The 139,493-nt window shown below is 32.9% G+C and overlaps 17 protein-coding genes, 1 long non-coding RNA gene, 1 other non-coding gene and 1 pseudogene across 37 annotated transcripts; 11 read left to right on the top strand and 9 right to left on the bottom strand.

Annotated features, from left to right (window-relative positions):
* Positions 1–3,524: 3,524 nt before the first annotated feature.
* On the bottom strand, positions 3,525–7,255 carry LOC118059316 (IQ domain-containing protein IQM2). The gene is made up of 8 exons (XM_035072162.2): positions 7,011–7,255; positions 5,829–6,350; positions 5,547–5,727; positions 5,360–5,448; positions 5,171–5,258; positions 4,856–5,086; positions 4,646–4,747; positions 3,525–4,537 (listed from the first exon to the last, which is right to left on the bottom strand). The coding sequence occupies exons 2-8, from the start codon at positions 6,305–6,307 to the stop codon at positions 3,746–3,748; spliced, it is 1,962 nt and encodes a 653-aa protein (XP_034928053.1). The 5' UTR covers positions 6,308–6,350; positions 7,011–7,255; the 3' UTR covers positions 3,525–3,745.
* Positions 7,256–21,819: 14,564 nt separating this feature from the next.
* LOC118059315 (transcription initiation factor TFIID subunit 7) lies at positions 21,820–25,009 on the bottom strand. The gene is made up of 6 exons (XM_035072161.2): positions 24,848–25,009; positions 24,186–24,305; positions 23,183–23,316; positions 22,973–23,092; positions 22,739–22,808; positions 21,820–22,159 (listed from the first exon to the last, which is right to left on the bottom strand). Exons 2-6 carry the CDS (start codon positions 24,298–24,300, stop codon positions 21,996–21,998), a joined length of 603 nt encoding a protein of 200 aa, XP_034928052.1. The 5' UTR covers positions 24,301–24,305; positions 24,848–25,009; the 3' UTR covers positions 21,820–21,995.
* A 1,609-nt stretch (positions 25,010–26,618) lies between these two features.
* LOC118059314 (serine/arginine-rich SC35-like splicing factor SCL30A) lies at positions 26,619–30,727 on the top strand. Of its 3 annotated transcripts, none has more exons than XM_035072158.2 (6): positions 26,619–26,764; positions 27,552–27,734; positions 28,268–28,345; positions 29,166–29,336; positions 29,835–29,978; positions 30,363–30,727. In XM_035072158.2, the coding sequence occupies exons 2-6, from the start codon at positions 27,592–27,594 to the stop codon at positions 30,562–30,564; spliced, it is 738 nt and encodes a 245-aa protein (XP_034928049.1). In that variant the 5' UTR covers positions 26,619–26,764; positions 27,552–27,591; the 3' UTR covers positions 30,565–30,727. The 3 variants fall into 3 exon arrangements, with proteins under 3 accessions (XP_034928049.1, XP_034928050.1, XP_034928051.1); XM_035072159.2 differs by having other exon boundaries at positions 26,642–26,764; positions 27,571–27,734; XM_035072160.2 differs by lacking the exon at positions 26,619–26,764 and adding an exon at positions 27,851–28,167 and having other exon boundaries at positions 27,599–27,734.
* Positions 30,728–32,276: 1,549 nt separating this feature from the next.
* LOC118059313 (glucan endo-1,3-beta-glucosidase 4) lies at positions 32,277–37,055 on the top strand. 4 transcript variants are annotated; one of them, XM_035072154.2, is made up of 6 exons: positions 32,277–32,448; positions 32,765–32,808; positions 34,190–34,302; positions 34,761–36,005; positions 36,600–36,627; positions 36,733–37,055. In XM_035072154.2, the coding sequence occupies exons 3-6, from the start codon at positions 34,248–34,250 to the stop codon at positions 36,884–36,886; spliced, it is 1,482 nt and encodes a 493-aa protein (XP_034928045.1). In that variant the 5' UTR covers positions 32,277–32,448; positions 32,765–32,808; positions 34,190–34,247; the 3' UTR covers positions 36,887–37,055. The 4 variants fall into 4 exon arrangements, with proteins under 4 accessions (XP_034928045.1, XP_034928046.1, XP_034928042.1 ...); XM_035072155.2 differs by having other exon boundaries at positions 32,734–32,808; XM_035072151.2 differs by lacking the exon at positions 32,765–32,808.
* A 10,370-nt stretch (positions 37,056–47,425) lies between these two features.
* Positions 47,426–48,997, top strand: LOC118059312 (F-box/kelch-repeat protein At2g44130). The gene has a single exon (XM_035072150.2). The coding sequence runs from the start codon at positions 47,513–47,515 to the stop codon at positions 48,548–48,550; it is 1,038 nt and encodes a 345-aa protein (XP_034928041.1). The 5' UTR covers positions 47,426–47,512; the 3' UTR covers positions 48,551–48,997.
* An 832-nt stretch (positions 48,998–49,829) lies between these two features.
* LOC140954526 (EG45-like domain containing protein) lies at positions 49,830–50,355 on the top strand. The gene is made up of 2 exons (XM_073404411.1): positions 49,830–49,959; positions 50,069–50,355. Exons 1-2 carry the CDS (start codon positions 49,830–49,832, stop codon positions 50,353–50,355), a joined length of 417 nt encoding a protein of 138 aa, XP_073260512.1.
* Positions 50,356–51,502: 1,147 nt separating this feature from the next.
* LOC118059347 (probable pectate lyase 4) lies at positions 51,503–52,972 on the bottom strand. The gene is made up of 4 exons (XM_035072198.2): positions 52,544–52,972; positions 52,094–52,449; positions 51,834–51,969; positions 51,503–51,727 (listed from the first exon to the last, which is right to left on the bottom strand). Exons 1-4 carry the CDS (start codon positions 52,970–52,972, stop codon positions 51,503–51,505), a joined length of 1,146 nt encoding a protein of 381 aa, XP_034928089.1.
* Positions 52,973–54,239: 1,267 nt separating this feature from the next.
* Positions 54,240–57,106, top strand: LOC118059311 (uncharacterized). The gene is made up of 3 exons (XM_035072149.2): positions 54,240–54,460; positions 55,560–55,934; positions 56,233–57,106. Exons 1-3 carry the CDS (start codon positions 54,262–54,264, stop codon positions 56,934–56,936), a joined length of 1,278 nt encoding a protein of 425 aa, XP_034928040.1. The 5' UTR covers positions 54,240–54,261; the 3' UTR covers positions 56,937–57,106.
* Positions 57,107–60,577: 3,471 nt separating this feature from the next.
* LOC118059309 (phytoene synthase 2, chloroplastic) lies at positions 60,578–63,093 on the top strand. Its single transcript, XM_035072148.2, has 6 exons — positions 60,578–61,092; positions 61,223–61,273; positions 61,563–61,735; positions 61,907–62,142; positions 62,226–62,418; positions 62,507–63,093. The coding sequence occupies exons 1-6, from the start codon at positions 60,756–60,758 to the stop codon at positions 62,669–62,671; spliced, it is 1,155 nt and encodes a 384-aa protein (XP_034928039.1). The 5' UTR covers positions 60,578–60,755; the 3' UTR covers positions 62,672–63,093.
* A 2,274-nt stretch (positions 63,094–65,367) lies between these two features.
* Positions 65,368–66,941, top strand: LOC118059308 (phytoene synthase 2, chloroplastic-like; annotated as a pseudogene).
* A 3,570-nt stretch (positions 66,942–70,511) lies between these two features.
* On the bottom strand, positions 70,512–75,487 carry LOC118059307 (serine/threonine-protein phosphatase PP2A-3 catalytic subunit). Its single transcript, XM_035072147.2, has 11 exons — positions 75,197–75,487; positions 73,750–73,806; positions 73,476–73,559; positions 73,060–73,131; positions 72,722–72,793; positions 72,560–72,600; positions 71,812–71,878; positions 71,458–71,649; positions 71,272–71,361; positions 71,058–71,165; positions 70,512–70,960 (listed from the first exon to the last, which is right to left on the bottom strand). Exons 1-11 carry the CDS (start codon positions 75,287–75,289, stop codon positions 70,895–70,897), a joined length of 942 nt encoding a protein of 313 aa, XP_034928038.1. The 5' UTR covers positions 75,290–75,487; the 3' UTR covers positions 70,512–70,894.
* A 7,150-nt stretch (positions 75,488–82,637) lies between these two features.
* Positions 82,638–89,934, top strand: LOC118059306 (DEAD-box ATP-dependent RNA helicase 37). 3 transcript variants are annotated; one of them, XM_035072144.2, is made up of 7 exons: positions 82,638–82,898; positions 83,600–84,486; positions 84,580–84,663; positions 86,074–86,316; positions 86,907–87,074; positions 87,295–87,408; positions 88,824–89,934. In XM_035072144.2, exons 2-7 carry the CDS (start codon positions 83,728–83,730, stop codon positions 89,340–89,342), a joined length of 1,887 nt encoding a protein of 628 aa, XP_034928035.1. In that variant the 5' UTR covers positions 82,638–82,898; positions 83,600–83,727; the 3' UTR covers positions 89,343–89,934. The 3 variants fall into 3 exon arrangements, with proteins under 3 accessions (XP_034928035.1, XP_034928037.1, XP_034928036.1); XM_035072146.2 differs by having other exon boundaries at positions 82,638–82,993; XM_035072145.2 differs by having other exon boundaries at positions 82,638–83,007.
* A 4,318-nt stretch (positions 89,935–94,252) lies between these two features.
* LOC118059305 (F-box/kelch-repeat protein At1g55270) lies at positions 94,253–98,209 on the top strand. The gene is made up of 2 exons (XM_035072143.2): positions 94,253–94,708; positions 96,324–98,209. The coding sequence occupies exons 1-2, from the start codon at positions 94,643–94,645 to the stop codon at positions 97,572–97,574; spliced, it is 1,317 nt and encodes a 438-aa protein (XP_034928034.1). The 5' UTR covers positions 94,253–94,642; the 3' UTR covers positions 97,575–98,209.
* Positions 98,210–102,703: 4,494 nt separating this feature from the next.
* LOC118059304 (uncharacterized) lies at positions 102,704–105,139 on the bottom strand. Its single transcript, XR_004689292.2, has 3 exons — positions 104,528–105,139; positions 103,441–103,644; positions 102,704–103,057 (listed from the first exon to the last, which is right to left on the bottom strand). It is a non-coding gene; the product is annotated as an uncharacterized lncRNA (long non-coding RNA).
* A 2,122-nt stretch (positions 105,140–107,261) lies between these two features.
* Positions 107,262–108,942, bottom strand: LOC118059303 (uncharacterized). The gene is made up of 2 exons (XM_035072141.2): positions 108,309–108,942; positions 107,262–107,646 (listed from the first exon to the last, which is right to left on the bottom strand). The coding sequence occupies exons 1-2, from the start codon at positions 108,792–108,794 to the stop codon at positions 107,602–107,604; spliced, it is 531 nt and encodes a 176-aa protein (XP_034928032.1). The 5' UTR covers positions 108,795–108,942; the 3' UTR covers positions 107,262–107,601.
* Positions 108,943–114,270: 5,328 nt separating this feature from the next.
* LOC118059302 (non-specific lipid transfer protein GPI-anchored 6) lies at positions 114,271–115,321 on the bottom strand. The gene is made up of 3 exons (XM_035072140.2): positions 114,903–115,321; positions 114,707–114,805; positions 114,271–114,571 (listed from the first exon to the last, which is right to left on the bottom strand). Exons 1-3 carry the CDS (start codon positions 115,243–115,245, stop codon positions 114,441–114,443), a joined length of 573 nt encoding a protein of 190 aa, XP_034928031.1. The 5' UTR covers positions 115,246–115,321; the 3' UTR covers positions 114,271–114,440.
* A 4,458-nt stretch (positions 115,322–119,779) lies between these two features.
* Positions 119,780–123,719, top strand: LOC118059300 (uncharacterized). Of its 3 annotated transcripts, none has more exons than XR_004689291.2 (8): positions 119,780–120,131; positions 120,521–120,626; positions 121,096–121,188; positions 121,279–121,474; positions 121,786–121,964; positions 122,194–122,441; positions 122,820–122,973; positions 123,086–123,224. XR_004689291.2 is itself a non-coding variant. In XM_035072139.2 (8 exons), the coding sequence occupies exons 1-8, from the start codon at positions 119,789–119,791 to the stop codon at positions 123,251–123,253; spliced, it is 1,503 nt and encodes a 500-aa protein (XP_034928030.1). In that variant the 5' UTR covers positions 119,780–119,788; the 3' UTR covers positions 123,254–123,719. The 3 variants fall into 3 exon arrangements, 2 of the variants coding, with proteins under 2 accessions (XP_034928030.1, XP_073260676.1); XM_035072139.2 differs by having other exon boundaries at positions 122,804–122,973; positions 123,086–123,719; XM_073404575.1 differs by lacking the exon at positions 121,096–121,188 and having other exon boundaries at positions 122,804–122,973; positions 123,086–123,719.
* A 1,072-nt stretch (positions 123,720–124,791) lies between these two features.
* On the top strand, positions 124,792–130,010 carry LOC118059298 (uncharacterized). 3 transcript variants are annotated; one of them, XM_073404574.1, is made up of 9 exons: positions 124,792–124,921; positions 125,673–126,039; positions 126,374–126,499; positions 126,614–126,653; positions 126,739–126,770; positions 127,401–127,478; positions 127,631–127,684; positions 127,910–128,044; positions 128,246–130,010. In XM_073404574.1, exons 2-9 carry the CDS (start codon positions 125,779–125,781, stop codon positions 129,806–129,808), a joined length of 2,289 nt encoding a protein of 762 aa, XP_073260675.1. In that variant the 5' UTR covers positions 124,792–124,921; positions 125,673–125,778; the 3' UTR covers positions 129,809–130,010. The 3 variants fall into 3 exon arrangements, with proteins under 3 accessions (XP_073260675.1, XP_034928027.1, XP_034928028.1); XM_035072136.2 differs by having other exon boundaries at positions 126,739–126,821; XM_035072137.2 differs by having other exon boundaries at positions 124,812–124,921; positions 125,684–126,039; positions 126,739–126,821.
* Positions 130,011–130,581: 571 nt separating this feature from the next.
* LOC118059299 (uncharacterized) lies at positions 130,582–132,828 on the bottom strand. The gene is made up of 4 exons (XM_035072138.2): positions 132,444–132,828; positions 132,277–132,354; positions 131,001–131,173; positions 130,582–130,877 (listed from the first exon to the last, which is right to left on the bottom strand). The coding sequence occupies exons 1-4, from the start codon at positions 132,757–132,759 to the stop codon at positions 130,683–130,685; spliced, it is 762 nt and encodes a 253-aa protein (XP_034928029.1). The 5' UTR covers positions 132,760–132,828; the 3' UTR covers positions 130,582–130,682.
* A 1,150-nt stretch (positions 132,829–133,978) lies between these two features.
* On the bottom strand, positions 133,979–138,114 carry LOC118059346 (uncharacterized). Of its 8 annotated transcripts, XR_012167771.1 has the most exons (11): positions 137,826–138,114; positions 137,159–137,269; positions 137,000–137,068; positions 136,782–136,903; positions 136,413–136,607; positions 136,216–136,266; positions 135,953–136,041; positions 135,437–135,570; positions 135,156–135,358; positions 134,475–134,694; positions 133,979–134,365 (listed from the first exon to the last, which is right to left on the bottom strand). It is a non-coding gene; the product is annotated as an uncharacterized protein (transcript). The 8 variants fall into 8 exon arrangements; XR_012167769.1 differs by having other exon boundaries at positions 136,216–136,607; XR_012167767.1 differs by having other exon boundaries at positions 135,953–136,266.
* Positions 138,115–139,493: the final 1,379 nt, after the last annotated feature.

Genomic DNA, 139,493 nt, shown 5'->3' with positions numbered 1-139,493 from the left:
ATCTCAAAAATAATTTTTTAAAAATAAAAAAAAAATATTATTGACATGTTTTTCTAAATAAAAAACACTTTAAAAAATAACAACAATCAGATTCTCAAACTCCCTCTTAGAATTTCTCTTCTTTCTAATTTTTTTATTGTGTAGTAGGTTTTCTATAGTAAGTGTTTAGTTTTCTACCTTAGGCTTTATATTTCAAAGGAGGTCACCTATCAATGTTGTCTCCTGTATATTCACGACTTTTTCTCTCTCTCTCTTTTCTGTACTAGTACAATGGAGATAAAATATTTTTTAAATTAATATAGTTTAACAAATTATTTTGAAAGTAGCACAGTAATTAATTAATATGTGCATACAGATGTGTTGCATGTAATATATGCGCAGCTCAAATTTCTCTTCTTCACCAAATTAATTCATCCTCTCAAAAGTCAATATTCATATTTTATATATATAAAAAATCAATGGCTATTAAATAAATAAAAATAATTCAATAGCCATAAAAAAAGATAACAAGGCAAGGAAGGAAAAAAAAAAATAATAATAATAAAAAATGAGGCACGGAGAGACACTAGAGCTTCAATAATGATGCTTTCAGTACCATTAGAAAAATATTAACGAGAATAATCCATGTACATCATAGAAAGTCAACTTCAAAGTTAATAATGAGATGTCACTAAGTGATTATATTGTTGGTTTTAGATGGAATGTATGACTGACCATTAACTTTAAAATTAATTTTTTTTGTTATTTATGAATTTATCTTATTGATAATTTTTTTTATGATACTAATATCGTAATTGTCAGAACTTTGGTGAATCTCCGATGCTTTTTTTTTCCCTCTTTTCTCTCTCTTTTTTTTTTTTTTGTGTCATGTCATTTCTTTTTATGGCCTTTGAATTATTTTTGTTCATTTTATAACCATTGATTCTTTATAAAATATACATAGTGAATTTTTAGAGGATGAATTAATTTGGAGGAGAAGAGAGATTTGAGTTGTGCAGATGCTATATGCACAACATACCTATTAACTCGTGTTAATTTAAGAATTATTTCTTTTTAACTATATTAGTTTGTAAAATATTTTATCTCACAATAAAAAAAAATAATTATTATTTTAACGGCAATCAGCTGCTCCAATTATATTATTAAAAAACACATGGAAACAATAAGATGATGATGATAATGATGATGATAATAATAAATCATATGTTGGAAGATCTGCAAGCACTCACCAACATGTAGTCAACAAACCACAGCAAAAAAAAGCATGATTAATTATGGACTTGTACAACCTAATTTTTTTTTTAACAGTGCTCTGTAAAGCCATTAAAACACGAGATTGAATTAGAAAAACAAGCAATATATATATATATATATATATATATATATATATATATATATATATATAAAAGACATAATATATACTTTGTCATCTATACCAGACAACCTTCAAATTATAAATCTTTCTGGAAAACACTCGGACTCTTGAATACACAGAAAGTCATGAAACTCGTCTTGATAGCGGCTGTATGAAGTGCAAGTCTCAGGCACTGAAGGAAGACGAGAAGCGTAGCTTGCAGCTGATGTAGAGAGTGCCTTACCAGAACTTGATGATGCACTAACCCCAATATCAAGAAAACTCCACACTATGTACTAGAGTATTTGGAAGTGTGCTAGCGGTTACTTTTTAAATAGTTTTCCGTACTGAAAAGCATGTCAATAATATTTTTTTATTTTTTAAAAATTATTTTTGATATCAGCACATCAAAACGATCTAAAAAATACAAACCGCACTAAATTTTAACAAAAATTAAATTAAAATTTTTGAAAAAACAGATTAAAACTCAATACCAAACAGGCACAAGCTAAAGTTTGTTGAGCTGTCAAATTATTACAACTATAGCTTTGAAAAAGGCTTCAGCTTTTACCGTGGATATTCGCACGGCTTCAAAAAAAAGACATTAACTTTTATTGTGATTGGACTCTTCAATCTACAGTAAAAGTTGATATTTCTAGTTTTTTTTTATTGTTTTATTTTATTTAATTTTATTTATTAATATTAATTTTTTTTATCTAATTATCACACTTTCATTATATAAATTCAAGATTTAATAAATTAACCTGGTTTAGCAGGTTAACCTACTTAATTTAGATTTTTTTATTAGTTTTTTCTTTTTAATTTTTTATTTTAATATTGATTTGGTTGAAAATTAAATTTCATAATTTATTTTATTTACTTTTTATTAGATTATCGTAATGAGAAGATTTTATTGCACCTCTTCTCGCAAAGCACTATTCATTGAAATAGTGATTTGATTTATTGTTGTTTTCTTTGTTTTTTTCTTTTCAATTATTTTTTTTGTTTAATTTTATTCTATAATATTAAATTTTTTTCTATTTAGATATCACACTTTCATAACACGGTCTTACAGTCAAATTTACATCTAAGACTCTTGAGTTTAGTGTTATAGTCAAACCCAAAATTTTTAAGCTTGTTGTTGGATCATATAAATTTAATATTATAATTAATAATATAAATATTACACTTAAATCATCCATTGCAGCAGCATGATTAAAACTCTTGGATTTAACTTTATGAATGATCTTAAATATTAATATTTTTTATGTTAAAAAACAGCACGTGCCACCTAACTACTTTATTATAAAGCAGCACATGTGAGAGCAATAGATATGCCCAGGCTTGGAAAATCATGCATTCGTCAGTACAATCAAAGCAATATTTTCAACACACCTCAGCGAAAAGCATGAATATATACAATATAGTCATGGTAGTGGAAGTATATGCTCCCCGAGCAATGTTGTTTACTAAATTAAAAACTGAAAGAAACTAAAGACTATATGTTTAATAAAATAATTAAAAAATAATCCTGAAGAGTTGTATTAAAAAAAAATCTTGCTAATATTATAAAAGGATTTTACAATTTTATCTGAAAATAAATTTAAAATTGACATTCTAAATATAGTTTTAATTGAAATTTAAGAGAGAGAGAAAAATGGGCTCATATTCATATCCTCTTCGGACCAAATTGAGGTCAATTTTGGGCCCTCTTTTATTTTAGTGGGTATTGAAAATAGTGATGTGGTTGTATTAAAATAATTATTTTTTTTTAAGAATCGAATTTACGCATTCAAGGAGAGGCAGCTTGAAGGGGGTTTTTCTTCTTATCAAAGGCTCCAGAGATAGCACTTAAAATCACACAAATGAATGGCTTGCTTTTTCGCTTTATCATTATGAGCCAGAGAAGGTCGTTTTTATAATTTGATTTCTTATGGCGCTGGAAGGAAATTTCTGAGGTTTGACAATTCATTGAGCTGGATTTGAACGAGTCCAATGGAGCTGGATTTGAGAGAGTCCAGTACAGGAGTTTTGAGTGCCAGCACGGTTCCAAAACCAAAAGCATCAAAAATTATAGTTTTGGGAACGTGACCCATTCTTAAATGGAGCCTTGTACTGTGAACAAAATGAAGTTAGGAATGTATGAACAGTAAGAGTTATTGTTGGTGAGTTTGGTAAGAATGAATGGAGATATCATTTTGTATAAAAAGGGTTTCAAACCCCAAAAAGATTTTACAATTTTTGTTCCAACTTGTACAGGATGAATGAACAGGGAAAAAGGAAAAAAGAAATGAGTATAAATGACTTCAAAAAAGGAAGAAAAGAGAAAGAATTTCTGTATCATCTTTTCTATACACAGAAAAGAATAAATCAACTAGGAGTTAGCTACTTCTACTGAAACCCATGAGGCAATGATTGTGCTTTAGAAATGGGATGTGTTCTTTGCAAAACTTCCTCCCCCGCCACCACTGGTAAGCCTGTAATCGGTCTTAATTCTCCGCTAAAATTAGTAGTCGGTGTGGACACCTTACGATTCATTAAACCAGTACTTCTTGAATGGAGAAAGCTTCTTGGAGACAAGTTCACTTGCTCCAAAGCCCGGTACTGAAGTTCTGAAGGGTAGTCCCTTACACAGCCAATCCGCGGTCCAGCTCCCGTTGTCCATTTGCAAGACAACTGCTTCCCCAGTTGATATGACGCGATTCCTTTCTTAGAATTAATCCTTTCAATGATCGCTTCATCGGGAACAGTTTGTTCGTCTTCCCCTTGTTCTTCATCAAACAAGTTGTCATTCGGCTCCAAGGAATGCTGTTCTGTACCTAATCCTTCTTCTGCCGATTCATAACCATCTTCCACCGGAGAAGATGTATTACTGCCACGTGATCCAACCATATGATTTTCACTTTCCATTTTCTCAACCAATTCACTCTTTTCTGGCACTTCAAGATTGGACAATATTCTACTAAAGTTGCTGAGTCGCCTTGACTTTTGTTTTTCTACAACAGAAGAAGTCTCTTCCTCAACAGGATCGGTATTTTCAGGAGTCGCTTCTTGAACATTGATTTCCTCAGTTTCTAAATCATTCACTGCTTGACTCAAATCCTCATCTGATGAGTTGTTTCTAAGGTGTTTGCTGCTTCTTTGTTGGTGAAGAGCATTGCCTTCCTCATCCGTAGGACTTGTCTGCAATATCAGGGAAATAAAAGGCTCAGCAAATGACCTGCTAGTTCTTATCACTACAATAAAAATTTATAACATATGAAAAGAATAGAAGTGCTTTAAATTATTTACCTTCACATCTGTGAGATCAACATTGTTTTCTCTGAGGAATGAAAGGAAGTCCTGAAAGTTTTCTTCTGTAGGCCGATAATGACCACTGTGAGGCCAAACTGCCTGCCAAAAATAGAAAGTAGCCACTGTTAACAGATATGTTGTATATCAGAAGACCATATAGGAACTTTGGCGTAAATGCAATGAATTATTGTGTTATGGTAGTTATACCTTAAGAACTCCACCGTCAACCACTAATATACCAGCAGCAGTTGCGACTCCACCAGCCAAGAAGCTAGAATGCTGAAACTTGCCTTTCAGCTTCTTGCCAATATACAAGTTCATAGAGGTGCTGAGAACAAAAATCCACTTAGCATCTTTTGTGGTGTGGAGAGGCTCCCTTGACTCCTTATAGAGAAGCTTCCCATCCTCTATAACAACTTCATAGGCCTTTCTTTCCATCTGCAATGGTAAATGTTTATCAGTAAAAGCACTTACGTTATAAAATAAAGGGCTGAGTACGAAAGTGTTATTGAGAAAGCTCACCGGACCAAGATACTTGATGCACTGTTTTTGAAGTTTTGATCGAGGGCATTTTTCAAGATTCACTTCCTTGCCTTCTCCTATATCTAACCTGCAGTTGCAAAGCCAGTATACACAAAGTTCAACTTTGAATCCAAGGTGTCTAGAATCAAAATTTTAATTACTAAAGTAGCATGGATAAGAAAATCTTACCAGTAAAAAAAGGGTTCTCTGCTTTTGGAATGAAGCCATTTAAGGTAATAGAAATGAAGATTGTGCCCATATCGATGTCGTGGGTCAATCTGTTTTAAACAAGATGCAATAAAGATTCAGAATCAGAGTGATCGGAGAGCAATAATTAACCATTATAGTTTCCATGGAAATCCTGCATTTGACTTACCGCTTCAAGCCAGTGTTGTAAAGCAAGTTTTTGTGCTTTATCGTTCTTTGATAAGCCTTTTCCAACCTTTGCAGCTCTTGTTCTTGCTCTTGACCATCGAGAAATGGCAGACTCGTGTTTCTCAACGTCAAAGAATGAAATAGAACTCCGCTTGAGTTCAGCAAAATCTAAGAGTTTCCACCTGAGATTATAAAATATAATTTTGTTAGAACACGGTTATGCATCCTTAATTTTTTTTTGTAAAAAGAGGACCAGGATTAGCACTCATCAATAGATACATACCAGCTCTGCTCAACAAGAACTGCACAATCTGCGAGCTTTCTCCTGGTTCGGAAACTCTTGTACACTTTCTGCAATTTTACAGCAGCCTGGTGTTTGGGGCTGGCGGGATCAAAAATTGCCAACTTTCGTATCGTCTCCAAACTATCATCTGAGATTAGGGACTGGTTATCCATCTCTTTGCTGTTTATGCTAGCCAACTTTGTGGAGGAATCTTTTTCTTTGTCTAGTGGAGAAGCTCTAATAGGCACCATTCTTTCCAATTCTCTTCCTTTAAAACTAACAGATCTTTCTACTACCATCTTCCCAGAACCTAAAAACTTCAATATTGTAGGCTCAAAATCTTGACTGCCAAAACTAACTGATCGTACCGGAGTTTTGGCTTCATTGTCTCCAAAGCTGATGGATTTTACAATAACAGATTCTAAGCCAGTATCCACATCGCCGTACTCAGAAAATGGGCAGGACAAGGATATTCCCATTCAAGAAGGGAAGGGTTTCCAGCAATCTACACTTTCTGGATTCCTGTTCAAACAAAACCAATTCACAGAAGTTAATTTTAAATGATAAAATGTAATTTGTCAATATTTCCAAAATCTGACAGTATTGATTTGCATGTTCTTATAGCCAAATGCAGAAATCTCAGAACACTCATGTTTTCTCTTGGTAGTATTGCCTAATAAGGTTTTTGGTTTAAATACCAATACCATATCACAAGAAACAGGAGATCATTTAACTATGAAGATGAATTTATAATAGCAGAGAAGAACTCCATGGATCTGCAAAACCCATTTTGCAAACTAAAAATATTTCTTTAATCAAACCCAAAACTCCAAATAAACAAAGTCACATACTTTTATTCAACCAAGTAGAACATAATGAAGAAACCCCAGAACAACAAATGTCCATAAAAATAACGTCTTCTGCATCAACTTGAAAAAAAAAAAAAGATCAACAAAACCATTTCAAAAAATAAAAAATCTCAAAAATGACATTACCAATTTACCATGATAATAACTGTAACCAAGAATGGCCAAGAACACAACTTTTTGCAGAAAAACAAAGTCATCAAACATGCAAAAGGACCAAACATTTACCATTATAGCACACAGGGTTACAGAAACAGAAATGAAACTAAAAGCAGAAAAAAAACCAAACCCCAAGAATATATGAAGGAAGCATTACCTTGAATTGTGGATTAATAACCCAATTATAGGTACGAAAATCCGGGTTAAAAGGGGTCAGCTTATTTGATCTTTGATGATTTTTCGAGCTTGTATTTGAGAGAGGGAGAGAGAGGGAGAGGGAGAGGGCGAGATTTGAGGTTATCAAAGAATAACACAAGAAATACAGAGAGAATAATTGGATGCTTCACTAAAGGAAGGTTATATATAGCGGCAGACATGGGAAGTGGAGTTTTTAAGGGGGAAGGGAGGGAGGGAGGGTGGCAATCAGTAAGTCAGTCTTTTGTTCCAGCCACGTGGAGTGGACTCTGCATTTGTTAGAATCCAGGAGGTTTCGTTTAATCCCCCAAAAAAAAAAAAAAAACAATTATTAAGGTTTTTTTTTTTTCTCCAAACAAAACAAAAATAAAAAAGTTTAATCCCACAAAAAAAAAAATATTGATTACCATCAAAATTAATTTAATCTCATATTAATTTTTTTTTCTTACTTAGAGCCCATTAATTTATAGCGTTTTAAACTGTGAGTGACCACGTAAAAAATATTAAAATATTAAATTTAAAACAAGGTTAACTGTGTAAACAAACAAATAATTAAATAAAAAAATAATGAATTTTTTTCAGAAGGGGTGTGAACGGGTTTTTCTTGTGTTGCAAGGTTTAAGTAATTTGGAAATTACCTATTTTAATTATTATTTACGTTGTTGACCATGAGAGTTTTAGAGAGGGATGTGGTTTGATTTTTTGTGTTTGCGGTGAACTTTATGGATACATTACGAGAACTTAGAAAGTCACTTCTTATTTCTATATCTAAAATATTTTAAATTTGATGTGTTTTTTATTCAATGAATATATAAATAATATATACTTGGTTGACATAAGATGTCACTCGTAAATGATATATATATATATATATATATATATATATATATATATATATATAAGTTAACTTTACTCAATTTCTAGGAGATTATAACTAATTAACTTTTTATTTAATTACAAAATTTTAAAAGGGTTTGTTTGCGTGGTTTGTTGTGTTACAAACTACATTTCAAGATCAAAAAATATTAAATTAATATTTTTTAGTCTTGAAACACAGTTTGCTCTATAAACAACACATAGTCTTAACATGAAAAAACTAAATTAGTTTTAGACTTTCATTATGTAGATAATTGAAATATATAGTCTATCCTTAGCAATAAAAACAAAAGAAAATATATTATTTCAATATTATATTACTATAATTAAAAATGCTAAGTGTATTGCTGAAATTTAGTAATTATGAAGCTCTCAAGATTGGCACATAAAGTTTAACGAGAATATATATATATATATATATATATATATATATATATATATATATGCTACCGAAAAATACCAAAATAAAAATGAAATAAAAAGCATGAAAAGGATTTAAAGCATCCCATCATTTACTTCCTTGCACATTTTCTTGGAAATGTAGGTGACGTAAAGTTTGATGTCTTGATGCTAAAATGTGTTGAGCAAAAATGTCCAGGTAATTTCCATTTTCATCTTTTTTCTCAAGCAATATTAAAAAATTGAAAAAAAAAAACTGATAGATAATTAAAAAAAATTTGCATATATATATATATAAGAAAAAACATGGATAGTAGTTTCATTTATATTTTTACCCACTTCTCAATCTTTTGAGATTTTATTAGAGTTAATTCGAATCGAGAAAGTTAATTTAAGTTGATCTAAATCAATGTAAATTTTTTTATAAAAAAAATACATTTAAATAACATTATTTTAACACAAAATATCATTAAGTTTTTTTATCGGTTTCACTGAATTAAATGAATCACAAGTCAATTGAGATTCTTAACCGAGTCAAATCACGACGATTTTTTCTCTATATTTTGTTTAATTCATATCATCTCAGGTTATGGATCGATCGGACAATTTCTATGTCAACCCGCTACTTAGATTTAGGTTTTATAATTAAGGGGTCTTGGAAGTCATTCCCACACGAATCATGTATAGTTTCTTTGCAAGACAAAAAAGTGAGAGATTGGACTTGTTCTTGATATACACATCCCCAGCTCGCACGTCAATGAACAATGTTGAAGTCAGCACTCACGTTATTTGCTTAACTTGCAAGCTTCCCTCTTTAACCCTGACGACCTTTAACCATTGTTCATCGAGCTGGAACCCTAGCGAAACTACTAATCAATCCCTCTTGAAGGTATTTAATTAAATAAGATTGAATGTTAATTAGGGTGGATTTGGTAGATTGACGTGTTTGCACACGTGGATTTTTTTGGATGGATATGAACTATAGAGTTTTTTTTATTCAAATTGCTAATATTCTTTTTTTCTTTCTATTTTGTAGAAAGTGGAAGCTTAAAAATCATGACCGAAACTTCCATGCATTCTTCTTCAATGACCCACTAGTTGACTGTTGAATATCCCACAAAGAGGGATTTTTTATTGGCTAATAACAACAAAAAGTCCTTGTGAAGTCTGAACCTTGTCTTTAGTTTATTAATAATCTTTAAATTAAGAAATAATTAAAAGTATTAGAGCTTTTTGGTGGTGGGCGCTTAAAATACAAAAATAGATTATCCCACAAAGAGTGATGTGTTCGATTTTAGGAGGATTGTGCATGTATTTTGAATCCCATCAAATCATGGATACTCCAAGACTTTTCGCTTCAATTCAATTTCCAAATTATTTGCATTTTGGAATTTTGGGTCTTGGAGGATATTTCTAATTTCTAACTTGAAAGTTTTGGTTTCAAAGCAATGATAATTTAATGGTAGTGTTTTGTTACCGGTATAAGATAAAAAAAAAATAGTGAAAATAAAAACATGTTTAACTGGAAAAAAAAAAGAAGAGATAAAGACATAATATAATAATTTTAGAATAAATTTTATATTTTCAATACAGAAAGAATAATGAGATGTATTTCTTCTATTATTCGTGTCTCTGTTTTTTTTTTTTTTTTTTGAGAAAATAATCAAGCCTCCAAATTTCTACCACCAAATTTCTCTTCTTTTTTTTATTTATTTTTAGTTCAAGATGACACATTTAGCACTAACTAATGACCTTTTCTTTTCTAATTCTGGTTATAGTAGCAGAACCTTTTTTATAATCAGAAAGAGAGTCTTGCGCCCCATAAAAACTGGAGTTGTCTCTTAAGAAGTGGTACAATTAAATGGTACTTAATTATGCCTAATTACGTGATCAATGATCCCACATGGATTAACTAATATATGTACACAAAGTTGTGGCAATGATGCTTCCGCGTTGATTTTTCTGCAATAATGAAATGTACATTAAACAAAATTAATTTGATATAACTTGCTTAACTCGGAGGTTAACTTGCGATGTTATTAACCTGTTGAAACCAATTTGATTTATAAAAAATAACATTATTTTAACTTAAAAAAAATAATCTTGAAACCAAGCCATTTTAATTCACGGCCAACCATTTACAATTCAATCTCTTACACATAATTCTAAGCTTAGATTTGGATTAGCATTTATTTAACAACGCAAATAATCACATCACGCGTAGCTAAAAAAGAAAAAAAAAATCAATCATTGCAAGGAGAGTATAAACTATATTTTTGTGTCGGAAAGTAACGTACAGCAAGAACATGAGATTAAATATTAATTAAACATGTTTACAACAATATCAAGGAAAATTGTTGGATTTGGGTGTGGACAGCTGTTTTCATACATCAAAGATTCTTCATGCAATTGTGATAGCTCAACCATGCATGTAGAAGAGAAGGAAGGAGGGATTTCTTGATTTTCCATGGATGCATTTAATTGTTTCCATGAGTGATGAAGCATTGTATATATAATTTAGGGCACAGAGCATATTCATCCCCCAATTATCATCTGATTATGAACTAGCTTTTCCAATAAAATATTTTAATTATTCATCTATATTTAAATAATATAAATTAAAAAATCATAAATATAAACAAAACATCAACTCACATTTAACACTCTACCACGTACTACGTAAAATTAACTAATGTCTCTTGATCAGCTTGATTCGGGAAGAAAGGGAGGGAGCGAATTAAAAAGGAAATTAATTTAGAATATTCTATACACTGATCCATTAATTAATAACTTTATGCTTTAATTAATTAACTCCAAGTATACTATCAAATTCACATGCGTCCACCAATATAAAAGTCTGACCACACCCGTTATGCCATGTTGTCAAACTTAATTTAATATCAGGTAATTAAAGATCCTGGATTCAAGATTTAATTCAATAAATGACCTGTAAAATAAGCACATCGTTGGTAGTGAAGATCTATGTAAATTACTTGCGGTGTTGCGTTTTGTCAGTGTTTTTTATGATAAAAAATAAATATAAAGGGGAAATAAATGTATTTGATTAAAAGAAAAAAAATAAAAACATAAAATAAAAATAAATCGAAAAAATTCTTGGAGAGTGAATTTTTTTTTTTTTTTACCTTTCGAAACATGATTTAAAAAATAACTAAACTATACCTAATTAAAGCAATTCTCTTACTTTATTTTATAGAAAATTAATTAGTTAGGAACACATTTAGTGGATGTCTAAGAAATGTTTTTCAAAAATATTTTTTAATTAAAATAATATTTTTAAAATTTTTTAATATTCAAGCATCAAAATTATATATAAAAAAACACTTTAAAAGTATTAATTTTATTTTTTTAGATAATAAATAATTTGAAAACTACCCTAATCAATCATGCAATCATAATGATGATAAAAAAACAAAAGGGACAAAGCATTGTCACTTACAACTGGCACTTCAGATCTCTGTACCTATAAATTCAACAATATTGAGATGGGTACTTTGTACCGTACAAGCTGGTTGGGGCTCTTCGAAACTCCATGTGTCAAGTGGGTATTTAACCACGTGGTGCTGCTTGGTATGAGCGATGCATGCCTAGCACTTAGACAGCCATATCCCATGACAGTAGCCGACTAGCCGGTGTAGAAAATTAAGTGGAAGAATTAGTTTAAAAGAATTTCATGTGGTAATTAATGGTGGTGCTGACAAGGGAAATTCTTAACCCTAATTTATGCTGTTTAATTTCTTATCCAATGAATACAACCCAAGTGCCCTTAATCTGGAATTGATACATGATCATCAATTAGACGTATTTATAAACCCTAATTTAGCTGGACAACACAAAACATGGAGATCAGGAAGTAATTAACAGATGAGCCACAATTTTTATTTTTTAAAAATATAAAGATTTTGGTGGGGGATGTGGATCTTCGTAAGATTTCTGTGATGAATGGAAAATGCTGGAAAAGCTTCAAGATCTTCAAATTCATGGAATTCTTTATACAAATTATTGCTCACAGCCAACCTCTCACACGAGTACTCCTTGTGTGTTTTGGTTACATGAATCATATAATGGCTTGAAACCTCTTTCACTGTATAGAACAATAAAATATATTTTTTAATTAATTCTGAGGGGTATAACTCAACTAATCATGCTACAAATATGTTCCCTAAAAGTCATCAATTCAGGTTTCACGGGCCTCAGGGCCACTGAATGTTTAAATGGTTGTTAACTTCAGGATTCATGGGATTAATTGAGGTTCACGTAAACTGATTTGGATATTCATATTAATAAAAAAATATTTTTTTTTTATTTAAACGATGAAATGACCATTGATCTGTGGTCAAATCCTTAAAAATAAAATTAATGTGCAGTTTTTCTTCCTTTTGATTCATTAAAGAATTAATGGTAAGGAAGGTTATCATCTCATAGAACATGTCATTTGGAGTTCCATGGAATCCTTTATTAATTTAGATTTAGTTTGATATTACTTTTATAAATTGACTTACATTATTTTTTATTTTTTGACTCATGGAAAATCATAAATATATTTTATTAGAAATAATTTATAACTTGAATAATGTGTTTTTTTATATAAAATTGATTCAAATTTTGTATTTAATAAATTTTTTTTAAAAATTAACTTTTAGGTTTGCTTATAATACAATTGCAAGTACCTTTACAAAGTTGATCTTATCATCTAAAAAAATATTAAAATTATGATTTTTTTTAATGTTTTTAACCTCTCATAACAAAATTATCTAAACAAATATTAACTTGATGTTTTTTCAAATAAAAATAAGATTAAAAAACACTCAAACAACAAACACCAAACACCAAACAATGTTTAATTTATAGTTGCTAACTTATACTATATATTTTTTAAAAAAAAATGTTTAAAGCTTTTTTTTTTATCATATACATTGCTAACTTAAAGTCATTTTAACTTATTTTTATTATAAGTTATTTATGAATTATAATTTAAAAGTTAAAATCAATTTCATAAATCACATAAAAAATAACTTTATTTTATTAGATCTTAATCATGTTTTTTCTTACAGTTAAATGTCTTTGAATTGTTTTTTTTTATATATATAGACATGCTCTTCAATAGATAGCGATCCTATCTTCATTTATATCTGAACTAATATATTTTAAAAATAGTTCATATATATTATATATATGATGATGATGATAAGAAGGTGGTGTGAGCATAACAAGTAGGGACGAACGCAAGCATAGCTGGAAAGCATGGGAGCAAATTAAATAAAGCCAACTGTCAGTGTTAACTCCTGCGATAGTCATAGCGGTGGTAGTTGGAGAAGCAGTCTTCGGCACAGCAAACCAAAAGAAACGCGGTTGGCAGTGCCACCGACGACAGCCAAAAACATAAACAATGACATGAAAGAGATAGCTGTGATGGAGAATAGTAGCCAGCCGGGGGTGGCAGTGGTGGGGATGCCGGTGGGGACTACTGATGTATAGGGTTTATTGCGTTTTGTAGACAGGTTAAAAAAAAAGACAACCTAAAGCATGTTTAGTAGCTAGGAGTGACAAAACGTACATATCAAATAAAGTTTTTTCAGAATAAATTTGGAATGAATTTCAATCAAAAAAGGTATAGAGAATATATTCTCACTTTCTTCTATTTTATTTCAAGACATTAAAGAATTCATGATTCATGAATTTCAATCAAATATTAAGAGATGAATATTTATATGTAAAATAAATGAAAAAAAAAACAGATCTTTTTGGATTAAAAACATACTATTAAATGCAATTATGTGTAGTACTCAGTGTAAAATATAGGAATTATCCGACTAACTAACAATTTTTTCTATATAGTTGGGCAAAAAACAAAAGCTAACTTATGTTTTTATATGTTTTCTAAAAGCTAGTTTCGATACATTAATATTAAAAATAAAGCATAAAGAACATGCTCTACATCGCACTAGTATAATTTAGTTAGTACCGCACATGTATAGAAGCGTACACAGGACAATGAATATACTAACGTACAAGACTCCAAATAAAAGTCAAAGTCAGCTCTTTTTTATCATCACTGCGACTCCAAGTAAAGGTGTCGTCTTCCATTCATCAAGATCATGTTGTTGACGTCTGGTGGCTCTGAATTCTCTTCTTTTACCACCTCTCTCTCTCTCTCTCTCTCTCTCTCTCTCTCTAGAGAGAGAGAGAGAGAGCACTTTTAAGTCTTAATTATTCTTTTTATGGATTGGTCGAACCTTCCTTCACACTCTTCTTCTTCACCGGTTTCTTTTCTTTCTTTCCCGGCTGGATATCATACCACTGTTCGCGATGACCACTCCTGTTTCTCTTTTCGATCTAGAATTTCTCCTTTCTTTTGGGTCTATAATTATGTGCTGTTTTTAATTTATTAATTTGTTTAATATAAATCAATCTAGGATTCAAATTAATCTTCCATTAAAATAATAATATTGAACGTCTCTGTATCGGGGAGCATAGGTAAGGCCTGCCGACACAAAAAACGAAGCATGCACTTAATTAGGCAACCACACTCATGGGAACTGCAACCCACTGAAGGATAATGAGTTTCATGTATTGTATACGTGAAACAGAAGTGGTCTTGCAAAATGAATTAGTTTTAAAAATAAATAATTAGTTCTTACGTTCTTAAATATATTTATAATTTGATCATTTTATGATGTTTTCAATTTTTAAAAAAATCTACTTGTAATCTATTTTAGAAATTGATATATGAAAAAATGATAAGAGAAAACAAATTAAATTAAGCACAATCAACACAAGTTATGGAATTGATTAATTAATCTTGAAACTAAAAATAAAAACTGTTTAATTCATCTTGTAAAACTGGAGGGACTAATTAATTTATAACCTATGAATTACAGCCCATTTAAATATCTTTCTTGGATCAATCTTTAAGCCTTTAACTTAAATTGGAAAAAAAAAATTAATGAAAGAAGGATTCAAAAACCAAGTATTCTCATAATTCAAGGATCTGCTGAAACCTAACAAGCTCATGAAGTAATGAAGGATTAAATGTCATTTTACGAGCCTGTTTGTTTATAGTTGTTTATATGTTTGAAGTAATTACAACCAACCAATTATTTGGTGAACACAATTTATTTGTAATGGGATCAACTGCATATTGCGTTTAAAAATACAGGTAAAATCAAAGCACTCTCTGTTTTTTTTTTCTTCTCTGCACTATTCATTAAAGTAAACATATATATATATATATATATATATATATATATTTTTAAAATTAGTTTAGAGTGAATTAAATTTACTTTCATACTGTAATTTTAATTTTATTCCTGATAATATTTTATCATAATTTTATTGTATACTCAAAAAATCATGAAAAATATAGTTCTTGTCGAATGAATTTTGTACGTAAATGAAATTGTTAGATAATTTAATGGAACAATAAAAAATATTTTTATATAAAATATTATTTATTTCATGATGTAATAGTAGTAGTTAAATCTACAATATTTAAATTTAAGACCATTAATATTAATAACTATATATATGTATATTATAGCCTCAATTTAAAAAGTATTATTAATTAAACATATTAAACTACTTTTTGTTTAACTTCAATTTTAACCACAGTTTTAATTATAACATATATAAATAGTAAATCAACTCAACTAAAATATTTTTATAAAATAATTTTTTATAAATTATAACTATAAAAGCTAACACAGTAAAAAAAAAAACCTATTCTGCCCAACATGTGTGTGAATTTATTGTCGAATTATATATATCATTACATGGTTTTTGTCTTTAATTTAAAAGATATTTCAAGCCTAAATCTCTTATTATAACACCTTTCAAGGCTTCAACAGAATGGACCCACAAAAGGGTGATTTTCCAAGAGCACAGAGATGACCCGGCCCCTCAATAAATGAGCCATATCTCGCTATTTCTCCCCCTATCACCGTCCATCATGGTTGGTCTAGGCGGTGGTTGATGTGAATTGCCCCCCCGCCCCCTGAAATGAACGAAGTACTAGTGGAGTAGTACTTGGGCATAAAAACTTCAAAGGGATTGGATATGGTTTTGCCTTTCTTACAAGAGAAAGTATTATGCATGGAAAAGAGAATGGTCGGTCTGCGGTGGAAATAGATGGGGTCGCTGGCTACCATATAAATGGATGGAAGTTTCTTCTTTCTTTCTACATTAATATTGATAGTATCCAATTAATTAATTATAAGAGGAAATAACTCCTTTATATATTACCCTTACCAATCTTATAGATTGTCGATGTAGGTCAAGATTGTAGATTCCCAAAGACACAAACTTTATGACTTTATTTACCGATGGATAAAAACGAGGTTAATTTTAAAGTTATTAAACCTAACCCTAAGCTCTAGTTGATCTAAGTCATTCAAAACAACTTTATTTTAATTATTTTTTTAAAAATATAATACCATTTTTATTATTTAAAAATAAACTAAAATTATATTACTTCAATTATTTTTAAAGTTAAACTGACTTTCAACTAGATTGACAAAATTAACCTATGCTTTCACATCCATTTTAAAAAACAATTAAATCAGCTAAATTGGGTTTCATAAAATTAAGTGAAATTGGGATGATAAAAAATCGTAATGGTATTAATAACAAAGAAGACAATTTTAACTTGGAGGGCATCACTAGAATTTTTCCTCTTCCTTATAATTTAACGAATTGTATGAATATCTAGATGAGATCCAAGCAAATATATACTCACCAACCCCTACGATTTTCCCTCTTTGGAGTCCCTTTCAGAAGAAGTTGCCAAGCTCATCCTGAAGAACTTGTCAAGCAAGACTAGTAGACTATTATTAAATTGGTCGCAGACAGCTTGTCAAGCAAGGATGACGAGTCAAAACCTTAGGCGGATAGTGAAAAGATAAGAACGGCATTTATTAAACAGAAAAATGCCCAGTCAAGATTTTTGCTTAATGTTTCTGTAAATGTAAGGAATTTTCAACTATCCTAGAATTCTGTAAATTTGAAAAAAAAAAAAATTCATTCAAACTTTTCAAGGAAAAATAATCGACACAATTAAAATTTGGTGGGAAAAAAAAAAAAAAAATTGACCATCAATTCAACTTTTGGACTCAAATCTTTGAAGAGGAATTTTTCCATCACTTTCCACAAAAATGCAAGGGCTTGTCTTTTTTTTTTTTCAAACCCTAAACCCATTCAACATTCAATCCCATATTCTAAACACTTTAATGATTACTTCAAAGGTAAAAAAAATATATATTATTAATATTATGAGAAGATACCCAAAAAAAAAAGGTTATGTATATAGTCGATAACAACCAAAATTGGTATCATGGTTGTTCTGCTTTCAAAATTATTTTTTAAAATACATTATTACTAATATTTTTAATCACAGTATGAAACACATATAATATTTTCAAGCCAATTTTATATATAGAAACTAAATTTATAATTTGATAATGAGGTTGTTCTGCTTTCAAAATTATTTTTTAAAATATATTCATACCAATTAATACAAGATATTTCTAAGAAAATAAAATAAGGTTGCCAGAAAATTAGGGTCTTGGGTTTTTTTGGTTAAAAAACTCATTTTCAATTATTTTTTTTTTATCTAAAACACTTAGAAAACATCATAAACATCTTGATAAGTCTATCTATTACAAAAAAAAAAAATCAAAATCCAAAATCAACTTGAACCTGAAGATATTCCCGTGATCAAATCTAGCTCCTTGAACAAGGATAAGAAAAAAAAAAACACCTGGGTAAAATTCCTCTCTACAAAAGAAACTCATTGATGGTCGGAATCGTCATGAATGGTGACTTACTCTCTTTATATTAGAATTGATGAGTTTTTCTCTCTCCTTTAACAAAAAAGAAATTGAAAATTAAAAAAATAAACTTTGATATAAAATTAAATTTTTGACAATTAAAGGAATCAACCACAGTAACTGTAAAAGATAGTGGGTTAAAATGAACTTTTCAATATCAATTATTTTGGTGGTCTGAATCGTCATCAACAATGACTTACTCTCTTTACACTAGAATTAGATGAGTCTCTCTCTCCTCTCACAAAAAAAAAATTGAAAATTAAAAAAAAAAGATTTGATATTAAAATTCAATTTTTGACAATTAAATAAACAAACTTTCCTAACGGTAAAAGATGAGGGCTAAAATAAACTTTTTTAAATGAAATTCAAAGTTGTCATCTATTTTTGCTTTTTTTTTTTTTTTGATAATTTATCTTCCAACTCAATCTATTTTTTTTTTTTAAAATAAGTATGTGGACACCAATTTGGACTCAAAGTGTTTAAATGTGAAAAAAAAATTAAATAAATTATTCTAATCTATAGCGAATATAACAATGATATATTAACAGTAAAACAACCACATTACTTGGGGTTTTTTTTCCTCTTTAATAGTTGCACCTTCTCTCTACCTTAATCACTAAGTTATTTTGTTGCGATCTACCTCACTTTAAAAATTCCTAACAAACTCAAATAAACCTTCTATATACAAGATCTCCCCCCCACCCAAACTTCACCTCAAATTGCTTGTTTTTTTTACATTAAAGAACACTGATCCTTGAACCTCAAGTTCCGGTCCAAATTGCACTCACGTCAACATAACCCTTACAACAAGATTTTGACTTCCTCTTATTGGACTAAATTAGATTGAATGGCTTTTCATGGGACTTGAAGAAAAAAATCATTAATGAAATTGAGTAATTTACTTGCAAAGATAATGGGTGTTGACTTTGGTAATGTAACCGGTCAAGAAAGTGAAGTAGAAAATACATGGGCAATGGCTCGATAGATACACCTCCATTGATATGGTGTACGTGGGCATCGACAGAAGAAGTCCCTTCTGAGAACTTGAAGCAAGAAAACGCGTCAAGTGATTGAATTGCCCAGTTCTAAACCAATTTTCTAATTCCTTTCTTGCATGGTTTGATTAATATTTAATGAAGAGGTTGAAATTAATATTTTTCTAATGTATCATAGGATTTTAATTTCTCCATAACTTAATTACAACATGGTTTCCTTAATACATATAGATCTTCAATAGATAGGATGATGTAGCTTTCCCCAATGAATTTGGAACCAAGACTTGGTAAAGATTATTAAGTTGATCACCGCGTGCGTGACGGTTGAGGATTTTTCAAAAACACTTCAGGTTTTGTAATTATTATTGTTATTATTATTATTATTAAGCCAAGCCAAACCTAGTAGATTGACCTAGTAAATCTATTATTTGAAATCTAATCTAGGTTGGAATTCAATTTAAACCAATCTAGATATTGATTTAGTCAGAATGGTCTAACTTGATTGAGTTAAAACCAATAATAATAATTATTTATAAATAACTGAAATAATGCTATTTTAAATAAATAGTATTTCTTTATAATATTTTACTATTTATATAAATAATAAAACATATTAATTAATATATTAGTTTCATTGTTTTGATAACAAATAAATGACACGAATTCACAGGCTTGAACATTGCCCCGCACCATGTTTTTCTTTTATATGATAAACGATTTATATAAATAATAAAACATATTAATTTATTTTTTGTCATTTGCTTTTTCTTTTTACCTTTTTGTTTTTTTTGGCAATCCAAACTTTTTTTTTTACTAGATGTAATTATTCTTAAATGATATGTTCAATGATACATTTCTGAATAAAAAATATTTTAAAAAAATTACTGTAATTATATTTTCAAACAAGCCTGTACAATGGTAAAATACACCTTTTTATTTTTTATCATTTGCTTTTTCTTTTTATTTTTTTTTTTTTTTTGGCTCTTCAAACTTTCTTTTAACTAGATTTATTTATTTTTAAATGATCATATTTAGTGATACATTCCTGAATAAAAAATATTTTAAAAAATTATCACAACCACACTTCCAAATAAACCTGTACAACAGTAAAATACAACGTTCTTTGCATAATGTTTTTGACAAGATTAAGAAGGTGAACTTGATCTTAATAAAAGCAAACTACCTGAAAAACACCACTCAATTCTCTAATTAAAGTAATACAACAAAAACATTTGACCCAACAAGAGAAATGGAGGGTCCATAGATCGCTTTTGATCCACCATCACACTCTCTAATGGCTGCGTCTTGCATTATACATCCACGGAGATAGCAACTCCGTAGTGTGGCACATCATAGCTAATGGGGCTTGACTGGGACACTTGTTCAGAATCCTTAAAAAATACAAGCTGACCTATCACCTATGCCTTTTGCCTTTTGCCTGCCCAGGCACAGCATCGCACCAGTTGACCATCTTTATTTTATTGTCTCCTCGACAAAGGATTGCATTTTCAATTCAAATATGGTGGGATCTCATCAGACGGGAAGTTAAAATGTCCTCAGGAAACGATGTGCCTTTTGCTTTGTGCTTTGTGTTCAAATCCTTTTCAAACCATACCTACTGAAGCAAGCTGTCATCGCCAGAAACCCCACCAATTATTCCCAGATCCTTAGCATTATTATATCTGCATGGAAAATCACGAGCTACTCATTCCCAACTCCTGGCTAGAACCGTTGAGCCAACTCGTTTACCCGCTGATCTAGAGTCTTATGCTGCGTTTTACTTCAGAACCTTTTTTATTAAAATAATGTTTTTCAAGTGTTTTTTTTTTAAAAAGTTCATAAGTTAAGTTAACCTATGGATCCACAAATCAATATGCTCAACTCATAGGTAGGCTGACGCCTCAAGTTGGTCTTATAATTATGGTGTGGTGTAGAGTGTGCTCCTTGTTATACACTTCTCCAAATGTCAAAGGCTAGTGGCAAAAAGTGGGCGAACAAATTTCAAAAGGACAGCAAAGGCAGCAGCTGCATATGGTCCTACGGAGAATCAGATCTGGCACTTAATCGAATAACCTGTTCAGCTGGGGGAGTGGGGCACAAGAAAATTGACAAGAAAGTTCGAGAATACAAGATCCCGATTATCCAGCGTGCAAGCCAAGAGAGTTAGCTGGCTGAGCAGACCTTGTTACTTGTTAGTGTCTTGTTCATGAATGTCATAACAAGATTATTAGATAGATCTCAGATCCGAGGCTGCCTTCTAGCCGTTGAGTTTTTCTCACTGAAATTTTCTAGTCGCAGTCCTGAGGATTACAAAGCTTTTCTGCTGGCAGGGGTGATGATTTCACCTGCTATGGATGTGGCCATTGAATCCAGTTGTGGTGCGACTGCTAATACCCTAGTCCAATTCAAAAGAAGACAAAAGTGGAACCAGGCCCGGATTGGCAAAACCACAAAATCTTTGGTGTTTGCATTAGGTCACCATCTTCCTAGACCATGGAGTTTATTCTTCTGAAGCCCAAATGCTGGCCAACAGCATTGAACCTCATCATAGATTTCCTTGTTTTCTTTCTGCTGTCTTCTAGGAAGCATGGGGAGGATTTAATACTGATAATATCATGTAGTAGTACTCATTCAGTATTTTAATAAAAACAATAGAAACTACAAAAAGTACAGGCAATTTATAAGTGAAAAAAAGGCAAAGTGGCTAAGCAAGTAACAAAGGATGATTGGAGGCCAGTACATTGCGTGCCATAAACACACATAGCATTAAAATACAAGTTGGATTAATCACATTCACCAATTCTCGACATAGGAGGCAAATTAAAAGACATCCCATTACATCGAATCGTCGGACTCATCTGAATCACTTCTCTCAGGTTCTTCTGCATTAGCTGTTGTTTCTGGTACATCAGGCTTTGTTTCAGGAGCAGGCTCAGGTTTCTTATTTGCCTTGCGAGCATTCTGTTCACCGTCTTCCTCTTGCTCATTAGCTTCAGCTTGTAAGAATTCAGTTAAGGATTTAATTGAATGATTAAATGAACACCTTCAACAATTCAAACAAAGAATACTGTATTACTGGTGGGACTCCACTGAAACACGAACCACCCTCAAATTCTCTATGGGGAATGTTGCGTTAAAGCAATGGTGCGCACTTGCCTTGCTAATAATTAACATAATCAAACTAAATTTTCAGAGCACAATGTACCAAAAATTAATGCAGTTGCCGATGAGCTAAGTTTGGTTATCGGCAAATTACATAGGGCGTGTGCTTGGCATTGCAGTCCCATAGAATGCAACACAAATTGGAATAATGGACAATTGCCCGGCTGCCAAAACCATCCTTAATAATCTGCATGCTACTAAGGGACACTTCCCCAAGCTTCTTGTTTTTGCAATGGATATATAACCCAACCCATTTTTGCCGAGAGCATGCATAAGTGCACCGAGAGGAACTTTATACTCCTGATTGTAAGCTAATCCAGAATAGTGAAACCTATGGTTTGCTAGAAGCTGAAGAACTTCTATTTCTCTTTAAGCTGAAAAAACAAAATCAAAGATATGCATAATACTAAGGATATCAGCATTTTCGACTGTGCCCCCGGCCATGATGTTCAGAAGATCTTTCTCAACACGCTGTACAAGCTCAGGCTGTCAAAAGTAACACCACCACAGTCAGAAAAGGCAGCAGGTTGAAAGGACAAGAATAACAGTTGCTACACACAATTTGATCTCATAGTCTTCAAAATGTCCAAAAAAGTTTTTGATTCTTAGATTCAACATCAAAGTTTTGCAAGTATTGAGATCAATCGTACATTGAGGTATGGTTCCCTACGAAATCTTCTCTTTCGAGCATCCCTCATAGGAGGAGTGAGCCCATGTCTGTACTCCACCACATCTGGAGCAGTATCACCTGCTTCTCTAACCATAATCATCTGTCAAAATAAAAAAAAGTCATCATAGCAGCAACTTAGAAATGAATGTCTTTTGAGATTATAAACTGAAAGTGTTAACAAGAACTATACTTGACCAATGTCTGCAGTTTTAACTAGTGCACAATCGTCATATGTTTTGTAGGACTCTACAAAACAAGGAAGATCCAAGAGAGATGCAGGAAAATGTTCGTTTCCAATGACAAATGTGCCACCCCTTCCATCCTCTGCAAAGCAAGATATTCCATGTTCATGAGAATGCTAAGGCTCTAGTCAAAGCAACAAGAATGATTTCATACTACACTTAATGTTCCCTGTTCTTAATCGAATTGCATATCAATAAAAAAAATTGAATTAGAAAAAATAAGGAAAGAAGGGAGCGAAAAATTAAGTTGTTTCAGAGCTCTGGAGAATAGACGTGATGTTGTTCTGGCAGCGGTGACTATATCATTCTCTTATAAGAAACATTAAACCTAAGACAGTAACAATTGTATCTTTGTGACCAACATATGGAAAGGATAGCTAACTCATATACAAAATTGTATCAACTGTTCTATCAGTATGGCATCTGTTGGAACAGAAAAACTGACACCAAATTGATACATGTCCTGCACTTAATACCAGATTAATGTTAAGATCACACCCTGGGTCCAGAAATAACATTTGAAGGACATATAGCTTCCCCATATAAAAGAGGCATCTTTCTGTATCAAGATAATATATCTATCCCAGCAAACTAAATTCGAGAAACTACCACGAGATCTACCCCAAATGTATTTTCATTAGAATCTTTAGCAGCATAGAGTATGACTTGGTTCATACAGCCTTGTCACAGGGTAGATAAATAAATAAATTAAATTGCTAAACCATAAAGTTAAAATTGAAAGGGTTGAACCAATGGGCCAAATTTATGGATCATAACCATGAAGCGATCACAAGATGTAAGTTTCTAGTGTTGTAAACTAAACCTCATTAACGATTAAGAAGCACTACACTGTGGATTGAATCAATTGTCATAGAGATCCTAATTCCTAAAGTACTATACACGTAACAACAACCAAGAACATCATAAAATGCAAGGGAAGGATGTTCTAACCAGAAAAAGACAAATCCAATGATTGTTCTTCAGAAGAAGAAGCAGTTTCACTCAAAAGCCGATCCAACTTCTCCGCAATAGAAGGTGTAACTCTTAGTATAAACTGTTCCTCCATTCGTACTACACAACAAATCAGTATCACATCAACCTCTAAACGATTTAATAATCCACCCCAAATCAACACAGGTACAAACCATCCTCGAAACCTCCATAAAGATATTTACAATTTTTCTTCTAAAGCTATAGCAATTTAAAGTAGATATCTTTAACAAAAAATTGACTCCTATTATCTTGCTTCAATGATAGGAAACACAAAACAAAAGGATTAGAATGTGCAAGAAATTAAATTCCAAAATTCAAAGATGCTCTATATCTCAATTTAAACTGATGGGCACGCACGATTTTTTCTAAATTCTACACATAAAATAGAATTTTATCCTAAAATGCAAGCAAAAACCTCAAGAAGACACAAGAACATCCATGTACACATGCATTTAATCTATAAATATATACCAGAACAGAAAGCAATCAAAACCCAGTTCAGATTACACCCAGAAAAATTTAAAATAGCATGGATAGATTAAAAGGAAAAAAAAAAGATTATTCTTTGATCATCTAAATTTAAGGAGAAAAAAACAAAGGAGGAACAAAGGTTTTTTAACCTGCATAAAGATCTGCTTAAGGAGATGGGAATGATCAGCCTACTCCTGCTCAAACGTCTCTGTTTCCGCAGAGATCGTGTGTAGTGTATGTATGGGGGAGACACAAAGCAGAGTCTCTCTGTTTTGTGGTCTCTGTTTTGCTCTAAGCTTGCAGAGATTTTTTGGGCAAACTTCAAACATGCCCTCCAAATATATACGAAATCTCAGTTTTACCATCAAACAACTCTTATATCAGTTTTACCCTCAAACAATTCCTTTTTTTTTTTTTTTTTAAAAGAAAGGATAGAATTTAACGGTTTCATTAAGTAATAAAAGAAGCCATGATTGAGAAATCATTCTAAAAAACACATTTATGTTTAGTCTCAAATTTACATTTTTATGAATGTTTTGAAGTTAATTTTAATACTTTTCAAAACATGATGGATATGTTTTTATAAATAAAAATTTTTTTTTTTATTTTTAAAATATTATTGTAAAAAACTTTCAATTCTTAAATTATTTAACTAAAACATGTAAAAATAAAAATGATTATTATCATAATATTAACACTCAACGTAAGGGTCGATCCAGAGTAAGACTCGGGTCATTAGCCACGAGTTGGGTTAACCAGGGTCAGTGTAAGAATAAAAAAAATTATTATAATAGTTTTAAAATTTAACTGAGCGTTGATTTGGGACAAGTCACGAGTGAAATTGATTATTGATCAAAGTAAAATATAAAATAAAAGTAGTTATTATCATAGTTTTTTTAAACCCGCCTTAAGGGTCGATCCGGTGTAAAGTCCAAGTTATGCATTAAGAGGATCGACCTGAGCGGACCTTGCTTAACATAAAATAAATGTAGTTATTATCATAGTTTTTAAACTTGATTCGAAGGTCAGCCCGAGACAAAGCCACAATCACAAATCAGGTGGATTAACTTGGGTTGACTCAAGTTAATATATGAATAAAAATAATTTTTATTATAGTTTTAAAAACCTGATTCGAGAATGATTCAAGATAATGTTCAGGTTATGGGCTAGGAGGGTTAACTCGACTAACAAAAAATGTTTTTTTTTTTTCAAAAAAATTAATGAGTTTTTAACTCATGTTTTATCCTGGTTGACATGTCAACCCTTCATTTATTTTTTCATAAACTCGGATCAATTTAGGCCATGGATCAACTCGTCAAGTTAGTCAATGTTTTATAACTAGAGCTATTATGATATTATTAATTTCAACACTCAATATAAATTAAAATAAAAAATAATAAATTTATTATTATTTAAATATGTAAATTTAATAAAAAAATTTATATTTTATTATATCCTGTACATCATAACCAAACAAGATAAAAAAAATAATCACTTTACAATATATATCATTATTAAATATAATTATGTCTTAGTCTCATTTTCTATCATTTTTTTTTTTTGTCTTTACTATCCTTTTATTTTCTGTCTGAAGACAATAAAAAACAATAAACAAATATTACATAATAAATCAATCTATAATCCAATAAAAATCCAGAAAAAACCTAACTTATCTTTTTTTTTTTTTAATTTTAAATATATCCTTTCAATTTTTCTAAAAATAAATTTTAAATCAACGTCAATTTGGATGAGTGGAGGTTAATTAAAATTGATCTAATCAACGTCAATTTTAAAGCAACGTCACACTCATGTACTGGACCGGCTTTTATGACTATCATATTTCAAAATAAAAAACTCTCAGCCACTAGATTAATGGACCCAATGGGACCCACAAATCTAAAGGCATAGAATACCTTAACTGAACCGTAGTTAATCCTTAACCCTTGCTGTGTGCTATATCCACAACCTCCTAACGCATCGTTCCTCTTTGTTCCCGTTATCGCAGCCACATCGCTGTCTTCTCTCGAACTCTCTCCTCCGCGGAGCCCTAATCTTCCGATTAACAGGTCTCTCTTCCCCTCCCTTGCGTTCTCTGTTACGATTCAATTTAGATTCTTATGTCGTTTTGATCTCTGTCGACTGTTGCTTTTTTATTTTTACGTGTTTATGGCTTGAATATTAATGTAAGTAGTTAATGTTGATTTTTTTGAATTAATTGATATTTTTAGGGTTTAATGCTCTATTTAGGTTAGTGGGTCTTTGTTAAAAAAATGATAAATAACGGGTTCTTCTTGTTTTGTTGAATTAATTGATATATTTAGGGTTTAATGCTCTATTTAGTTTAATGGGTCTTTGTTAAAAAAGAAGATAAATAACGGTTTCTTCTAAATATGTGTAAATTAATGAAGGAGAGTAATGAATTTTGGGTCTGATGCAAGAAAAAAGATGAAGTATTTAATGGGTTTAATGAGTTATTAGGAAGGAGATAATGGGTTAGGGTTTTTTATTATATTACATGCTTAGGTTATTGGTATGATTAATGGGTTTGTTCCTAAGGCTGATGAGTTAGTTATGTGCAATATTTTGTGTAAACGCTATCCAAACTTGGAGGAGAGGAGCTAATTTATGGCTTTGCTGCAAAAAAAATGATGGGTTTAACGTGTTATTAGTACATTTAGTGGGTTATTTTCTCAGGCAGTGAACTCTTCACTTGTTGCATCAGGGAAGCTATCTGGTTAAAGTAGATTACTTTATCATATGAAGCCAGTAATTGGATTTTGTTGCTGCACATGATTTAATAGTTTCTTACTCTGGCCGGGGTTTTTCTTCATCGTGGTACTATTTCCTTCATAGGTAATTTTAAATTGAACAGAGAGCAAACAATTTTGTGGAGATGAGAGGAAGGAGTTATAGTCCATCACCTCCAAGGGGCTATAGTAGAAGGGGACGGAGTCCTAGTCCTCGGGGACGTTATGGTGGACGTAGTAGGGATCTTCCTACCAGCCTTCTAGTTCGCAACCTCCGTCATGATTGCAGGTTTGCTTTCCTTTCACAACTTATGTTCTTTGACATTTGAATTAGATTTGCAAGTAGTGGATGATCTAAAAAATGTTGCTTATATGCTTTCATTCTTTTATACCTGTCCAACCAAGACCTGGCTAGACACAAGAATCGCACGTGCATGTTAGAATGCTAGAGAGTGAGTGCCTAAAGGGTACTGCTGATCTTAGATGCATATTAATACACAATGAGCATTCATCTGCGTGGCCTTGCGGCTTTGTGCCAGTGGACCATTGCACTAGTTGCCACTTAAGGAAAGTTTTACGTGTGCACAAGAGACAGCAGGAGTGATGGAAGAGTTATTCTGTCTCCTTGCGGAGAGAAACTCCACTCAAGTTAACGATGCAACTGGTGACATTCATGTTGCTGAGAGTGGGAACCTATCCAAAACTAAACTTATCATGATGCAGTATGCACCACTTCCTATTAATAGCTGAATATTTTGGGACCATAAACTTTATGTTTCTTTTTTCATCAGCACATGACAATTATGTAAATGCTATTTGCAGGCCAGAAGACCTTCGCAGGCCATTTGAACAGTTTGGTGCTCTTAAGGACATCTACTTGCCTAGAGACTATTATACTGGGTGAGTCTTTTAGCTGTTGATAGATAAAGTTTGCTGATATGATTTTTTTTTAAGTATTTCTTTAAAAAAACTCTAAGTAGGGTTTTGCATTTTCTAACTATCTTGTGTTGACATTCATTGGGATTCATGCTGTCAATGGTCTTGTTTGGTTTCAATTTCAAAATTAATCCCCTTTTGAAACTGTTGGGACTGATATTACGAGGTTATTTCCCCAGCATTACGTTATTTGTTCTCTCTCCTATCATCTGATTTCCTTCCTACATTGCATCGGAAACTTATTAGCTTGAGCCATAGTTTCTTAAACTTTTTAATGTTATCTTTCTTATAATCTTTGGGAAGTTCAAATTATGTTTAGCAGTTTGTTTGGTTTCATCGAGCAGGCCCTTTAAGCCCCCTATTCCTCCAAATTTCTTTTGGGTCATCTCTTCATGATATAATACTCATCTGTAATCAGAGGCTGGGTTCATTAATTGAAGTTCTTGAGATTTAACAGTGAAATTAAAGTTTTGAAGCCACCAATCAAGTAATTAGAGTCCTTTTGAAGATGATGTTAATGATAGTGAAGATTTGAAGGAAGTTGGGTTTGAATACATTGTGGAGAGGTTCCAAGTCTTGAAGAGTTTCAAGTCATCTTTAAACTGACACTTGCAAGGTCAGCAGTGTGCTTGCTTTTTCATATCATGACCTTCATATAATGGGGATTGTGTTGGTAAATTTCATTGGCAAAAAGGTTTATGGTTCTCGTGCCCGATTCCTTCTTTTGTAGCTGATATGGTGGTACTAATCTTCAATCTGTTTCATTATCATCTTCTTTTGGCAGGGAACCCCGTGGTTTTGGTTTTGTCCAATATGCAGATCCTCATGATGCTGCAGAGGCAAAACATCATATGGATGGTCGTGTCTTTCTTGGCCGGGAGTTGACTGTTGTATTTGCCGAGGAGAATAGGAAGAAGCCAGTTGATATGAGAGCAAGGGAGCGCACAGCCACTAGGTAAGTGTTATCTTTTGTTTCTTTGCTTGCCTGACAGGGTTGATTTTGAGTGACATGAGTGCTTTTCATTGAACAGTTATTTTTCTATTCTGTTGAGATAACTTAGATGGTTGCTGAATGTCATTGTTTTTTTTTTTTTTCATCTCTTTTTACCTGTTGTGTTTTTCCTTTCAAGTTGGGTTGGGGCTTAATGATTTGAATTATTCTGTTCAGAAGTGAACCTAAACAAAATCACAAGATCAGATGCATTTGTAGATTGCGATGATTTCAGAATTTGTGGAAAGTATGGGGAAGTCTTTCACATGCCAATCATGCCATGACATGATATAAGGATGTTTACAGGACTTGTATTTTTGAATCTATAACTTGTGTTCATGATTTGTTTTAAAGCTCACTTAGTCCAAATTCTGGGTTGTATTTCATGATTTTCACTATATGTATTAGTCTTCCAAGATTTTCTGGTTTGATAATCTTCAAAATGTGTCCATTCTGTTACAGGGGTCGAGTTGGTGATAGAAGAAGATCACCTCCTCGTTATTCTCGGTCACCACGCCATTCTCGTTCTCCACCGCCACGCCATGCAACATCCCGGTCTCACAGTCGTGATTATTATTCCCCTCCAAAAAGAAGGCATCACTCAAGGTTTGCATTTATTACTTTCTGGTTCTTGTTTTTTTCCTGTAGGAACCCAATATTTGTCTCTTATGGAGGAACCTGTATGCCTTTTGCATCCAAAGCAAATGCATTAGCTGTTCCAAACTGCTTGTGAAACACTGCCAAGGATTCCTTTTTAGTTCTGTATTCTATGTCTCCTCCCTGGTTTCTTATTAACTATACTTATTCAGCCTTTACGCCCCAAAACTGAATTGGCCTGTTTGATGTTGGACTATAGATGTAAAAATAGGATATTTTCTGCTGCTCACACGTCTTGTGATTGGTTCCCTGAGGCGCATAGAGTTCTGGTACTTTTTAATAATTATTGCTCCCTCTTTTAATGTGCACGTCTGACCTTTTGCTTTGAAGCAGATCTGTTTCACCCCGAGAGAGGAGGTACAGTCAAGAGAGGTCATATTCACGATCAAGGAGCCACAGCCAAACTCCAAATAGGGGTCAGATCCAGAGCCCAGCTAGGAGCCGGAGCCGTAGCCCAAGAAGAAGCAGAAGCCGTAGCCCAATTCATGATGAATATCCTAAAGAAGTAAATGGAGACAAGTCTCCTAGTCCATAATCCTTGCATGGAAACAGATGGTTGTATCACCTGCTTGTCCTTTGGATTATGTTTTTGATGTGAGTGCTGTTCTATCAGATGGTATTTGATCTAGATTTTGTTGGCTTCTGGTTTCAACTTTGTAGAATGCTTTGATTGTTATTGCACTTAATGTTGCGTGGAAGATTTTTAGTTCAAAATCATCTAAAAAATTGTTAATTTAGTTATTTGCTCTTCGAGCCCCGTATCAAAAGATGCTTCAGTGCCCCATTATGCAGAATGTTGAGAGGCATTTCCTCTGTGATGTGTTGTTCCCTGCAAACGTCCCAGTGATTCAGCTAAGCTGTTTGTTTTAGTGGGGGAGCAGCTGTCTTGGATCTGTCTCTATGGGAAAAGTGTGGTTTCTGCGGGACCAAAAAGTATAAAAAGGGAGATGCTTTTGACGTTTGGTACCCTCAGCATTCCACTTTACAACTAAGCGGGGATACAATTTTCATTGTGCTCAGTGTCTGGTCTGTATCTAGTCGGATTTGCCATCCAACATTCTGATGTCAAATTCATGTGCTTTACTTCTTAGGGCTCCACTCTGAGATTATATCGAGATTTATGGAGTTGCACTGACGCTCCCATCAAGTTTGTTCAAAAGGTATCATGGTACTAAAGCTTGCTTCTTTGAGCTTAAACTGTGGAATGTCTCTCATCTGGGTTTCGAATTATGAAAATGAAGTAAATGTTCTTTGTTCCTGTTTTTGTCTCTCGCTGCTAATCAAAGCTAACAAAAGGAGCACCATGCCAATCCTTTCATCTTGTAACCTCTTCTCCTTTTAACCCACTTTCCCTAGCATTTGTTATTGAATGGGAAGCATGGTTTTGAAATTCAGGCTGGGCTGATAGTTTTGAAACTCAGCCTGGGCTGAGAATTGGATTGGGCTAGATTAGTGGAAAAATGATGTTGTTTTAGTGTTTTTTATTTTTTTAAAAAAGCTTAGAATTATATATATATATATATTGGATCCAAGCTTTGATTATATTTATCCCCGGAGGAAATTACCAGTGAATGACTCATGCTATAGGCAGCATGTATTTAGTGACAAACAAGGGACCCATGAAATAATAAGTCCTTGATAACCCATTTGAAAAAAGCCAGTTGAAAATGTCTAGGAATTATTTATTATTTTTTAAAATATTTTTATTTAAGAATATAACAAAATAGTATTTTTTTATTTTTTTAAAATATAAAAAAATTAATTTAAAATTTGAAAAAATTTCAAAGCAGAATTGGTTTATCTTTCTATTTTGGTCCTCAAATAAAAATCTGAATTTGGTCATTATGAAAAACATACTCATTAATGGCCACTGGAATTGAATTAAATCCCTTTTACTCTGCTTTTAAATTTTTTTTCCCTCAAATTAAATCCCTTTTACTCTGCTTTTAAATTTTTTTTCCCTCAAATTAAATCCCTTTTACTCTGCTTTTATCACCAGCCTGCCTGTTTTCAGTCTAAACCGTTTCCCTTTTGACTTTTCATATCCCTTCCAAGCTCATAAAAAAGACTTTTGGAGGGAAAAAAATCACATAAAAAAAAGTCTCACTTTCTTTCTCTTTTCTTGCTTAGCCTTCTCTTAATTTAATAATCCTAATTAACATATAATCACCATCCATTTGAGCTGAGAATAAACAATGATGATATCTATGTGATTTGCATTGCCCCCCCCCCCCCCCCCCCAAAAAAAAAAAAAAAAGAACATATTTTTAAGTTGTATAGTAAACTAAAATCGCAAATAAGACGAAACAAGGGACATCAAAGATTTGCAGGGCTTTTGTCTTTGGTCTTGTTGGCTATCTAACATCGGTCAAGCTTAGTGACAACAAAGCCTGCCATCAGAAGGTTTCTTTCATATCTGGTAAGCCTTTAATGAAATCTGAACTCATTTTCTAGTATGGTGGGGGTACTGTTTGAAAGGGTACTTAACGTATTTAATGAAAGAGTTAACGTTTAGTTAAGTATTCGCTCTAGAGACTGGAAGGATGTTCTTCTGGCTCTTTGGTTCTTTCCACAGAAAGATAATGCCTTTACTTTAGTGGGGCTAGTTTGATATCCGTGTAGATTGTCTTTCAGATTCTGTGTGCTAGGTTCAAAAAGGTTTAGTTTTTGGAGTTGATTGTAGCTGTTTTTTTTGTTATATAAGGGTTTGGTAACTCTCTGAAAGTTGCATATAGGGCTTGGTTTTTTGGAGTGTTTCAGCTTGATACAGCTGGATCAGGTACTGTTTATTGTCTCTTTTCCTGGTTTTCTTATCTGGGTTCTGTGCTATATGATGTTTTCTTTCAAGTTTTGGCATCTGGGTGCTTGTTGTTTAGGGTTCTGGCATCTGGGTTTTTTTAAGATTTAAGGATTTCTGGGTCTTTGTTTGCTGTTGTGTGGAGTTTTTTGGATTCTTGAAGTTGAAATGTATGTCCAAAGTTTGTCTCTCTCCCTTGTTCCCTTGAAAGAGCTAGTGTGGGTATGGGTTTTTAATGTCTCTCTTGCAGTCTGGTGGTCAATTTGTTCTAAATTCTCACTTAGTATGCGTTTGGTTGCTTGAGATTTGCTGCATTGAGAAATCTCACATATTAAAGGTAGAGTCATTTCTTCTTGTTTACTTGCATCTTGTGCTTGGAATTTGATTGTTGAAATGATTGTCCTCTTATTTTCTCACGTGGAAAAAATCAAGGTCTGAAAAGTTCTCAGACTATTGCCGGCCTTGAATTTGTGTGAAATGAGAAGTTATTTTCCTTATAAAACTGGACCTATGAGGATGACCTTGCATCTCTTTGCTTACCTGTGGTTTTATCTGTTTATATTGCTGTTGTCTTTTTTTTTTATGTTGTTTGTAAGTTTTTCGGCCCAGCTCTAATTTTAGTAGATTTGTCCACCTGGTTCTATGCCTTTTCTCTTGGCTGAGAATTGAAGAAAGCAATCTGAATTGCTGTGCACGTGACATTTCTTTGATGTTTCAATATGTGAGTTTCAGAAGTCCAACATGTTTGGCTATTGTTTTTCATTTGGAGAACGAAATGGCAATTGTTACTTGTTAGGTAACAGATAGTTGGATTTAGATGAAATCTAATCAAATCCCTGGCTAAACTGGGCTGGTTTGTGATTTTCTTGGTTTGAAAATTGGAGTCTTAGGCATCTGGTGAAGTATCACCTTTTCTCTGCTTAAGAGGAGTTGCTATGAATTTGATTGTAGGGTCTTTTGAATGGGCAGAGAAGGTAGGTACATTCTCAGATGGTGAGAACTCAATAATTTTCTGATCTATATGAATACATGGACATGAATTCCAAGTAATCTTTTCCGTATGGGTTTTATTTACCACCTCCCTTCCCCTTTGCACATAAACGGTTTTGATTTTTGTATTTGCCTGTGCAACCTATTTTGCTGTGCTTCTTAGTTCTTTCAAACTTTTTCGGTGAGCTGGTTTGCTTGTTATATACCTGGCATATTATCTAGTCCTGGAGGCAATTGATTTATGATTTCTGGGTATCTCCATGTGTGGAATTTCTGAGTTTCTTTCTTTGTATTGCCAGCTTCAGCTAAACCGTGCTCTCTGGCCATTGGTTTCTTATAACATTTTGCATGTGTTTGCTGAAACTTTTGGCAGTTTAAGGCTAAGAGATAAAAGACGAGAGTATAATTTGTATTGAAGTTTCTTGGATCAGATGGTGCCTGGAAGACTTCTTTTGCTTATTGTTACCACTCTCCACTATGCATCAGGTAACTTGGTAAAGTTGTTCTGGATCTTTTGCTACTGTCCTTATTAAGGGCAAAGTCAGGATTAGATAAGGAGCTCAATCTGCTTTAGAAATGTTGAGCCCTTACCATGAGGCCTCGGACATTCTTGTAGGAATTAAAATGTGAAAACCATGTAGTGTTATTTAGCTTCATGGAAGATTTTATCATAATATGTACTAGTTCACTTGATAGTCCTTAGGGCTTGTGGTTTATGTATTATATGACCAAAAAAAGTGCAAAAGTGCACTCAGAACTTTTCAAACATATTGTGCCCTTAAAGGATTTATCTATTTTTTCATCATCTTGAACTTTAGTAATGCTTGTGAGGACCTGAAAATTTTCATTTTCAAAAAGAAAATGTGGGTGAGATAATTCATGTTTCTAGAATAGGATTACCCATCTCACCATTTGTTGCTGAAATCACAATCTTGAATTTGCAGGTGCATTTGTAGGAATAAATATTGGAACTGATGTTTCAAACATGCCGTCGGCTCCAGATGTGGTTGCCATTCTGAAAGCCAATCAGATTACTCATGTGCGCCTCTATGATGCTGATGCCCACATGTTGAAAGCCCTTGCAGACAGTGGGATAGAAGTGATGGTTGGTGTTACAAATGAGGAAATCTTAGGAATTGGGGAATCTGCATCAAAAGCAGCAGCGTGGATTAATCAAAATGTTGCAGCTTACTTGCCTTCAACCAACATTACAGCCATTGCAGTTGGCAGTGAGGTTCTTACCACAATCCCTAATGTTGTCCCTGTTTTGGTTCCAGCCATGAACTACCTCCACAAAGCCCTTGTTGCTTCAAATCTAAATTTTCAAGTCAAAGTTTCAACCCCTCAAGCCATGGACGTTATCCCCAGGCCTTTCCCACCCTCAACTGCCACCTTTAATTCATCATGGGACTCTACAATTTATCAGATTCTTCAGTTCTTGAAAAACACTAACTCATACTACATGTTAAATGCATATCCATATTTTGGATACACATCTGGAAATGGCATTTTCCCTCTTGATTATGCTCTTTTCCGATCACTTCCTCCAGTCAAACAGATTGTTGACCCCAACACTCTTTCTCACTATGACAGCATGTTTGACGCCATGGTGGATGCTACCTATTATTCTATAGATGCTCTGAACATGTCTGGAATCCCAATTGTAGTTACAGAAACTGGGTGGCCTTGGCTTGGCGGAGCCAATGAACCTGATGCCACTGCAGATAATGCCGAGACCTTCAATAATAATATGATTCGGCGAGTTCAAAATGATTCAGGACCACCTAGTCAGCCAAAGTTTCCCATCAACACATACATTTATGAGATGTTCAATGAAGACAAGAGGCCTGGGCCTGTGTCTGAGAAAAACTGGGGCTTGTTTTTCACCAATGGCAGCTCTGTTTATACTTTTAGTTTGAGTACTTCCAATCAAATTACTGGAAATAATTCTGATTTCTGCGTTGCCAAACCAAATGCGGATCCTGGTAAGTTGCAAGTAGGACTGAACTGGGCATGTGGGCAAGGAGGAGCCAACTGCAGTGCTATTCAAGAAGGGCAACCATGCTATCTTCCTAATACTTACCAGAACCACGCATCTTATGCTTACAATGATTATTATCAAAAAATGCATCTGGCTGGGGCAACATGTGATTTTGATGGTACTGCGACAACAACCACATCTAATCCCAGTAAGTCCATCTATCCTTTTCTCATTATTTTTTTATCTTATTTTTCTCGTCTACTAGTTCCATGCTGGGAGCTGCTGGGTTTTCCACGACAGGGAATTTCATTTAGCTCATGCTATTTGATTGTTTTGGCATATTTAAATCAATGGTTCTAGAGCAGTCGCATCTCAAGTCTTGGAAGATAGAAGCATAGTGGGATTTTACCATGTGCTTTTTTTATGAAAGATAGGTTTTATGCATTAAATGCTACTTTACATGATGTCCATGGCTATGCCTTGTATTCACTCAGTACATGTTCTGAGTATCATGTTAATTGAAACACCATAAATAGCTGGAAATGAACTCATGAAGCAAGGAAGTCCAAGCTAATAGTCTCTGAAAATGCCAATAATTAGTGGTGAGTTCTGTTCCTGATAAATCCAGATTTTGGTCCCGCCAAATAGGCTTTTCACGTTGCTTTCACTTTGCACCTTGTCCTTTGTCTGATTTTCCTATCAAGAAGGGAGGAAAGTGATGAAAGACATTGCTATTGTAGATCGAGAATTTTTATTGCTTTTGTTCCTTAATCATTTATTCTTATATGGTTTGTTCTTGCAGGTTATGGATCTTGTAAATTTACTGGGAGGTAAGAATCTGAATCTGCTTGTGGTTGATCCATTCTACTCTAAAATCTCTTTTAGCAATTCACTTGATTTTGGCGTCTTCTAAAATTGTGAATATCTTGAAACAGTTCAACTACCACTTCGAACTCAACTGGAGGATTTACACCATCTGTGGCACCTGGACCTGTGTCTCCTCAAGGAGGGAGCGGGACTACGAACCTGCAAGTTTTGAGAATTCAATTTGTAATATCATCAATGTTTCTAGCTCTAGTCTTGCTTTGACCCCTAGGTCCATTCAGTTTTGCATCTTGTTAGGTGATTTGACTAGTGCTGAAGACGATTACATCATTGAAAATGATTAAGATGCGTGATGTACACCGATTAAAGAATATATAGGAATGTTCATGTGTTAAATCATTTGGTTCCATTAATTTTGTTTCAGTTCAAGTCATCTTTTTTGTTTTCTAGTTTCCTTCCCCAGCTTCCCCTCCCTTCCTTTCCCCCTCACCTCTGCCCTTTATGCTGCTGCATGTGCTTTAGGGTTCTGTAAAATGTGCAACATTCAAGCAACTAGACCTCCATTTTTCTGCACAATGGGATTATTTAGACCTTCATCCTGTTACAAGTTTTAGAGAGACAGTCTCTTCATGTTGGCGCCATTCTTGAAACAGATGGCTAAAAGCCTTTTGGGAATGGAATGCCTTCTGTCTATGACAGGATTCATAAGCTTGCTTGCCAATGTCATGGAAACTCAACGGCCAGTTATCCTGAGACATCAGCAGGAAGTGGGTTTGCTTACATGTTTTCATTTTGAATCCAAAGGAAAGTTTGGAGAAAGAAACTTATCATTAATGCTCTAATATGGATGTTGAGTTGATTTGGGAACCAGCCAGAGTCTTAAATCAAGTCATGTTTTAATTCAGACCAGTCTTGCTATTGAGTCAGGAAACCTAGTCGATATGATAGGTCAATTCATTACATGGTATGTTAAACCTTCAAGAAACCTGTCAAATTTTTTTTCAAAATAATGTGTCAATCCGACAAGTCAATTCATTATCTAGTGTTTTAAACCTTGATAAAACCCGTTTTTTTTTTTTTTCAAATCGACATTGTTTTAGCTTTAAACCCATCTACATCAATAAGAAAGAAACCAGAAAATCAACTTCATGAATAAATGCTATAAGACAGCCCAGCCAATTGAGTCAAATTAATGTAGAAAAAGTATAGAATATCAATGGTGTATAGCTCATGCACAGTTACGTATTAACAACACTAATATATTTGTGTTTTAAAAGTAGTTTTTAAAAAAATTAAATTTTATTTTATTTTTTTTCTTTAAATTAATTTTACTTTATTGTTTTTATATTATTTTGATATTCTGATATCAAAAATAATTTTTAAAAAATAAAATATTATTATTTTAATGTATTTCCGAGCAAAAAAATATTTTAAATAGCAATCGTTATCACGCTTCCAAATATTCTTTAAAACAATAAGAAAACATTTATGAATATTTGAAATAAAATAAAATAATAATAATAAAAAAAACCCATGCCGTAAAGATAGAAACAAAATATAAAAATAAAAATAAAAAATATTTTTCAAATAATTTTAGAATAAATTTATTCTCTCATAAAATAAAATAAAAACATATCCTTTCTCGTCTTTTTAATTCTAAAACAATAATCCAACATTAAGTAAGCTATTAATTTGTTTGCGGAAGGATAGACTTAATTTGTACAGTCCAAGAGTTGGCTTTTTCGAAAGGTTTGAAGCTTGATCTCTTGCATAGGTTTTAAAAAATGATGTTGACACTTTGCTTATTCAAGTATCTGAATTCATAGCCATTCAGCAGGTGACTGGGTAGTAAGAACTTAATATTAAAGAATTTGTTTTTTTTATAGTTTCGATTCGAATAGTGTGATTGTTAATATAATAGTCAATAAAATCTTATATAATCGTTAACTTTAAGGCCTATGAGATTAGTCGAGGTCCGTGCAAACTGACTCGAACATCCACGTTAATAAATAATAAATAAAAAATAAAAAAGAATCTGAACTCATTCCAAGTAAGGATTATTATTTTCGGTTCGGTTTGATTTTTTTTTTAAAAAAGTAACCAAACCAAAAAAAATTCAAAAAAAAATTGAAATCGGTTCAAACTAGTCGGTTTCGACTCTATTTGTTTTTTTAGGACAAAAACCGGTTCAAACCGGTTTGGCTCTGTTTTTTCGATTTGGCTTGGTTTTTTTATGATTTTTTTTGTTTGGGTTCGGTTCGGTTTTTTTTGTTTTAGGCTTATAAAACCGAAACTGAACCGAACTGGTCGGTTTTTTCAAAATTTTAATTGATTTTTTCAAGGTTCGGTTTTTTAGATTTTTTTTTTGTTTTCTCATTTTAATCAGTTTTTTGATTTTTTTTCTCACCTCTAATTCCAAGCAATATTCAAATGAATTAACAATGTTGTAACAAGATTGAAGAAGGTAATCATACTATTTGCATTGCACACTAGACGTTAACCTAAATTTAACCCCAGAGGGTAAAAAAGTTGTGAGTCTCTTTGCTTGATAGGGTTATATTCTTAAAGCATCTATAATCGGAAAGGCAAATGAAGAGGCAAATTTAAAAATGTGTACTTTTAATTTTTGTTTCTTTATTCTACAATTCCAATGTAGTAGGCAAAAGAGAAGCCAAAATGGCTATTCAATTTAGGAAGAGCTATTTCTACAGGTTTTTGTAGAAATAGCTAAAATGAAATTAACGTTGCCAACAACTATTTTTTATAGTCGTTGGTCAACGGTGTTTTTTTTTTTCTTTAAAAGCAAGGAAAGAAATTTGTTTTTTTTTTTTAAAAAAAATTAATTATTCTCTGGTTAATTAATAACATCGGTTGTGTTAATTAGCTGAAATTAAAAGGTATGTTTATTTAAAAGCTTTTTATATTTTCTCTTTAATATCTCTTGATTTTGTAGATCTTTTGTTGTTAATTTGATATTTTTGATGATTTTTATTTCTTTGTTATTTTATGTTTTTGATATGGGTTAAGAAAAATAATTTTTTATTTATGTTGTTATCTTTGACAAAATTAAGAGGAAGTAATAATGATAGCTGATATTGATAAAAATATAGAGTGACATATTTAAAATTTATTTTTGATTATCTGTTTTAATTTGAGGTTAATTATATTTTGTCTTGTTGAAAATGCAATTAAACCAGTATATCAATCCTCTCTTAGTTCCAAAAAATAATCAAATTGTAATGTTAGAACAAGTAAGATGCAATGCTTGTTATTAATTAACATGTATGTAAACTACAAAATTACTAGACATTGAATGTGCGCTTCTTTTACACTCTCCTATAAGGTTTTAACTTGAGGTTTTTTTTTTTTTAATGTAGATGGATTTAAATTTTCCAAGCTCTTTCACCAACTTTCTTATGAGTGAGTCAGAAGATATTCTCTCTTAACTAAGTGATTCTAATCAATTAATTGATGATTTAACATACTCGAATTTAAATGTCCATACAATAAAAAATCACAAAGAAGTAAAAACTCTCACCAAAGAAAGATTGTTTACTTGTCTTTGCATGGCTAAATACAAGCAAAGATCCAATTACACGAGTTAACAATAAACAAAACAGTTATGGGCTCAAGTACATGCTTACTTTGTAGATAATGGAGGAAACTTGAATAATCATTCCCAAATAAGCATCTCAAATAGATGGCAAGAAATAAATAGAGAAGTCGGCAAATTTGTTGGATTTATTACTCAAATTAAAAATCATCAGTAAAGTGGAATAACTGAAGAATCAAGGGTAATTTTAATATTCGTTTTCATGTTAAATTGTTTAACATATATTTTAACATTATTTAATTTCTCTATTTTTTTACTTACCAGATTAATAATGCTCGACAAATGTATGCTTCTTGCATTGGCAAATGATTTCAACTAGAAAATTGTTGGGTTATCTTAAGAAAAAACCCAAATGGTAAATTTGAGCGTGCAAAGTCAAACATCAAATGTCAAAAAAGAAACAAAAAAGTCAATGTCAATGCAAGTTTGACTTTATCAGCATAATCCAGCTCTTCTACCCAACTGACAGTGAACCGTTGTATTTATCAAGATAGAGCAATTGGTCAGAAGGCTGCAAAGAATGACTTAAACGTCAACAAGAAACAAGATAAAGTTGGGGAGACAACAATTAGGATAAAATCTCTTACATTGTAATGTCCAATTCCCATTTTGAAATTGAGGATGAAACCACCACCAGAAAAAACAAGACAGAAAAAATTATGTTAGAGCAACAAGCTATGATGACTTTCAACAAAGTCAAGCTCTAAGAAACAAGAATTGGAATACCAGGATTGAGAAAAGAAGACGACAAACTTTAAATTCAGTGAATTTAGAATCAGACCTTAATCATTTCTATTATGATTGACAATATTTGGCACGGATAGAGGATACCCTGTTCTCCGCCCTTGATTATTCGATTTTCTCGTCAAAATCAAAAGCATCATAAAAATTAAAATTATGAAAGAATTTTAATGAAATATATTTTTATTAACTTAAAATTTTGCTTAGAATATTGACAGTTATTTTTTAAAATTTGTTTTATTGGCGGTCATTTTTTAAAATTTAAAAAAAATTTTTTTTGAAAAAATTGAAAATAAAAAAAAATATTGACGCTTTTTTTCAAAGTTTGAATTTAAATTTACTTTTAAAAAATTAATTTTTTAACAGTAACATATAAAACTAAAAATTAAAAATATTCATATAAATAAATTTTAAGTTTAATTTTAAATTGTATCTTTTAACTTTCATATTATTTCATTAAATTTTATATTATTTTTATAAATTACACATATTAATTATATAATTAATAACATCATAATTATATTATATATAAAATATCTAAATTATTTATATAATTATATGAAAATGAATTTAACATGAAATATATTAAAATATAAATTATTTTTCTAAATAATTTTTTTATCATTGGAATGCATATAATTAAAAAAATTATATTTATACTATTTAAAAAATTATTTTATCAATTTAATTTTTTAATATAGTATTTTGTATTGGAGATGTTCGTACAACTAATTTTCTTCTATGGTTTGACGAGTCTTGTCGGCTGAAATCTAAATAGAAGGGGAATAAATAAGAGGAGATCGAAGAGTTTCCATCTTGAAGATTTGCTAATGTCTATAATCAAGCCATCAGCCCTCCTTGGTCAAGATTCGTAATGATATTACAACGTGGTGTGGCTAAATAAAAATTCCTTTTAAATTTATCATAGCTTTAAAAATTATTTATTTTACTCTGCTTTTTACCTCAAAAGTCAAAACTGCAGAAAGAACTTGAAGTTACAACTGTATCCATAAAAAGTATCACATCGTGGAACACGAACCGATTGAGAAGAGAGCTGCGTGCTTCGATCAGATTAGTATAATTATGTTTGTTTTTTAAATAATTTTTTTTGTTAAAATATATATTAATAATGTTTTTATTTTTAAAAATTATTTTTAATATTAGTATATTAAGATGATTTTAAAAAAAATTAAAATATTTTAAAACACATAAATAATAAAAATCCCTTTCAACCAGGGTCTATGCCAATTAATCTCTTCTCCGGTGCTAATGATTCCCCCCACCTCATAAATTAGGCAGCTTGCGAGTATAGCTGCAAAGCATGAATTACAGGCGTAAAATAAACTTCGAACAAGTGGCGGTGATAAAGGAAGATGATGTGATTCATAGATGACGCGTTTCTTTAAAATCTGAATATTTTCTTTTTAGATATAAGATTTTTAGAGAAAAACAGTTTTTCTTAATCTTTTTCAGTCAAATATGATACCTAATCACAGATATTTCAAACCCATTTCCAAAGAAACCTCCACGATTAAAGGTATTAAGCGTTGATTTACTAATATGTTTAAAGAGAATCTGACTTGTGGGGTAGTGTTACTTAGTTTTGTTTTTTTATTTTTTAAAATTACTTTTGATATAATCACGTTATAATGATTTAAAATATTAAAAAAAATAAAGTAATTTGAAGCATGAAAGGATATTTTAGCCACTAGGTAAAAGGTAGGGCATTGGAGTGCAAAAGCTGGCCTTCATTTTCCACGAAAAAGGATGCATAATGCTATGTATTTTTGGACAGGTTAGAGGCTGTCAAAGCATGATGTCGACTAGAGGACCATAGCTGAGCAGACAAAACTCATGGAATGTGGTCATTCATTTACAAGAAAACACTGCTGCCACGTCGAGTCCATAATATATGCACAATATTGTTTGAGCTTCTAGTTATCCATACAGCTTTTCCTTTAAATTAAACCAATGTATTCTGAGATCAGAAGTTATTAAATCCGGCTAGACTTATGACTCGCTCATCGTTTAGGTTACGAGATAAATATATTGATTTAAATTAATTAAAATAATATTATTTTATTTAAAAAAAAATTAAAACCATGTAGTTTTGAATTCTTAAATCAAAATAAATTTTATTCGGATAGCATAATTTTGATCAGGTTAACTCTTATGTGATCTTTTTTAAATCCAACCCAAGCTAGATCCTTTATGGACATGCCACAATCAATAGGATTAATAACACTGAGATATATAATATAAAAAAATACCAATAATCTTACAATTGTTTACTAAAATACATAGCTGCTTTGATTTCAGGCATTAAAAAATACGGTTACTTGAGAGTTGATGCCATAATTTTTACTTTCTCATCTATAATTTTATTGGAAAAAAGCTTCTATAGCATTATTGTTATCTTTCCTCTGTTTTCATCCAAAAAAATAAAATTATATATATTCCTAATTTGACTGCCTAAACAATTTAGCCCAATAAGAAAAGTTTGCACTCCATAATTTACCTCAAAATCTCACCCATCCTTCCTCTAATGGCTAAATAATTTGAAGAAAGCTTTGATTGTTCATCTTCAAGACCCCATTCTTTAAATGTCCATTCATCTCCCATGGGATAAGACATGAATGGGTTGTCAAAACACTGTTGTTAGGTGGAAAAAGGAAGAAGAAAGGATAAGAAAGACAGCAATGAAAAGACAAGACGAAGATGAACAGACGATATACGATTTTACCTCTTTAGCCGAAACGTGAGAATAAATCAAAGCATCTCTTCATGGCCCCATCTTCTCACATGATTGACACTCTTCTAGAAGCTAGTAACATGCTCTCAAGGGTGAAAACAAACAAAACAGAAGCTTTGGAACCTTTGCCATTTTATCACCATAGTTGTAAAATTGGCCTCCCATTAAATATTTTTTATTTTTTAAAAATATTTTTTATTTTTTTTTTAAATTAACATTTTCATATTATTTGAATGTGTTAATGTTAAAAATAATTTTTAAAAAATAAAAAATATATATATTATTTTGATGTATTTTTAAACAAAAAAAATAATTTAAAAAATAACTATTACCGTACTTTTAAACATCTTCTAAACACCAAGCTATAGATAGGAAGAGTTAACCCTCAAATTCTTTTTAAAAAATTAAAATAAAGTTTTTTTTTTATAAGAATAAAAAATTAATAAATTAAAAATTAGGTTTTGATGAGATTAGATCTAGGCTGACCAAGTTAACCATATCATTTGATATACTAAATAAAAACCAATGATGTTATTTGATATTTCATTTGGTTCCATTTCATCCCAAAAATATCAAGTAGAAGAAAGTTAATTATAGGTGCAAATTAAATTTAAAACAAATAGAAAAATTAAAAAAAATATTACAAGTCATTTTGATTTTCAACCCAAATTAAAAAGATTTTAGATATAATAAAAAATGAATTTTATTCTATCATTGATAAGATATTTTCTAAAAATTATAAATCCTCAATCCTCTCGTAACAAATTGAGAAATATTTATTCAATCACATTTTGGACTATTAATAGACTGGTGTTGGCATGACAATATTGTAGATTCACATTGTTTTTCTAATAAAATATTTAGGAGTCGCAAATATAATTTTTAAAAAAAAAAAAATTAACAACTCGGTTTATAGATCAACGAAATAAATTGGCTTTATTTGAAAAATAAGAGAGGCAAATATATATATATATATATATATATATAAAGCAATCATCATAACACGGGGACAAAAAACTTTTATCCAAAAACAAAAAAAATAGGTTCTTTAAAAGGAAAGAAAGAAAATAACCAAAATGAGAACAAAAAAAATAGAGAGAGAATACACTATCAACTTGGATTAAAAGGTGAAATTGAAAATAAGATATCATAAGAATAATGATCAAATTAAAAGCACCAGTACATTATAAAAAAAAAATTAAACATATAGAATTTTTTAGATTGTTATTTTACATAAAAACATCATAGGTGTAAATTGAAAAACTTATGCATCCATCAAATTAAATAAAATACAAACCATTATGTAAATAAATGAAAAAAAAAGTCATTGACAATAAATAAAAATATAATTGAAAAAAATTAAAAAATAAATATAGATTAAGATATTTAATATCGCAATATGAGTTATTTACTTGGTTGTGTTTAATAAATTTATTTATTAAAATTAATTTATACTAGAAATCGACACACACACACACAAAACTTATTGATTAAATTAAAGAAAAAAATATTTTGCAAGGCTGCACATACTAAAAATACTATAAAAAATAAATATTTAATCTATATATAATGTATAAAAAAATTACAGATAAATCTCGCTAACCTCAATCCTAAGAAATTAAATACACAAAATATAATTAAAAAATAACAGTTGTTTTAAAAAAGCTAAAAAAGCCAAAAAAATCACGAGGAAGGGGCATTAACTAAAACATAAATCAAAAGGTTATTTTTTAAAATCAACTGTTTTGGTGGCTGATATTATTGCTAACAATATTTTTTTCTCTTTAAGCTGAAATCCAGCAACTCTTCTCGCTACTCCATAAAAAAGAACTAAAACATGAGGGGGATGCAGTTTTGTATCAAAATTTATTTTTTAAAAATTATAAGGACCGAACATTTGATAGCTAAAAAAGATGGGGGGTGAGAATGAACTTTTCAAAAAAATCTCAAAGTCACCGCCTATGTTACCCACATTTTCATTTTAGTTCCTTTTCTTTCAATTCAACCATTCCTTCCAAAAATATTGCAATTGAATTCAAATCTAGACTTTAAATGGCCCAATAATAAAAAATAAAAGTTTGAGGATTAAAATTAATTTTTTTAAAATATATTATTACAATCCATGGTAAATTGTAAAATAATGAATAATAAAAATTCATACTATATTTTACACACAAACTTTATTTTTTTTAATTAACTGCTTCTCTTAAGCTAGCCATGAATTGATTTATAATCATCATACTCTTAATTAATATTTATGCACTAAAAAAAAAATACAAAGCATGCACAAGTGAATGTACATATGGCACGCCCACTAGTTTCTAAAAAGGATAAAAATTTGAAAATTAATTAGTGAAGATAACGCCAAGCATATATATCAATAATTAAAGGAAGGATGGTGATTGATGGTGGCAATTTCCACTAAATTTTTTAAAATTATTGGAGGGAAAAAAATGGAAAAAATATATTTTTATTTTTTTTAGTCAACTAAGATAATTGATAATAATTGTATAGATAACACATTATCCCTTTCATAGTCACAAAAAATCCATAGTCATCCTCTCTTGGAAAACTCCAAATTATATATATACGTAAAAAAAAACATCCACTTGCCCCGCCACGTGACAACTAGACATCAAACATGATTAATCTTATCACATCATGGACGTCACGTGCAATGCATACCATATTTCTCATAATCACATTCATGTCACAGCCAAATTGCACCACGTAATCACTCACCTCCATTTTATCCATAGGTTTCAGCAATTAGTGATAATAAAAAATTATGTTAAAATAAAAACCCACCATTTATGATTTACTTCTTGAATTACCATTTTACGATTTTAATTTATTTTTATTATCCTGTAATCATTTTATTTTCCATAAATGTTTTCAATTCAAATATAAAAATTATACTTGACTCTTTAAAAAGTTATGTTTTATAAATGATAGATATTGAATATATTCTAATTAGAAAAAAAATATTATCTCATTATTACTAGCTTAGTTGAATTGTGAATCATATTAGAGGATGAAAAGTTTATATAAAATATCCAACTAATAGTTGAATTGTGAATCATATTAGAGGATGAAAAGTTTATATAAAATATCCAACTAATATTATTTTCAATTGAATTTAATTTAAGAATTTAAAATAAATAAAATTAGATATGATTTGATTAAAATTAGATGAAGAGAAGTGAGTACTTTACCCAACTCATTATTTAAATTGATTCCTATCTAGTTTTTTAATTTATTTTTTTATTTTACAAATTTAAAATATTTTTTATTAATATGTATATGAATTTAAAATTTATTTTTTTATTATTTTATGATTTCTAAATAATTTATTTTTATTTTTAAGAATTAATTTAAAAAATAATTTGGACAAATGAATAAATTTTTTTCTCTAACTTAACTCAACTAAATTAAAAATATATTTAAATAATATATTTAGATATTCTGATGAAAACAAAATTTAACTTTGACTTGTACCTACATCCATCCATCATAAAAGGAAAAAATAAATATTTATAGAAAAAAATAAATTTATATATTAAAAAAAAATGAAAAGTTATATATTGAGAGAAACAAAAATAAATGAAAAATATTTTAGATATTAGTTTTGAGGTCTGCCACGTGTCAAGGTTTAGTAGCAACTGTTTCTGTTATTTAACGATTGTCTGTCTGATAAATAGACAGTTGATTAGGTCCAGAAAACAAAAAAACTACGCACAAAGAGAGAGAGCTATACTTCAAGAGCTTCAAAAACTTTCTGTAAATGGAAACTACCATGGTCACCGAGTTGATCCCGAGTTTGCCACAAGAACTCGGTCTTGAGTGCATGACTCGGCTTCCTTACACAGCTCACAGAGTTGCTTCCCAAGTTTGCAAGCAATGGTGTGACTTACTGGAAAGCAAGGATTTTTATTACCACAGGAAGAAACTTGGCTACACCCATAAAGTTGCTTGTCTTGTTCAAGCTGTTCATGGGGCTGATGTTTTACAGGGATCCAAACAAGGTAACTCACCGTGTTTTGGGATCACTGTGTTTGACTCAGCGAGTCAGACATGGGAGAGACTCGACCCCGTGCCCAATTATCCGATCGAGTTGCCCTTGTTTTGTCAATTGGCAAGCTGTGAAGGGAAGCTCGTGGTCATGGGTGGGTGGGACCCGGTGAGTTATGAACAGGTGAGTCATGTTTTTGTGTATGATTTCACAACAAGGAAGTGGAGAGAGGGGAAGGAGATGCCTTCCAAGAGGTCCTTTTTTGCTATCGGGTCCTATTCAGGTCGGGTTTATGTCGTGGGCGGGCATGATGAGAATAAGAATGCATTAAGAACTGGGTGGGTTTATGATTTGAGCAAGGATGAGTGGACTGAGTTAACTCAAATGAATCAAGAGCGAGATGAGTGTGAGGGAGTGGTGATTGGGGATGAGTTTTGGGTAGTTAGCGGATATGGGACCGATAATCAGGGGGCATTTGAGGGGGATGCTGAGGTATATGAATTCGGGTCGGGTCAATGGAGGCAGGTGAAGAAGGCATGGATTCCGGGCCGGTGCCCGAGATCTTGTGTTGGGGTAGGGAAAGATGGGAGATTGATGAGTTGGGCTGACTTGGACCCGATGGTTCGAGCCGGGGCTCGTGGGATCACGTTGGGCTCTCAGGTCATGCTTACCGGGTTGGATAACCAAGGTTCACCCGAAGAGTTCTATTTGATAGAAATGAAAGATGCTCAAAATGGGAAATTGGAGAAGATCATTGTGCCTGATGAGTTCTCAGGGTTTGTCCAATCTGGCTGCTGCGTGGAGATCTAATGGAAAGCTGCCATTTGTGGGCATGCAAGATCAAGTATAAAAAGGGTTATTAATATTGTTTGCCATCGATCAATTTTTGTACCCAATAACATGCATGAACAATGGGGGAAAGAAAAGAGAAAACACAAGCCAGATGTGTCCTGTTCACAGAGGAGTTGAATTTGGGTGCCCAAATACACACACAGAGTGCCCCTCTTTGCACAAATTCAACCCTCTATGCTTTCTTGCTGTAGCAAGTGCTCGTTTGGCAATGCGATGCACTATAATATAACCTATGTTTCCTTTGGTAAAAACATTAAAAATGATGTTTTTACTTGAATACACCGATTGTAACCCAAAAACAGCTAGTATGATGTGAATATTGGCTTGTATATTGAATGATATTGCCATGTAATGAATACTTGAGATGAAAGGTGATGAGATTGCCATGTAGGCTTGTTTTGGATATGTTTAGCAGTCTTTATCCTTGGTTTTCATTACTTTTTATCATATAGTTTTTATCCATTTATTTTGGGTTATCCATTTCATGATGGAACCCAACTTTCACTCCTTATTGGTGTCTAGAAGAGGTTTCACACGCCCATCGAACAACATTTCCGAGAGCAGGAGGGCTGAAGCTACGAGGCATGATCTTGTGGTCTTATAATTTTACTTTGTTCTCGCTACAAACTCTCTCTCGAAACCTTAATTATATATAAAAAAAACTATAATTTATAGTTCTTTCTTACGCCTATTCTTTTCAAACTATAACAGCAAAAACTACACAAAAGCTGGTTTAGTCATGTGATTTTGAATTTTCTTTCTCGGTATGCTTTGAAGCCAAACCAAACTGCAACCATCTTTTTCTTAAGAAGAAAAGAAATTCAACAAGAAGAGGCAACGAGAAAAATCATTTAGATGGTCAGGGCAATTTCTTAAATCCAGGTATCACAAAAGGTAAAAAACGTTGTGCTTAATCACTCTAAATTAAAGAATCTTTCAGAGTTCAGGGGTACCTCTTCTTTTCCTGAGGAGACATCACTCTATATACCTTAATTTGTTGCCTTGTAAACTCCCAGTGGCCTGCATGCATGGCCGTCTAATTATTGGTGGACACCGAAATTCTAAAAAACTTCATAGTTTTCTCTATAACAAGACATAGTATTTCACAATATGCCGCGTATATACTCATTCCATCAACTTGCCCTAATCTCTGCACTGCTATATATAAATAATCTGATGCTTCCTCTCACCCCTCGTGCAAATATTGTGCCGTGATTAAGCTCTAGCTCAAAAAACTATGGCATCCGTCTTCAAGAGTTTCATTGCCTCTTCTGTTATGACATTGTTGTGTTTCAGTTTGTGCTTTTATCCATTCGCATTGGCTCAAGACTCAGGAACTGCGACCTTCAACACACCCCCATACGTTCGTTAGAATTTCTTTCATCCCCTAAAAAATTAATCAAGTATAATAAATTAGCCATGTATTCTTCTTGTTTTCTCTATCCCTTTCATGATTTAATTTATTTGTAAACTCAGCTTCTAAATGCTATGGATATGAAGATCGAGGAGTGATGATTGCAGCAGCAAGTGAAGGGATTTTTAACAATGGGGAAGCTTGTGGGCGATATTACCAAGTAACTTGTGTTAGCGGGACAAATGAGGGCACTCCATTCCCTTGTTTGGTTAGTGGGTCAGTTGTTGTGATGATTACAGATCTTTGCCCTCCTGATTCTTGTAGGGGTACCATTGATTTGTCACAAGAAGCTTTTGCCTCCATTGCTGACCCCAATTCTGGCGTTATAAACATCTCTTACCAACAGTAAGTCTACATTAAGGGCTCGAGAAATTAATTATTGTTAATTTGTGATATTTTTGAATGCTTTAACATGGCTGATATGGTATGTTCAAGTAATCCGCAGGATTTGAGAGAAGAAGCATGCATTGAAGAAAGAACCAGCACGGATTTTGGTTAATGCATTCTGATACTGATCAAGAAATGAATGGCTACCTGATCGATTGAATACTGTTTTTTTTATTATTTTTTTTTTTTATTTTTTATATTATATCCAATAACTGGACAAGAAATTGTACCAAAAATTACAAATTAAAGAAACTGATTTTTTCCCCCCGCTAGTTACATATTTTTAGTATTGTTCAGGGGTCAAAATACAACGGAATTTAAGACAAGTGAGCTGGATCTTGTTTTGAATCTTTTGAAGAATGCATTGGGCATCAGAAAGATAATTTAGTCCATCGGACCTCGTAAAGAACAAAAAAGAAAAGACAAGGCTACTACATGAACCATGCCAACCTGTTTGCCCTTTGAAGGAAATTGTGAGCATTGCGTTCATGCATAACTTCGATGCCTAGATAAGCACGGTTTATAATATCCGCGTTTCGTTGCTAGCAACCTTGGCTTGTTTAGCCCTTTTCGACTACACGAGGATCTAACGGATAAATGGTATTTCCAAGAAGTACAAAAAGAGTCAATCTGTATAGTATTTGCATACATGGACAAGAAGAATGGCAGAAGGAGCCATAGCAGAGGAAAAACAGAGTTGTTAAAGGGAGAGAGCCAGGGCCACATAAATTTTGATACCAAACTGTTCATACACATTGCTCTTTGGACTTCTTCTTATCTTTCTGTATCATGTCCTCTTGGACAAAGATGCATACAATGATGTGCTTCGTAAAATGAAGTGAATATTTTTGTTCAGATTCTACAGGAAGTGTAATGGATCTTCTACCGGGTTCTGTTGCTGTAATTCGAGGAGAATCTGTTTTACTACCGTTCAAAGAAGCAAGCAGAAATTATCAAATAACATATTTCATAATAGAAGCTTTTTTTTACAAAATTCGTGAAAATTAAGAGTTTGGAGTTATAATGCTTTATAACATAGCAATTTTTCATGAACCATTAGACTAGTCCTTGGAGAAAGAAGAAAAGATTTTCATCTTCTGTTGGACTCGTCAGCATCTAGATGTCCTTGAGCACTTCAAAGCACCTGCAGAGCTTGTCAATGCCTTCACATACTTGGCATCTCCAACCTTGAAGCTTTGCTCCTTGTTGTAGTTAGGCTTTGCCATACCTCTGCGACCTGTTTGGAAAAATGAAGCTCCATTTGTAAACAGATCCCCTATGGAGTAGAAGTTCCAGGGCTTGCTTTTCCCACTGATCCCATTTCTCCATGTTACCTGTTATTTCAAGTGTCTGGTTATAGTTTTTCTGATCAATATTTAGCCATCCTTTCTCCTAATTTTGTAAGAGGAAGAACAAGCGTTTGACAATTGTTACTATTACCTCCTTCTTTCCTGATGTTGGTGCAATAAAATAGTTGGATTCGCTCTTGATGCTAGGACTCATACTTCCCCCAATTGCATACTGTTCCCATCCTCGGTACAGATTGTTGGCTACATGTGCATATCCATGGCGAATCCTGTGTTACATAGTTTTGAATTCTTCTATTAAGATTCACCATTTATACATTATGCAGAAATTATGTTCAAGAAATGCGTCCATATTGAGGGGATCGATGGAGTATTTAGTGAACGAAGAATTACCTTGGCATTCTCTGGTTACATTTAGGTCCGAAACGATTGAAGGCAACAGTGACCTTCATGTTCTTGTCCCTCAAGAACCCATCATCATGGCCAAGTAGCATGACCTTGTCTTGGTCTCTAAACAAATTGTTAGAGACAGTAACAAATGTAGATCCTCGAGTGACATCAAGAAGACCATCCTGGCATGAATACAGTGTGTTGTGATCTATCCAAACCTTAGATGCACTGACCAGCCTTATTGCATCCCCATCCATCTGACCTAATTGCATTTGTTTCCCATCTGGTCCCATGACTGTGCTAGGCCCTTGTGCATTGCAATGGTGAATCCTCAGGCCATGGATGATCACGTCCGTTGCCTAAACAAACAGCGTAAGTACTGCAAATCAAAATTACAGGCCATGCATTGCGTATTCAATCACAAAAGTTGGCAACTAGAGAAAATTAAACTACCTTGTACACCAAGAAGCATCCGAAGCCTTCAATTCCAACATCAACACCGCGACCGTCAATGGCAGTATAGCTGCTAATAAGAAGAGGTTTCTCAAGTTTGATATCCATGTTCCTTTCGAAAGTGATCCAGACTTTGCCTGTGATCATGGTGGCTCCATGTCTTAACGTCCCTTGTTTGGGGTTCACAGGGTCATCACTAGGATCGGTGACTTTATACATTACAACATCTCTTCCAACATTGCCAGTCATTGTCCCTGCAAACCCTACAGAACAAGATGCCAGTTGTTGCCGGCTTCTTCGCCAATTCGGACTCCGTTTCCAACATTGATCTATGGCATTCATTTTGTTGGCAGCAATACAAGCACTGGGGATGAAGGAAAGGATGGCAATAGAAACGACCACTACCACAAGGTGCCTTAAGACAACCATGATGATGTCTTAGATAAATTATGGGAGAGGGTTAGAGATTTGCAATGTAAGAGTTAAGGAATGGTGGAGGGTTTTTATAGAGGAGCTCAGCAATGGTGGCGTTGCAGTTTGTTCTGTTGGTTACAGTAGAATGCGGCAGTGATAACCAATTTTTCTATTTTTGTTATTACAATTATAAGTGGGTGTTGTTTCCTAAAAATAGATAGATTACAATAAAATCTCCCATGATTTGTGTACTAATACAGTTGGTTTGGTTGTTGATGAGACCATTCCATAGATATAACTAACATTTATGAGCATATATATACATATATGAGATACACACAACACACACACACAAATATCTAACAGAAATAAATGTAAATTAAATGAAATTCTAAATTTTTATCAAACTTTACTAATATTTTATAATTAAAAAACTGAGAAATATAATTAATTCTAATAAATATTCCATCCAAACTTAGTTGAATTAAATCTTTAACCTCATGTTTTTGTCTAGATATTCTACATATAGTGATTTATTTATTTTGATAAATTATTAGGTTAATTTACATCTTTATCATTTCAATCACAATTGCACCATCGCCTCCACATTCCTCAAAAATTTTCAATCACGTAATATCTACCAATTTATTATTTTCTCTTAATATTTATTACTTTTATTTTATCAGTATTCCATATTAATTAATGTTTGGAGTTATTGAAAATAAACTCCAGAAAATAATTTCATATGGTTTCCTCCACTGTTCTCATTTTTTATATATAACAATGCATGCGTCCTGGAACAATATCTTCCATTAAATCTGATGCCATTTATTATTTCTCTAATATCTATTTGTATATCTAATTAAATTTATTTTTATTTTTAAAAAAATATTTTATATCTATAATCCATGAAGTTAAACCTAACTACTAAATTTATATTTGAATATATGTTAAACTTTCAAGTCATATGCTTTTTTGGCTTACAAATTTTGTATTTTCAAAAAAAAAAAAACTTACAAATTATGTGAATAATTTTAATGGACTTCTCCGAAATATATTCAAAATAATAAATTAAATATTAATATATATTTAAAAATAAAATTTAGTTAATTTAATATATTTTTTTTAAAATAGATTTAAAAGAGCCATTATTTTTATATATATATAAAAAAAGCATGAATTCAGTACGTAAAACATGCCGTTTTGCACGTAAACGACTTGTCATATTCGAAACATGAATCCATTTTTTTTATTTTTATTATTATTATTATTATTTAAGGCAGTGAGCTTTCCTTTTTGCAAATATGAAATATCTCCCTCTCTTCTCTTTTGCAGCTGTGGCAATGGAGTCTGCATCTCTAAAGCATGTAATCTTTGCAAGAAATCAGTACAGTATCTTCTCGAAGAATAAAAGAAAACACCACCAGCTCATCCCAAAAACTCATGTTAGGAGAAGATTTGGCTTTGGCAGCGTCAAAAACTACAAAAAATCAGATTTTCAAGGTAGAAACTATGATGACTTACATGCTTAGTACATACATGGCCTTGCTTATAGTTATTTAGCAGTCCGTTCATGTGATGTGTGCTTCTTTTTCTGCTTGAATTAATGGGTTTTCTTTGTGTTCTTCAAAAGATGCTAAATTTCTTGGATTTTTGCTGTTTCTTGAACCTGTGGACGGAAAAGGGACCAATTTGAATACAAAGATTGTATCTTTAATGTCTTCTGTTTTTGTTTTTTAACTTAATTCATGGAGATTAAGAGTTTATAGTATTCATTAGCTGAGTTGAAAGTCCATTGATTGATTTCAAATAAATTGGTGGAGAGATGGAGGAGTTTTATGTTTGGAGGTCTATGATTTTGTTGTGGATGGCTATGTATCCTACTAGGGAGGTACTAGAAATGGTTTCAAAAATGCTGTAGTGGATAGCAAATTGATGCCTTTCTGCTTTCTGAAGTTGTTATTTAAGCACCCACGATTCGAAACTGAAGGTATTTTGTCCAGTTAGCACTATGAAATTTGCAGATGGAAATTATTGGTTGGGGTGCAAAAGTTTTTTTCTTCATCTGATTAGGAAAAATGACTGGTCCTTGGATTCATTATGTGATGTTAGTAGTTAACTTTTTTTTAAGCAGCTGCAGTAGTGTGAATGTGTGATGTTAATGAGCTTACGCTTGGGGTTTTTAGTATGATTAAGTGCTTGCTTTGTGTGCATATGCATGCAGCCTTGAATTACTTCCAAAGTCATGTTTTCAATCCTTGCCTCCTGTTGCTACTTTGATAGTTGCCTCTTGGAAAAACTAGGTTTCCCACTTGGAATTAAGATACAAACTTTGTTTGAAATATGCGCTGGTTCGGGGAAGTCCCAAAAAAAAAGGAGGGGCATATGTTCTAGAAATCAAACTCTGTATATCTCCCTAGGTACCATTTCGATGTGAAATTGCAGAGACATGGAATTGAAGAAATTGTTAATGAAAGACATTTGTTTATAATGCCTTGTACAATCCTTTCCATGTCTATTAACATAAAATTAAGTTGTGTTCATGATTGCTGAACTTGGCTAATAACTTCTAGTTTATAAGAGTAATGAGTTTTCATTTCAGATTTTCAGGGCTATGCAAAACCTTTGCATCTTTTGCCAGCAACTGAAGTGAAAATTTGTAGAGAAACCTCACAAGAAAAGCTTCTTACATCTATCAAAGGATCTCGGTCTTTGTTCAAGGTTAAGCTATGTACGAGTAATGTCTATGGCTCAAGTCTGAGTGATCCTAATGCTGGAATACTCTTATGTTTGATAGACAGTAATGGTGACTCAGTATTGCACAGAATACCTGCGATTTCAGAGTCCAATTCTGCTAACTTGATGGACATGGTTGAGTCTGACACACTTCATTTCCAAAGAGGTTCAGTTGATGAATTCACCTTTGAGGGCCCCAAGATGGGGAGGATCGAATCTCTTTGGGTCAGTGTTGAATCAGGTAAGTCCGAGATGGTTGTGAAAAGCCTTAGGATTTGTAGTCTAGAATGTCTTTTCTACTCCATGACTCAGAATTGGGAACAATATACCATGGATGCTCAACCTAGACTTCTACCCACATTGTATCTGATATATGCTTGTCAACTCTCATAGTTAAATTGGCATCCAGTGCAAAACATCCTCATTTATATATCCCCGGGATATTAGTTAGGAGTAACTCATATAGTATTGATTAGGCTTGTCTTGAACATCATAGTAATGGTTTTCCTTTTCTTTATTTCACAAATTTCTAAGGTCAGGTCAGTGGAGATTAGATGGTGTGAGCCTGGCTGTCATTAGTGCTTCTCAAGCTTCCCCTGAAGAAAATGATGGACAGGAGATCCGGTATACTGGTTGCCAGTATGAGTTTGAAACTGATGATGTTTTGCTTGGGGAGGGAAGTGACATATCCATGGTGGAACTTAGATCTTGCCTTGTATCTGATTTATCTGGGGTTGATCCATCCACATTGTTGAGTAAAAGCCCTTCCATGTCAACTTCCCCACCTGGCAGCAACGTTTCTAACGAGGAAAGCATGAGAGAATATGCAGACTTGAAGTTATCTTTGTTATCCTATGATGCAATGCTAATTTTTGTGGGTACAACAATAACAGGTTTCTCAGCTGGAGAAAATGCTGCTTTTGCTTTCTTTATCGGTGGAATTGGTGGCTTTTTATATTTGCTGCTGCTGCAAAGGTCTGTAGATGGATTACCAGCTTCATCAATTCCCAGCAATACCAGTGGGATCGATCGCCTAGTTGGAAGACTTAAGGGTCCAATATCAAGCTTGGCACTGGCTGTAGGGTTTACTTTTCTAGCAGTGAAGTATAGCTCCGGCGATGCTCCCTCAGTGTTAACTCCAAAAGAACTTCTGGCTGGAATGTTGGGGTTTCTTGCGTGTAAAGTGGCTGTATTATTGGCAGCATTTAAGCCTATGAAACTGGATATCAAGGAAAATGAGTAATGTATTTCATTTTCGTTTTGTATATAGTTGGAAACCTAGAGTTCGTATAGAACCTAATAGGAAACACTGAAGTGTGTAAACATAGGAAATATTTGTTCTTGTTTATTCTTCTCATCTGAACGTAAATGATACAGAAGTTACTAAGAAAGGATGAACCGTTGGACTACAAACGCTTTTGCTGGTTAAATTTTGTGTTTAACCATTCTAGAAGAACACACGCGCATATAGTCCTAGCAAGCAGAGAGCGTATTATCTGACAGCCAAAGAGATTGAAATACGTTGTGTCACGTACATTGTACTCACATTTTATGTTTGTTCACAACAAGCATTAACCTTATCTCTTTGCCTAACGATTAGAAAATAATTGAAGATAGGAAAAAGAAAAGTGCAGATGATTTGAGCTATTGATCAATGATAGACTTATAGCTGGGAAGAGAGATTTGGGAGTTGTAAATTTTCTGTTGTTTCGGGCGTAGTCAGTTAGCTAGCTAGTTTTATTCCTATTTTAACCAAACAGGCCTGAAAATAACGACACATTATAAGAAAATCAAAGGCAGAAGACACCTTTTGATAGGATTTTCTTTCTTCTGAGGAGCATATGCTATTCCAATGTCGAGTAAGAACATTACCAGACAGCACCAACCAATCCAAACATTCAGCAGTGGTACCAAAAGGTTTGAAATTACAGATCGATTCGCGATGAAAACAGGGCAGTTAGCTAAGGAGATCCCGAGGATAATGTTATATTATCCTCTGACAGCCAGTTGAGTATCTGCAATGTATCATTTAGAAAAACAGAAGGCTAATAATTAATTCACTTTGAAAGCCGCCTCGGAGCATTGCAGATTCAGCAACTGCTAGTGCTGCGAGAGTTTGTACAAGACGAAAGAAAGCAGTACATCATCCATCATAGCCTGTTTATCTAAAGATTTTAGTCTCTGCAACTGTTGGTGAAATATAATTTATAGAGAGAGCTTAGAAACTATGTGACTTTAAAGAGAGAGAGAATCCCTATGAAGTTACATTTGCCTCCACTACCAATATTGTAGTTAATTGCCATTTGGATCCATGGCAAAAACATTTTCAAGATGTTCAATTGATAGCAAACTAAGAACTCCTCTTCGAGCTTTTCAAAGAGATTTTTTTACGAATTATGTTATATTATTCTCTAATCTTTCTTCCAAAAATAAAAAAGGAAAAAGAAAAAATGGTTGAACATATTAACCAACAAGTTACTGCTTGGATGCATGGGCTATCGATGTCATTAAATCCTTAATTAATTAGCACAAGATTGAACTAGACTAATAATTGGAAAATAAAAAAAAATCTTGTTAAATGAGAAATATTTTCTTAAAGATCAAGTTTACAGATTTTCATAGATTTCTTTAATGGATTTGTGTTCATGAATTTCCTAATTTGGTGAAGTATTGCTTTCTTTAATCATTAAGTTGTCAACCGATTTATCTATGGCCAGCATCATTATGTCTCTGTTATCTGTGAAAACCATTTTTAATTCTTTCTCTCTCACTTTCTCTTCAACTCTTAATAATCTTCCCAAATTTCATCTCTTAACATTCCACATGGAGATTTTTAAGAAGCTGAGCTGCCACGTTATATACAGAGTTGAAGGCATTGGACTACTTTGATCAGGAAGCAAATCGATGCATGAATGAAAGTGTTTGGTGTAGGATTTTTTTTGCATCTCTCTCAATTCGATATATTAGTATTTAGTTATAAATCTATTCATGTCATTTTAAATTTGTATTTTAGAGTTATACGGGTATTAATATAATTAAATTTACAACATATAAATAGTAGTTCAATTGAAGAAGTAACTAAATAATTAAAAAAAAAAATGTAAAGTAAACTCAAAAACTTAAAAATAAATACTTATATTCATAGAGTAATTCATACTCTGATTACATCTATGAATTAAAACTCGGGGATAATAAAAAATCTTTTTGATATTTTTTGGTTTATAAAATTAAAACTATAAATTTCTACTTATTATAAAGGAAATTGCATAAGTCTACTTGATTATTATCTATATAGTTATTGCCTATTATTCTATAACCTACATAATTATTGTCTGCAAGTTATCATCTACTGATTATCAGCCTATAATTACTTGCCTGCTTGATAAACAAGTTTTAAAGATCCTATAAGTTTAATTGAACTACAATGCAATTGTTGTTGTTACTGTTAATTGTTGTCCTGCCTATTTCTTTACATAGGGAAGTTGAATATAATTCATAGTAACTACTTACTCGTCTTACTCACAATCACTTCTAGTAGCTACTCACTCATCCTATTCAAGATAACCACCGACTCATTTTTTATTTTAAAGATTTTGTACCATATAAACTCTTTATACCTTCAATTCACTATTCATGTTCAAGTCTGGTTTACAATTCAGTTTGACATGTTCTTCCTAGTCCAAATTTTTTAATTCTTCAGTCAATTTTAGTGTATAACATAAGGGAAACAATAGCCATGTTTAGTTTGGAATGTTTTTATGCACTCTTTAGTATTTTGACTATAACTTTTGATTCGAATGTCAAAATGATGTAAATCACTCCAATTCAATAAAGCTTGTTCATATGCCCAAGTCATGGGTATGTAACTATGCTTCTTAATTGTCATTTCAAACACACATTTCAATGTTCCGAGGCCTTTGTTTTTCTAATTTTTGTGTTTTGTTTTTTTTGTTGTTTATGAAAAATATTTTAGACATCATTTCATGATGATTTTTATTTTTGTTTCGACATAAAGTTCTTTGATTGACTAGTTTTAAATGGTATTTTTAATTACCTAGCTAATCAAAATTTGTCCTTATATATTGATATATTTTCCAACCCTTGTGGGTTGTTTTTAGACATCTAGAGTTTTATTCAAAGTTTGTTTTTTCTATATGATATTTTACAGCATTGTTTAAGTCTAAGGAGCTTTATAATATTATAGTTGTAATTTTTTATGATTATTTGCTTCTATTTATTTTTTAGTGCTTTTCCGTATCCATTGAGATTTTATTCACGTTCTTTCTAATGACCTTCAGTAGTCTCCGGTTCTACATTTGTTTGTCTATTACTTTTGTTTTTCTAGGTATGTGAGATCATTTTTAATATATATACACACACACACTTTATGTATGTTGCTTAGATGATGAGTATAATTGCTCATTTATTGAATATATTTTTTTTCTAAGAATCTTTAGTAGTCTTTCGATTCTATAACTGTTTAGTTTTTTGTTTTTGTTTTTGAGTGTGTGGACAATTTTTAATATGCATGTAATATAAATACTTTATGAAATTTTTATATATAATTTATTTTATAATATGTATGTTTTAAGGTTTAGTATAAATAGAATGCTCTTGCGACATTATTCCTATGTTACTGGTCATGAATCTAGCATACGTACGGGTCCTGATATTAAGGTTCTTACAGCCCTTCTATTCTTTCCTTCGTGTTTCACTTTTAATCCTAATTACCGATTTCAGGTTGAGTTAACTTTAAGTTAAGGACATGCAAGTGCCCCCAATAACCTATTCTACTTTATGCAATTATCGAGAACATGTGGAGATTATTTGATTCATTAATATATGTATGACCAGCCAAAGATCAGATCTGGCCACATAATAGTTTTTAATATTGCTAGAGAGAGCAACTAGTTTGGCTAGTCAGCGCTTGAGTTATAGGTGGGAAGGGAGATTACGGAGAAGAAGGTTGATCTTTCCTAAATTTTTCTGCTTTTTTGGAGGAGTTTTGTTCTTGTTTGATCCATAACATACCTGAAAATTGTTAGCTCTCTGAAGTTGTAAAATGTGTTCAACATTTTCAGTTTCTACGAACCCTTGCAATTATGGAGCAAATAATGCCAGATTCTTGCATTCAAAATCCTTTGTTACAAGAACAAGAGCTCAAGGGATTAGAGCCCACAAATGCTCGAGCGGTGGTGCCATTCCTCGGCCATTGATCAAAGAATTCATTCCTCGTACTGATCTTCGTGTGCATGAAATCGTCGAGAGGCAGCCGCAGGCTAACAACTTAGCCAAGCAAGATGCCTGTAGAAGGGTAGAGATGAATCTGACATTACTTGAAGAAGCGTATAAAAGATGCAGAAACATCTGTGCAGAATATGCTCGGACGTATTATCTAGGTGGGTATAGCATCCTGTTTCTGATAGGATGTAGTCCTTCACTTGCCTGTAGTTTATTCTGGTGTGCTGCTATAGGGGTATTGCCATTCGTGACTGAATTTTGTCACTCATAAGCCCTCTTTTGATGCAGCTTCTTTGCTGATGACAGAGGAGCGACAGAAAGCCATATGGGCAATTTATGGTGAGAGATCACTAACATCACTGAGTATGTAGATTAGGTGATTACTCTTTAATTCTACGTTCCTGATAACTTATTTTCAATCAGAAATGGTCTGTTTCTTCTGAGCCTTGAGGAATCGGGATGGTTCCAACTCAAGGCATACCAATGGACTAAATGATCTTTTGTATTTAATCCTAAAGGCTAGACCTTTGATTACCTAGCTAAGAAATTAAAGATAATTCATCTTCTGTTAATTCTTACAACTTGTATATTCTCAAGTTGTTCTGCTTTAACTGATATGCTTATGCAGCTTGGGGCAGTAGGATGGATGAAATGGTGGATGGCCCAAATGCTGTCTACATGGGCACTTCTTTTCTTGATAGGTGGGAGGAAAGACTGCAAGACATCTTCAACGGCCGCCCCTATGACATGCTTGATGCTGCACTTACTGATACAGTTTCCAATTTCTGTCTAGATATTAAGGTACCTGAAACATTTTCCCCTTTAGCCTGACTTCATTCCAATCTGTTCGTGCAAGAATCGTTCTTTTATTCCATGGCATGTGAAAAACAAACTACAGATTTTATGAGGATCCTTTCAGTTCTTAGTTTATTTATTTGCGTTAGTATTTTCCTTCGTTTCTTCCATTCACAGCCTTTCAAGGAGATGATCGAGGGTATGAGAATGGATACCTGGAAAAGTCGGTATAAGAACTTTCAAGAGCTCTACCTTTACTGCTACTATGTTGCTGGAACAGCTGGGATCATGACTGTTCCAGTAATGGGGATTGCACCTGAATCTTCTGTTTCTACTAAAAGCATTTATAATGCAGCAATTCATTTTGGTATTGCAAATCAACTCACAAACATTCTCAGAGATGTGGGGGAGGAGTAAGTTTTCAGTGCCTCAGTTTTGCAATTGCAACATGTTCTACTTTGTTTCAAGATTGTTCTTTTCCATTTTCCCTTCTCAGTGCATGGAGAGGGAGAATTTATCTTCCACAAGATGAGCTTGAACAATTTGGTCTATCCGACGAGGATGTTTTCGCAAGAAAGGTCACTGACAATTGGAGAGAGTTCATGAAAGAGCAGATTGCAAGGGCAAGATTCTATTACAACCTTGTAGAGCAAGGGATCTCGCGTCTTGACAAGGCTAGCCATTGGCCGGTATCTATCTACCTTCACACCATTGAAACACCAACATAAATCGAAAACTTTTCACATCTTTGCTGATAGATTGATATTTTATTTGCAGATATGGTCATCCTTGCTCTTATACCAAAACATCTTGGATGCAATTGAAGATAATGATTACGATAACCTCACAAAGCGAGCTTCTGTTGGAAAAACTAAGAAACTTATCATATTGTCTCATGCATACAAAAAAGCTCAATCAGTTCCAAGCTCAATATTTCACTAAGATTGCGTTTGGTTGGTGCTTCAAAACCGAAGAGACAAGATACAAAAGAGATAGGAACAAAACCATAAAAGAAATTTGCCTCAAGAACATACTCTCTCTGTCTTAATTGTTTCCATCTCTTTTGTCTAATCAAAGCTATCTAAAAGAAGGTTCTTGTAGCAGTTAGCATAGAGAAGTGAAGCGTGGTTAAATTATACCAAGTGAAGTTCGTGTCTGATGCATCACCTCTTCGAGATGTGAATTCTTGTTACATAGATTGGCATTTGAGACTCATTATAAACAAGGGTTTGCATGGAAAAGTGAACTTCATGTAGATTTTCAGCATAAAATCTTGTTTTGTTCATTATCTAAGAAATTGCCCTTGCATGACAAGTCTCAGTCTTCAACTAGAAAATCAAAAAATTGATTTGTTTTACCTCTAGAGTAAGGAATTTGAGTTCATTTCTCAAAATTTATCTTACTTCCTATACGTTCATAAACAGTGCAATTGTAGAACTTATACAAGCAATGTACACAAACAGAAGCCAGAACCAAGACAGCAACCCTGTTATATATGTTATAATGACGAAAGTGGATGTATACCATAGTTGTACGAAAGTAGATGTATACCATAGTTGTCTGGCCTAGGGCCTGAGGTCTGACTGGAGAAAAAGGAGCTAGCTTATTGGATCACTAGGTTAATCCGGATCTATTAATTGTTTTTATCCAAAAACAGCATTGTTTCATATTATTTTAAACAAAATCCTTGGTTTTTAATTAGTTGGGTAAGTCATGATGTTCGTTTTGCGTAATTAAACTCATCAAATCACTTGGATTTGATCAATCAATATTAAAATAGATTTAAATTAAAACTCAAGCTACATCGAATCTTGAGTTTGCTTGGTCACCTAGCCAAGGAGGGTTAGGTTTTACCGCTCCTAACTCGTGTAACACTTTTGTTTGTTATGTTGTTATACAAGAAATTTAATGAGAGGAAATAAATTAATTATAATTAATAAGCAATAAACTATAAACTATATAAAAAAATCAAATGAGACATCATCATGAAAGCAAGGGGATAGAAAAGAAATATGTACAGTATGTCCACATGATAACCTTGGAAAAAGAATAGTGGGTTCTGTTGCATCATGTGTAAACTAAGATATAATTTTTTTTAAATTGGCTTGGATTAGCAAGGCTTTTTAAGATAGTGTTTGAAAATAGTGGATAATAAAAATTCAGTCTTAAACTATATAAAAAATTGATTTGTTTTTATATTTCCTATCTCAACTTTAAATTCCTTCAACCAAACACTTCTGTGTCCTTAACAAGTTTATATATAATTGCTTCTCTTGTATGCCATATTTACTTTAATTTATTACAGGGTGAAAACCAAATGAATTTTTTAATATTTTAGGCTTAGAGCAAATTACCTTTCACTATTTTTTTTTATCTTATTAAAGAAAATTATTTGGTTTGGCATGAGGTGAAACCAATTGAAATAACTAGTGAAATCAATCATTATTTTTTCTTCTTTTGGCTCAATACTAAGAAAATTAAACACTCTCTATATAGCCATCTGGCATTGTTTTTCACTGTCCCACAGATGATCATTCTTCAGGTCACACTTTCTCTTTCACTTCGGCTTTAATTTTACCTAATAAATATTTTTTTTCTGGTTTTGGCAAGCATGGTGAGATCGCATTGGATTCTTAGTGACTTTTCTCATATTACTAAGCTGGTTCGGTTAAGCCATTGCAAAAATGGCCTCGATGTCTCAACTTAAGCTGCATCACATCAATACACAGTCAATAAACTGCCAATAAGTAGCTCCAAACAGCAGCTTTCATCCTCGAAGATGGATTGAGTCCTGATGTTAAGATGTTCAAAATGTGTTGTCTTAGCTCCATGTATCATATAAGACTAAACCAACTGTCCATGCATCATGGCCTTCACAAGGGGAAAATTAAGGTTGTGTTATTAAGGTTGCTATTGGACAAAATCTAGCATCTTGGTAAAACATAATATACTCTAGCACCAAAATCTAGGTGTTTATGTCTTTGCTGAAAATTAAAAACTATTAAGTTGTAGCAAGATTTTGTAATGCAAATTGGTGCCATCGATAAGAGCAAGCCATTTAATTAATCCTCCATTTTGGACGTAAGAGGTTCCAATTTTTTATCGCATGTTCTTATTTATGCACAATGGAAGAAGCATACAGAAACAACAACCTTCAGAAGAAGAAGAAGAATCTAGTAAGCTTAAATTACTAGGGGGCCATTTGCATGATGCTCTCATCAATGTCCTTTTCATATAGAGATTGAAAGGGAGAGAAATGGAGGGAGAGATACAGCTGTTTAGTTGACTTGATATTGCTAGAGGGTGCAAAATATTTGAGATATTCAATCCTTCATTAAGTTCTTAGGTACATTTTCTGATGTTTTGAAGGGAGTTGTCGATCATTTTAGAGTGATCTGATCATTCTTCAGGAGCCTGTTCATACCTGGATAGAACTTGTTAAAAGTCGCCAGATGTGTTCTCCATTTTCTCTTTCGGCTAAGCCTTGCGCGGGGGCACATATTGGCAAATTCCTGCATTCAAAATAGCAAAAGCTGAAGTGATCACAGCTCCAAAGAGATCGAGCGGACATGCTTTTCCTCATAATGATTTAATTCACAGCTCCATAACTATTTCTAATTTGTATAGTCCTAGAACACATGATTCAAGGATTACTAGATGATAACAGAACTGTCACGCCATTTGAATCCATGCTGGATTGCTTACCAGTTCCTCTTAGCATAGGTTTCCAAACTGTTTTATGATTATCACAAGATTTAATTTGCCTCTATATCTTGACACAAATTGTGTAGCAAAAGATTGATGTCCATTCTTTCTTGATGCAGGAACTCTGCTGATGACAGAGGAGCGACAGAAAGCCATATGGGCAATATATGGTAAGAGATTAAAGTCCAGAATACATAAATTTGCAAGAAAATTAAGATAATGCAATACACACATAGAATTATGAGTACGAAGAATTCATCAAGTTTCTAATCCTTGAAAAGTCGGATCATATCCTGGTGAATAACTTTGACACATTCCACAAAAAAATATTCCGAAAGAAGCAATTCGATGGATCCTCAAACTTGCACTAGAGATGCATTAAGCAATGAGATTTACCTAAAAAGTAAACTGTTATGACTTCAAATTATTTTTAACTGGAATGTTTGCTGCAGTATGGTGCAGGAGGACAGACGAGCTGGTCGATGGCCCTAATGCGGTGCACATGAGTACTGCTGTTCTCGATAGGTGAGAAGAGAGGCTGCAAGACATCTTTGATGGATTCCCCTATGACATGCTCGACGCTGCACTTACCGATACGATTTCCAAGTTTTCTTTAGACATTAAGGTACTTGGAATATTTAGTAGCTGAATTAATTTCTATTTTTGCGTATGTTCTCAATCTGATGATAGAATCTTTTATTATCTCACAGCCTTTTAGGGACATGATTGAAGGTATGAGAATGGATACTAGAAAATTTCGCTATGATAATTTTCAAGAGCTCTATATGTATTGCTACTACGTTGCGGGCACAGTCGGCCTTATGAGTGTTCCAGTGATGGGAATTGCAGCAGAATCTTCGGTTTCTGCTCTAAGTATTTATAATGCAGCGCTGTACTTGGGTATTGGAAATCAACTGACAAACATTCTTAGAGATGTTGGAGAGGAGTAAGTCTTTTCCAAACAACTTCCATTCAGTTTCCTCATTTGAATCTCTTAAGCTTAGTTCAGTCCTTTTTTCTTTCAGTGCTTTGAGAGGGAGAGTTTATCTTCCACAAGATGAGCTTGCACAGTTTGGTCTATGCGACAAGGATGTTTTCGCAAGAAAGGTCACTGATGGATAGAGAGAGTTAATGAAGGAGCAGATAAACAAGGGCAAGATTCTATTTCAACCTTGCGGAAGAGGGGGCTTCACAGCTCGAAAAAGCTAGCCGATGGCCGGTGTGTATTGGAAATTATCCTTTCACCTCTTGAAAAACGTCCAAATCTAACCTATATTGTACATGATGATTATTCGTATGTTGACAGATTGGTCTGTGATTTGTTGCAGGTATGGTCATCGTTGCTGATATACAGAAAAATCTTGGATGCAATTGAGGATAATGACTATGATAACTTCACAAAACGAGCTTTTGTTGCAAGAACTAAGAAACTTCTCACATTGCCCCTAGCATACTCCAAAGCTCAACCGATGTCTAGCTTGATCTTTCAGTAAATCAAGATTTTGTAAGCGGCCCTAGTGTGTGGAGGAGTGGAGTAAATAGTGAAACAAGGTTGTGTTTGTATATCATGGAGGAAGTCTTCGCAGTATGAATGTCTACAAGATTGATTACACATTTCCCTAATATATAGAACTAGAAATTTTCATGGAAAGTTTCGAGTTCAGGTATCTCCTTACTATAAGACTAAAAAACATTCAATTAAAAAAAGACCCAAAAAATGACTCGAGCAAACCTAAAACGATGGTTTGCGTTATGTTGTGGCCCAGATCAAATTGTTTTTAACGTAAAAAAAGATGTTCAATTGATGTTAAAGTTTTTAGAGAATAAAGGATAGTCCAAGACTCGGGTCATTGACCTGACTAGATCTATTAAACCGAGTTAATTTAATAATATGATTAAAAAATTAATAAAGAATGATAAATAAAAAGAAACGAGGTAACGTAAGTCAATTTTAAAATTAATGAAAAATCTTATAAAAACAAAGAAAAAAAATGAAATGCAATCTCCAAATAATCAGTTTAAATGATGAAATTGAAAGAAAATAAATGATTTTAAAAAAATAAAAATAAAATAAAAACAAATGATTGTTTGCCTCACACTAGGCCACAGATATAATGAAATGAAAAGTAAAGAACTATGAGCATTTCCGGTTCGGTCCGGTTTTTTGAAAAAATTAACCAAACTAACATTATTAATTTTAAAATTTTAAAACCGAAACCGAACTGAAATCGGTTCGAACCGACCGGTTTCGGTTCGGTTCGGTTCGGTTTTGTTGTTCAAAAACCAGTAAAACCGAAAGCAAATCTCAGTGCCCGGTGCACACAAACTACAAGCATCTTGATGTCCAGTGCCTACAAATTACAAACAAATCTCGATTTCTGTTGTTCAAGAAACAAATCTGCCCACAAACTCCAAGCAAATTATAACATAATAATAAAAAAACAACAATCCACAAGATGCAGAGATAAACTTGAAATGGAGTTAGAATATTAATCTTGTGAGGGGGGGTGAGGGGCAGGTGTAGGGTTTTTTCTATTTATACTGACCGGTTCGGTTCGGTTCGGTTTAATCGGTTTCGGACATCGGTTAATTTTTTTTTCGGTTATTTTTTTTCCGGTTTAATCGGTTTATTGGTTTTTTTGTAATGGTGACATAATTGACTACATGTTTTTTTAATATTGAGCAATTAATTTAATTTAATTCAAAAAATATTATTTAAAAAGAAGCAAAATTCAACGAAGAACAAAAAAATAAAAAGACTCAAGATAACTCGAGTCATTTTTAAAACCAATTAAAAATCCTATATAAAAATAAATAAAATATAATTACAAAGCTTAATATTCAATTAAATCAAATGCTAAATGATGAAACTAGAAAACATGAGTTTAGAAAACAAAAAAAAAAACAAAAAAACAAATGAACTCGGGTAAATCTCTTAAACCTATAATAATCTCTCAAATTCATAACCCATTAAATTTTAGATTCATGGTCAATCAAGAAACTCAATATAATGTTGAGAAATGAAATAAAAGAAATTAAGAACTTGTCAATGTTAAAAAATAGCAATCAAAAGAATTAGGATAAAATATGATATGTAAATATAATGAAGGAGGATGTTGTAAAAAAAATTAATTTTAAAAGCTATCCCAAATAAAATAAATAGAAATAAAAAAATAGCGACCAAATCTGAAATAAAAAAATGATGGAGAATGAAATAAAAAAATTCAATTTTATAAATTAATCTAAATAAACAAATATAAACTGAAAGAACAAGGATCAAATCCTAGAAAAAAATAAATTGAAGGGTTTTTGTGAAATGTTGCAAAGCCAAGTATGGAAACCAAGGAAAAAGAGAGAAAAGAGGGGGAAAGAAGAAAGCCAACTGCGGAATTCCACCGCATATGCCCCCTAAGAAGATTTGGCTCCGTCGTTATAAATCAAAAAACATCAAAAAAGCTGGTTTTTCTCCATCGCAAGTCACTACATATGCCACCTGAAGATTATGATGTAGCTCACTCATTGAGCATACTACGCATATGCCATCAACCTTTTTTATTTTGTATTAAGTAAATCACCAAATCATCTCTGAGACCACATGATTATTGAAAAAAAAAAAAAAAAAAAGAGTCAAGCCTAAGTTTTTTTGTTTGCAATGGCAATAGAGTAATTACAATGTGGATGGTAAAAAACAAAATTCAAAAATGCTACTAGACCATTTTTTTTTCTCTTTTAATGATAACCAAGTAATTTAACTATAAAAAATATTATGAAAAAACCAAATTACCCCTAAACAATTATAGAATGACTAGTGTATCCCATGTCAAAAGATTCTTTTACCCTTATTGGTTTTTAAGTGAAGGGCAAAAACATTACCTCCCTACTACAATTCATTGTAAAACATGACATGTATATTGTTTTTATTTTTGTAAAATGATGTGGTGTGATATGCATTTTATTTTAATTATAAATTTAAAAATATTTAATTAATCAATACATACCGCATGAATTACACTGAAAACTCTCTTGAAATTTTAATTAAAAAAATTATAATTATTAATTTTTTAAATTTTATTTTTCAAATCATAACTATAAAAGCTATCATAATATAATATAAAAAATTATCAGACATGTTTTTTTTAAGAAACACGTTACTTAGAGAGAGAAAAAGCCCACCTAAACAAATTGGCGACCCATCGCCTTGCAAGAGACTTGCATCCTTTCATATTTGAAGGAATCATCTTCTAAATCTCATAAAATGAACACTCGTTACCCAAATAGAAATTGGTTCTAAAGAAAAAGGGAAAATATGACTTGTACGCAAGCGTTGCACCTTTAAGTCTCTTTAGGGTTTTTGGTCTTTATCAGAGTCATCTTCAAGCCTTTCCATTGTTGGAACTTGGAAGTACCTGAAAATAGACGTGCTTTCATGGTTGACGTCCTTGCAAAAGATTCCAAGCTCCGTGAGTAAGCGGGCAATTTGAAAATGTCATGCCCAATGCAGAAAGATTTCGGAAGAAGAATCAATGGTGCTATTTGCCTGAAGGTGATGCCTCAACACTGTCATCCTACCTGTTGTTATCACAGGCAATGACAATCTCTTCCACAAACCAATTTCATTTGTTCATCCACACACCATAAATGGCATATATACCGTCCACTCACAAACCAACAATCTCTCATCCATCAACAATCCAAAATATCAAACAGAACAGCAACTTCAGCTCTCCACAAAACCATTCAGGGGTGGGAGCCAGTTGACAAAGACAATTCCAGAACAATGTTTGAACTTCCTGAACTGAAATCGATTGCTTCCTTTCTGTTTTCAATAGAAGACAACAATTTTCAAAAACTAGCAACGTTGAGTCGTTGACATTATCAATATTAGAGTGGATAGTAGGAGATTGTTCAATGCAATTCTGCCAGAAAATTGCAACTGAATCCTGTAATGAACTGTCATGGGGAAAGAGGGGTTTGGACCAATTCAAGGCTCGACTATCGGATGCAAAGTGCAATTGAAAATTATCTAGAGACGTTAAGGAGGCACCTACTGGAAAACACTTGATTAGAACTACGTGAATGAAGATAAAATATAAAAAGCACCCATTATAAGTCAACTCATTGTCTCTCTACACATCCCCAACCCTGAAACAACCATATCCTTCTACAAAAGGGGAAAAAAAGGAATAAGAGAACAAAATAAAAATCAAGGAATAAAAAGAAGCCACATTGTTTGCTGGAAATGGTACATTTGCGGCTATTCTGTTGCAGCTCCATTGCTCCTTATGGAAACTCAAGCATAATCAGCAAACCAATTGAATCAAGGAAGCCCCACTTGCCCATTATACATGCTTTCTTGCCACCTGCCAACATAGCGAATTTATACTTGGATATAGCCCTCAATAAGTAAACCAGCCAGGAAGCGCTCGCTAGGAGGATTCAGCATCTCATAACCAGCTTGAATCATAGGAAGTAATCAGGTGTTCTCCGGGTCACATCTGGCTCACCCCTCCTTGGAGCAGGCTCAAACTGCAAACATGATAGATTTTTGACAATTTTCAGGATATAATTTTGCACCTAGTGTATGTTATGATTCCTGTAGAGTCCTCTAGCATCATAAACCAACCTGAATAAATGTGTGGCCCTTGCAGTCATCAACTTCCAAGATAGATGCCATGTTTCCACAGCGATAGCAATAATTGGGTGCGCTGAAGATAGTGACCACCTTTTGTTCCTGTCACAAGAAAACAAGCACAATCAACCACATGAAATTTGCAAAATGAAGCAAGAGATTTGCCAAGAGGGAAAAAAAAAGAGAAGCATCAAGGGGAAGTAGTTACGTGGCCCCAGTTATACCCCTCCATAACCAGCTGGTGAGCTCTTGCAATCAGCTTTAAGTTGTTTGTATGATTAAATTGCTCAGATATGTCCTACAGAAACAAAAGAAGCAGGCTAAGAAAAAACCTGTTTGTTCTGCTAAAAATTACAAACACAAGAGAAAAGAAGGAATATGGGTACTATATTACTTGACCGAATGTATATCCAGCACCCCTAGGTGAGATGCCCCAACCACAACGATCATCAGGGTCAGACCACAACAGATCACACATGGGACCCTCGTGGGGAACTTCTTGAACACGGTCAAAATTACGAATGTTATCAAGGGTTTCAATGGAGGGTGACAATCCACCATGGAGGCAAAATATTTCCGACTCAACCTTCAAAAGAGGAGAAAAACAGCATCTCCATATTAAATGCCCAAACTGATAGGTACTATGGCACATCCACAAAGTTTAATGTAAATTTCATATTCTTTCTTCAATTATATTGGTGGTAAAAAAAATCTGTTACTCAGTATTTTTTTTGCCCCCAGCACTCACCAATGCTGTAAGTGGAAAATAATCAAACAGGTCTGTAAAGATCTTCCAAACATTAGCATTGCCGTACCTGCAAATAAACACCAGGTATACTTATTCTTCCTGTACATACCTGTGTCAAAACAATTCTATACAACTATTTGAATAACAGTGGGCGAGATATAAAGTTAGTTGAAATAATATGGGATGTACAATTCTTCCTGTAATTAGAAGTCTATTTTATTACTGGTAAAACATCCTACAGCTATTATCAAGTCCACTTCCTTTCAATTTCAAAAGTTCTTGGGGTTAAGATAGACATAGCTATTGCACTTTGGTGGGTTCATCCGAGGTAACAGATTTTTTTTTCAGAAATTATATTGTTTAAATTGCACAAAGAACTCTACTTTTCTTCATAACAACCTATATTCATGCATCTCAGACATGTTACAAATAATGTAATAGTCGTCCAAGCTAAAAACAAAGAAATCCATCCACAAGAAACCTAATGTACTCGCATGCAACTTGATTGCTATTCTTTTATCCTCTCTTTTTTCGTTTTTTTTTGTTGTTATAGATTTTCATTTCTACAAGCAGACCCAATTCTCCATCCATGTCACTCATAAAATCACATCCAACTTGAAAGTAATATTTATGTTTATGCATAATATACACAAGAAACATTAAGAGAGAATTACAAATCAAGGGCTGTAGGATTACAAACTAACTTAAAGATGTATTTCCATTAGAATAAGGATTCAGAAGAACTCACTTCCGTAGGCATTCATCATAGAAACCATAAACTTGAGTAATCTGAAATAGGGAATAAACATCCACGATCAGCCCAAATGATTTCATGATGAAAAGATAGCTAGTCAACCTAGGATAAAACAATTTATAGCATCAATTGGGAAAAATACATTTGGAAGCATACCTGACGACTTTCGTGATTTCCCCTTAGAATTGTAATTCGTTGAGGATACCGCACTTTCAAGGCAACCAGGAGCTGGAAAAAAAATTCAGTACGCAGCAAGAAGTTAAGAGCCTCAACCAAACTGATGTCAAAATTTATCAAAATTTATGTATAGCTAAGAGAATGTTACAAGTGTTTTGTTTAGCAAAGCTTAATTGAAATTTTTCCCAATTCAAACCAGAAGACCTTGGCATAAATATGGTACAACCTTATATAATGGCACAGTTACATAAAAGGAGATGAGAGAAGACACCGAAGTTGAAATGCATGGGGAAAAATAAAAGGATGGAAATGCTTACTGTTACAGTTTCCACTGAATAATAGCCACGGTCAACATAATCTCCCATGAACAAATAATTTGTATCTGGACACTATAACAAACAAAAAGGTACAAGTGAATAATAGCATGCTAGGCAGGCACAACAGGAGTGGTGGAAGCTTAATACCTAAGATGATGGCATGATAAAGAAACAGAAGTTAAAAATAATAAGAAGCAAAAGGAATGGAGGAGAGCTAGAAAAGTAATTGAAATAAGAGCACAATCAGTGATAGAAAGTGAAGTAAAGTGATTCAATTATATTATCCTTGACAAAAAAACACATTAGAGATCATGACCATTACAACAACTACAAGAAGAAAAAAAGATAGGAGGTAACAATTGGAATCCCCATGTCCACAAATGTTACTGCACAAAATTGCTCAATCAGAAACTTACCTTCCCACCAATGCGAAAAAGCTCAGCTAGATCATGAAATTGACCATGAATATCACCACAGATTGTAACAGGGCTTTTAACAGGCTGCAAATTATACAGACAAAGAAAGTTAATTACAACTCAGTGAATTCAAGATACCTAATAAGCTCAAAGCTTGCATTTAAGAATAGATAGCAAAAGACAGATGCTAAACCGCAACATAAAAATGGCATATAAAAAATTGCAGAACTTATGCTCTTATAACAGAACAAATCAACATAAACAAGTAGAGTACCTGAACATTACTTTCATCCATCAATATCTCCTTAGCTTTCTCACATAATGCCCTTACCTGAATCATAAAAACATTTTCATTGAAAACAACATCCCCAGGAGTAATTTGCCACTTCAGACAAAGGAAATTGTGCGGCACAACGATGATTTGATGAAAGATTGTTCACTTTATTTCACATGAAAAGAGGCAGGAAAGTGAGGTTATCGAATGGGGTTGACATCAGGACAAGGAACCATCATCGAAGATGAAAGTCATGTAAGAAAAGCTACCTCAACCAAGAAAAGAAAATAGGCAATGAGAAAAGAGAGAAGACCTTGGGAAACCATCATCATACTTCTTAATAATTAGGAGTCTTCATACCCCCCTCCATCCTCACAATCAACCCCAATCCCCTTCTACTAACAAAAGGCAAGAGAGAATAGAAAATCACTGTCCCATCTATATCGATCCTTCAGCTATCAAAAAGGTAACACAGTCAGCAACACCCTTAGACAGTGATTAGTCTCAGAATGACCAGACTAGTTATCAAGTGAAAGCGTGCCATCATCATTTAGTTGATCTCAAGGTCCTTAACACCAATTCTATCTTTAAAAAAAAGTTATATGAATCGAGCATCAACACACAAGCTAACCCCAGCAAATACAAAGGAACACCCTCCTTCAGCCGATGCTGTTGCTATGACACTAGGTATTCCAAGATTGAAAGCAATCTTCCTAAAACACGCCTTAATATTACACCTCCCAGACTAGGACATCTTAGCATCACCACAAGAATCCACCTTCATTAGTACATCTAGAAAGCTCAAGCTCAAACTATCCACTCCAAGTTAGAATACACCACAAAGATCCCAATTTACATTATGGCAGCTTAAGCAGCATAATCCAAAAAGCAAAAACCACATGCCCATATTATCTTAACCTTCCAAACTATTTAAAGGTCTTCAAATCTACACCAACCATAAAACAAAAATCCAAACTTTTTCCCCAAGTTGACACCTTAACTTCAATAAATCCTAAGAAAAACATTCTAAAAGCAAAATCCATGGACAGATCCGCTCAAACCAGCCACAAATCTGCCTCAAAATCCCTCATGATCCCTTCAAAACACAAATTACACCACACACACGAAACAAAAAAAATCAACAAATCCCCAATTTTGACCCTCACAAATCCAACCAGATCCACACCATTTCTCCAAAAACAACCTCAAAACCCCAAAATAACAAAAAATCCTTTAAAATAATCCAAAAAAATCTCAAAAAACAAAAAAGAGAGATTTTTATCATAAATTCCCAATTTCAACCCCGCCAATCCCAACCAGATCCACACCATTTCTCCAAAAAAAAAAATTCAAAACTCTCAAAACCCACCAGAAAAATTTTAAAAAAAAAACCTCAGAAAAGCACAAAAATAGAAACTTTTGACAGAAAAAAAAAAAAAAAGGTTACCTCTTGTTCTGATAAGGGCTTGCACTGCATAAGCTGACTAATTTGCTCATCAAGGTTTCCATGTGTGTTTGTAGCCACCGAGTCCAAGCTCATTTTTTAATAATCGTTTTTGTGTAAAAACTAATTTCTCTCCAATTTGGGATCCAGAGATTAAATCTCCTAAATTAATTACAAAAAATCGAAACCCTAGATTTCAATTTTCTCTTTGAATTTCTTTTTCTAGAGAGAGAAAGAAACAGAGAAAATGACTCATGGGAGAGAGAAGGAAAAGAAGAAGCAGTGGTGGAGATACCAATGGCTTTTTTAGAGAGTTCCTCTTTTTTTTTGCTTGATTTGACTGTAATTGGAAAACATACAGAACAGTCCTCCATTTATAAATATATTGTTTAATAGTACCTTAATTTAACCATTTATCATTTTTATCCTAAAACTACTGAGTTATTCATCCCAGAATTTCCCTTATTCAAAAACTATTAAGAAATTATTCATCTTGAAATCTTCATTCTTAAGTGATTTTCTTAAGTAATATTTTTTATTTAAAATTATGATTTTAATATATTCATTATGGATGTTAAATAAGATTTGTTAGGTCATGATATCTGCAAAACGCTATATAATATTATAAAATAAGATGTACGTAACAAAATAAAAATCAATACTTGAAGGGCTAAATTATAATAAATCATAAAAAAAACTATTAGTAATTGTTTTCAATTTGATTTAAAATAATATTAATATTAATATTAATAACATATTATTTAGAGGACTGATATGTAGTTTGCCTTAACAATAACCACCACTGCTTTTCTCTTAAAAAATATCTATTCGTTGTTTTTGTTTTTCCAGGGAGGGAAATTTAATTTGTTTTTAAATTTCGAAGTAACTGTGAGTTGCTGGATAAGCGCGTAGTTTGACTGGCCAATGAGAGGGGGGTTTGATTAAAGGTGGAGAGGTTTGATTGGATAGTGGGATGGAAACGACCAAGAGCGCATGAGATGTGGTGAGTTGTGATTGGTTTATTCATCGATTGGCTTTAGTTTCTCCCGAAAACTAGTTGAGATCCACGCTTTGATGATATTGCAAATCAAGCAAATATCTTCTTCTTTTTTAATCCTAATATCATTGATTAATTGAAAATAAATATATATATTAACATTATTATTGAATATTTAAGGAACTGTGTTTTATTATATTTATTTTTAACTCATTATTCATCAAATAAAATATTTATATCTAATTGTGTTTTGAATATTCATTATTTAATATATAAAAAAAGGAAAATTTATATTTGATATATATAATAAAATTATAAATATTATATGTGTGCACGGTGTTAATATTAGAATATATGCATCTTATAGTAGATTTAAAAAATATAAAAGTTCTTTATACATATCTATATATATCATATCTAGATTAGATTTCGAGCTAGATTTGATATATATATATATATATATATAGAAAGTTGATATCTATCAAGAGATCTTAAAATCCAAGAACATTTTTGTTAGTCTCTGCATGAAGGGTTGGAATTCATCGCTAAATGATATCTATACTTCAACTTAGGACTTTAATTTATTGAGATAATTGAAAAATCATATAAAAATATTAATTTAATTTATTTTAATATTAAAAATGTTTTAAAAAAATTATCAACTGCAGTATAATAAAATATATTATCTTTTAGCCTACTTAGTATTGTTATCGTGGTTTTTTTAAAGTGATTTTTTAAAAAATATATATTAAAATATTTTATTTTAAAAAAATTTATTTATGATATCAGTGAATTAAAATATTCTAAAAACACCTAAAAATAAATTAAAAATAAAAAAATAAAATTTTTAAAAATATTTTTAAAACTGAAAGGCAAGCATATATTTACCAATAAACAACCTCTTTGCTTTTTAACATGCAGAATTCATCAACCATTTAGTAAGTGGCTCATTAGTAAAAGTTCGAGATCAAGGGGTTTTGCTCACCCTATAGTCTCAGATTCGAGCCATGTAGTTATTAATATGATGATCACTAAAGGTTTACATGGCCGTTAACTTTACAGTCTGTAAGATTAGTCGAGGTGTGTGCAAAGCTGACCCGAACACCTACATTAATCAAAAATAATATACCGGATTTATCATGTTTTTAACATAAGAAGCCTAGCCTTTTACCTCCAAGTATTTAAGATTACCGTAGTTGCGGTTGTTTTTTCAATAACTTTTCGTGCTAAAATGCATGTTAATAATTTTTTTATCTTTTAAAAATTATTTTTGATATTAGCACATCAAAATTATCTAAAAACACTAAAAATATATTAATTTAAAATTAATAAAAAAAAAATTTAAAAAAATTTAAAAAAAATATTCCCTAATAAATGCCATTAGATCATTGATTGTACACAATTTATTATTCGTACAACAATCATGAGCAAACCCAATCAATGTCTTCAAGGGGAAAAAAAAAGAGAAAAAAAAAAAAAAAAGGGAAATGCATGCAGGTTATACGTACCTGGGGAGATGAAAAGATTATGATAAATTGTTGCTGGTGTCATGAGTTTGTGATTCGTATTTTGAGTGGTGGGGGATTGTTTTCAATCAACATCTACGATTGAGCAAAATCATAATCATGCAACCTTGCCCTATTGGTATGTGCTTTTGATGAGTGGAGTCAAGTCAATTAGCTAGACTATAGATTCGTCATCAATGGTGATAGTGAGAACAATGAGAAAACGAAAATACACAAGAAGATTCTCATTTTTAGTACATGCTTTGGTATTGCATATTAAAATTAAAATTTTGATTATTTTAAAAAAATAATTTTTTATATTTTTAAATCATTTTAATATATATTAATATCATAAATAATTTTTTTAAATTAAATATTATTTTAATAAATTTCAAAATAAAAAAAGACTTTGGAAAAACAACCATTACCACAGTCTCAAACACCCCTTTAATATTTTTTTTTATTTTCTTCTTCCTCCTCTCTTGGAGTGGAACATTGACGCTTTCAAGTAAACTTTAATCCTCATGAGTTTTTATTTGGCACGTCAAGGTCTTGAAGTCAAGACTTCAAAACATCGTATCTATACCAATAAATTTTCGAGTATAAATCTTCAATGCATAAAAGAAAATCAGGTTTAGTCTCCTAAGTTTAGGGACTAAAACGATAATTTTCAGAAATCAAGGACCAAAACATAATTTTACTGGAATTGGATAACCAAACTGTAAATATAAAAATACATAATCATATTGGAATCCCACCTATAATCCGCCCTTGATTCTATCCCAAATCTCAATTTACATTTTAGGGACCAAATTATAACTTTTTCAAAGTTTAGAGACTAAATTGTAAATCTTTAAAATTGAGGGACTAAACTAAAATTACACAACTCAATTATCAAGCTGAGATTTATCATCCTTAACCTCGTAAGAATACTGTCTAGAATCCCAAAATACATTTTAGGGGTCAGAATATAATTTTTCAAAGATTAGGGACTAGACTGTATTTTTTATAAATTAATAACCAAAATTAAATTTCATCATCTTCAATCTCAAGACCACTCTATCAAGATTTTCAAGCAAAGTTGAAACAAATTTCTTAACTCATAACAAATCAATTCACAAATCATTATTTTTAACAACTCACCAAAAATCAAGCACTTCATCTTAAACCCATAATAATAATCATGAATTAATTTTAATAACATAAACTTCAACTCTTTATAAACCTTAATCTATTATTTAATCATTCCATGAACAAATTATAACTGAAAGTAACATGAGATAAAACCATTTACCTGTACTTCCATCTTTCTTGAACTCAAAAATTTAAGATAAAAAAATTGAAATCCTTGATTTAACGAAGGGAAGGTCACGACATCCAAAAGAAGTATAACACTTTTAAATCTGTTGTTTGAATTTTCAATGGAATATTACGATGGATTTTTTTTTGTTAGGCAATCCATCGGTAAATGATTTCATGTCATCTTAACGACAAAATCTTTCTTTCTTTTCAATTATTTTTATTTTATCGGTAAAAAATTTTGTTCATTTTTTATAAAAATATCATGTCACAATTATAATTGGAAAGTGTTAATGGAAAATATTATGTCAGAGATTTTGTTGTTGTTTGATATTTTTCTAATGGTGATTTATGAAATATATATTGAATTCAAGACAATACCTTTTATCCCAATCAACTTCCCATGATAGAATAATCAACTAGCTATTTGACCCGCACTTTGCTGCGAGTTAATTTTTTTTTTCCACAAAAAAATTATATATGTAGGTTTTTTCGATGATTTTTCTTTACATAAAAAAAATACAAGTGCAAATCTAAAACCTTGTCCATACATGTAATCAAATAGAACAAGAACCATGTGTATTAAAAATAAATAAAATCATTAATAATAAATAAAGACAAAAATAAAAAAATAAAGAGATATATAAAGATCAAAATATTTGGCTACACAGCATGGGCATTTGACCTGGTTGTATTTAATGATTGTTTTTACTATAATCAAATTTTATTTAATTAATCAATAATATAAATAAACATATATGAAATTAATTGTATAAAATAAAAAGGGAAAAAATATTATGTAAATACACATATTAAAAATATTATACAAAAATAAATAATTTTTTATTTATACAAGACATAAAAATAAAAATTATAGATCAAATTAGAATATTCTCTTGAAAAAGCAAATGCATACAAAATAACTAAAACATAATTGTTATTTAAAAGAGGCTAAATGGAGAGAAAGGCGGGGGAGGGGGTATTAATTTAAATATAAATTAAAGAATATATATATATATATATATATATATATATATATATATATATATATAATTGTAAATTAAAGAAAAAGGTCAAGAGTTGTTGGGTTTGCCAAGTTAGGCCAGCATGCCTGGCCCACTTGGGCCCTTAATTTGAACTATTTAAAAATAATAATTTTTCATAAAACATTAAGTCAAACAACATGTCATCCCTCTTATTAAAAAAAAAAAAACAGCTTGTCATTTGATTTTACCCAGATTATAGGCAATGTGGTGAAAAAAAAAAATAGAATTGAATTCAAAAACCTATTTCTTAATCAATTTTTAACCTAAAATACCATAAACTCATATTGGCGAAATTCATCTACCTTTGCCACTTTCTTGAAGACCTTCACTCATCACAACTCCTACTTTCTTATATCTTTGCAAAACATAGTATTTGATACTTTATTAATCATTTACTTTATATATTCACCAACAATATTTTTCCACCTCGGAATAACACCAATCCCTTCCAAATTCATTTTCAACATATTTTAGCTGACCAATGCTTAAAACGCTAAGATAGAACAACTATATCAATGTAGCATAGTTTGAGTTAAGTTCTGCATTTATTTAAGCAGTTCAAAGTTCTTTTTTTAAAAAAAATGTCATGACAATCAAAACATCATCAAGGAATATTACATCTACCTCATGACAACATGTGCTGGCAATATACCTAGTATATTATATATCTTATTTGCTACTAGTATAGAAGTGGTACCAACAACATATATTTAACTATGTTTTTTTTTTTATTAACATGGATATCCAAGCCAGCTTGCTCGCACTTTGATTAATCCTACGGGTCCTATGAAGTTAATGACCATATAAGCCTTTAATGGTCCTTGAGATTTGTAGGACTCGAACTGGTAACCTCTAAGGAGCAAACCTATGACTTGACCAGTTAAATTACATCTCTTAGAGTTACTTATGTTTTTCTTTCTTTTACATGGTGCATTCCATATCTTATATGAGGAGGGAGCATCACAAATAAAATGTTCAGGAATTTTTACTCTAAAACATACATAAACATTCAACATTAAGTCAAAAATCAACATAACATAGTTTGAGTTAAGTTTTGCATCTATTTAAATACTTCAAAGGTTTTTTTTTTTTTTTTTAAAAAAAAGAAAGTGTCTTGACAATTAGAACATCATCAAAGAACATTACATCTACAAGCTCGCAACAACGCGCGCTGGCAATATACCTAGTATATTATATATCTTGTTTGCTACTAGTATAAAAGTGGTACCGACAACATTAATTTAGTTATGTTTTTTTTTTATTAATGTGGGTGTTTGGGCCAGCTTGCGCAACCTCTACTGATCTTACGGGTCTTGAAGTTAATAACCATGTAAGCTTTCAGTGACTCTGAGGTTTGTGGGACTCAAACTAATGATCTCTAGAAAGCAACTCCATAGCCTGACCAATTGAGCTACATCCCTCTGAATTAGTTATGTTTTTCTTTCTTTTACATAGTGCATTCCATATTTTATGCGAGTAGGGAGCATCACAAATAAAATGTTCAACAATTTTTACTCTAAAACATAGATAAACATTCAACATCTGGTAAAAAATCTTTGGCAAATAATATTTTTTCTTATTCAAAATATACTATATCATTGTAGACATTATGACCAACCCCGAACAATGAAATACTAGTAGTCATACGCGAAGATCACAACATGGATTGATACTATATATATAATAAGAAATTCATATTTTTTTAGTTGATAAAAATGTCAATGTTCACAATTTGGTTTTGTCAAAATAAACTTTTGATCTAATTAAGCGTTAATTAAAATAATTGTGTGAATCAAGTTTTATATGATCAATTTTTTATGTCGTTCAACTTTAAATCCATTTTAGATCATGTTTTGAGCCACTAAATTTTCAAATCAACCAATTGAACTAGTTTAGATCAAATAACTATGTTAGAAAATCTATTTTTTGATCAAAACAATCGAGTTTTATTAAATTATTATTTTTAGTTTAACTTTAAACAAGTTGGATTAAATTTAACAACTATGTTAGAGATTCTATTCTACAATTAGTAGAAAACCGATTTTTTCTTGAATGATCAAGTCCATTGAGAATTGATCAAAACAATCTAGTCAATGGAGTTTATCATATCAATTTCTTATTTAATTCAAATTTTAATTTAATTTAGGTGTGTTTATTTATGTGGTACAATCCATTTTTTAAAGATTTTTTAAATTGTTTTTCATCTAAAAAAAATATAAAATTGAGATTTTTAAGTATTTTTAGATTATTTTGATACGTTAATATAATTTAAAATAATTGAGATTTTTTTTTAAAATAATTTAAATATATTTTTTATAAAAATATTCTATACCCTATTATTAAATACACACTCAGATCAAATTTTCAGCCACCAATTTTAGGAATCAATTTGTTAAATCGAATCAGATTTAAGTGTTTAACATATACGCCGGAGACTCTATTACCCCCACTTTTTCTTGAGCATCAAAAATACACAGTGGCATATTAAAAAAAAAAAAAAAAAAAACATAAACACCCCCTCATAAGTAACTTAACTTGGTGTCCCAACCCTCCAAAATTAAAAAGAAAAAGAAATAGAAAAGAAATTCTCCTTAAAAGAATATATCTATATATATATATAGAGAGAGAGAGAGAGAGGAGAGAAAACCTCCACAACTAGTATAGCAAGCGTACACACAGCCCCTCCTTCCTTCAAAAGATATTTTTGCGTTTCCGTCTAAAAAAGATTTCTCCTTTCTCCACCTTCTTCTTCAATTTTAGGGTTTCTTCGTCCTCTTAGATCTTCTCCATTCCTAACACACCATCTTTCCTTCCTTTCAAATACCTCTCTCTCGCTCTCCTTTCCGTTTCCTTCTCAGGTTCGCTGTCTCTCTAAAAAACCAGTAGAATTTTCGTTAGGTTTTTGAATTAGAGTTGTTGCATTTCAATTTTGACTGTTGGTGAACCAGATCAGGTTTTTCATTTCAGGTTTCTGTCTCTTCAGGGACAATTTTGTCAATTTTGCTCTAATTTTGCTTTTGTTTCCATTGTTTTTTGTGAAATATAATGATTGAGAATGTTTTTTTATGGAATTCTTTCATGTTTTGCGGTTATTTTATTTTTTTTGTTTGCATTTTTTGTGGGATATAATGGTTGGGATGCTTTTTTTGTCAGTTGTAATTTTTGTGGGTTTTGGATGAGATTTTGTGTTTGATTTTTAGGTTTTTTTTAATTCTGATTGGTTTTTCTTACTATATGATATGATAATCAGAGAAATGATTTTGTTTTGTTGTTGGTGTTGTTGAGTTAAATGGGATAATGATTGTATTCCTTGAAGATTGAGGATTAAATGGAATTACAATTGTTACATTGATGTTGTGTGAAAAGAAAAGAGTTTGTTGGAGGAAAGATTTGATTTTGGAGAAAGTTAGAGACGTATTTGTTTCGTTGTGTTTAGAAATTGGAATTTCAAATTGGGGTATTTTGGTTGTGATTGATGTTGTTTTGTTATTGTACTAAATGTAATGATTTTATATTTTGGGAAGATTGTGAATTTGAAAAATTTGTGGTCTGGTTTCAGGGTTTTGTTGAAATTGTGATATCAAGAAAAGAGAATTGCGTAAAGTTTGATTTGTGGAAGTTGAAGTTGATTTTGTTCAGAAAAGGGAATTTTGTGTTGGAGATTTAACGTTTTGGTTAAGAATTGTGATGAATACGAGGACTTCATGGGCTGATCTGGCTGCAAATTCTGCAGCTGAGAGCACAAAAGCTGGTTCTTCTGCTAACAATGGAAGTGTTGGTACCACTTCGGGAAATGCCCCAACTCGACCCACATACGTCCCTCCTCATCTTCGCAACCGTGTGCCATCTTCAGATCCACCAGCTGCTGCCTATAGTGGGCCTGCATCGAGTAATGATCGTTCTGGGTATGGTGGTGGATCTCGCTGGGGTGTTCCGAGAAATGATTACCGTGGTGGGTATGGTAGTGGTGGTGGGAGAGGTGGCTGGGGAAACAGAGGTGGTTGGGATCGTGGGAGAGAGAGAGAAGTGAATCCTTTTGGAGATGATGATGAAACAGAGCAGCCACCAAGTGAGCAAGAGAATACTGGCATTAATTTTGATGCATATGAAGATATTCCAGTTGAGACAAGCGGGGACAATGTGCCACCACCTGTAAATACCTTTGCGGATATTGATTTGGGTGATGCATTGAATCAGAATATCCGCAGGTGCAAGTATGTGAAGCCCACACCGGTGCAGCGGCATGCCATTCCAATCTCTCTTGCAGGCAGGGACTTGATGGCCTGTGCCCAGACTGGTTCTGGGAAAACTGCTGCTTTCTGTTTCCCAATTATTAGTGGAATTATGAAAATGCAAGATCAGGGTGCACAAAGGCCACCTCGTGGAGCACGAACTGTGTACCCACTAGCTCTTATTCTCTCTCCAACCAGAGAGCTTTCAATGCAGGTGCATTTTTTTTCACTGGCTGTTTAAACGATATGCTTCTATCTTTCTTACAATATTGTGAGGAAATCTAACATGCTGCAGTCATGATTGCAGATACATGAGGAAGCTAGGAAATTCTCATATCAAACTGGTGTTAAAGTGGTTGTTGCTTATGGAGGAGCACCGATTCACCAACAGGTTCTGTATTGTCCCCCCCCTCCCTCCCTCCCTCCCTCTCCCCTCACTTGGTGGTGCGGGTCTTTTTTTGAACTGGTCGTGTTGGCTCCTGTTATCATTCTTTGATTGATGATACTTATACTTTCAGATTCTATTTAATATATTCAACTTTGTCACATTTTCCGCTGCATATTTCTTGATTCTGGTGTTGGAAAATAATGGATTTTGCTCTGCTTTCCATGTAATACTGGTGGTGCTATCTGGTAAAGCATTCAATACAGTTACCAACAAGCAGCATGTCATTGAAAAATCATTGCATGATAATCAGCTAGTTGCATTTCTTCATCTTTGCTGTGCTTGATAAAGAATGTAGTTGGCAGAATTTGATCATATGTGTAGTTGCATCAGAAACCATCTGTTCTTCATGGATCTTCATTCTCTGAAATCGAATGATCACAGCTTGGTTGGATTACAGTCTGCCTTGTGGTTAGAGAAGTCTTCAATGGGTCAAAAGCTTCTATAGAGACAATAGAAGTTATATCTTCAACCAAATTACCTTTTGCAATTCATGTTCCGAGTGCTCTTCTTTTAACTAATCCCAGATCTTAATTTCTTGCCCCTTCCCATGCCATTATGAAACATAAAGACCACCTCCTTCCTGGTTTTATCCTGTTCAATTCACCAACCACCATCCTTCCTAGTTTGATCCTGTTCAATTCACCAACCAACTGCTCATTAGAAAAGCTTATCTACTAGCTGCTGGACATTTTGTGTGACTCATCAATTCTTTTGTTTCAAAGAAAGAAAATAAATAGAAGTGCCATTGTTCTTTACCTTGTCACCATCAGGATCCTTTGTTTTCCAACCACACCAAAGCCCCAAAGGCTCTGAACTGATTCTTCCAGAATGCTAGATTTCAAGTTGGTACGTTTCTGGCCTTTGCACTCCACCGAATCATACGAAGATAGATTTCTCAATTAATGCTCTCAGGCTTTGGTTCTTGGTCGTTTACAAGAGTTGGAATAATGCTAGCTTACTCTTCTTAAAAGCCCAAGTATTTTCGAGACCTTTTAAGATGTTATCCATAATTTTAGAATGAATTCATGTCAATGTGCAACTTGGTGTTATATTTACTTGTTCTTTGGTGGAGGCAACTTCATTGAACTTCGGGTTGATGTTGATGTTCAATCATCTCTGTACAGGCAATCATGTTGAATTAATGTTTTAAAATCAAGCATTAAATTCTTCTTGTTATGAATGTGAATCGTTTCCTCTGCTATTTGCAGATTCATGCTTCAGCCTTTTGCTGTGGCAAGTGTGTAATGAGAAATTCAATTTTTAGTCTTCTCTATGCAGTGGTGCTATACAGTGATACTATGTTGCAACATTCCACTGTAATTCTATTTTTAATTGTTATATTTATGTGGCCAGCTGCGAGAACTGGAGAGAGGTGTTGATATTCTGGTGGCAACTCCAGGAAGATTGGTAGATCTGTTGGAGAGAGCTAGAGTTTCACTGCAGATGATCAAGTATTTGGCCTTAGATGAGGCAGATCGGATGCTGGATATGGGTTTTGAGCCTCAAATAAGAAAAATTGTGGAACAAATGGACATGCCTCGACCTGGTTTAAGGCAGACAATGCTGTTCAGTGCTACCTTTCCGAAAGAGATACAGGTCTGTTTTCTCTTATTTTTTTAGGAGGAGAATGCATCCGAGAGATCCTAAAGCTTTTATGGTGTTTGGATAGAAACATTCTTAGAATTTTCCCCATTTCTTTTGCGAGGTAGTTGATCCATGGAATAATTATAAGTAAATACGTTGTGACTTCCTTTGAAATTTGAATACCCCAAGTGTATATAAGGTGGTGCCCATCTGTGGCACCCTGATTGTTAAACTCGGCTTGCTGAGTTGCTGACAAGAAAAGGGTTTCTTTTAGGTTAGATTGCATTTCATGACCAAAATAAAGAAACCTTGAAGATGCTATTTTCAGAAACTTGATTTAAAATCCCTATAATCGCATCTGTGAGTGTTGTTTTTGATAGGCTAAATAGGTGTAATGTCTGTAATGGCAAATTGCTTGCAAACCCATACTGCTGCAAAGTTTTTCTTGTTCTTGTATGTGTCGTTGTGTTTTTGACATGTAGTGAGGCAGAATTTGGTTTGCGATACAGATCATGTACAAGAACCTTGGATCCGGTGTCAAAGATTTGCTCATGAAACTTCAAATTTTATCCTACTGATTTCAATCTTTTGTTGTTATGCAGAGACTAGCCTCTGACTTTTTGTCAACTTATATCTTTCTGGCTGTTGGACGAGTGGGCTCAAGTACAGATTTGATTGTCCAAAGAGTTGAGTTTGTCTATGAGCCTGACAAAAGAAGTCATCTCATGGATCTTCTTCATGCACAACGGGCGAATGGTGTTCAGGGCAAGGTAAAACTGGCAAAGACAATCTTTGCTCCCTAACTCCTGCTACTAGAGACTGGGATGGGGGGTTTGCTTTGACTTGCTAGTGGCATCCCTGATATATCCTGGATAAGCCTTTTCCATGGATGAATAATAATTAGAAAATTGTGTAACCTTGTTAGTTTTCTGATTCTTGAATCTTGATATATCTGTTGTTGACTATTGCATATCTTATATAATATTTCAGCAAGCTTTGACATTAGTTTTTGTGGAGACCAAGAAGGGTGCTGATTCACTTGAGCATTGGCTATGCATTAATGGTTTCCCTGCTACTAGCATACATGGTGATAGATCACAGCAGGTAATTTTTTTTCTTCATTGATGTGGGTATTCTTTCATACATGGTATCCATTTTGATTCAAATATTATATCGCACGATGTTGATTTTAATTGCTGAAATCTTTGATTGAGACCCTTTTATAGCTGTTGATCATGTGAAGGGTAGTAATCAATGCTATTCAATGACATCCATATAGTAACAAAAGATTAAATAGAATATGAAAGATTGCAAAAAGCAGACTTCCTAAATTACTTTCTAGAGAAGTAAAAAACATCATTGGAATGTGGGGTTTGGAAATTTTCATTATTATGGATGATGTAGTATTCATTGCGAGTTGATTTTGCCATTTTTCTGTTCATAATTTTGCCTATCTACTTGTTATTCTTGACAAATTGAGATCATCCATAAGTGCCAAGTTCCTATATAGTTACAACCAAAACTGTAATGGAAGTTTTAGTGAGATGAATTGAATGACTGAAAGAATTGGGTAAAGTTTTGTCTGTGAAAGATTCCTGTTTGTCAATGAAAAATGTGAGAAAGAATGTTTTCTGGAAAGAAGGTGCCGGACTGGTACACCTCTAAACCAGGTGGTTCAGGACATAATTTTATCTTGTTTTTTGTTTCTTAGGGAAGGGCCTGTTGGCATTGCTAGGGTTTGTGATATGGTGGTTCTAGACTTACTGTAACTGTGGCATATGGGGAAAATGCATCCTCTTCTTTTTCCAAATTTATCTTTTAGCCTTGTGTTTTCTCCTTTCTTTTTGGGGATAAAAGGGCTGCATGGGGATGATAGCAGTAGCACATCAAACACTTAGATGCCATGCAAGTAACAAGACTACTAATTTTTTCCCAAGAATAATAGGTTTCAGATATTTTGCTTAGGGCTTTTGATTGAGAAAACATCTTACTGCTAGAAACTCTCTATAAAGCATGTTACATATGCATGAAACTTTGACATTGGTTTCACCATGTGATTAATTCTGTATGGATTTGTCATTCAGCTTTTTGCACTCGATATATTCAGTTGGACAGGATTACACTAGGTGCATCTTTTGTATGTTCCCTTCATTGCAACGGTGGTTGTTCTTTTTATGTTCTTTAAAGTTGTGTCCTTCAGAATTTTAATGTATTTAAGTCTAATGAGGATTAACAGAGTGAAATAATGCTGCTAGGTTGTTTGCTAGCTCAATGCTCTGTATAGTCTTTACATATATGCTGTGTCTTTTCATTTCATCTCACTTTTAAGGGTGAAATAAGTTTGATTCCTAGATAAGCCCATGTCATCTGTATCAGGGATGCTGATGGTTATGTTATCTTGTTTCTGATTTTGTTTGTTCACTATTGAATTATTACATATTCAAAGTTGCTAGCATTTTAATCATTATTGTCATATTTGAAATGCAGTACTCAATGTTAAATATTCCCAAATCATGCAGGAAAGAGAACAGGCATTGCGCTCATTTAAAACTGGCAATACACCAATCTTGGTAGCAACCGACGTTGCAGCACGTGGTCTTGATATCCCTCATGTTGCGCATGTGGTCAACTTTGATCTCCCAAATGACATTGATGATTATGTCCATCGAATAGGGCGTACTGGACGAGCTGGAAATTCTGGTCTGGCGACTGCGTTCTTCAATGAGGGCAATGCATCAATGGCAAGGCCATTATCTGAACTAATGCAAGAAGCAAATCAAGAAGTACCTGATTGGCTCTCTCGATATGCATCTCGTGCTTCTTTTGGTGGAGGGAAGAACCGCCGCTCTGGCGGAGGTCGGTTTGGTGGCCGTGACTTTCGAAGGGATTCATCTTTCAATAGGAGCAATTCAGATTATTATGGTGGAGGAGGAAGCGGCGGCGGATATGGCTCTTCAGCTGGATACGGCTCCTCAGGTGGCTATGGCGGAGGCTATGGTGGAGGCTATGGCCCTGGGGTGACTAGTGCCTGGGATTAAACCCTGGGGTGACTAGTGCCTGGGATTAAACAAACAATTGAACATTTTAAGCATTTACATGACTTGGTGTCAAGTGGTTGTGGACTTCTCCCTTCTTTCACAGGGGACATTTCTCATTTTTGTCGTGTCTTTTAGTTAGGTCTCTAGTCATCTTCGTACTATACTCTTAGAAGTAACTATCATTGAGAGGGGTATTTAAGTTTGGGTTGTGCTGCAGGAGTAGAGGTGTATAATGTTTGGTAGTTTTTGGTGAAAAAAGTTCTAACAGAGTAGGTATTACTTGGTGCCGTTCTTTTCTCCTTTTTTTCTCTTTGCTGTAAACTTTGTCGGGGTGTTGATGGGTTGTAGAATATGTGGTGGGAGAGGCATAGGTTTTCTTTTCAGCCATTTCCGTGTTAATCTCTTAGGCATGTTCTTTTCAACCCAATTCGAGGGCATAATATTGAGGCATCTACTCCTGTTTCTCTTGTTTTATCTTCATCTTCCCCTTTGAAAGGAGCTTTTAAACAGGCTTTTGTAATATTTTGGTGGTCACTGAAATGAACACCAAGCTTTCTTGGAGCATTAATGTTTTGCTATTGTTAAGTTCTCACTCACTGAAACACCTGGAAATCTGTCCAAGAATTATCATCCTGTGGCGTTTTTTCCTGCTTTGACCCTTCTATCTTTAGGATATGCCTGTTGGGGAACGTGGCTGTGGTTGCATTGATGCTTTTGGTTTAGAAATGGAGGTGCGATTGTAGTTATTATGCCCGCGTTCCCAAACAGGAGATATTCTTGCACTTGCCATATAATATTACGTTGACGACTTGCATGTTATGCTTAACATACTGTGCAATAAAGTAAGAGAGGAGAAGAAAAAAACTCCACAAACGTTATTGTGTGTTGTCATGCGTGTAAGATGGGTCCAAAACAGAGAAGATGGAGCGGTTGTAGGCTTGGTTTTTAGGAGAAAAAGGAAGGAGACCCCTTGAAATTTTGTCACGTAAAAATACAGATGCCATTGGACATGTAGGTGGATTTCTTTTATTTATTATCTTCTTGACATATAGATAGATGAGCCAAAAGGGCAAGTACACCTGCATATGTACATGATCACATCATTCTTCACTATCCTTCTCACCTTAAGGTAGGGTTGGGGTTTGGTATACTTGAGTGATTAAACAAGATATGAAATTTCCACTTCACTTGTGTGAATTTGCATTTTAAATAAGTTGAAAAAGGAATAAATATAATGATAATTTGATTTTTATTTTATTGAGCTTCACCCAATATTATAGAATCATTTAATTATTATCTTATAAATCATTTTAATTCCATCAGTAATATGAAATATAAAGAACTAATATACGGTATACTAAAAAGTAAAAAATGTCAGTTTTTTAAAATTATTGTGCATCCTCTTATAATACATTGTGGTATTAGAGAGTAGTGTGTTTAATTTTTATTTTGATTCTCAAACTTTTATTTTGTTCGATTAAGCCCTTTTGAGCCCAAATCAACATCCAATTGTATATTTTTTTTGGAGGGAGGGTAGAATTTTTCTAATTTCTATATTTTTTTTAAAAAATAATGCATTATTTGATATGCATTTTTTCAAATAAATTTTGGGTTTATGTTTTAATTATATTATGATTATTTTTAAAAAATATTGGATGTGTTTAATTTTTAAAGAGGTAGTTATGATTCATCTGTTTTTTTTTCTTAATTTTATATAGATTAAATTTATTTATTTTTAAATATTGATTTTCTTATAAGATTTTTTATATGTGCAACCTTACATTATTAGTTTTTAATTATTCAATAAATTTTATTTATGTGTTAGTTTCTATTATAAATTTTATGTTTTTTTTTTATTAAAAATATATTTTGATAGAGAAATTTATTAAACACAACTACATAAATTACTTGTGTTGCAATGTTAGATATCTTGATCTTCATTTGTCGCTTAGTTTTTTTCATTTTGTTTTTGTTTATTGTTGATGAATTATTTTTTTCATTACTTTACACAATAGTTATTGATTTGTTTAATTAGATATGTGCATAAGTTTTTTTGATTTACATATATGAGTTTTTTTAAGTGTAAAAAAAAAACATTGAAGAATTCTGCATATTCATTTTTTTTTAATGTTTTGATGTGTTTAGATTGGATGCTTATTCTTATAATTTTTTTTTTTATTTTTGTCCTTGAACTTTTTATAAAAGTTTCACTTTTTTTTTTAATTTCTCTATTAAATCCAAGTTTATGGTGTATTTTTATTTTTATTTTGGTTATTTTTGTCCCTTTGTTAATATTTATATTCTTTTCAATTTAACTCTCAAATTTAAAATTTATTGTTGCCCTTGGATTTATTTTCTAATTATATTATTAAATTAATTTATTAAATTAATTCAAGTCAATTACTAGAACATTAGATCTTTTTAAAAAAATTATTTGCATTATTTTGATAGTGCACGGCACCTAACTACATACTAATATACATGCTCCCTATCCCATGCTCCACTTTAGGATATGGTCAAAGGGGGCATGAAATTATATGTTGGTTTGATTATGGCACCATTGCAAGTGATGAATGCTGAGCAAATCGAAGCCCACAATTAGGCAAAGTATGAACCGATCAACTACGAGTGATAAATTGACAAAACACATTGAAAGCAGCATAATGTCAAATTTCTTTCATATTCAACCTAAAAATAACCTTAGAAAAAATATTTGATTAATATCTATGGGATCTAGAAGAGACCAGAAGAAACTCCATGTGGTGTGGCAAGACCATGACCTCTCCTTCAACTAACTTGGATTAAGAAATGATTAATATGAGAGGTTCCATGAGCTAATGACGATGACTACAAAGAACAGCATGCCAAGTGCTCTCTCTAATGGACATGGCCCTGTGATAAGTTTCAACTGCCCCCCTAAATCCCATTTTTGGATTAATTTGTGCTAAATTTAACCCCTATTCTCTTTACTACACTAAAAAAACATATATATATATATATATTGCTGACTAGTGTTGAAAGATGGTTACACATCATCAATGCATTTGCTTATAAGCAATTGATGGCAAGGTTGATGAAAGAATTTGGTATACCTTACAAAGCATAATTTTAAAACTTGATTTGAATATTTACCTAGAATAAAATTTAAGTTATAAATTTGAATGATTAATTTGAATTGATTTTATTTTTTTAAAAAAAATTAAAACAACAATATTTTAATTAATTTTCTTGAAAAATCAACGAGTTAATACATGATTTTGATATAATCAAAACATATCAATTGAGTTAAATTGAATTTTTGATCAAATTAGTTATTTTTTTTTCAATCCAAACCAATTTAAACTCCTGATTAGCTAAGACTCGAATAAACTCTTTAAGCATTTTCAGGTTTTAAAACAATGTTAAAAAGAATGATCTTCTCAAACCATTTTTAGCCACTTGTATAAAGCCAGGCATTGATTTTTATAGCAGAAATATTGGGGACTCTCCATACTCGAGGGAAAGATTAAAAACCACACCTCATGGAAATATTCCTTTGGGTTGAACTTTGAAGGGTCTTTTAGGGTTGGTAAGGAAGCACTTTCAATCGTCCTTTTGAAATCTCTCTCCCTCTCATACACATTCCTTACACATTCTGTAGTTAAATTTTTATCATCATTTCTTGTTGCCTTTTTTGACATAGATCTGCAAAGTTATCCTGTATAAGAAGTAGTAAATAGTATTTTTGCCTTTTTATTATACATGTATATTCTGCTGACCTCCTGGTCAAACTTTTTTTACCCTAAACCCAACTTTTTCATAAATTAAAGTGAATAAAGTAAAATTTAAATTTAAATTTAAATTAAAGTGCAACTTTTTTTTTTCTGTTATGAAAACTAGCTCAACTCGACTGATAAATCTAGTTTAAATTAACCTTTTCAAAATAATATTATTTTAATTATTTTTTTAAAAAAATCTTGAAACGATGCTGTTTTAGATCGACTAGGTTAATTTATCAAATTCATAAACAAGCCTTGGTTTGGGATATGAATCGGCTCAGGTTTAATAACTTTTTTTTTTTTAATGAGTATGGTTGTCTGGTGGATGAAAATACACTAACTAATTGTTCAAACAAATATTTGGGGCCTCATAAATAAAAAAGCAATAACAAGGTGCTCTATACCATTAGTATAGAGTTTGGGTAGATGGGGTATTGATTTGAAAAAATAAATAAAATAAATCTAAAAAGATATATGATTCCTCCATTAATCCATTGAGAATGATGGATCCCAATTCCCATACCATCAAAGAACTGTGCCCCTTATAATGGGGTTTGACCCATACATGTAGTTAGTGATTGAGTAAGCAATAACAAGGCCCCACTGATAGCCCTTTGTCCTCTCTCTCTCCTTCCCCCCTCTCTCTCTATCTTTGAGAGCTGAAAAATTCAAGCCTTTGAAATCTAACAACAATAAATAAATAAGCAGCTGAAATTTTTGTCAAACTTGACTATAAATGATAAGTAAATTTGTTTCTCATTTGACCATCTAGAATTTAAATTGAAAATATATATGTAAAAAGGTATTTTTTTTTAGTGAAATAAAGCTCAACATGAAATAAATTATGGGTAAATATAAGTTTTGGATGAATGAAACTTACCATGAACAAATAACTCATAATTTTCTTTAATTTTTTCTAAATATTTTTTTTAGCATTTTCGTTTCTATAAATATATTTAGAGTTGATTGGAAAGTTATTTAATTTAGAATATGAAAACTTTCCTAAAATATGTAAAATTTAAAAGAAAGATTAAAAAATAAAGAAAAAGAATTATTTTCATTAAATAAAAATGGAAAATAAACTCTTTGTTAAGACAATAGTCTCAAAACCCATGTACATTAAAGAAGTTGTTGAACCCGATGGGACCAGCTGCTAATGTAAGTAAGAGAAACAACTCTAACTGAGGTCTGAGAGAGGGAGAGGGAGAGAGAGAGAGAGGTAGAGTTTTTGACAAAGAGAGAGAGGGGGGGAGAGAGAGAGAGAGAGGTAGAGTTTTTGAGAAAGAGAGAGAGGGAGAGAGAGAGAGAGAGTTGCTCTGATGTTTTGTTGGGTACAACAAAGTTTGTAGCCTGTTTTTTGTTTGCATTTGTAAGAGGGTAAAAAAAGACAACAATATCAGCAACAAAACACAAAGCTCCTTGTTTTCTTTGTTTGGTGTCAGATTTGACTCTTGAATCTCTCAATTTTGGTTATCTTGATCTGTTTGGTCTCATAAAGGAGCTCTCTTTTCTTTAAAGCTCTAATCTTTCTATGAATCTCTGATGCAAAAGATGGAACATCATGCGTCATCAACTGGTCCAAGAGGGTTTAGAGTTCAAGCTCCACTAGTAAGCTCACTTGATCTTCTTAATGTCTTTTTTATTGGTTTGTTTTTGTTGTTTTGAGGAATTAATGAGATTTTTAAGATGCCCAGTTGGTGATAAATGTGGAGACTTTGAGGGGATTATGTGGATTTTGATGTTTCGTAATTGGTTGCTTCTCTCTGTGTTTGCATTTTGGTTGCTGGGTTTTTGTTTTTATGGTGTTTTGAAGATACCCGGATAGAATGGCCTGTTAATTTTGTGATCTGGAGCAAATTTTTTGGGGTTCTTGGTGGGCATGCGTTGTTTAGAATCTGGTTGGTTGCTTGCAGTTTTTGGTTATTGGGTTTTTGTCTATTTGGAGAATGTTGAATTTTACAAGCGTTATAGTTGGGAATGCTCTCCCACTTCTGACTTTTGTGACTTGGGTTCCCTAATCAATTTTGGGTGTCTATGCCATCCCTCTTTTATTAACTCAGGCATTTTGTATTAAGATTGCTATGCAAAATGATTAATTCTGTATTGAGCGTTGAAATGTTGCTTTTAAGTTTTGAATGACGGTTTTGAAAGATGTGTCAGGTAGAAAGTACAATTTGTTGGTGTTTGGATTGGTTTCGAGCGAAGATTTTGAGAAAATGGTGCCTTGTCTGAGCTCTTTCCAATGTTTGAATAATTTGTGGACTAGCTATGGGTCTAGCTTCACGTACTTGCTAAATTGTTCCATGCTTGAAGATGTCAACGAGACACTGTCTTGAACTCAGGTCATGCTTCAAGGACAATAATGTTTATCAGAAAGCCAACATAACGTGTCTTTGATTGTTGATGACCAAATTTAGACTCTTAATCTTTGATGCAATTTTATCTCTATCCAGATCAATTAATTTATTTTTAGAATGGGAAAGAATGAACAAGAGCCACATCCTTTTCTAGGCCTGAATAATGTCTCACTTGAAAGGGCTCCATACAAGATCTAGCCGTACAAAAATCTCAATGCTTGAACTTCTCAGATGAAAAGTTGATAAACTTTAAGCAGGTGGTGCTCTAATAAGAAATTTGTAGTTTTGCGCTGAATCTCTGACTCGAATACATGAAATGATTGTTAAGCTGGAGACGGCGTGGATTGCAATGGGAAAAGATTGATTTAGTATCCCATCAATCCACATAACAATTGGCTGTATAAAGGACATAACAATTGAAGAATAGGATTGAGATTATACTTAAGCCTATCTGGTCTGGGATTAAGATTTACTAGAGATGGATTGAATTATATCTTTCAAAGACAAATGTCTGTGGTGATCTACAACCTTGTATCCTGGATCGGGAAGGAGAACTGAAGATAAAGAAAAAATTCTTTTTCCTCATGTTAACCACCTTTTGTTTCCTCACGTGCTTTAATATTATAATTCTTTCACTGAGACTTTTCTTATCCTGATGCGATTAAAAGATGTTTGTAATGTGATCTTTGGTACGACCTTTTGTTGTTAAGTAAATTACACACTTTTCCAATTTGCCGAATGATTGCTTCCATTATTTTTATTGTGTTAGCAAGTCTAATCATGTAAGCAGAAATAATGACATATATCTCTGCAGAATGTGATCATATGCAAAACTTTCTTGCATTCTTACATGGACTGCTTTGCAGGTTGATTCTGTATCATGTTATTGCAAAGTAGATTCTGGTTTAAAAACAGTTGCCGAGGCAAGGAAGTTTGTCCCAGGATCAAAACTATGTATCCAGCCTGATATCAATCCTAATGCACACAAGAGCAAAACCTCACGCAGAGAGAGGACCCGTGTCCAGGCACCACTTCTGCCTGGTCTTCCTGATGATCTGGCCATTGCATGTCTGATTCGAGTTCCCCGAGCTGAACATCGAAAGCTCCGTCTAGTTTGTAAGAGATGGTGCCGGCTCCTTGCTGGTAATTTCTTTTATTCTCTTAGGAAAAGTCTTGGAATGGCAGAGGAATGGGTTTATGTCATCAAGAGAGACCGTGATGGAAAGATCTCGTGGAATGCTTTTGATCCAGTCCATCAGATCTGGCAACCACTTCCACCAGTTCCTCGTGAGTATTCTGGGGCCCTTGGTTTTGGTTGTGCTGTCCTAAGTGGTTGCCACCTATACTTGTTTGGAGGAAAGGATCCGCTCAGGGGGTCCATGAGACGAGTCATTTTCTACAGTGCCCGGACAAATAAATGGCACAGGGCACCGGATATGCTTCGTAAGCGTCATTTCTTTGGTTCTTGTGTCATAAATAACTGCCTATATGTGGCTGGTGGAGAGTGTGAAGGAATCCAAAGGACTCTTCGCTCAGCTGAGGTTTATGACCCTAACAAGAACCGGTGGAGCTTTATTTCAGATATGAGCACGGCTATGGTGCCTTTCATAGGGGTGGTTTATGATGGAAAGTGGTTTCTAAAAGGCCTCGGGTCCCACCGTGAGGTGATGAGTGAAGCCTATGATCCAGAAACTAGTACCTGGACCCCAATCAACGATGGAATGGTTGCTGGCTGGCGCAATCCTAGTATCAGTTTAGATGGACGTCTCTATGCATTGGATTGCCGGGATGGCTGCAAGCTTAGGGTTTATGAAGAAGCCTCAGATACATGGAACAAATTTATAGATAGTAAGCTCCATCTTGGGAGTTCTCATGCTTTGGAGGCTGCTGCTCTTGTACCTCTCAATGGGAAGCTTTGCATTGTGCGGAACAACATGAGTGTTAGCCTGGTTGATGTTTCAAGTCCTGACAAACATGTAGAGAGTAACCCTCACCTCTGGGAGAATATAGCCGGTAGAGGTCATCTCAGGACCCTTGTTACAAATTTATGGTCAAGTATAGCTGGTCGAGGTGGTTTGAAAAGTCACATTGTGCACTGTCAGGTGCTTCAAGCATGAGAACCAGATGCATTTTTGCTTTAGCTCGCTGTAGACATTCAGCATTTCCTTCAATTTATAATGATAGATCATCACAAACGGGGTTCACCGATCATTAGTGTCTGCCCTTTCTAAACCAGAAAGCTGCCTATACTCCGTTAATGTTCTGCTATTTATACTCCTGCCAAGGTTGAATCAACAGTAATCTGTCTTGGGTATGGTTCTGATGTTCTCACAACATACGGTGAGATTTGGAAGTGACTGGACGAGCTTAAACTATCCAATGACATGGATGAACGGAATCATCATTCACGTCTAAGATTGATACAGGAATTGGTGGTGCCTTTTGTGGTGTGCAACGTGGACAGCTACGAAGAAAGAACATTTCACTGTTGGTTTCAGTGATGGATGCGTTCATTTCCTTACATTTATGAAGGGAGAGCAGATACTTGTAAATCTAAGTCATTTTCCAGGGCCAAGTCTCTTGTCGTGGGATCTTTCCTTGTAGTATGTAATCTTTGGTATGCTTTGTGAGTGTACATGGGGTTATTTCGAACTAGTCAATGTATACTTTGATTACATCTCAATCGCTGTGGATCAACTATGCTACCCATTTGTTTTGTTACTTTAAAGATGGATCTGATGCACACCATCAACATCTGTACTGTATGTTGTTAGCCTTCTAGAAATTAACTGATCATGAAACTGGTCAGTTTATCCTTGCAGTCTCGCCATTACCTTTCTATCATGTGCTGGTTTAGATCAAAGATGTGAAGTCTACCAAATACCACTCGTCATTATAACAGTGTGAAGTCTATTACATTTAGAGCTGGGGATTATTTCATCTCCATAGCTTATTATCATCTACTAATACTGATACATTGCAAGTTGCAACAACATTTCATATACTTCAACAGCAAGCATGGTAACCCCCCTGTGCCACTATCTTCGTATAGTGCTTCATTGAATCGTCTCGCTGAATTTTCAGCCTATCATGGAAGTTCTTGATGAAATTTTCTGCCAGGCCATTGATATCTCCTCCCTCATCCTCTGTCATCCCTTGCCTCCCTGCACTCCCTTTCCTCTTTGCATCACTCCCCTTGTTGACTTCATTGCTGCTGTGAGTTGGAATCTCTTTATTATGCTCCATTATAGCTCAAGCTTATAGAGAGTTTGAAAAATTAGGAGAGGAAAGAGGCTGATGGGGACTGTTCTGTGCTAAAAGAGCTTCTGTCTTGTGACAATAACGAAGAAGTAACAACCTTTTTATAGGTAAAATCTAACTCAGAAACATGAGTTTAGATGTGTAAAAGCAAAAGACAACGGTAGAGAAGCCTCGCTGTTCTATATGCTTATTCTTCGGCTAAAACAATCCGGAAGAAAAGTCTACGTTGTCACCTTAACTTAAGATTTTGTGTAATTACGTTTTATAAAGAAGATTGGTTCAGAATTTCTTAGCAGAATTCAGACTATCGAGCGTGTATTATGACAGATCAAGAACCTAATTAGGGCCAAAATCAATCGTTAAATTTGTTCTCTAACAATTAAAGTGATATGACTTGATTTTTCATTTGTGGGGTATGAAGAAAAATTGGCTCAGCAGAACATTGTGGTTCCAACCTTTCCCTTTCGTATTGGCATGAAAACACCTCAGGTCAAAAAGGAAATATGATGCTGGTAGAAATTGAAGGTTCTAAGCAACCATGTGAAAATCTTTCATATCATAGCTAGATGATAATTTATTATAAATAAATTATATAAATGATGTAACAAATATTTTTATGAATCATTAAAATAAAAATAGGTTCAAGAAAAAGATGATTCTATCATTATTATCATAATAACTTAAACATATCATTAATTTTGATTCAACAATTGGATCAAACTTAAAATTTTTAAGAAGATTTTTAAGATTTATTTCTATTAGTAAATCATTTTACCTGTCCATCTGTAATATAAAAGATTTTGTTTGAGTCAATCTTGTTATTTTTTTTTAAATTTTCAATAATTTATGTTATTTTCAGATGTTTAGCTATCTTTCCTTTTTATTTTAGAATTATGATTATTCCTACTTTATTAATGCCGGTTTCAGGCTTATATAAAAACTATGCAGAGCTTATCAGATTATTAATTAAAAAATAAAACAAAATTTAGAGTTTTTTTAAGTTTTAATCCTATTTCAACTAGTTCTTTGTCTTTCTGTGCTTGCTGCTATACTTGTTGTGCTTCCGCCTGCATCAAAACGATAGTCCATGCATGTTCCCATGATTCTCTTATGTGTTCATATTTAGTTGATAAAATGCTTTCTCACAAATGAGACTTCAAAGGTCAGAACAGATCAATCAAATCATCTCTTTTCCAACAAATTAAGGTTGATGTTGCCGAGAAGCTTGAAAACGGAACTGAAAAGTTAGAGCACATTAGAACAAGAGAAAGAACAAACAAAAAGCCTAAAGACGGAGACAACACATAACCAGGAAAAGTCAAAACAATCCTGCAGAATATTAAGAAAGAAAGAGAGAATCTTCAAGAAAAGTTGTTTCACACTTCACTAATTAGACAAGGATAGGATGGAGAGAAAGCATTATGCAGTATCGAATATGGAATAAGGCATCTGAGTAAGTAGGCACTTTCAATAGCTTCTCGTGACTTTGTGTTTTTAGCTGTAAACCATTCTTCATGTATGCTTAGAGACATGAACACCTCACACATATCATAAAATGTTGTAGCATTGCCATTTTTAGCCATTTTGAAAACCTCTTAGATTTCTGAACCCACAATTTTAAAAAATGGAAACATGATGGTAGCAAGAATCAAATTAGTGCAGTAATATAGAGCAACATCTGCTATTAGAGGATACAACATAGTGGGTTTCTGATGCCCTCCTCTTCCTCTTCCTCTTCCTCTTCCTCATCTTGTATTTCTAAAGCATGATTGTATCAGTCATGACCATATCATTAGCAGCAACAACCGCAGCTATATGAAAGAATCCATGACAGAGGTCAGGCTACGTACAGCAACCTCCCTCCTTTAGCTGGGCTTGGGATCGGCTGATCAGCTATTCCAAGTTCTAATTAACATATGTTAGCACGGTTAATTAAAAAACTATTTCAATTCAAAAACTTAAATTGTGAGGTGAGGACTCATGAATAGTTTTATATTGTTTTATATTATACTCTAACAAGCATTTATGAAATTATGATCATTAGCACTGGTCGAAAAATTTGAAGTGAGAACTGGTCAGTCATGACAAAGACTTGGCAAAGAAGCATCAAACAAACTGTAAAATATAGATTCAGAAAACGTTATTGATCAACACCATTACATGTACATTTCATCTTACAATGGAAATTTTTCTAATAAATCCCGACATGCTGAAATCTCTTAAACCCTCCAGGAGATCATCTAGTGGCATGGAAGCGTTTAAGCGAATCTTCGCGCTGAATCTTAAGTTGATCGCGGAAGTTCTTAATGAAAGCTTCAGCCTTTTCATTTATATCTTCCTTGTAGTCTTCCATAATCAACCGATTTTGCAGCCTTGTTTCCCTCCTTTCCTCAGTTTTCTTGTCATCAATATTGTCAGGACTATCATGCTTAGCAACTTCTTTATGATCTTCCATTTAGTCTGCTTGTCTGGCCAAGGTTTCTAGCTAAAGAGAAACGGAGGTAAAGAGAGATGGATTGAGAAATTCCTTGTGTGATGGTTGGAGAAAGAGAGCATAATCTTGTATTTATATGCATATGAATGTAACCTTTGAAGCATGTTTTAGACATGGGTCTAAGCAAAGAAAGCTCAACAAAGTTTTTATTAAAGTTATTAAACCCAGCCGGTCTTGGGTAATAAATTGAAAAAATTAATTCTAGATCAATTCAAAATGATTTTTATTTTTTTTACAAAAATTTAAATGATATATTTTTATTTTAAATTTTAAGTCAAATTAAATTTTGATCGGGTTAACCAATCACAAATTAACATGTCAAATCAATCGAGTTTAATCATGTTTTAGGTTAATGGGTTAATGAGTTAACCTGTTAGACTAAACCGGGTTTAATTTGTTTTGGATTTGCTTGTTAACAAGATAACCCCAAGTGGAAGAAAAAAAAAACAGTGAGAGGACTGGTTAGATTCAATTATTGACGAAGTTGCTTTTAGGCTTTCTATGATCTTGTTTCACGCAGCATTATTCGAAGTTTTTAAAGGGGTAATGTTAAAGAATAAAGAATTACCTTGTGAAGAAGAAGAGGAAAGAGCAAAACCTTTGTGTTTTAAAGGAGGATCTTATGGTAGCAGCATGAATTACACAAGCTAAAAAGTGAAGATAAAAGAGACAAGAATCAGAATTAAGTGTCTACATGTACAAGTTGTTGGCCATGAAAAGCAACCTTCTGCTTGTGAGAAACACCTTAATCTACTGTTGCCTGCTTTTTTGGTCTGAAAATAAGTGATTGATGATATATTTATGACATTCTTTTTACGATTTTTATTTCTTGAATTTAGTGTATGACCTATTACATGATTTTGCTATCACAAGTTCATTTCTGCAAATCTTTGATCCTTGATTTGGGTGTTCCAAACTTTTGTTTTGATTAGAGTTTGTGAATGATTTTACACACACACACACACTAGAACATTGCTTGCAGGGTTGAAAGAATTGTTTTGATGGCTTTTTTTTTTTTTTGAAGAAATTTGATAGACAAGATAAATTTTAAGATAAAAGGATATTATATTTAATCGAAGAAATAAAAACTCATACTAAAAAAGATAAAAAAAAATAAATAAATTAGGTTTTGAGTATGAGTTTTTCTTGCCAAGTATATCTTGTGGGTAAGGTAATTAGAGTGATATAAAATAAATTTTTCATTGAAACAAGATTTTTTTTCTTTTTAAAACAAAAAAGAGGCTGAATCAATTTCAGGTCCTACTGTCCAATGGCAAACACTGCAGATATCCAACGCGGACCCAACAGATCACTCTACCCTTCCTTGAAATCAAAGACGCACGAATGCTTGCTTAAAGAAAAACAAGTAGCAAGTTACTGGATTCACTTCTACTAGCTCATATCATAAAAACTGCAACTCTTTTGCTGCAGAATTTCCTGTAACCTACCATTTTGTGTATGAGAAATCACTCAAGAGCTCTATCTTCAAGATTTCACAAACTAATGCCTCGGGCTGTATCACATACCAGCTAGTCCATAAATGTCACTTAAAATATGGCCTTGGACCTGTACTTAAGACATGCCCGAATGGCTCAATCCCTATGGTTTGATCTACTATTTCATCTACAATAGTTTCTGCAATTATGCCTATCCATATAATTTCTTAGCAGAAGATGAGCTCCCAACGCGAAAATAGAAAAGTAATAGAAAGCATCACATTCACATCATAAATGTTGAGATTATCTATCCATGTTGCATTAATTTTTGCTTCAAATTTCTCAAAGGTTATGCTCCAGAACTTCAAAGTAAGCAGGCAAAACATGAGAAGATTTGGTCTGCTTCCACCTGCAACAAGAACAGGAAACCATCTTGAGTTGTTGAAAAACTTCATAGGATATATAACTTACAAAATTATAACTTTTCCCTATAAAAATCTACCGGGTGGCAAAACTTCTAATGAAACCAAATTACATCTCTCATTGTTGATTGGATAATAATATGAGTGAGTTCTTGGCCTCAGATTACTACATGAATGACATGGTAAACTGAAAGACAATTGAAGTTAAATAATTCATAATGGAATTTGGAAAAACTGGCATCAATTGAGGTGATATAGGAACAATCTTAGAAGGATGAGATCAGATGTTATATAGATCATCATGCAGCATGCTAACACAAACTAAGAATCCGTTGTCAACTTTCTTTGCTCGAAAACAATTATGATTCACCTCTAGGGTGCTCAAGTGTCCGAAAAACACAATGGTTGAGATGTTTTGGAAAGAGGGAACAACACCCTTGCTCCTTCCCGCCCGGGCTTTGACTTGATAAGAAGTCAGGTAACTGAGTAGTCAAGTCAACTTGCGAGTCACTTGGGCAATCAAAATTCCTCAAACTTTAGCCAACAACTCCCCAATTTTGAATGCTAATTCATTCTGAAACAACAATTTCACATGAAAATTCAGAATCCCCTAACCATCGACTCTGTTCAACGAAATTCAGTAGAAACAAACCACAAAAGGTAACAAGATAACACCCACTAATTAAAGTCGGTCAAATCATGACAAAACACAGCAACCCGTCAATCCAAACACTTTGAAAGATGAGAAGAAATTTGAAGCTTTAGACATTAAAACAAAGTGCTTGTTACATTGCGTTCTATAAAGTTCGCCTCAAAGCATATCACGTTAATGACAATGAGCCTCCCATCCTTAGACATCTTATCTGATCCTAACAGACTGACAAAAATGGAATGCCTTTTCCTCCCTGACTATAACATGCATTGGATAATCTCTTTTGTTTCCTGGAGTATCGCACAAATTTCCGTTCACGGATCGAAATGAAGTTGGTGAGAATTGTGCATTACTGAGAAAAAGAGAAGGGATTTATCATTCCATAAATTTCCTTTCAATCTCACTGAGGGTTCTTGACTATTAGAAGGCATAATTGCAAGGCACATTTGCAAATGCTCATTACTCTTCAGAACACCAGAATAAGAAGCTCATATTAGATCCTATCTATTAGTCCCAAAATCAAATCACGCCAACTACAAGAAAGCTTCCAAATCTCCTTTCAGAATAAGTGATCATCACATGTTTGCTGACACCTAAAAGGAACCCAAGATTCGAAATGGATCTCATCAATCATCCCTAAAGTATCCAGAAACCCCATACGCACCAAAATTTCTCAGCTTCAAATTAAAATTCCCATCAATTTTCTTTGCTAATTCACTGACAAAGCATAATGTGAAGGATAAAGAAAACAAAAAAAACCAAGAAGTTCAAACAACTCAAAACCACATAGATCACATCTTTTTACCTTCCACATGGACTCCAACTCTGCCCGTATCCCACCAACCTTCCTCTTACAAGCAGGAACAACCTCAAACTGCTTAGCAGGCAACTCCTCAGAAATAGAGCCTACAAATAACTTAATCATACCACTATCAACCTTACTAACTTCAATCCCAGTAACAGACAACCAAACAAAAAGCTTCTTTGCCTAAATCCCTGACACATCATGCACTGAACCATAACTCAACTTCCCTTTGATCTCTTTACCATAGTACACAATCTCATCGAAGTGAGCATAACATGAGTTCTTAAGTTTGACTTCAAAGGTCCCATCAGATGGTGATAGCGTGTAGGATTCTACATTGTCTGGGAGTAAGCCACGTGGCAGGCCATACTGAGGGAGAAGTTCATGGATGTCTGTGGTGGTTAGGGGGAGAGAAAGATGGGTTCTTCATAAGAGGAGGAGAGAGAGAAGGTATAGTGCGAGGATGTTAAGGGAAGCCATTGTTGATGCAGAGAGAGAAGGGAAGGTGGTAATTTAAGAAGGTTGTGAAGGGTAGAATGGGAAGATAAATTTGTGTTCCATGGCTTCGAGGAATCATGCGTTGGATTTTGGATGATGACAAAGATTCATAGTTTTGAAACCAATCTAGTTATCAGATTATGGATTAGATAGGTTAATATAGATTATTCTAAGTTAAAAAATAAAATCATATGTATAAAATATCTAACTAATTATAATATAATTAAATTTAAATTCTAAACCAATAATATAATTAAATTTAAATTCTAAACCAATAATATAAATTTAATTTAATATCCAAAACATAAACAAATTAAAATTCTAAAATATTTAAAACAAAACAACCAACAACACAAATTTAAAATATTTAAAACAAGAGAATTGATACATTATCTAAAAAAATATAAATCCCAATCAATAACGGTAAATCAATAACAACTTTATGATTTTTTTAAATTATTTTCAAGTTTTTTTTTTTAAATTTTAGAAACACCTATGCAAATTTAATAATTTCTTTTAAATACTAACTTTAATATTAAAATAAAAATTAAAAAAAAAAATCTCTTTAATTACAAAACCTAATAGTTAAAAATAGTTATGAGTAGGAGACAATATTTAATACTAGCCACTGGAAGAAAGAGAGATAAGCCGTTTATATCAAAAGAAATAGCTAGACGGCTGGAAGTGAATTGCACCTGTAAATGCAAGAATAAAAGGAGAAATAACAAAGCCATGGGGAGAAAACAATGTTCATCTTCGTCGTTTGACCTCTATATATATATATATATAAAAACAATAAATCAGGTCTTCGACCGGGTTTACCAGGGTCGGTCGGGTTTTACCGGGCCAACTTCCAAGCAGGTTTTTACTTAGACCCGGACTGGTCCCATGCCTGGGTCAGCCGTGTCCCTGGTCGACCCATCAGGCCAGTCCGAGTTTTAAAACTATGCAAAAATGGACAATAATTTTGTACACATTTAAAAATAAGTCCCTCCATTTTTTATTAGCTAGCTAGTTAGTCCTTATATTTTTCAAAATGATAACTTGATCCTTTTACCAAAAAAAAAAAATAGAGAGAGTAAATTATTTAGTTCTTAAGAACATAGGGATTGTATAAGACTTATATATATATATAATCATCTTAATGAATGATAAATGTAGGGAGAAACTTTTTTACCATACAAGACAATCCTAAAAAAATATAAAATAAAAAAGCAAAAATAAATAAAGGGTATATAGCTTTTTTTCCGACCATAAACAATACTTTCTAGTGAATTTGCATGTAAATTGAGTCTTTAATTATATTATATATATATATATATATATATATATATATATATATATATATATCTTATGAATGTATTTTCTTATTGATTTGATGTATCAAAACAAATTTGATAAATTATATTGGATGTTAATTCTAAGATTTGAACCTAATAAATTAAGAAATTGAACATCGTTCTTTATCATATCAATTCTTGATCCAATACAGTAAATCAATTTTAAAAATATAAAGATTCTCTTATATAACAATTAGTTTTCATTTATAAAAATTACATAATTAATTCACAAAGGGATGAAACGAGACTCCGCTTACCATATAGGTTCAATGATGGATCACTCTTGTAAAGAAGAATCATATTCTTTATTTGAAAAGATTAGATATACTTGAATTGCTTATTTTTTTTTTTAAGTATTTTTTCAAGTATTTTTTTTTAATAATTTTGATATATTAATATTAAAAATAAAAAATACATATAAAATATTAATTTAATATATTTTTAATTGGAAAATACTCTACACGCAGAATGAGGATATTATTGGTTACCTTGTTATTATCAATAGTTTACCAAATTAATTAGCTTAAGAGACAGAGATGAGCTACCCGGAATATTTAGAACAGTTTCACAAGAAAAGACAGCTCCCAAAAGATTTCAATTTGCTTAGATTTTTTGGATAGATAGACATACAAAATACATAACTATTAAGTTATGCTTTTTTGCGTCGTATTAGTATAATTATAAAACTTAAACCTAGATTAGTTTGATATTTAGCACTCTTGCCCTGCCCGGAAACGCCATGTCCAGCGGATTTACTGTCGCCCCACACCAACAGAACCCATCTAAACCTGCAGACAACGGTCCCCTGCCTCTAGCAGTCCCTTCCTTGCCAAGTTCGTCCAAAACAGCAATAAATACTTTAGTAATTGTATTAGTTTTGCACCAGGACATAAAAATTGAGCTCAAACTATTCCATCCAATATTCATAAAATCACGTTCTAAAGTAGTTCCTTCTTATAACTTTCCAGACACAGAGTTGTGACACAAAATATTACATTTGCTACTTGTCCAAGCGCTGATATATATATATATATATGCATTACAACATTCCCCAGCTTATTGATGTTCATAAAGCTCAATAAGAAGAGGTATACACCACAACTAGTTTACATAATACTCTGCCAGACTCTTACGTTGTGAGTCTTGAGAAAAGACACTAAAACTAGAATGCTAATTACTTGGATATCAAGCTCCCTCAGCTACATTCCCATACAGCAAGAGCACTTGGTTGTATATCTATTCGGTGAGCAGCATTTGAACATCATTGTTCGGAGCTGGGAGCTGCAAATTGTTGAGAAAAGAAAGCAAAAAGCTTAGGATAAGTTCAAAGAAGGGAAACAGAAATCGCCAACAAATAATTCCTAATGTACCAAGAAGAAAGTATATGCATTAATGCCACATTTATACACCAATAGTGATAACATTGGAAGAAGTTAGCTTGCGAACCACAAAGGAAGCTTAACTTATCAACTACTAAAAGAGCGGAATTCAAACAACCATCAATTCTACCAGAAAATGAATCCCTCACTCTCGAATAAACCCTAATGGCACAACGTCATGATCTATTAACAGTAATGTTTTTGCATAATGTGACGTCCTCGATGATCACTAAACTCTCTAGTACATGATGATTGATATACTAAACAGACATAGAATTCGAAAACATAGTAATAAAAAGAGGTTGACTTTCAATCACAAAAGGTTCCATGGATGGACGGCTCAATATCAGTCTTTCGATCTTGCAGCATATTCTATGAATTCAATCCCAACCAAACCAAGACAAACTTCATAAGCATCAAATAGAGGACTACAAAACTACAACACAAATCTAATTAACATAATTAAGAACAGGACACAGACAACAAAAATGACAATAATCAACCTCAGATTCCAAAACAGGTTTTTTATCAAACAAATATTGATCTAATTGAGCAAGTTAGTACCTCAAGAAACTGCTTCCACAATCCACCACAAGACCCAGAGGAGACTCCAGCACGGCAAGAATGAACGGTCTTAAACTGGTCAACATCAAGCTTCTTATTAATCCACCCCACTTGAAAATAAATCGAGTCAGACGGTGGTAAATCCACCCTGATGTTATCAACACCAAGCCAAAGGAAGAACCTTTGAACCTGAATCCCCTTCAAATTCGAGATAGATCCATAGCTCAACTTCCCAGTTATTTTCTTCTCGTAGTAGACCAGGTAATCAAACTCAACATAACATTCCTTCTCTAAATAGACAGTAAAGCTACCATCATCAGCAAGACTGTAACTTTTTACTGTTTTAGGTAAGAGCCCACTAGGAAGACCAAATTTTGGCAAGATTTCAAAGACTGTAGGAGAAGGGTCTTGTGAGAGAGTGGGTTTTGTGAGAGAAAAGAAGAGAACTAGAGAGAAAAGAGCTAGACCCAGATGAGAATTTGCCATCAATTTGAGTTTTCCTTGATGGGGTTTCGATTTGAGAGAGCGAGAGATCCTTCGGAGAAAAATAAGTGTTGTGTTCCAAGTTTCAAAGGATTTTGGCAGTTGTGTCGTGTTTGGATCTCTTTTTTAAGGAGTTTTTTTCAAACCCCAGTGGGAGTCAAGATTTTGAATAAATTATTTAATCTATATTGATATATAAACTCTGACTTTATTATAGCAAAAATTAATTTGAGTAGAGTGTTTCATCTTTGTTTTGATTTCATGATAATAAATTTTTTATTTTATACATTAATTGAGATTAAATCTTTTTATGCGGTAATCGTATAAAAAAATATAAACTTTATTTTTATCAACAATTAGTTATGAAAACCAACTATAAAATTATGAGTAATCTTGAGAAACATGTCAGGTATTGTAGCTTTTTAAGAACGTAATTTAATGAATTCATAATAATATTTTTTTCCTGAAAATATTCATGATTATTGAATAATAAATATTTGTTTTTGGGTTTTGTTTTGATCTAGTTTTGGAAGATGATTTAGACCTCATTTGTTTATGAGGTCCCTTAAGAGAGATAAAATAAATAAATAAATGTATTTAAGTCTTTCTTCAAAGTAAATCTATATTGTAATTAATCATTAATCTTATCTACTATTTGCTGGTATTTTAAGTTACCATCATAGTAATTTCAAAAAATCAAAGTTATCTTGATTCACTTCTTTGAAATAAATTCATACTTTCGTCTCTCTTAAGAATCAAAAGTGGTGAGGGGGCACATGGAAATACATAAATTACTGATTTATTTTAGATTATTGATTAGTTTTAGAGTGTGTTGATAAACCGAGAAATAATTGATTTTATAATAATCTTGCAAGTATAATAATTCATGTTGATAGATGCTAAGATCCCTATAATAAGCTTAGCTCGTTTAAAAATTATTCCACTTAAAAATTGCAGTTTATTAGCAAAATAATTATTTTCAAAATAATGTACTAACATTAAAATTCAGAATTTTCAATAAAACGTCTTAATTTGAGATCTTGAAAGAGTCGAGTTATTAATATAATAATATTATTAAACTTATTCAAGTTTAACAAGCCAACTCAAAACAGTTTCGTTTTGATATTATTTTGAAAAGATAATTAAAATATTAAATTGAGTTTTAAATTTTAACTACAAAGGTTTGATTAAGTTAATTTTTATTTAATTTAATATGAAATTTGATGTAAGATCAAATTCTGAGCTAACATATTATCAGAATAAATTGTTAAGCCAAACTTGATTTAATAACACTATAATATTAAATTTTAAAAGAATCATCCCATATTATAGTTGAGATTAAATCCATTAAATGGAGAAACTACTAAAAACTTTCATAATCTTAATCGTAAAAAAAGGTAAAAAACACATAAAAAATCGACACAGATCTTGTAATCATCACACTCTTAGCACAAACAATGTCTGCCTCTGACCTAATTGGAGCAGTTTGGTATGAACTTTGAACCTTGAATTGCAAAATTTCCGTTAGTCAAGTTGAGATAGGTAGGAGGATGTGACTGCCCGACCCCATGGCCGAGATCGAAGGAATATCAAGAACAAGGAAACAAAACCATTAACGAAAGCTTATGCGTACACTCTACTTCACAAAGTCGCAGACATTTTCTTTTCTTTCCTGTCCTTTTCATTTGTTGAGCCCTTCGTGCTCCCTGGGGCTCTAGGCATCTTGCAAGTAAAAAAAAAAAAATTAATTAAAATTGAAGCCTAAAAATGGAGAAGAAATGCATTACTCAAAGGCATCACAATCATGTTTTATATAACAAGTAAAAAATTTATTTTGATCTTCCTCTACACAAGGTCAAAGTGATTTATGACTGAATTTTTTTTTTATGAAGGTTAGGACTATTCAATATTTAAATAAGTATTTTTTTTTTAAATAATAATATTTTATAGAAAAATGTTTTTCAAAATATATATATATATATATATATATATATATATATATAGTCGAGAATGAATATTGTGAATCTCTGTTTTAAAGGTTTTATGGTGTATTTACAACCTATAAATTTTGTTATTTTGTGAAGAAAATGATGAGTGTATAACTTTATCTTTGTAATATTTTGAGTTGTATTGTAAACTGTATTCCACTTATTTTATCCAGTTTAAAGATGGTGTTATGGCTGCCATAAAAGACTAACACATCTAATGATTTTGATGAAGTATAGACTTGTTTAATTAAAGCTTATTTATTAAAAAATAATTTATCTATGATTTTATATAAAAAATCTATAGAAATAAAAGTGCTAGAACGTAATTATTTTTTGGGTTTGACTAGTGCCAAACCCAACATGTTCAGGGCTTGACACGCTGCCGAACTCCGCATATCTTCACTGGAACATGCTTGTTTTCTAAAAAATTTATACTTGTAAATCTTTTTTAATTCAATGTTTTTTTTAATAAAGATATAATAAAAAAAAACATGGTTTATCAATATTTTAAAATCATTTTAATTAGTTTTTTTTATATATAAAAAAAAAAAAAAAACAAAAAGTCATCGTTCACCCAGTTTACCCAACTCAAAATAAATCGAGACACGAAAACTTATCGGTCATTTTTACGTAAATTGAAATTGGAGACGAAGTAGATACAAAGAGCGAGAGAAACAGAGCAAGCCTTTTCTTTTCTCGCACTCTGTTTTCCCACAATACCTTTTTTTCCCGCAACCTCCACACCAATAACAAATGACGAGTGCTACAAGCTAATACATGAGGCCATTTGAGGAGCAAATATATTATGGGTAAGAATCATACATGCTAGCTCAAGATTCCTAACAAAGAGCATGGAAACGGAGGCGTTTTACATCCTCTCATGTAGAGAAAGAACGAGTCCCTTGGAAAGGGTGAGTGAATGAAGGAAGGTATTTGTTTTTTTTATTAATATAAATATTTAAATTAGCTTGTACACACACCTCAATTATTATAAAATTAACCATGAAGGCAGTCCTTTTTATATCCTAGATGATGGCAATTGATAATGGAGAAATCAATGGTAGCGGGGGCTTTTCCAATCTCCACGCTGCTTTTCCCTGGGCAGACCGAGGAGATGGTCACAGCCCATTTCTCCAAAAGTTCTTTTGGTCCTGGTCCAAGCCCAGAACCGAGCTCCTGGCCAAGCCTTTTATCTGTGCCCTAGGCCTACTACTTTTTGAGAGCTTCTCATAGCCTCTACTGTGCAAGGGCATGCACATGTTTGTACTTTACACCAATCATCTGGGAATAATAATATAAAAAAAAACTCAGGATTAGATTGCGTAGCATGGCATGCCCTCTGACTAAGCTTAAGCATGTATAAGGCTATATTTATTTTTGTATTTTTAAAAGTATTTAAATTTTTTTTATTTTTTTAAATTAATATTTTTTTAGTATTTTTAAATTATTTTTAATATATTTTCATATAAAAAATAATTTTAAAAAAACCAACTACACGTGCTACCAAATATAATCTAAATAATTAAAAGTTCAATACCATCAGGGTTCCATAGCCCCACCCTGCTTTCAGATCCTGACTACCTAGCGATCTGCTTTAGTTGTTGTTTTGTGATGAGGGATAAAAATAGCATTTGATAATTGAATGCTGTGTTTTAACAAGATTGTATTTTTATTTGATAAAACAATGGACTCGGAAATAATTTATTTTTACTTTTAGTTAAGATCATGAAATTAATATCTGATTTATGTTAAAAATAAAACATATTTATTTTGTATTTTATGTGATTTGATTTTTATTTTTTAAAACGCAAACACTACTAATAATTATGAATCAAACTATTCTAAGCAGGTATATATTATTATATTATTCCAAAGTTTTATCTTTCTAGCATGAATCAATATTGTATGATACTAACAGGTAACCAATTGATTGTAATAGCTATAAATATGATGTGAAATTGATTGAGGAGGTCGACCACAAGATAATTAATATATATCTTATTCATTTAGAAGCTAATTTATCCACATTAATTTCAACAAAATATTATATCATCATGTATATGCATTATATAATAAAGCATAATATAGAGACGGGTCGCTGCATATATATTTAAATCCATGACATATGTAATGTGCTGCTAAATTTCTCTTAATTACTAGCAAAAGATTAATTACCCATAATCAAATAAATCAAACAAGTTTTTAGTGATAATTTTTAGAGAAAAAGCTGGAAAACCCTAATTGTAAAACATTTAGACTTAGAACTTAAAACTTAACTCGATCTAGCAAGAGGGTCTTATAATAACAAATATAGTAAAACGCATGGTGATTTCATTGTGGTCTTAGGATCAATTTATTATTTATTTACTTTGATATTTTTACATGATCTATTTGTTATTATTGATTTGTGTGGGGGTATTTTTATTTATATGTAGTATTTTTAAAAACAGTATAATAATAATAATAATAATAATAATAATAATAATTATGATGATATTAGTAGTTGTGGTGGTGATGATGATGATGATTTTTTTAAAATTAATTTTGTATGTTTTTTTTTATATTTTAATATATTGATGTTAAAAAATAATTTTTTAAAAATAAAATAAAATATTATTTTAATGTATTTCCAAATAAAAAATATTTTAAAAAAACAACCACTATCATACTTCTAAATACCTCTAAATTCCAAACCTTCAAATTTTATCATTAACATCCCTCTCTCTATATGTGCTCATTATTAGTTGTAACTAATAAATTTTTATATGATTTTTATGAACTGATTAATTTTATCATTAAAAGATAAATAATTTGTATGTGATTTAAAAACTTTAGGTGTACATTGCTTTAAAGTTGCTTTAAATTTATTAGAGTTTAGATTATTATATCGATAAGTTAACCCGTGAATTACCGAGTTAATCCTAATCAATCATGATGGATTTTCATTTATTTAATTTTTTTAGAGTTAACTAAATCTCATTCACTCATGGTTTAGCAAAGTTAAACAAATTATTATGAATAAATCTGTCAAATCCATCCAAATTTAGTCATATTAATATTCAAAACGGTTAAAGATAAAAGCTAGTAATTAGACTTGCATCATCGAGCTGCTGGATCTGAAAAGCTGTTTCATAACCACGGTATGCATGGATAGACTGTTTCAAATAACCTTTTCACTAAGACCAAAAAATCGATGCAATCATCACTCAGCACCTACAGTTAGCATGGACTTCTCTCGATCTGGAAGCATCACACAATATGTCTGCAAAACTTTGGATGATCCTTACCTCAGGGAGCTGTTTTTTGTGCAGTACTATGAACACCTAGTAGATAAAGATACTGATTGAATGCAAGAATTGATGGGTCAAATTCAATTTCTTGAAGAAATGGAAATGACTCAAACGAGGAGTTGAAACTTGACTGAAAATCTGATCATCAAAACATGAACATTTAATCCATGTAGGACCCCTTCAACAACTATTACTGTTGGGGATATAAACTGGAGAATTAAGCAATTAATTTCTTCCAAAAATAAAGGAACGTCAGAGAAGATCACAGGAGAGAGGTTCATAGTAATAGAAAACAGCCGATGAATTAAGATACATATTCGATGAACATGTTTAGGGATAAAGATTTATCATAGGCATGCATGGAGAACCTTTCAGAAACCAAGAGATGTAAAAGCCAGTAGCAATGATCCACACACGATCTCTGCTACAAGCCATCTATTTGCTGGCCTCTCATCACTACTCTTCACTGCAGCTGAACTTGGGTTACTACCATTCGAGCTCCCTTTTAAAGAAAACAAATAAGGAATCAAGAGGGCTAAACAGTAACATCAAATATTGCAGAAATTAATGAAGCAGATAAATCATAGTTACTGAGCTGTAAATATGGATGTGGAGGTCAAGGACTCGAGTTTTCTACCACTACCAGCCGGGGTCTCGATACTTCCAGATTGTGTGATGTTGGCAAATCCCTCGAAGAACTTCGCGTCTGTTGAGTTAGCAGGCAAGTGCAGAAGATCTGAAAGAAAAAAGTTAACCCAAAAGGCTATCAAATTCATCAACCGAAAGGGTTTGCATCAATGGACGACAACTTCCTTGTGTTCTAGTGGACTTACCGATGCATTCTGTTACATTAACAGGTGAATGACACAAGCTAGGAAGTTTACCAACAAGAGTAACATTAAACTTGATACCAAGATTGGGATTATCACGATCTTTAATTAGGACACAGAGGCATTTCTTACTCTTATCCAACACCTGTTTAAGCCCACTGCAACAATCTAGGGTAGGAGCTTTAGAGTCACCACTGACATATGGAAGACATGTCGACAAACCCACTAGTTGGTCTGCACATTCTGCTCTGTCTTGCTGAAAGTCTGATTTTGCAGAACCAGCTAGCATCAACAGCACCAAAATATATGAAATTGCTGAGGCAGTCACGCCATTTTTTGAGCCCATCTCTGGCTGAGATAGAGAAGAGGGAGTATATGGACTTCAAAGAAAAGAAAGGACACCTCAAAAGATAAAATTCTCATGTTCCACCTCTCTCAATATAAGGGGCGTGAAAAGAAATTGGTACTGGTGTGGGGACATGAAATAATAATGACTACCTATTTCAACTGCTACGTGGCGGCTTGATTTTTTCATTTTAAAAAATAAATATGTAATTTAAAATTATTAAAATAGAAAAAATAAAAAAATTATGTATACATTTAATAAAATAAACTGAGAATTATTTATATTAATAAATAAATCATTAATAAATAAAAAAAAAAATAAGAGTCAGATATAGATTAAGATATGTACTCGTAACTTCGTCTTTGACACAGTTGTATTTAATGATTTTATTAAAAAAATTAAATTTTTTATTTAATAATAAAAATAATAATTAAATAAAATTTTAAAAATATTATATGAAAATAAACATCTTGAACATGCAACCTTTTTAACATCCAAACAAATATTAAGTGTAAATAAAAAAACTTATGAATAAATCTAATTAAATAAATCAAGAATAACTCATGTTGATAAATAATAAAAAATCATTAACAATAATTAAATATATATCTTAAAAAGTTGAAAGACAAATACAAATTAGCATGTTTATTAAAATTAATTTTTTATTTAATAAAATGATAGTGGAAATAAACACATAAAATTCGATAGAATAAAATCAAATGGAAAAAAATATCTTGAAATGTTGCACTTATTAGAAATACTATAAAAAAAATAAATAATTTTTATTTCTAAAAATAAAGTTTCAATTATATATAACATAAAAACAATTATAGATGAATTCAAATAACCTCTTCAAAAATTAAATAAATACAAAAAAAAAACATTATTTAAAAAAAGACTAGCTACAAAGAATTAAAAAAAAAATAAGAGAGAATGGATGTTAATTGAAATATAATTTAAAAAATTATTAAAAAAACACATAAAAAAAACATGATTTTTCTAGACTTTGGTTAATAGGATACTAGATCAACTTGCTAGACCAATCTAGATTTTAAAACAATACATTTTAATTGGAACATGTTCACTCCATTTCTCTAAATTAAAACATTATTTAGTTCCCATATTTTTAGCAAAATAATTAGGTAGTCATCCTGCTTTAAAAACTTTTAATATTAATATATTGATGTAAAGAATAAAAGAATAAAATCTTAAAAAAAATAATTATTTCAATATATTTTTAAATAAAAAAACTTTTAAAAAACATATTATATCATATAATACCAAACACGCATTCAACCTCAAACAATACTAATCACTCACTCAATTGATTTGGGTTGAGAGATACGATATTAACGTAACACTAACCTCTCCTTCCTATATGAACAAAAACCTTCAAAGTCTTCTTTTCATGATTAATTGCCATTACTATAAACATAAATAAGTATAGATTATGGCTATGATTAGTTAAAATCTAGTTGTTATGATCATATGGTTCATATTGCTTTAGGTCTCCCGAATTTGAATGATTGCAATATAAGGAGTGATATCACCAAACACGTTTACACAAATGTATGAAATAATTGCATGCTGTGTTCATTTTAAGGTAAGAAGTATTTAAAGCTATGTGTTAGCGAGTTCCCCTCTCTATAGACCTAAATGTTGCCTGAAAGATCAAGCCATCCATATCTTATCCCCATTGCTATATAATTAAATTATGATTTGATTTTTATAATTTAAATATCAGTCGTCTTGGTCACAAAAATTTTCCCTGAAGTATATAATTGCAAAATCAAAGACAACCTTGAAGGCAACAACTAAACTAGGATAGAAGTTATAGTTTCTTACTTGAGTTTTGAGTTCTGATTTATTACAACTATACTAGAATTATCTTTTTTTAGTTATTTTTCAGCAATTAAATCTTTTATTAAACTCTGGTAAGAAGCTATAAATAAATAATCAAGATGTCATAAAATTTCAGCAAGCAATAAAAAATTAATCAAACAGAAACTTTTCTAACACACACACACTAAAATTGCTCAGTGTTTCACTATGCATCCACAATGAAACGTTGAGCATTTTTTTTATTATTTTTTATGCCTTTAAGGTTTTTTTTTCTTTTTTCTTTGTTTTTTTTTCCTTTTAATGATTTTTTTTAATTTAGTTTATTAATGTTAATTTTTTTTATTTAATTATTAGACTTTCATAACACGGATTTCGGGTTTGACTGGTTAACCTGGTTTGACGAGTGAACCATGAATTTTATTTTTGCTTTTTTCTTTTTAATTAATTTTTTTCTTTTATTTTAGTTTTAATGTTAATTTTTTTTCTATTTAATTACTAGACTTTCATAACATGTACCCCGGCTTGACGGGTTAACCCAATTAATTTTTAATTATCATATTTTTATGACACGAATTTGCAACCAAACCCACATTTAAGGCTCTTGGGTCTTGTGTTGCAGTCAAACTCACTTAAACTTGAGTAATGTAAGTTTAATATTATTATTGATATTATAAATATTACTTTTGGGTCAATCGTTGCAGCTAGACCTAAGGCTTTTGGGTATATATTTGCATAAAGACCTAATAATCTTAAATCTTAGTTTTTTTATATATTTTTATGAAAAAAAAAAATTAACCCCTGCATATGCTTTTTTTTTTTTTTTTTAAAGTTTTTTACTGTGAACTGCACAGTGCAATCCATAATGAAAAAGCTGATGCATTTAGTTTTTTTTTTTTGTTTGTCTTCTTTCATTGTTTTTTTATTTTTTAATTATTTTTTTATTTTAATTTGTTGGTATTAACTTTCTTTTTATTTAGTTATCAGACTTTTATGACACGGATCCCAGGTTTGATGAGTTAACCCAGTTGATTTCAAATTTTTTTTCCTTTTCTTCATTAATTTTTTCTTCTAGTGGGTTTTTTTCTCTTTGCTTTTTCCTTTTTAATTAACCTTTTTTTTTTAAATTTAGTTCATTAATATTAAATCTTTTTTCTATATAGTTATCATACTTTCATGACACGAATCCCAAGTTTGACGAGTTAACCCAGTTGATTCAAATTTTTTTTTTTTTTCATTATTAGTTTTTTTTTTTTTTTTTTTTTTTTTTCTGATTTCATCTTTTAATATTGTATGCAATCCACAATGAAAAGACCGCTGCCTTTTTTTTTTTTTTTTTCTTTTTATGCCTTTAATGATGGACTACACAGTATAGTTCATAGTGAAAAAGGCTGATGTTTTTTTTTTAATTAATTTTTTATTTAATTTGTTGATATTTTTTTTCTATTTAGTTATTAGGTTTGACGGGTTAACCTAGTTAATTTAGATTTTTTTTCTTTTTCTTCATTAGTTTTTTTCTTTTTAGAAGTTCTTTTCTTCTTTTATTTTTTTATTTTTAATTAATATTTTTTTATTTAATTTCGTTCATCAATATTAATTTTTTTATTTAATTATTGACTGATGCCTTTAATTTTTTTTTCTTTTTGCTTTTTTTGCCGTTTTTATATAAACTGATGCCTTTTTTTATTTTTTTCTTTTTAATTAATTTTTTTTGTTAATGTTCAATTTTTTTTTTCTATTTACTTATCAAATTTTCATGACATAGATCCCGGGTTTGACGGATTAACCTGGTTTGACGAGCTAGCCTAGTTAATTCTAGGTATCCCGTCAAATTTTGTTTTCTATTTAGTTATTAAACTTTCACGACACGAATCCAAGTTTTAACAGATTAATCTGATTTGAAAGGTTAACCCAGTTAATTTAGATTTTTTTTCCTTTTCTTCACTAGCTTTTTTTTTTTTTTTTTTTTCCTGTCATACTTTTATTGACAAGATCTTATATTCAAACTCACATTCAAGACTATTCGGTTTAGTATTGCAGCCAGACCCACTTAAACTTAGGTCATATAAATTTAATGTTATTATTAATATTATAAATATTATTTTTGGATCAGATGTTATAGTTAAATCCAATACTCTTGGGTATAAACTCAAAAAAAAACTTAACACTTTTAAATTTTAATTATTTTTTATATAAAAAAAAAAAACCGTGAGCGTCATGTATATTAGTTTTTATCAGGGTCATGGGACCTTCAAAAACCTTCATCTCTTGAAGCTTTCTCATCTTAGAATTTGTCGTTGTAATATTTATGATAGCAACTCCACTCGGGGAATTCTCATCTCCTTTGCAGGGCTATTATTAAGCATGCATCTCCCTACCAGTCTCATATGAAAGCAATTAATTCCTTCATCTGCGCGCGTCCAGGCTTGAGGAATTCATGTCCTTGACAAAGCAATGAGGCCCACGCTCTTTAAGACCGTTACTTTGAAATGAGGTAATTGCACGTGCTTGTCTACTTCGATCAGTTCAAGCCTTTACTTTAAATTTAACCCAAAGCAAGAAAAATCAAACCTTGAAATCTACAGGGGTGAAATATAGTTTACCCAATTGGAAAAAAACGTTTTCTTCAAATTTTGCCCCAGAACAAGAAAAATCAAACCTTGAAATATCCTTCGTTCTCTCTCTCTCTACTCTAAATCCCCAAATGTCAAAAACCCTAGAATCTCCACGAAATCACCAAACCCTAAAAATCATCAAATCAGCAATCACTTCAAGACTTCTCCTTTTATCACTAATCCTCCTCTGGCGCACCCTCATTGATCCATACGACACGTCGTCCCCTCTGGACCCCGATTGCCTCTCCACAGACCATCAACAACAAGAACGACATGTCATTCAATTTCCTCGAATTGGGTCTGCAATAGAGGACAGTATTGTATGGGATAGTGTCTATTTTGTCAGAATTGCTCAATGTGGATATGAATATGAGCAAACGTATGCGTTTTTGCCTTTGCTTCCTGCTTGCGTTGTCCTTTTGTCACGTACAGGTGCGTGAAGTTTGATGCTTTTTACATTGTTTGTAAGATTTTTGAGGTTTCTGGATCCTAATATGACTGAGTTCTTCTTGTTTGGCTATTTTGCCTTATTAGTATGATTTTGAGCTTTTTTAAATCATAAGTGGAAATGGTTTTTTTCTTTGGTTATTTAGCCATATGAGTAAGATTTTCGAGCTTTTTGGATCATAAGTTGTAATGAGATTATTTTTTTTGGTTAGTTTGCCTTATTAGAATGATTTTGAGGTTTTTGGATGATAAATTGAAATGAGTGGTTTTTGTTTGTGGTTGTATTTAGCTTATCAGTGAGAATTTTTAGCCATTTGGATTATATATCTGATTGCTTATTTTTTGTTTTTGGTGAATTTTACTGTTGATTTCAGTTTTAGTGCCGCTGGTTTCAGTTATTGGGCACAGGGCTGTGCTTGCATTGGCGGGTTATTTGGTTAATAATGTTGCATTTGTGCTCGCGGCAGTTTATTTTTACAGGTGAGTTGTTGGTTTACGTTGCGAGTGTAATTAGAGTTGATGTGGCTGTTTGTAGCTCGTCAAAGTCCAAAACATTGCTGGTAATGAATGTCATTTGATTGGCATGCTATATTGAGAATGAGACTCAAGTTTGTAGAGTCAGAGGTCCTAAATCATTTATTGAAGTAAAATTTTTAATCTGTCGAATTTGGCGAGCCTTTTGTTTGATATAATATGCTTCCAAACAATTTTTTATTGTGCTATAAAGAAGGCTGATTTTGCTTGTTCTGCTATTATCTGTGTTTAATGTTGAGATTATCTTTTGAATTTTTTTAGACTATTGACTTTAGCTTCATTTATTTGGAGGTTTTGCAATGGCATCTGGGAATGGATTTTATCGCTTGAATACTCTGTGTTTGATAATCGACATGTATGGTTCTCCTAGTATACAATATCTGATTGTTGCCTTTCTATTTGGTTGTCCTAACAGGGTTTCAGTTATTATTTTGAAGGACCCTGAAGCAGCATTTCAAGCTTCAATTTTGTTTTGCTTCAATCCAGCTTCCATATTTTATTCATCAATGTAACTTCTCATTCTCTTTTATCTTGAATTGAAGTTAAAAAAATTCAATTAGACCGAGCAATTTTTTTTTTCATGTGCTTGTTGTTGCAGATACACTGAGAGTTTGTATGCCTTATTATCTCTGGGAGGGTTGTACCACTTAATATCTGGTGCAAGTAATGTAGCTGTTCTTTGGTTTGCTCTCTCTGGCTGTGCAAGGTCAAATGGAGTGCTTAATGCTGGCTACCTCTGTTTTCAGACCATGCATCAAGCTTATGATGCTGTATTCCTACAAAAACGTGCTCATGTAAGTATCTTTTATTCTTTACAGGCATGTTCTTTTTGGTTCAGGTGTTTCTGCTTGTTTATATAAAAATGTGTCTGTTGGCTAACTCTTCATTTTCAGCATAAAGCCCACAATTTGGTTGTTGTTTCTGTTTGTTTATATGGAATCTTGTTGATTGATTAACTTGTCATTTTCAGCATAGAATACATATCCACACACGACGTTACATGTGCATTCCAGTTTTTTATTTTCATTGCTATGGTGCATGTTTTGTGAAGTTTCAATTACTTGTGACGAGGTGGCATCTTTAATATTCTTTATTTCTGTGCTAGTTGGCAGTGAAGGTTCTCATTGTTGGAGCACTGCGTTGCATATGTATTTTCATTCCCTTTATTGCGTTTCAAGCATATGGCTACTACAATATCTGTCATGGGCATTCCTTGGATGAAACGAGGCCTTGGTGCAAAGCCAAAATACCTTTGCTGTACAGTTATATCCAAAGTCACTATTGGTATGTTCATCTTGGACTATGGATATTATGGTCTCTTGCCCCAATAACTCATATTTTCAATGCAGTATTGACACCTAGAATTTGATCAATTGCTTTCCTTATTAGACCTTGGTACTAACTAGAATAATTTTTTTTTTATAATTTTTATGTGCTGTGACTAGCAATTAGCTCCACAAATGTGAAATTCTTGATCTGTTATTCTTATATTGGTGGCCACTTTTAATGCTAGGGGAGTAGGTTTCTTGAGATATTTTCAGTTGAAGCAGTTGCCAAACTTTCTAGTTGCATCTCCAATATTATCTCTGGCAGTTTGCTCCGTTCTCCATTACGTGAGGTCACAACCTGAGATATTTTTCTCACTGGGTTTTCGAGCTTCTAATGGAGAGAAAAGGCCTACAGCTTCACCGTTGTCTCTGGATAGAGTTCCAGAATCAAACAGCTCTCATTTGAAGGAGAAATCCTCTGCTAAAATGCAAGGTACAGCTTTCAAACTGAACCGTATAAATTATCTGTTCATGTGTATCTTTTTGGCTGTGATGGTAATATTAGTATCCTTAATCAAAAACAATATCTTCATTGAATGATGGGTAGTTGATGCTTTTGGTTGACAGCCGGTAGTTAATTGATATCATGTGTGCACTATTTATGTATGTCTGATATTTCCTTTATAAATTACAAATGTGCATCTATGCTGTTGATATAGAATTTAACTCTCTGTTTTAATATACACATTATCATTTCTTTTCTGTCCTTTACCTTATTGTCATTGTAAGGATGTCATCTCTTCTGAATATGTTGCCATGAATGAACAACATCTTGAAAGATCATGCTTGTAACAGATAAATACACTGTTAGGCAGAGGAAGCAGAGGATCAAAGGGGATAATTATGTACTCCTGGATGAATATGATTCATTAGAGAAGCCCAGATACTTGTCTACCTTTATTGTCCCATGCACTCTGCACCTGTTGTTCATGGCAGCCACAGCATTTTTTGTCATGCATGTACAGGTTAGTCTGATCCTTACTCACTATGTTTAGCATAATTTGTGGCTTCCAAATAATGGATCAGGTTTTTCACTGTAACTGTGAATCTTTTTCTCTGTTGCTTGATAATCAACAGGTTTCCACTCGTTTCTTGTCAGCCAGTCCTCCTCTCTATTGGTTTGCATCACGCTTACTGACATCTCCTGGTACTGGTAAGAGATGGGGATACATGATCTGGACATATTCTACAGCCTACATCCTTCTTGGCAGTTTGCTCTTTTCAAACTTCTACCCTTTCACTTGAAACTTGAATGGACTCTTCCTGTTTAGCAAGATGCAAGCTTCTCCTACTTGCCGATTGTTTCCATTTTACTTGGCCACTTGATTGTCTGGATGCAAAACAACGGTGGAATGGAAGTGCTCGTAATCATCAATCATGTTGTTGAAAATGCCAGTTTCAAAGCTCCTGGGGTTCTTTCTCCGCTTTTCTTGTAAAACCATGTAGTGAGATACATGATGCATGAGTGGTTTTGAACAGAGCTCTGGCATGAGTTTTTAACATATTTTGTGGGTGAGAGCAACCCTTTGCACTGTAGCGTGATTCGAAGAGTTGCTTATAGAAAAGTTTTGATCAGAAATTTCACGAGTTCTGGTTTAGTTGATGAACTGTAAATCATTGTATTTCTATGCCACTGTCATGGAATCCTGATTTTTTGCATTACAGGAAATCATGAATAATAGATGGAAGTGTTCTCTCCTTTTCTTCATAACTATGCTGTAATCAACATCGAAATACAAGATAATCTTGATAAATTAATACTCTATAAATTAGTAATGTTAGATTACATAATGTTTTTGTTTGATCCCGACTCAAAATTGAAGTTTAAATGATCTCTTGATTAATTAATAATTTTTCATGGTCTCAAGAGTATTTAACTGTGTATGAATAAATGAGCTTCACTTGTGTCTTTTTTTTCTTAATGATTATATGATAAGAGATATATTTAGATTAATTTACTGGTCATCTAAGATATTAAGTTCTTTATTGAGTAATTATAAACGCATATCTTTTATATTAGTGTAGTACATTTAAAGAATTTAATGGTTTTGATTCATCAAAAAATGATGTTGGTAAAGATTTTCATTAGAACTAGCCATTTTTGTTTAGTTATACCTTGGTTTTAGTTGTGAAAAGCATTAAGGGGGTATTTTAGAGTTGTAGTGGTTGTTTTTTAAAATGTATTTTTTGTTTAGAAATAAATTAAAATAATATTTTTTATTTTTTTAAAAAATTATTTTTGATATTAGTATATTAAAATAATATGAAAATATAAAAAAATAATTTTAAATAAATTTTATTTTATACAATTTTTATTTAGAATACAATATCAAATGGAGCTAAATCTCATTGAAATGGAATGCTAAACAGGCGCTAATTCTCATTAGAAACGGTTGGTGCAACCTTTTAAACAAATGAATTCTAAATAAACTTGAAAATTTTTAATAATTTAGAAAAAATTTTAACTTGAAATTTAATATGATTGAATTTTAAATTAAAAACATATATATTTTCTTACTAAAACTTGGATAATATAATTAAATTTGGTTCAAACTGGATGGAATTAACACTAATATTCCTTCTTAAATAAAAATAAAATGTTATTTTAATAAAATTAATTGATTTTGTTTGGTCAACGAATTGATTTAATGATACAAGTTTACAATGGTAGCCAAAATTCTAAGAAAAAAAGTTATTATGGGGTCGTATTTTGGCCCGTTCAAGAATGCTTTGGAAAGCTCTAGACCAAGCCCAAGCCCAAAGTATCCAATGAAAAACAAAGCAGCTTGAGCTAGACACAGAAGAACAACCTTACGCGTCTGCTGAGCTCTGCTTAGAACTCTGTAAGAGAGACTGTTACTGTATTATCTCTCTCGAGCAATCACTCTTTGGAATCACGTCTTCCACTTTAAGGTACCCTTTTCCTCTTTCTAAATATTATTCAGTGGTAGATATTTTTTTTTTAGAACAATAAGTTTTTTTTTCCCTTTTTAATTTCACTGTTATTTCTTTTTAATTTCTCCTGAATCAGTAATCAAACAGTTAACTAAATTTTTTTTTCTCTAAATTGTCAAAGAAAAGATCTGATGTTGTTCTTAGGTAAGTAGTCTAACAAAATTGCTGCTTTTTGTCCCCCTTCTTTGTGTTAAAAAAAGGTTACATTTTATCTATTATGAGATGCTTATTTCAATTTTTTTTAATGTTTTCAGGTCTTTTTCTTTCTTTCTTTTATTTTCAATCCTTTTTTTGTATTAAGAAAGCAAACCCAGATTATGAAAGTTTTGAGTTTTTTTTTGGAAACATGGATATTTCTTTATCTTGCATTGTATAATAATAATAATAATCCAAGAAATTTATTGGGATTTTTCTGGTAATCATTTTTTCTTGTAGTTGCATTGATCGAAGCAAGTGTAATTTTCTCCAATTTAACAATTTGGGGTTGAGTATTGTATGTATAGTTGTTAACATTGTGAATATATGTTAAGGATTTAGTTTATATGTATAGTGGTTGTGAGTTATAATGTATTAAGAAATGAATTGACCTGCTTGTGAATTTGATGTTTTAGCTTTTGGACTGTTTTACTTTAGAATTGATAGAAAACGTCTTGCTTATGTCTCTGAGTGTGAATCATTTGAGTATAATTAGTTTGTGTATTTGTGGTAGCTATGTTTTAGTTTGCTGTGCAAAGGTATTCTGAGAATGGGATGAGTGTAATGGGATGGGCGTGAAGGTAAACGAGACATTTTCAGTTTAACTTCAAAGTATTAAGATGAGTGCAACAAGTGCTTCATCCAGTGCATCGACATCTAGCGGTCCAAAGGTGTCTTTATTTGCTGCCAAGTCAGGGTTTGTTATCCCAAAAAACAAACTTTCAGGTTCATTGGTTCCTATCTTCAAAGGAGGTAAAAAACCAGGTAGTAATGATGCTGTGAATGGAGAAAGTACCAATCATGTCCAGAGGAAAACGAAATGGGGTCCTGATTTAACACAAGATGCTGATGTTAGAAGGGGGAGAGCCTTGGCTTACCAGGTAAAATTGGGAATTCATTGCATGCAATAAGCCATTTCATTTTTTTTTTTCAATTTGTTTTCCTGTAGGAGCATAACCCTCTCATGCGTGCTTTTAATTTCTAAATTTTATTAGTTGCTAGGTTTTCTTTTTTATCAAGATTTAGTTTTTTTGAATATAAAATGGGTTGGAGGCATCTATAGCCTCAGTTTGTGGGAGGAATATGATGCTCAGTTGGAGGCAATTGAAAATTTCCCCTTTCCCACTGGGTGCTAAAATGTCTTCTCTGTGTGAATGGATGACATGGAAGCTTCCCATTCCAGGTGCCACTAAGTGATATAGAAATTTTGGGCAGACTCGAGTGGATCAAATTGTGCAACAGCTGAAATCAGAAATTTCAGAACCTGGGGGAGATAGAGACTCACATGAACCCAATGAGCTTGAAGATCTCAAATCTTTAAGTCCACTAATCCACAATAAGGTAGAGTGGCTGTTGATTTTTCATTGATTTTCATATTCTATAGACATCATTAGTACTTTAAATCACTTCCTTTTGACATTGATAACTTATTATTATTGGACATGCTGTGTGTAGAACTCTGAACTTTTGGAACTTGAAAAACAGGAAGCTATAGGTATCTTTTATGCATCTCACTGAATCATGTTACCTTTTTCCATTTTGTTATGTGTGGGTTGATGGTATCTTTCTTAATTTTCCAGGTGAGATACTTAAGTTGAATCCAACCTACAAGGTACCACCTGACTATAAGCCTTTGCTAAAAGAGACCACAGTTCCTATCCCTGTAAGTCATGTTTGGATGGCTTGGTTTCACGTGTCTGCTTTTCCTGAGTCTTAATTCCTTGCTGAATTAAAAGATTCTTGTTGGTTTACTAAAGGCATTTTTATGACAATTATTTGTTGTAAATTGTCCAGAAATGACTACAAACATTTGTTCCTAGAGATTTTATCATTGAATGAAGATAAGGTCGAGGATTTTTTATTAACAGGACTTTATTAGCTATTGCTTAGTAGTAGTTCATTTTTTTATTCTTTATTATTATTGTCTGCTGTGTTTGCGTTACTATATAAAGCTAGTTGCTAGTTTGGCTATAAACTCATGAATACTAGGAGCAAATTTCTTAGATTTTGAATGGTCACACCTGAAGCCAGATGGGGATTTAATCCGTGCTTGCATTAGAAATTCAGTATGCTGGACACAAAGCTCAATTGGGTGTGTGGGTTTTTTTTTTTTTTTTTTTAAATCCTCAGTATGTGTGCTAAGTGAATGCCACCCATAAATGTGATATATTAAGTGTGCACTTATTTTGATATTGCTTGCATCATCATGACAAGTAGTTGCTGTGGTATATTGCTTTTGCAGGTCAAGGAATATCCTGGATATAATTTTGTTGGTCTAATATTTGGGCATGGAAGCGAGACTCAGAAGCGATTAGAAAAGGTGATCTAGTATCCTTTGGCTGATGCACCCATCTGCTTTGGAGAAAACATTTGCTCTCCCTCTCTCCCTCTCTCTTTTTTTATGGGGGTGGCTTCTTTGATATAACTTGTGCATTTTGGCTATCCTCATTCTATTTCCTATCTTGTGAATAGGAAACTGGAGCCAAAATAATAGTACATGGTACCACAGCACATACAGGAGAGAAGGTAACCTATCCTCTTAAGTATAAAGTTATTCTCCTATGATAATTGGTTATAAACTTGCTCATCTTGCTCCTCTTCTAATTGTTCTATTCATATTACTATCTCCTTGTTGTGTGTGTGTGTGTATTTTCTAACTTTTGTCCAACCGAAGAAACATTAATATTGAAATATCTTCTTCAAGAAACATGTTGTGCATTCAAATCCCTGTTCTTGAACTCTTTTTTCCAGGTCGAAATTTCTTCATCTGATGGCACTGAAACCCAGGTTGTGTATGAAGAGTTGAGTGTTCTTGTAACAGCGGACACATTTGAGAAAGTTGACGCAGCTGTTGTCCTGATTGAATTGCTACTCGCCTCAGTATCAGTGAGTTCCACTAAACTGAACAGAAAACTTCCTGTATGTTTATTTATTATTGTCCATTTGCATCTTAGGTCTGAATCAGGGTGTAGGTGTTTTTTTTTATAAAAAATTTCTACATGCTGGGAGAACATGTTGCTGATTTTTCCAAGCTCTACACCTGAGCATTATGATTTGGTCTTGGACTAACTATCATCTCCTTTGTAGGGAAATTTAGCAGATAATGCAAATGTTAGCCAAAACCAGGAGGCCTCTACTCCTTTCATGGTCTCTACCCTTGTAAACCAGGGAGTTTTTCCACCTGTAACTCCTCAACAAGGTCAGTTCCAATATCAAAATTCATGGTTCCCTGCTGCCACACCTCAAGCTCTTGTACACCAGCCTTCAGGCTTAATTACCCCTCAGACTTCTTCAGCACCAATTTTAAACAATCCTGTACATGTACAGTCATCATCTTTCAATTCTCCAACCATGCTTTCTTTATTTGGGCCTCGGCCAGTGCAGGCCTTTTCAAATCCATATCAACCTAGAAACTTTCCCATGCCAGCTCCACACCCTCAATTTACTGGTAGCCTGCCCCAACCAATAGGGTCGTCTGTTGCAAGGCCATTATTACTTCAACCCCTGTCAAGCGGTCCAACAGGACCACCACCTGACCGGCCATTAGGTCCTTCGGGTTTCTCTTCTGGGTGGCCTGGAGCTCCTTCAAGTGTTCCAGCATCTTTAGGTTTAGGCAACATGGGACAAACAACTCCTCCTATGGTTCCTCCACCTGGTCCTAGGCATGCTGTACCACAGCTAGGTTTTCCATCCCCTGCAGCACCTCCAAATGCAGCTTCTATGAACCGTCCTGCTACAGCCCCAACTTTTACTTCTGTTCCACGACCTCAAGTGGGACCTTCCTCTGCTCCTACCCCAATCCAATCTTCACTTGGTACGCCATTGCCTAATTCATCAATAAGTCCGGTATTTGGTTCTGCACCAATTTCATCACCAATGATGCCTGCATCACAGGCAACTCGGCAGACAGGAGTTGTAGGTGCTTTTCCTGTAACTACCTCAAATTTTCCTCCCATAAGATCACCCACAATAAAAAATGCAAAGGTGCAGCATTCAGGTACTGGTGATTTTACTTTTCGACCTCATCACCAGCAGAATCCAGCTCCTCAAATTGTTCCCAGCTTTAGCAGTCATCACGCTACTCAGAATGCCCCCCTTCCTAGACCCATGATGCAAACACTAACACCTCAAGCACCACCTTTCCACATGGATGTCCCTAACTCAACCACTCAACCTGGCAGGCATCTGTTTCCTAGGCCACAGGTTGGCAGCCAATTGGGTCAAGTTCCCTTTGTTGGAAATCCCACCGGTCACTCACATCACCCCAGACTTCCAGCATTTTCAAATGCAAGTCCAGTGGGACCACCGGTCATGCAGATGGGATCCCGGAACTTTAGTTCAACACCCCACCAACCCAATTTAACAGGTCCTTTACCTCCCAGACCAGGAATCCCCATGCAACTTCAGCAAAATTATCCAACTCCAATAGCTCCTCGAGGACACTCAATTGCTCTGAATCAGCAGCCTTTCATCTCCTTGGCATCTGCTAGACCACCTTCATTCCAGGGAGGGCAGCAGGTTTATGATCCATTTTCTCCCACTTCTGTTTCAGCTGCATCCCAACAGCAAGTAGGTAATCTAGGAAAGGGGAGAAAGCCAGAGAACGATCCCGAGTATGAAGATTTGATGGCCTCGGTTGGAGTAAAATAAGATTTTCTCCTTGAATCGGTTTGAAGGAGCTGGATTAACACACAATTGTAATGGTTTCTTAGAAATTACTGTGACTTGCTTCTCTTCAAAATTTATCGTCGGATATGAGTCATATAGATGTTACAGAATTTTACCTGAGATTACTGATTGTAATCTATTCCCCTATTTTGAAATATGAATATATGACACAAAGTTGGTGGCCTGTGCTTAAGTAGCTTTTGAATGCTGTCATGTTTATCTGGTTAACACATCATTTGCATATGTTGGTGGCCTCTACGCGTCTGTGTTGTGTTTGTTGTTCCAAAATATAAGATTGTTTCAGTCTGATGATATACCATATCTGCAAGGTGACCATTCATGGAAATCCAGAGGAAGATTTGTTGCTTGACCTATCCAATTAGTGAGATCAACAGGTGCCGGGTTAGCGTGTCCACACACATGTTAATAAAATTTTAACATCTCATAGCATTAACCCTCTATCATCCTTGAGTTGTTCCATAATTCTGAGGCATATATCAATAGTAATTGCCATGCCTAAATATCTAGTTGCAGCCCTAATCCTTTCACAGAATGATTTTTGCTGAAGCTTCATGAGGGAAATGAATTCTGGGTTCTTCCAAATGAAGCAGCTGAAAGTCTAGAAATTAAGCATGCAATTCATAGCGACTTTCACACTGGCTATACTTCAAGCCTCGAGCAACTTCTAGAGGAAGCAAAATATGCAGCCGGATCTGATTAGGTTAAATACTGTCCCCCTCCAAAAATAATCGAAGTTTTGTTAACCAAAAGAAGAGATTTTTATTTCATGATTCTCTTATTTACAAGTCAGAGTTTGGATGCATACAAAAGGTGAGCAGAATATTTTAAAAGCACTTCAAATGGAAGGACCAGATCTGAGAACCCTCTCTAATTTCTCGGCCTTGACGTAATCCTTCTCTGTAAGAGGCCCAGCAGGAAAAGCTGTAATTTCCACAAGCAAATGTGGGGTTGGGAGTTCATCAAAGAGAGCCCTAACATTGTTGCAGCACACACTCTCACCATGAGCACTCTCCCTCCTAATTTGACAGCCCTAGGAACAGTGTTTAGGGAAATTTTAATAACGTATCACATCATATCATATTGTTGTGTTACTGATTATGCTTAGATGAGGAAGGAATTGGAACTCTAGAGATTGTTTCATAGGTTGAATTACCTTGTGAGAAGTTGCATCTACAAAGTAATCATCTTCGGATAGCAAAGCTGCAATTGCTTTAAGGCGCCGCTGCCCTTCGGATTTGGAAGGCACCCTATAGTTCCTTCTGAGTGTACCCTTAGTTGTGGGATGCCATTTGCTTACCAATTTCCTTTTGTCAGCTGCTTCTTTATCTGCTTAAACATTACAATAATGAAATTGTCTTCCTAAAGAAAACGAACGATCCAAATCAAAATTTTGGAGGCAATACAAACAAATAAATAAAAGGGAACTTTAGATCAGCATAGCCTTTGATCAATTCCAATAAATACATACACAACTGTTGACCACATGAGCAGAAACCACCACAAGATTCCTCAGTCGGCAAACTCTTCTAAACAGAACATTTTTTGCTCAAATATATCCTCCAGGATCCAGAGGGCATGGCTCTAGAAATAAAGCACATGATCCCAAGAGTTGAGAGTTTTCAAGGACATGTGTGTTAGTTCAAGTTTCCAGAGACCAAAAGTTTTAGAGGCTAGCACCCCGTCCAGATTATTCATCGAAGAATCCAGCATAGGTCAAAGTGAGCAGTTATGGTCATATTCGCTCTCTCTTCTACAAGATCAGAAAAGAAAAGCAGCAGAGGACAAGCTAAGTAGCCTGAACGACAAATTTACACGGTTGAACTTAGTGTTTTAACTTTTGCCATGTTAAGAAGGAAAATTTTACGGGGGAGATGAAATGTGTTCTTGTCCACGTCAGATAACTAGCATGAAGACTCTCTTATTGAAACAGATCCCAGCAGTCAGAATGACCAGAAGTTGCTTCCAGACTTTAGATAAATGCTCAACATTGACCTTGGAGTACTGAGCTGAGCGCTCGCCCTAATGAAACCCAGGAAGTCAAGGAACGGATCATACCTTCTAAACCACCAAGCCAACCTCCTGGGGTTATTATATTTCCTTAGTGATTTCCAGTCATTGCCATTTCTCATTACTATCACATTAACACTAGAGCATTTTAATTGCACGAACCAATGTAAAACCACTAAGGCCTCCTAATCCTTATCCATCAACTTCAAAATATCCAATTCATGAAACTCTCCAGATTTAGCCATAAATGTACAACCTGATTTCAAAAAACTTTAGCAAAAGTTAAATCTTGAATTAAACTGAAATAAAATCCCAAACTTTTTTATTGGCACATCTAAAATCTAGTAACATTTAGAAATGGCAGAAGAAGAAAAATCCAACAAAACATAAATGTACAATATACAACTAAGGAACCCACAAACCTGGTTTGCCTTGTATGGCCTCAATCCACTTAGAAAACCCCAGGTCACCAGATTCAGCACCACCACCACCATCCAAACCTAAACAAATGTAGACCTCAATCCATAAGAACCATTAAAATACATGCAAAAAAGCAAGAAATTTAAAAATCCAAAAAAAAAAAAAGTACCAGAAACAAGTGGGTTAGCCTCTGATCCAGCTAAACCAGCCTTTAACAGTGCATAAAAGATACAAAGCCTACCAACCCATAAAACTGGAGCCTCAATCAAAGAAGCATGGACAGTAAAGCTAGCACCAGCTGTCAACTTTCTAGTTCTTGTATTGCCATAAAAAAACAGTCTTGAGAGGGTTTTTGATGGGCAGTCAAAGGTGGGAAAGAGTGATTTTGGCAAAAAAGTTGTGGACTTTATGATACTGTTGAATTGGGTTTGTGTTTTGGATGGAAAAGGTGATGTGTAAATGGTTTGGACAAGTGAGAGTAGCATTCTTTTGTTGGACAATGTTTCACTGATAAAATGGAATTGGAGCCTAAGCAAGAAAGAAGATGAACACGATGATGGTTGTGTAATAATAGTGATGGGGTGATTGACGTCATTGTGCTTTAGGCACCTCTATTCTTAACTTTGTGTCATTTTAGTCCTTTTATATATTTTTTAACTTAATATCATCGTACAATCTTTATTTTGTATAATTTACAATCTTTTTATCAAATGTTAATTAAATGTGATAGATCATATTTTTATTTGCTAAAGAAAACCAACTTTTTTTTTCCTTATAATCACCCCTTTATTTTCTTTAGAGAGACTATTGGTGTGAGGGTTTTTTTTTTTTCTTAATACACTAAATTCATGAGAAACACGTTCTTAAAATTGTTTACAAAAATGATTTAATTTCGATTTCAAGCATTAATTAGTTCGAAGATATCCCTGATAGTTGAATAAAGAAATATTAAATACTTTTATTGCATTGCTCTCTTTACACATAATAATAACGATTCATATAATTATTATGATGGATTTTATATATAGTTATTATGATTCACATATATATAATCTTTCCATCTAATTCAATTATTTATTCATGGTTCTTGGGCGATAGAAAAACGGAAGGACCAAATAATCATAGAGAAAAGGAGCTAAGGGATGATATTAGGAAAAAAACATCAATAGGTGACCAAACTATAACCAAATTGGGAGCAGAGATACAAATATGCCACTTATCCCTAGGAAGGGAAGGGAGATTTGTTGATTGACTTGATCCCAATTTCCAAGCACAAAAACAACTTTTAGGTGTTACAATGGGCTAATGAAGATCTAGGATTATACTAGATTTTAATTTGGATGAATGTGCGGGTCCCAATGTAGATATTAAAGGTGAATGAGCAGGTGACTCATTTCTATCCATCAGACTACTTGTGTGGGCCAGATACTGAAATTTGCTTGTGAGAGCTCATCCTGTTGGATCCTATCCAACCCTAGTTGATACCTCAAGGATTCAAGGTGGGCTCAAAGGTCCCCCTGTTTTGTTATCTATCAGCTCATGGCTATAGAATAAGTATATTTCAACAGTCGAAGGATATGCATCTCTACAAGGAGCCAAAAGAGTGCGAATCAATATTTAGCTCAAATTCTATGCTTCCCAACGTGTCCTATTGCCAGTTACAAGCTATAACTCGTTCCAAAACCATGACATCAACAGCAATAATTTAGATGGGTGATGCATGGGATCTGGAATTTACAGATGAACTATGGAACAATACCACCTAGGGCTTTTCGTTTTCGTGTTCCATATTTACAGATGCATGATTGGTAAATGATTACATGGGAAGAAAAAAATCATCTTCAATCCTGTTACATGGGATCATTAGTTCCCCCATCAGGGAATCAACTCTGGATATCAGGCTTCTATGATAACTAATACAAGTGAAACCCACGTCTGACTACAAAATATGAGCCTTGTTCATATCTTAACAAACCGAACATCATTCTGACCAAATGCAGTTCCACATCCAGGGCATCTCCAATGGCGAATCTCTAAATTCCTTCGGATTCATGGATTGCAGAATAGATGATAGCATTTCACAATCACAACCTGCCAAATATAAAAGCAAAGAGTCTAAAATAATCGACCTTTTAAAGTTAAACTGCAAGAACAATGACGGGTAATCATGGGGATACAAACCAGCAGAAAATTCACTCACCTCCTTAGGCCGGTCCGAACACACACTACACTTGAGCATACTTTTGCAATCTTTTATCTCATCTTGGAGTCGCTGTATTGCAGCCTCGCCAGTTTCAGAAGTCAACTCAGCAACTCTATTGTTCAACTCCATGAGCTCTTCCTCGAGCACTTTCCTTTTACTCCTGGCTTACGGAAAGTCCCTCACCAGATAAATATTAGGTTTGCAGAAAGTTGTTTTTCTACAAGATACAAACGGAAGAGGGCACAGAAAAAGCCAAAATGATTAATTGCAAATTTATTCTCCTCACACAATTAACAGAACCTACCACACCTTCACCGAGCATTAAACTTCAATTGTAAACTATAACATCATTTGTGAAGTGTATGGGCAACACAAGAATTACAAAAAGGCCCAATACAGCATCAACTAGACCAAAAAAAAAAAAAAAAATCAGCTTAACCAACACTATAATGCATATGCAATGCGAGCTTTGTCAACTCAGCTTATGTTGGAAGTATAACTACCAACATACGCATAAGGTGAAGTTGTTCAAATAAAAGAAATGGAAATCTAGAGCAAAAACTTTGTGGAATGCTGGATATATTCATCTCCTGTCCTCTATCAAACGTATAAAACACAACCTGACTCTGCAATGCATAGAAGTTTCATATCTAACTGCCACAAAGAAAAAGGCCTCACCTTTCACTGACCAGTTCTGTTTGGATTTCATCTATCTTCTTCTGGATCTGGTCATACTCCTTCTGAGAGGAAGAAACAGCATATTTAAGCCACTTCAACTCCTTCTCAGCATCCATTAATTCCAACAGTGCACTTTCAAGATTGATTGCAAGATGTCTGTCTTCTTTAGTGGACCTAACTGCCTCAATCACATAATGTTTCATCTGCAAGATTCAACAGCCGGTTGATAGAGAAATCTCCAAAAAGACAAGTCCTGCAGAATGTTTTCAAACAAAAGTTACCTGCTCTTCACTGTGAGCAATCCTCGATTTTAATGATTCCACTGATGCATTAACTTGTTGAAGGTGCTTTGCCGGTGCCTGCTTCCCGGATAGCAGAAAGGTTTGCTTGCTTTGTCTTCACTCTCAGATACCAGCTGCATTTTAAAACATCAGTCAAATTAAGGACAGCCAGTCAACTTTCCGACTACTTCATATTTTGGCCAAAGCTAGCAGTTAGCATTCACAGTTAGTAATAGTTAACAGGGTAGGCATTTGGGGGGGGGCTCTTATATTGCCACGACAGGGACCAAAAACTGACAACCATGGCAAAGTTGAGGGGCTAACTTGGCCACCTCTGGCATGGGACAAAGAAAAGCCGAGTCCCTCTTGGGGGATTAAAACACATGAAGTGTTGCTTCTGGCAACAACTTCTCTACTACTGACCTGGAAGGTCATCAATTTTCACCCCGACTAATTTACATAGTAATAAATAATGTTTTAAGAATTATTAATACAGAAGATAACTATAAGACAAACCTTGATATCGTGTGGTCATCCCTCTCACCGACTTGCTGCAATAAGTGTTGGTTTTGTGTCTGCATATCTTCATATGCTTGGCCAATGATCTAGATGAGTAAGAAATTAAATATGAGGGTGAGATATGTGAGTAAGGAGATTTGAAGAGGAAATGGTGGCAGCAAGTACTAAGGAACCAGAATTGCTGCAAGTTGCAAGAATTTATGGCTTCATGGCAAACAGACAAGACATGAGCAACATGCCTCGATTTTAGAAATATATACCTCAGCCTCCTTATCTTTACTTTTGATGGTTTCTTAAGCTCAAAAACATCTCTGCATGTAATTAGTTAGCAGAGCATTGTAAAAAAGAATAGGAACTGAGAAAATATTGTAAAGTATACATGAGTTTGACAATAACTAAATAAAAAAATAGATCTTCCTGTCAATCAAAATACTAACGATGAAATAGCAAAACCAACCGTTCAGAAGCATCCAGTTTAGCTCTTAATTCAGCTCTTTCAGCTTCAGTAGCAGAAAGCCTTTGATGGCAAGCAGCCTCAGCCTCGATAGCAGCTTTGACTCTCAGCTCTAGACTGTGTTCATCCAATGAACTTTTCAGAACTTCAGCTTGGGAATGAGCCCTAGATTCAGATTCTTTTATTTCAAGAACATTTCTACAAACAACACAGTTCAAAAAATGACATCATCAGATTTGAAGGACAAACAAGATCAGGCATGTGTAAAAAGAAACAGGAAAAAAAAAATCCTAAATTAAGCAAATTAAGATTTAAGCTATCATCATATTCTTAAAAATAATAAGGAAGAAAAGGAAAACCAAGGTAAATAACCTGCAAAGAATCTGTCAGCGTTTTGTATCTTTCCACTTCATCATTCCCATGCTAGAGCTGATCCTTTACTAAACTGTAGAGATGAGATGAATGTATATGTTTGTCATCCTTGAGTTCATCCTCTGCAAAAACAAAATCACTAGTTAGGTCCACAAAAAAATAATAGCTACTTGACAAATCAAGCACACCACCTATCCTATCAAATCATACAAACAGACCTCAAGATCTTCCAATTCTTTTGATATGGCCTGATTTTCAAGCTCAGAAAGACAGTCAGCTGCCAGAATCTGCAATATTTGCTCAATAGGATATCTGATCAGTTAGAGTCGGTGTGCAGTGTGTATAAGAGATGGATGACCAGGTGGTTTAACTAGTACCTTCACTTGGAGCTGGAGTATGTATCCCAACTGCAGCATCCCTTTGCATTTTCACATTGACTAGTTTTCTTCTACTTTCTTCAAGTTCAACCATGATCTCTTCCAAATCACCTTAAAGCATAAGAAAAATATACACATTCAACAGAACTTCAAGAAGTCCAGTTATATAGAATATGGAGAAATGTTCTAATGACTAACTATATGGTAGTTTACATCCCAGAGCTGTATTTGCGTTTAATTGTATACATTTGATTCTTAAAAAATATACAAAAGTTCTGAATTTCCCCAACGAACCAATCATGCAATGATCAATCACCATCATTACCCTGCATATCTCTACAATCAGTCCTCAACAAACTGCTACAGACAACAACAACAACAAAGCCTCAATCCCAAATAGTCAGGGTCAGCTATACGTATCTATTTGCGCCATTCATCGAGAAAATAATGGGTTTCATTCACAAGCTACTAATCATTAAAAAAATCATGGGTTTTAGTCATAACCATGCCTGACACCACCAAACCCAATCACTTCAAATTTCTAAAAAAAAAACCAACATACAATCAGCAAAAACTATAATATTCACAAGAAAAGCATTAACCAAAGCAAAATTAGCAGGCAATCATAAAAAGAAGGAGAAGAGGAGAGAGGGAAAGAGTGTTTTACAGATTTGTTATCGGGAGAAGTGGAGGAGTTACGAGTCATGGTAGGCGACAGAGGTGAATTCAAGTGAGGTCTTTTCTTCTCTGGCTCTTCTGATTCTGAGTTTTCCATTTAAGGGTTTCTTTATTTACTGAATTAGTGCATGTATATTAGTCAGCCAGCGAAGTATTGTGTGGTTCCATTGTTTTTTCTTTCACGTAGAAGCAAACTGCAAGAACCGCAGGTAGAGGAGCTCGGAAATTCAAGGGGTCTTTCTTCTTCTTCTTCTTCTTCTTTTTGAAAAAAAAATAAAAATCCTGGTTTCAATAGAGACAAGTTTATTCACTGAAAAGTAGTTATTTTTTTTAAAAAATAAATTTTAAAAAAAATGAATTATTTTATGATGTTTAATGATATAATAAAAAATAAATTGAAAAACACTTTCCAGTGTTTAGTTATGTCATGGAAAAATAAATTAAAAATAACTTATTAATATTTTTTCACAAGTTTATTAAAATAATAAGAAATAAATCTTACAAATTAAAAATTTAAATGAGAATGAAATTGAAAAAAATATATAATTTTATAAATTATCTAAAAAAATAAATAATAATTAAAATAATAGAGATCAAATCTAAAAAATAAAAGATGAAGAAATTAAAATAATAATAATTAACATTTCATAAATTATTTTAAATAAAATAAGTAACAATCAAAAGAATGAGGATCAAATTTGATAAATAAAAAATTTCAATAAAAAATGAATAAGAGAAAAGCAAATAAAAATGAGGACCAAAGTTAATATTAAAAATAAATTTTAAGAGATGAAATTGAAAAATAAATTTTCAAAACAATATATATATATAACAATTAAAAGTTTGAGGATCAAATTTGATATAATAAACAAATAATATGACATTTCTAAATTTTTCACAACTTTTAGAAATTGTTTTCCGTCCAAATTTTCTAGGAAAAACACTTTTCTGGAAACCAAGCCAAATTTTTCTTTGACTGAAAAATATTTTCTATTGACCAATTTTTCTAATGACAAACAAACACAAGAAATCACTTTCTAGAAAACAAACATAGCCTAAATGAAACTAAAGGAGGTTATTTGGCTCATCCGTTGGTTTAACAGAAACCTGAATTGCATCGATTCAGCTAGGATGGTTATGGGTTATTGTTATAAATCTCAGCTCAACCCGTCAAATTAACTTCATTCTTCATTTCAAAGTCTTAAAAGCTTATTAAATGATACTAGTTACTATTCTAAGGTATGTATTTTTTTTGAGGTCCAACTATATTTTAAAAAAAAATTATTTTTTTTGTTTTAGATTATTTTTTTGTATTTTTTTGATTATTTGAATGTGTTAATATTAAAAATAAAAAATATTTTTAAAAAACAAGCCGTTATTACAATATTAAACACTATCTAAACAGAAAAGTGATATCCTTGTAGCTATAAATACACTCCATTATTCACTACAATAATGGAGTGATGTTGTGACCTGGCTAAAAAAATTGAATGTCTTTAAATCAAGGATATTTTGATGTTTTATTTGCATTACTCATTATTAATTTATTTGAAAATATTTTTATCTATTCAATATTTTAATTAACAGTAAAATAACCGAAATACCCCCAATAGTTAAAAAAAACCAATTGATTCGGGTAAGGGTATTTAAGTATTTT

This window comes from Populus alba, chromosome 14 (assembly GCF_005239225.2).
Source record: "Populus alba chromosome 14, ASM523922v2, whole genome shotgun sequence".
NCBI lineage: Eukaryota > Viridiplantae > Streptophyta > Magnoliopsida > Malpighiales > Salicaceae > Populus > Populus alba.
This window is presented reverse-complemented; position numbering and strand designations above follow the sequence as displayed.

Bases quoted from the DNA above. Each gene is read 5' to 3' on its own strand.
- LOC118059305 (XM_035072143.2), top strand. From the start codon at position 94,643: ATGCAAAAGATGGAACATCATGCGTCATCAACTGGTCCAAGAGGGTTT. The intron at 94,709-96,323 runs GTAAGCTCACTT...ACTGCTTTGCAG, and splicing joins TTAGAGTTCAAGCTCCACTA to GTTGATTCTGTATCATGTTA.
- LOC118059316 (XM_035072162.2), bottom strand. From the start codon at position 6,307: ATGGGAATATCCTTGTCCTGCCCATTTTCTGAGTACGGCGATGTGGAT. The intron at 5,449-5,546 runs GTAAGTCAAATG...TGTTTAAAACAG, and splicing joins TACAACACTGGCTTGAAGCG to ATTGACCCACGACATCGATA. The intron at 5,087-5,170 runs GTGAGCTTTCTC...TTACCATTGCAG, and splicing joins GCATCAAGTATCTTGGTCCG to ATGGAAAGAAAGGCCTATGA.
- LOC118059315 (XM_035072161.2), bottom strand. From the start codon at position 24,300: ATGGAGGAACAGTTTATACTAAGAGTTACACCTTCTATTGCGGAGAAG. The intron at 23,317-24,185 runs GTTAGAACATCC...CTTGCTTTGCAG, and splicing joins ATTGGATTTGTCTTTTTCTG to AGGATGGAAGGGGTGGCACA. The intron at 23,093-23,182 runs GTATAGTTCTTG...TTATTTTGACAG, and splicing joins AAACTGCAGACATTGGTCAA to ATGATTATGGTTAGAGAAGC.
- LOC118059314 (XM_035072158.2), top strand. From the start codon at position 27,592: ATGAGAGGAAGGAGTTATAGTCCATCACCTCCAAGGGGCTATAGTAGA. The intron at 29,337-29,834 runs GTAAGTGTTATC...ATTCTGTTACAG, and splicing joins AGGGAGCGCACAGCCACTAG to GGGTCGAGTTGGTGATAGAA. The intron at 29,979-30,362 runs GTTTGCATTTAT...GCTTTGAAGCAG, and splicing joins AAAAGAAGGCATCACTCAAG to ATCTGTTTCACCCCGAGAGA.
- LOC118059303 (XM_035072141.2), bottom strand. From the start codon at position 108,794: ATGGCAAATTCTCATCTGGGTCTAGCTCTTTTCTCTCTAGTTCTCTTC. The intron at 107,647-108,308 runs GTACTAACTTGC...AACAATTTGCAG, and splicing joins TGTGGAAGCAGTTTCTTGAG to CTCCCAGCTCCGAACAATGA.
- LOC118059313 (XM_035072151.2), top strand. From the start codon at position 34,248: ATGGTGCCTGGAAGACTTCTTTTGCTTATTGTTACCACTCTCCACTAT. The intron at 34,303-34,760 runs GTAACTTGGTAA...TTGAATTTGCAG, and splicing joins CACTCTCCACTATGCATCAG to GTGCATTTGTAGGAATAAAT. The intron at 36,628-36,732 runs GTAAGAATCTGA...ATCTTGAAACAG, and splicing joins TCTTGTAAATTTACTGGGAG to TTCAACTACCACTTCGAACT.
- LOC118059309 (XM_035072148.2), top strand. From the start codon at position 60,756: ATGTGTTCAACATTTTCAGTTTCTACGAACCCTTGCAATTATGGAGCA. The intron at 61,736-61,906 runs GTACCTGAAACA...TTCCATTCACAG, and splicing joins ATTTCTGTCTAGATATTAAG to CCTTTCAAGGAGATGATCGA. The intron at 62,143-62,225 runs GTAAGTTTTCAG...TTCCCTTCTCAG, and splicing joins CTCAGAGATGTGGGGGAGGA to TGCATGGAGAGGGAGAATTT.
- LOC118059299 (XM_035072138.2), bottom strand. From the start codon at position 132,759: ATGCTACTCTCACTTGTCCAAACCATTTACACATCACCTTTTCCATCC. The intron at 132,355-132,443 runs GTACTTTTTTTT...ACATTTGTTTAG, and splicing joins GGCTAACCCACTTGTTTCTG to GTTTGGATGGTGGTGGTGGT. The intron at 130,878-131,000 runs GTAATTCAACCT...CACTGTTCCTAG, and splicing joins TAGATGCAACTTCTCACAAG to GGCTGTCAAATTAGGAGGGA.
- LOC140954526 (XM_073404411.1), top strand. From the start codon at position 49,830: ATGGCATCCGTCTTCAAGAGTTTCATTGCCTCTTCTGTTATGACATTG. The intron at 49,960-50,068 runs GTTAGAATTTCT...TTGTAAACTCAG, and splicing joins CAACACACCCCCATACGTTC to CTTCTAAATGCTATGGATAT.
- LOC118059312 (XM_035072150.2), top strand. From the start codon at position 47,513: ATGGAAACTACCATGGTCACCGAGTTGATCCCGAGTTTGCCACAAGAA.
- LOC118059347 (XM_035072198.2), bottom strand. From the start codon at position 52,972: ATGGTTGTCTTAAGGCACCTTGTGGTAGTGGTCGTTTCTATTGCCATC. The intron at 52,450-52,543 runs GTAGTTTAATTT...CTGTTTGTTTAG, and splicing joins GATGCTTCTTGGTGTACAAG to GCAACGGACGTGATCATCCA. The intron at 51,970-52,093 runs GTAATTCTTCGT...TATGTAACACAG, and splicing joins TGTAACCAGAGAATGCCAAG to GATTCGCCATGGATATGCAC.
- LOC118059298 (XM_035072136.2), top strand. From the start codon at position 125,779: ATGAGTGCAACAAGTGCTTCATCCAGTGCATCGACATCTAGCGGTCCA. The intron at 126,040-126,373 runs GTAAAATTGGGA...AATTTTGGGCAG, and splicing joins GGAGAGCCTTGGCTTACCAG to ACTCGAGTGGATCAAATTGT. The intron at 127,479-127,630 runs GTGATCTAGTAT...TCTTGTGAATAG, and splicing joins CTCAGAAGCGATTAGAAAAG to GAAACTGGAGCCAAAATAAT.
- LOC118059307 (XM_035072147.2), bottom strand. From the start codon at position 75,289: ATGAGCTTGGACTCGGTGGCTACAAACACACATGGAAACCTTGATGAG. The intron at 73,807-75,196 runs GTAACCTTTTTT...TTTATGATTCAG, and splicing joins AGCCCTTATCAGAACAAGAG to GTAAGGGCATTATGTGAGAA. The intron at 72,601-72,721 runs GTATGCTTCCAA...TCCCTATTTCAG, and splicing joins GAAATCACGAAAGTCGTCAG to ATTACTCAAGTTTATGGTTT.
- LOC118059311 (XM_035072149.2), top strand. From the start codon at position 54,262: ATGAAATATCTCCCTCTCTTCTCTTTTGCAGCTGTGGCAATGGAGTCT. The intron at 54,461-55,559 runs GTAGAAACTATG...TTTTCATTTCAG, and splicing joins CAAAAAATCAGATTTTCAAG to ATTTTCAGGGCTATGCAAAA. The intron at 55,935-56,232 runs GTAAGTCCGAGA...TTCTAAGGTCAG, and splicing joins TTGGGTCAGTGTTGAATCAG to GTCAGTGGAGATTAGATGGT.
- LOC118059302 (XM_035072140.2), bottom strand. From the start codon at position 115,245: ATGGGCTCAAAAAATGGCGTGACTGCCTCAGCAATTTCATATATTTTG. The intron at 114,806-114,902 runs GTAAGTCCACTA...TTTTTCTTTCAG, and splicing joins TAATGTAACAGAATGCATCG to ATCTTCTGCACTTGCCTGCT. The intron at 114,572-114,706 runs GTAGAAAACTCG...TTTCTTTAAAAG, and splicing joins CGAGACCCCGGCTGGTAGTG to GGAGCTCGAATGGTAGTAAC.
- LOC118059300 (XM_035072139.2), top strand. From the start codon at position 119,789: ATGTCAAAAACCCTAGAATCTCCACGAAATCACCAAACCCTAAAAATC. The intron at 121,189-121,278 runs GTAACTTCTCAT...TTGTTGTTGCAG, and splicing joins TCCATATTTTATTCATCAAT to ATACACTGAGAGTTTGTATG. The intron at 121,965-122,193 runs GTATGTTCATCT...TTTTAATGCTAG, and splicing joins TATATCCAAAGTCACTATTG to GGGAGTAGGTTTCTTGAGAT.
- LOC118059306 (XM_035072144.2), top strand. From the start codon at position 83,728: ATGAATACGAGGACTTCATGGGCTGATCTGGCTGCAAATTCTGCAGCT. The intron at 84,664-86,073 runs GTTCTGTATTGT...TTATGTGGCCAG, and splicing joins GAGCACCGATTCACCAACAG to CTGCGAGAACTGGAGAGAGG. The intron at 87,409-88,823 runs GTAATTTTTTTT...CAAATCATGCAG, and splicing joins ATGGTGATAGATCACAGCAG to GAAAGAGAACAGGCATTGCG.